Raw genomic sequence first — 144,179 nt, 5'->3', positions numbered from 1 at the left:
TCTTGTTCGTTGCTGCTGCTAAAGGACTCCACCCTTGAACGAGGTCGGCGACTCATTGTGCTTGGCTAACCGACTAAGCTAAATGCTATGAAGTTGTAGGTGTGTGAGAAGATCTCTGCAACCTAATGCTAGCAGAGCATATAAGCTGGCAAGAGGAGTCAAGAATGTGTATAAGCTAGCAAGAGGAGAGTGAAGAATGTGTGCAAGCAAGAGAGGATGGACTTGATGGGGAAAAAAGGACTATTTTCCAAGCTTTCCATAGCCAAGAAGATCTCTGCAACCTAATGCTAGCAGAGCATATAAGCTGGCAAGAGGAGTCAAGAATGTGTATAAGCTAGCAAGAGGAGAGTGAAGAATGTGTGCAAGCAAGAGAGGATGGACTTGATGGGGGAAAAAGTGGACTGTTTTCCAAGCTTTCCATAGCCAAGAAGGCACAGAAAGATAGATCTAACTTTAGGAGGGAAGGGGAAGGCAGAATGGGGAGGGAGGAGGCCAAAAAAGATTCTTTTAGTTAGAGAGAGACTCAAAACCGAATTGCTAGTTTTAGAGAGAGGAAGAGGGAGGGGGAGAGGAAAAAGTAGCTTTAAATGAGGGATAATGATGGGGGGCATTTCTGGCCCTAGCCCACTTTTTGAGGTGGGGTCATTTATGCCAGTTTGAGCTGTCTTTATTAAAAAAAGGTGGGAAATTTGATTTTATTGAAAGATTTTGCATTTTCAGCCCAATTTCTTAAAAAAAACGTATGATTCAAGTTTGACCCCTACATATTAGGGGCAGGGAAACCCAACATTTTTCTCCACATGGCCTTCTCCCATTGCACCATTCCTTAATGACTGTCATTAGGCTTGGGGCAAATTAAAGGGCCCAAGAAGACCCCAAACAAGTCCTAATGCTCAAAGTCTCTGGTTGAATCCTTATTTTCCGTCATTCATTCATCGGTGTACTTATGGCATCATTGGCAACCAAAACGCTCACCACCTGTTCACTCAGGGGCCTTTTCCATAGTTCCTAGCTCATAGTAACCAGCAATATATTCATATAATAGAATGGAATCTCCATGGAAGATCAGCAAGATCAACCCACAGATCCATATAAAAGAGCCATGGACTCATCCGTTGAGGACCAGCAAGGTCAATCAATGAGATCCATGCCCGGTTTCAGAAAACAACTCTTACTCCTTGTTCCAATATCTTCCACAACGCACGTGTGGGTGTCTTCGGTGACCCAGAGCCCGAGCACCATATGGTCAGCTCCCTCTAGGATCCTTCGCAGGTGACCTAGCGCTTCACTCATAGGCCGCTTCCTTGGTCCCTCATCCACCGTACCGGAAGCTCACCATTTAAATCGAACCGAGGCTGGTCAAGACCTCGATCGACCTTGCTAGGCGAGACGTCCTCCATTGACTCTCCGTCAGCAGTTGCAACTTTATCAGTTCGTCGGTCTTCATGACCTTAATCTTCAAGACGGTCAAAATGCTTCCCCAGCATTCTTGACATAAAACAGTCATTTACAAACAGTCACAAAATACAGTTTCTATAACGAACTCTCATTTTTTCACATTATCCACTCTCGGACCACATTACTTATTCCCTATTCCATTCACATTCTCATCCATTCACTCATATAGACTACACATTATTTCACATACACATTCACATTCATTATTCTACATAGATATCCATGTTCGTACGTCCACATCATACATCCAATTTCACATTCATACATACACATCTACATGATTATATCTATTTTCACATCCTCATTCATACATCCACATTATACATACATCCAATTTCACATTCATACATACGCATCTACATGCATACATCTATTTTCACATCCTCATTCATACATCCACATTCACATACATACATCTACATCCGAATCTACATCCATACATCCACATCCACATCTTCATTCACATTCACATCCATACATCCACATCTACATACATACATCCATTTTCACATCCTCATTCATACATCCACATCCACATACATACATACATCCGTATCTACATCCATACATCCATTCTCGCCCTAACACATCCCATATACATCTTATCCCATCAGATACACTCTCTACCTCGTCCCATACACATCTTAACACATCCTAACTCATCCTAACACATTCTATCACATCTCATACACCTCTTATCATATCCTATCACATCTCATACACATCTTATCACATCTTTTCACATCTCATATACCTCTTATCACATCCTATCACTTTCCATACGCATCTTATCACATCTCATACACCTCTTATCACATCCTATCACTTCCCATACGCATCTTATCACATATTATCACATCTCATTTAAAAATCAATCTTTTATGCATCTTCCTATGCATAAATTCATTTTAAATGAAAATGACACTTTTGAATTAAAATTCCATCTCTTATGCATCTTCCTATGCATAAACTCAATTTAGATGAGAATTGACACTTTTGAATTAAAAATCCATCTTTTATGCATCTTCCTATGCATAAATTCAATTTGGATGAGAATAACACTTTTGAATTGAAATTCCATTCTTTTATGCATCTTCCTATGCATAAATTCAATTTAGATGAGAACGACACTTTGAATTTAAAAATCAATCTTTTATGCATCTTCTTATGCATAAATTCAATTTGGTAGGAATTACACTTTTAGAATAAAAGAATTTCTCTTATGCATCTAAGTTATGCATAAAATCCATTTATGATGAAAATCACACTTTTAGTATAAAAAGAATATCTTTTATGCATACCTCTATACATGAAATCCAATATGATAAAAGTAACACTTTTATAATAAAATAATCAACTTTTATGCATACCTCTATGCATGAAATCCAAATATGATAAAAGTCACACTTTTACAATAAAATAATCAACTTTTATGCATACCTCTATGCATGAAATCCAAATATGATAAAAGTCACACTTTTACAATAAAATAATCAACTTTTATGCATACCTCTATGCATGAAATCCAAATATGATAAAAGTCACACTTTTATAATAAAATAATCAACTTTTATGCATACCTCTATGCATGAAATCCAAATAAGATAAAAGTAACACTTTTATAATAAAATAAACATCAATTATGTATAACATAAAAATCAATTTCTCCATGATTACAATAAAATTCTTTTAATTAATCTAGGATGATAATTCCTAGAATATGGTAGGAAAATCTCTTTTCATGCTTTGAATAAAATTATTTTATGTGTAATTTTTATAAAAATTTTGCCATAGCTCCGCTACTATGACTGATAAATCTCAATTTATTTTGAAGGATAAAGCTTACCATTAAGAAAATGATTAGAATGATCCCTAATTGGATCATTAACCCAATAATGGGTTGAATCATCAATATTCATGAAATACATAAACTAAAAGCATAGAAAAAAGCCATTAATTTGACCTCAAGCATAGATTAATCTTGGATTAAGGAAAAGCTTTATGAAAAGCTTCATTTGGATTGATAATGGGTCATGAGTATGACCATTTCTTGAGTGAGAGAGAGAAATTACATAAAAACCATTAGAATTAAGCATAAATGGAAATTTATGTAATTCTTAACTATCATTAATCAATTAACTTCAATAGCATTCATCAAATTATGTAACTCTTCACTACCATTCATCAATTAACTTCAATAGCATTCAAAAACCATTCCAATTAAGCTTCTCAAGCTTGAGAGGGGTTGAGAAGAGAGAAACATTGAGAAATTATAGAAAATGATCAAAATTCACTAATTACCTTACAAATTGCTTGATTCTTTGTTTACGATAGAGGCCCCCAACCAATCAATTGGTTAAGTATGTTGATGGAGCCACCAATAGGGATTGAAGAAAGAGGGAAGCTCCAATTTCTTCAATTTGGAGAGAATTTTAGAGAATAGTAGAAATTAGCATTATTTCAGCATAACTCTAGTATAGTAAAATTCTTCTATTTTTTTCAAAGGACTCATGTTCTATTTATAGGAGAGGGAAGCTCTAACCAAAGCTAACTGAATTCTAGAATTTTCCAAATTCAGTTTGGTTGAATTTGGACTAGATTTGGATCTAGTTTGGTTCCTTTTTTATTTGGTTTGGTTCCATTTTGATTTGGTTTGATTCAAGAGAGAGGAGAGATAAAAATATCACATTAATTTTGAGTTTAAAACTCATTCAAGCATGTAAAATATGCACCTCCTTTAATGGACTCCCCTTCCTTACATATGTGTCAAAATGGAATTATTATACCCAAAATATCTCATATTTTTAATATTGCTCATAGTTTTTTACTAATAAACCTTGTACATTTTCAACTCTTCATCTTATGTGAGCATTTACTCATTTTTGGATACCCAAAATATCTCATATTTTTGATATTACTCATAGTTTCTTACTAATAAACCTTGTACATAGTCAACTCTTCATCTTATGTGAGCATTTACTCATTTTTGGGTATCTTCTTTTACAAATTGGATTTATCTCCTCCCTACACATGGATTGATGCTATTGGCCCAAAGGAACCTTAATTGGACCATAATCTAAAATTTTTGAAAATCTAGACCCTTGGGCTAAGGTCCTTTATACCTATTTCCAATTAATTCCAATTGCACATTGGAAAATTCTTTCTGAATTTTTGTTTCAGGGGAATTCATTTTAATAAGATGAGATATTTTTCTATCCAAAAATATTCAAAATCTGAATATTCTCTCTCTAAAATATTTTCTCTCTCTATGCCAAAACAGGCAGAGACAAGATCTCTTATATTTCTGAAGAGGGAATTGATTACAGGGGAATATGTTGGACATTTTGAGAGGCTGGGGAGGAATCTTACATTCTCTCCCACTTGAAAAACGCGAGATGTCCTCATCTTGCAAACTTGGGATAATTTCGCAAGATGCACGAATATGAGACTTAGAGAAAAATTTAATTAAGATTAACCACCAAAAAAAAGTCTCAAAGAGAGCAAGATTCAAGACAAGAACAAGATTTCAACTTTATTCATTCTTGGAACATATACAGTAAAGATAGAAGAACTCTTTACACTTCCATAAGCCCGTCCATCATATGGTCACAAAAGCAGCACTCACAAGCTGCGCACGTATAAGGTAACTCATCTATGGGAATAATTCTACTGGTTATTGCCACACCTATCTCAGTGGTATGAGGTGATCTAACAAAAGGACCTCTAAGAGGCAAGCCAAAAACGGGGTAAAGGCATATCTTCTGATGAGGAAGAAAACACGCCAGTAAGAAGACCCGCTCAGAAAACCCAATATGCCTTGATCTCATGACACAGTAGTATCGGGGACCCAAACCCAAAGCTTCAATAACCATGGCCAAGCGGACATTGTTACGAAAGTGCTGCTGACCCCACGGTGTTACCCTAGTTATGTCTTGATAGGTCCGCCATTTGGTTTGAGCTACAGAAGTTCCTAGGTGAGGAAAAAGTGAGCGCTCATACAGTTCTATAAAATCCTCCTTCACAGACTCGCTTGCGTCTTGAAGGTGAGAAATCATCATGGATAAAACTAATTCCTGTTGCCAAGCCATGAAGGAGATTAAGAAAGAAAGGAGATCGATGGAAGTAAGATTACTGTGAGTTACAAGTAAAAGTTACGACTTATATAAAGGAAGGAGCTAGCGTAACCTAGAAGCCAACGGTATCTTGCCACTGAAGTTTTACCATCTTTCCATGATTTGGGTTTGGCACATATTTCTATAGAAGGCATTAAGAACTTTGAGATGAGGAGAAAAAAGAAGTTCGTAGGCTAAGTCACTTACTTTCTTTGGTCCACAATATCTGGGGGATAACTACTTATACTCCCCAAGAGATAAAGAACTTCTTTTGGTCCGTACTCAATGAAGACCATATCTTCTTCTTTGAATTCTCTGACTGTCCTCTTCTTATCTGTATATTGTTTCTGTCGATCATGGGCAGCGTTTATATCTTTATGAATTACCTGCATTTGTTGCTTTATGTCGCCAAGCATTTGACTGGTCATCTCGACCCTAATTAATGGTTCGGACCTGGTTAATGGAGTTAAGCAATCTTGTTCGAGACGGACCCTGATTAGATTGGTATGAAGGAATTGGTCTCTGAATTTGGGTTCTAGACTTTCCTGTGCCCTTATCATGGTAGGAGTCGGACAGTCTTTTAACTGATGACCAAAACCTTGGGATCCAAAATACCGGTTCTCACTTCTGAACTCATCGTTCTGAATCCTTAAAACAGGTGGGCTCCTGAGAAGGTATTCTAGGAAAGTGTCTTCCCTTTTTAAACAGAATCTTTCTTTTATTTAGAGAAGAAATAATTATTACATCAGAAAAGGAGATTCTTACTCCTGTATACCTCTAAGGCTGGGGGAGGAATCTTACATTCTACTCCACTTAAAAAGTGCAAGATGTCCTCATCTCGCAAGTAGAGGACAACTCTTTTGCTTAAGATCCAATTTATTCTGGGGTTCCTTATATTCCGGTCAACCCAACAGAATATGGGGATAAATATCCCTTATATAGAACTCATCATTAAATAACAATTCATTCAGATCATATCATTCATATCTTTAACACGATAATGGTCCATTAGACCGAAAAATTTCCTTCTGAACATTCCTCCATGGGAATTTTCGTTAAGCAAGTTCTCAAGTTGTCATCCCTTAACTTGATCTACCGTCTCAAGTATTAACAGTAGCAATTTGACAGCACAATCCACTAATCTCATAGTGATTTGCTGAAATCATTTTCATCATTTATTATTACAGAGACTCGTCCCAATCATCCACATTGTGGTTTCGCTCAGCTTATTACATTTCAAGCCATTTTCAGGGATCATCATTTTTCAATCAGAATCCAATTCAATTCATCAGTTCCCAAACAGAATTAAAAATCATATCAACCACATTCGAATTCATCAACTAGATAGCATTAATGATTATAATTTCAAGTCTTAGATTTACTCGTATATACTGCCGGTAAAGAGCTGCAGTTATACCCTCGGTATATACGGTTAGTCATGATACTTGGAATTATAAGGTAAATACTATCATGTCTAAGCCTAAAGCAAGTCAGGGTTCCATATAATTGCGGTACTTCCATTTGAAGACCCAATTACTAATTTACGAAATTAGTTTGAATATCAATTTGTATGAATTATATCACACAATTATAACCTTTTTGTGCTACTTGATAAATTTTTGACATATTTGGCTTTTCAGTTGATCTTTATTAGCCAATTGGCTCTGATACCAACTGTGAGATCCCTGATTCCACCGCGCAACGGATTCGGGGTGCTAGCAGAGCGGAAGTAGCCTTTCTTGCAAGGGCCAAGGTCCCACACTCGGGGCCTCGTCCACGGATATCCGGACAAAAGATTAATCCGTCAATTTTTTCAAAATTGAACGTGGAAAAACTTCCTTTATCCGGAAAGCACAGGCGATTCCACCAGGATAACTTTTTACTCTAACGTAGTCAAGACCATTACTAATCAAACTGATCCGACTGCACCTTTAAAGGTACTTGGTCAATCAAGGACGAAACTTGCACTTGGATCATTGGGATCAACGCTTTTTTTCCCATCAAGAGGCACAGCCGTTGATTCCTATCCATAGAACAATTACTATCCGGGATTTACTTCATCTATCGTAAAAACAGAAATTGAGTCTTGATTTACGGATCCATCAGTCCAGCCTAATCCCATCCAGTCCCATGGGTTAGCCAACCTCCCAACCACTGTAGTGATGGGATCCAATTAGGAATTTGGTTAGGTTTTGTCTCGGGTACCAGGGAAAAGAGTTCCTAGGCCCCCTAGCTGGAAGTTCATACAAACATAAAACTAGTCACACCACTTACACACCCAATATGAAATTGCCTTTTTCTCAGCATCAATTAACTTTCAAACAATCCTTTAATGAAACCATTATGTCACTGATGACAATCCTCAAAGTCTCTGGTTGAATCCTTATTTTCCGTCATTCATTCATCAGTGTACTTATGGCATCATTGGCAACCAGAACGCTCACCACCTGTTCACTCAGGGGCCTTTTCCATAGTTCCTAGCTCATAGTAACCGGCAATATATTCATATAATAGAATGGAATCTCCGTGGAAGATCAGCAAGATCAACCCACAGATCCATATAAAAGAGCCATGGACTCATCCGTTGTTGAGGACCAGCAAGGTCAATCAACGAGATCCATGCCCGGTTTCAGAAAACAACTCTTACTCCTTGTTCCAATATCTTCCACGACGCACGTGTGGGTATCTTCGGCGACCCAGAGCCCGAGCACCGTATGGTCAGCTCCCTCTAGGATCCTTCGCAGGTGACCTAGCACTTCACTCATAGGCCGCTTCCTTGGTCCCTCATCCACCGTACCGGAAGCTCACCATTTAAATCGAACCGAGGAGGCTGGTCAAGACCTCGATCGACCTTGCTACGCGAGACGTCCTCCATTGACTCTCCGTCAGCAGTTGCAACTTTATCAGTTCGGTCTTCATGACCTTAATCTTCAAGACGGTCAAAATGCTTCCCCAGCATTCTTGACATAAAACAGTAATTTACAAACAGTCACAAAATACAGTTTCTATAATGAACTCTCGTCTTTCCACATTATCCACTCTCGGACCACATTACTTATTCCCTATTCCATTCAATGTGTACTCATTCTCATCCATTCACTCATATAGACTACACATTATTTCACATACACATTCACATTCATTATTCTACATACATATCCATGTTCGTACGTCCACATCATACATCCAATTTCACATTCATACATACGCATCTACATGCATACATCTATTTTCACATCCTCATTCATACATCCACATTATACATACATCCAATTTCACATTCATACATACGCATCTACATGCATACATCTATTTTCACATCCTCATTCATACATCCACATTCACATACATACATCTACATCCGAAACTCACATCTCATTTAAAAATCAATCTTTTATGTATCTTCCTATGCATAAATTCATTTTAAATGAAAATGACACTTTTGAATTAAAATTCCATCTCTTATGCATCTTCCTATGCATAAACTCAATTTAGATGAGAATTGATACTTTTGAATTAAAAATCCATCTTGACACTTTTGAATAAAAAATCTATCTTTTATGCATCTTCCTATGTATAAATTCAATTTGGATGAGAATAACACTTTTGAATTGAAATTCCATTCTTTTATGCATCTTCCTATGCATAAATTCAATTTAGATGAGAATGACACTTTGAATTTAAAAATCAATCTTTTATGCATCTTCTTATGCATAAATTCAATTTGGTAGGAATTACACTTTTAGAATAAAAGAATTTCTCTTATGCATCTAAGTTATGCATAAAATCCATTTATGATGAAAATCACACTTTTAGTATAAAAAGAATATCTTTTATGCATACCTCTATACATGAAATCCAATATGATAAAAGTAACACTTTTACAATAAAATAATCAACTTTTATGCATACCTCTATGCATAAAATTCAAATATGATAAAAGTCACACTTTTATAATAAAATAATCAACTTTTATGCATACCTCTATGCATGACATCCAAATATGATAAAAGTGACACTTTTATAATAAAATAATCAAATTTTATGCATACCTCTATGCATGAAATCCAAATATGATAAAAGTAACACTTTTATAATAAAATAATCAACTTTTATGCATACCTCTATGCATGGAATCCAAATATGATAAAAGTCACACTTTTATAATAAAATAATCAACTTTTATGCATACCTCTATGCATGGAATCCAAATATGATAAAAGTCACACTTTTATAATAAAATAATCAACTTTTATGCATACCTCTATGCATGAAATCCAAATATGATAAAAGTCACACTTTTATAATAAAATAATCAACTTTTATGCATACCTCTATGCATGAAATCCAAATATGATAAAAGTCACACTTTTATAATAAAATAATCAATTTTTATGCATACCTCTATGCATGAAATCCAAATATGATAAAAGTAATACTTTTATAATAAAATAAACATCAATTATGCATAACATAAAAATCAATTTCTCCATGATTACAATAAAATTCTTTCAATTAATCTAGGATGATAATTCCTAGAATATGGTAGGAAAATCTCTTTTCATGCTTTGAATAAAATTATTTTATGTGTAATTTTTATAAAAATTTTGTCATAGCTCCGCTACTATGACTGATAAATCTCAATTTATTTTGAAGGATAAAGCTTATCATTAAGAAAATGATTAGAATGATCCCTAATTGGATCATTAACCCAATAATGGGTTGAATCATCAATATTCATGAAATACATAAACTAAAAGCATAGAAAAAAGCCATTAATTTGACCTCAAGCATAGGTTAATCTTGGATTAAGGAAAAGCTTTATGAAAAGCTTCATTTGGATTGAGAATGGGTCATGAGTATGACCATTTCTTGAGTGAGAGAGAGAAATTACATAAAAATCATTAGAATTAAGCATAAATGGAAATTTATGTAATTCTTAACTATCATTAATCAATTAACTTCAATAGCATTCATCAAATTATGTAACTCTTCACTACCATTCATCAATTAACTTCAATAGCATTCAAAAACCATTCCAATTAAGCTTCTCAAGCTTGAGAGGGGTTGAGAAGAGAGAAACATTAAGAAATTATAGAAAATGATCAAAATTCACTAATTACCTTACAAATTGCTTGATTCTTTGTTTACGATAGAGGCCCCCAACCAATCAATTGGTTAAGTATGTTGATGGAGCCACCAATAGGGATTGAAGAAAGAGGGAAGCTCCAATTTCTTCAATTTGGAGAGAATTTTAGAGAATAGTAGAAATTAGCATTATTTCAGCATAACTCTAGTATAGTAAAATTCTTCTATTTTTTTCAAAGGACTCATGTTCTATTTATAGGAGAGGGAAGCTCTAACCAAAGCTAACTGAATTCTAGAATTTTCCAAATTCAGTTTGGTTGAATTTGGACTAGATTTGGATCTAGTTTGGTTCCTTTTTGATTTGGTTTGGTTCCATTTTGATTTGGTTTGATTCAAGAGAGAGGAGAGATAAAAATATCACATTAATTTTGAGTTTAAAACTCGTTCAAGAATGTGAAATATGCACCTCCTTTAATGGACTCCCCTTCCTTACATATGTGTCAAAATGAAATTATTATACCCAAAATATCTCATATTTTTAATATTGCTCATAGTTTTTTACTAATAAACCTTGTACATTTTCAACTCTTCATCTTATGTGAGCATTTACTCATTTTTGGATACCCAAAATATCTCATATTTTTGATATTACTCATAGTTTCTTACTAATAAACCTTGTACATAGTCAACTCTTCATCTTATGTGAGCATTTACTCATTTTTGGGTATCTTCTTTTACAAATTGGATTTATCTCCTCCCTACACATGGATTGATGCTATTGGCCCAAAGGAACCTTAATTGGACCATAATCTAAATTTTTTGAAAATCTAGACCCTTAGGCTAAGGTCCTTTATACCCATTTCCAATTAATTCCAATTGCACATTGGAAAATTCTTTCTGAATTTTTGTTTCAGGGGAATTCATTTTAATAAGATGAGATATTTTTCTATCCAAAAATATTCAAAATCTGAATATTCTCTCTCTAGAATATTTTCTCTCTCTATGCCAAAAAAACAGGCAGAGACAAGATCTCTTATATTTCTGAAGAGGGAATTGATTACAGGGGAATATGCTGGACATTTTGAGAGGCTGGGGAGGAATCTTACACATGCCATGGATCAAGGAGGGTGTTGGAAATGCTCCATGATATGTTCACACATTAGCATGGAATATGTTCTAAGGTTATGAGGACATGTAAAACAAGCATGGTAGAATGGCAAGTTACTAGGAATCTCCACCAAATGCAAGTGGGGCACATGGAGCCAAGCCTAATGGAGAGAATCATGGAAAAGGTACCTAGATCCACAAATCAAGGGGAGAGAATATAGGGGTACCTCTTGTTAGTGCCTAATCCCATCCCTAATAATGTTTAACCTTGAGCTAATCCATTGTACCTTCAGCCTATTTAAGAGCCATCATATCAATGAAGATGAATGTGTGATTATCATCATTTTGCTCTCCACATTATGTCCAAGTGATTAGTGTTAAATCTATTTTCATTAATCTCTTTATTATGATTTAATCATGGCTCTAATTTCTTATGATCCACCATGATTTCAATAGTGTTCACATGGCTTGTACTTTTTGGATGTTATTCACATGTCGACATTGATACTGAGCTTTTTCTTTTGTGGATTTGTTCATACCCATTGATTTTTATCATCCGGGATTTTTTTGTGTGTGATGGGAGATTTAATTGAGTCTAAGGATTTTACACGTCGTGGAGGTGTCTCAGTATGTGGGTGATGTTACCACATGTATTCACCATGGGCATGACTGATATTCACCACATGTATTCACCATGGACTTATCAAGAGTTTCGAGATGGTTAGATGATGCATGGTCATGATTTGGTGTTGTTGATGTGCATGGCTACATGGCAAATGACGATCATGATTTTCACTTGTGGTGGGGGGGAGAATTTTGTGAGTTATGGCATAATAGGTTTGGATCCTTAGAGGACATGTGTGGTACATGCTTACACATATGTTGCTATCGCAGTTGTGTTCGCATGGGCCTTGATAATCTTTATGACTCATCCAGGTTCTATTTAGAGGACCATGAGCATTTACTTGATGATGCATTAGATGCACACGAGTATACAATTAGTGATGCATCCATTGGTGATACTTCACATACGGATTTATGGGATACCTATGAGCATGTGTTAAACCATGATGAGCATAGGCCTAAGTTTCTTGTGTTAGATGTGTATGGCTACTCTTTTGGGTTTTCGCATATGGAGGCATTTATGAAATTTCATCCACTACTCCTAGTTCTCATAACTTTCTTGGAAACATTCATGTGGATAAAGTTTATGTGTTTGAGGAGTCAGACATTGTACATGATGGTAGTGATGATTTTATTAAGGCGAGGCCTTGCAAGAGAGAGGCAAGATTATGTGAGATCCCTCTGCCCCCTCCGAGCATCGGACTCCCGGTAGCTGACAGTGGAAGCAGCCCCCTCATGCGCGGGGCAGGGTTTCTCACTCGGGACCTCGCCCACGAATGTCCGATCTCGAGACTAGGCTGGTGGTCACTCCGAAAACCGAAACTGGGAAAATTTCCCATGCCCGGAAAGCGGAGACGATTCCACTTTTTCTATACTTAGGATGAAAAATAACACTTTAAGAATACCTATACGATGGGAATTACTCTTTTTGAATAAAAAAGTAAAACTTATTTTTCACAATTTTAGAAAAATTTTGCTATAACCTCCTTTGTATGGCTGACCATTTTTCAATTTTTAACTCTCTAAAATTAATTAGAAGTTCACCAAGAGTAGTTAAATCATTCTAATATAAACATTTTCTACTTTATCAAAGAGAAACATTATGAAAAACTTGATTTTATCCATTAATCATTCATCTAGGATAAAGAATGGTTGGATTTACTAAAGAAGAGAGGGGAATGCCTTTTTTCAATGAGGCATAACATCATATTCAATTTAGAGAAGACAAAAATCATAAAAAAACATAAAATGAATAGAAAAGAGAAGAATCTCCAACTTACGAAGGAATTTGAGAGCTTTCCTTTGGCTTGATGGTTTGAGGGTTGTACTCTTGTTTGAAACAAGAGTGGCCACCAATCTTTAGAAGAGGGAAGGTCAAAAACTAATGAATTATGAGTAAATTCACAGTTTTTGGCTCTTGGGAGAAGTAGGGTAACAGTGCAAAAACACTATTAAGCTTCAACAAAGGGGAAGGCTTCTATTTATAGGAAAAAGTGAGCTTCTAACCAAGCCAACTGATTCTAGAATTTCCCAGATCAGTTTGGTCAATTTTGACCATTTTTTGGTCAGTTTAGTCCACTTTTTGGATTTAGTTGAAACAGGAGAGAGGAGAGATAAAAATATCTCATTATTTGGGATTTTAAAACTCTCCTACACATGTGAAATAGGCACCTCCTTCATGAGGGGAATTCCCCCATACTGAGGTGTCAAAAATGCATCATTTCATCTAAATATCTCTCTTTTTTAACTATTAACCTTGTCCTTAGTCAACTCTTCATCTTATGTGAGTATTTACTCATTTTTGGGGGATTTTTCTTTTATTATTCTATTTATCTGCTCCCTACATTTGGATGAATCTTATTGGTCCATAGCAACCTTAATTTAAAATTTCAAAAAAATCTTGACCCCTAGGATAATGCCTCTTGAACAGATTATACTTAATTTCTAATGCACCTTTTGAAAATCTTTTTGAACTTCTGTTTCGGGGGAACTTATTTTAATAAGAAGAGATATTTTTCCATCCAAAAATTTTTAAAAACTGAATTACCACTCTCTAGAAGATTTTCTCTCTCTAGGCCAAAATTGGTAGAAACAAGATCTTTTATATTTCTGAAGTGGGATTTGATTATAGGGAAAGATGCTGGACATCTTGAGAGGCTGGGGAGGAATCTTACAATTAGGTGCATGGATCAGATCTTTAGTGGATCATATGATATAGATCTTGAGAGTTTTATATTTGATCCAATCGTCTTATTAGATCCAGTGAATGATGGAGGTTGACTTATTATGGGATATGGGTCATATAGGGGCACCATTAATGGAGATAGACCATACCTATGAGGACAACCTTAGAGACTTCGAGGATGTCATGGTTAGTGACTTGTTGGTGATGATACCACTTAATTCTTATATGTGGATACATTGTTAGTATTCAGTGGTTGATGAGTGATTATGCTTATGATGATCATGTTGAACATGCTTTTGCTTTGGATAATAATACACATGTAGATGGCCTTGCAAATGAGGATATGTTTCATGGTATGGATCATGTCATACATATGAGGATGCAATGGACCATGTCTTGGATGTTTTGAGTGATGCTATATGGGATGATGGCATTGGTTCACATTTGTTCTTGCATTATGCTAGTTATAGGTTATGTTCATTTGGCTCCCATGGATGTCAACATGATCCTATGTTCTTTGGACCTGAGGAGACATTTATCTTTGGATGCATTATATGCCACTTGGGATTTATGATATATGATTATGTGGTATACCATTCAAATGCACATGCATTGCATCTTAGTTTTGGCCTACATGGTGGTTCATTTGTGCCATGACCATTTGACATTTTGGTCATGAGTTATGGATTCATTTGATGGATACCATGGAAGTTGGATTCACACTATCTAAGATTTTCATTTTGACTTAGGAGTTATTACTAGGGTGGATGATGGGGTATTTCATTATCATTCCTATCCAAGTAGGCACTTGGGCTATAGATTTGATGGCATTTATGGTTGTCATTTCATCTTCAATGAGAAGATTGACACTATCCTTTTGATTCAAGCAGTCACACATTTGTTCCATGGATAGGTGATATACACTACGACTATCCATTAGACCTAGGGGGATACATAGTTAACCTTATCATTGACATTGGTTCCCTATATCTTCCATTGGACCCTAATGGTTGGAGAGTCATTGCCTTAGAGTTTTCATAGCTTGGATTTCCCTTTAATCCAAGCAATTGCATGGTTAGCCTCATCTTTGGTAGTACACTCCTATCCTTAATTCTAAGACTATCTGACTTATACAGATTAATATGGTTTTTGATTACATACTCTTTGGTAGTACACTCCTATCCTTAATCCTGAGACTATCAACTATAGCATATTTTAGCCACTACTATAATTTTTAGCCACTACTATAGTTTTTCTCAAACATCATTGAGTCCCCTTGGAATAATGAGAACCACTCTTTGACTTTTTATATTATAAATTTGTTTTAAGCTCCTATTGCTTGTATAATAAAATTTAAAAAGCTTGTGATGCTTATTATTTTTAAATTCTATATGTTATTTATAAAATCACTTACTTTTTAACAATCTTGGACCTTTTTTTTCTCTAAACCTCTAACATTTTATCAAAGATGAACAAAAATGTCTTCGTGTGTAGATTCATGCATGCGAGACAAAATGTCTTCGTGTGTAGATTCATGCATGCGAGACAAAATGTCATAATTAACATAAGTATGGATAGACAATGGGTATGCTTTAATTATCATTCTAAAAATGCTCCACCCTTGTGATGTTTCTACTACGGGTGATGGATGTGCTCTATTTTGTGTAAGGCCCCCTTTATGAGAGGAGTAGCAACACCCGAGAACTTGGCAGTTCCTAGAGTTTAAACACTAGATGGTGGCAAGGCATGACCATATGGTTAGGAGATGGCTTATGTAGAGGATGCATTCTTATGCAAACTAAGTGACCGCATTATGTGGGTGATGTTGGATAGCAAACTGAGGACACACTATTCTCAGGTTGTGGGGGAGTTCATAGTTCATAGAACATATGAACTTATAGAACATGTATCTCGTTTGGCAAATACATGTGGTCGTTAGAACATATATCTCATTGGCAAATACATGTGGTCATGTGTAAAGTCCGATGAGACTGACCTACCATATGAGGTAATATATATGGGAGGAGTTGAGAAACTCCATAATTATCGAGTTCATTGTGTTCAACCACTCTTATAAACAAGACATCCTCCATCTAGAGTGACCACATCAAAGCTCCTTACCCAAAGCAGACGGGTGGGTGGATGCTATCAATTTGAAATCAAGTTTTGCAAGCAGTAATATTGTTTACTCTCCACCTCTTTCTCCAATTTAGTGCTTTGTATTGTGTTGATCTAGTTTCTTCTATTATGTATTCTTACATGGTATCAGAGCATAGACTCTAGGCAAAGCTTATTTTTGGCAGTTTGCTATTTGAAGGCAGATTTAGAGAGATGGCCCAACCTATTAACAATGTAACCACTCATGCCCACCCTCCACATTATGGTGATGGAAAGTTGGATGGGACAAATACACTCTTTGGAAGTTCAAGAGTAGCTCTATTCTTGATTCATATGAGTTGTGTAAAATCGACAGGGGTTGATGCAAAGTCAGGTCCTACTCTAGATCCAATAGATTCAATATAGACCATGCCACCAGATCCTGCTCTCGCTTTGGTGTGGAGGCGAAGGAATGTAAACACGCTAGTGCCATTGTCACTAGTGTCATATTCAGTGATAACCCTGATTCAACATACTACCATAGCTTTTAAAGCATAGTAAGTTTTAAAGAACCATTATGAGACAAGGAATCAGGCAAGGATTCAAAATTTTGTGAATAGCATGTAGAAAAAAGACATTCTGATGGAGAAGCAACAGAATAGTTCATATCATAGTAGATAAGAATCCGCACGAGATCAGATGATGGTAAGGATCGCTAAGATTAGTGAGAGCTACATGCAGGTGCATCAGAGTGTTGCTCTAAAATATGATAGTTTGGTGACCTCACTGAATATGTAGGTGCACAACCCACCTCTTACATTATTTGAGGAGTTTGACACAATGCTAGTGGAGGAGATGTGTTTCAAAGCCAAAGATGGAAGAGCGATGTGGCATTCTTCACCAAATGCAAAGAAAGGCAAGGGAAGGGCTTTGATAATCCCAATTCTTCTAAAAAGAAGAAGAAATCTAAGGCAAAGTGTTTCTAATGTGATAAGCCTGGTCACGTGGTCAAAGCATGTAGATTGAAGGAAGACGATGAGAATCATGGCACTTTAAAGCCTTGGAAGGAGTCCGAGAACAATGCTGAAGCGGAATTGGAGCTGTTTGTGGTGGCAATAGAAGAAATTTGTGAAAAAGAAAAACACTCCTAATGGTTCATGGATCATCAACAATAGTGGATCGACAATGGAGCATCCCGACATATGACCAATCAAAAGGGCTAGTATATCTCTCTCAAGCCTTTGGGAGAGTCCATCTTGGTAGTGAACAGGAATAATGCCAAACGCCCAGCCATGGGTTCAAGTACCATTTCTTTTGTTTCTAGTAATGGTGATACTACTAAGAAGTTATCCAATGGCCTTTATGTTCCATACATCTATGTTGGAATTAGGGTTGCAGGAAAGCACACAAAGCTTGGAGAAGAAGAAGCAAGAATGCACACAACACACAATGTATTAGATTGTGTCAATGTACAAAAGATAAGTTAGCCCTAGAGTGATGGGCGTATATACAAGCCGGGGGAAAAAACCTCCTAAAGAGGGAAAAAGTGCCCCGACGGTCCTAAGTGTGTTCACACACATCACTGCCTATATATATGGCAACAAATCCCCCCTGGGAGTGATGGTGTGAACGAGAGCTGGCACTCATGTATAGGGGAGTGCCATGCCCGAAGTAGATCAATCCACAAAGGGGAGCAAGCCCAAAGCTTTGCGGAAAGCTTTGAACTTCTCACGAGGAAGCGCCTTTGTGAAAAGATCGGCGAGGTTGTCCTGTGTTGGCACATAGGCTAAGCTGATCTCTCCTGCTGAGAGTCTCTCCCTGACATAGTGATAATGCACCTCAATGTGCTTTGTGCGAGCATGAAAAACTGGGTTTCTCGCAACTGCCAATGCGCTCTGACTGTCAGTGAAGATAGAGGTGGCAGACTCCTGTCCAACACCCAAGTCAACCATAAGCTGTCTGAGCCACACACACTCAACCGTAGCTGCTGCTGCCCTCCTGTACTCAGCTTCACAACTAGAAGTGGCCACAGTAGGTTGCTTCTTGCTCAACCAAGATATGCATGAGCTACCGAGCATGAAACAAGCCTTGTGATTTGTATGTATTGAGAATTTATAGTAGTACACATTTGGATTTGAGGCAAGCATCATGTCCCTCTTTCAATCGATCAATAAACGTCATATTTAGAGGAAAAAAATTTGATGAGGGAAAAACTAGCAATGTTTGTATGGAGGTCATTTTTGTGTTTACATGTCTAGACAAGTATTTCCTGTTATGAGGTACTTGCATCATAGAAGAGAAAATAATGGGTAATGGAAAAAAAATATTGAGATTTGAAAGTTTAAGAAAACATGTATGACACAAATAAGTGGAAGATCAACATAGGTTATGTGTACCAATATCACACTTCTAGATGCATTGCTCATGTAAAAGTGCATAACCATAGAGAGTTGGCAAGTATACTCCAAACAATGATTGACTGTAAATATAATGAGCAAAGATAAACATTTAATGGTTCATTATTTTATGAACAAAACTTACATTTGGATTTGATTCCACAATTCTAATAGTCATCAAACCTTTAAAACACTATATAGAGGCAAAACCAATACATAGGCATGGACCTAACTAGGTGGGGATGTCAAGGAGGGAGAGTCTTGAGCCCTCTCTAGTAGATTTCAACTACTAGATGCAATTATCCATAGTAGCTTGAGTATTGTTGATAATTGTATTTCATATGTGTAGTAGTAGTTGATCCAAAAAATAGGGTTAACAACTAAGTTTGATGATTACATGATTTACATTAACTATTTTCCAGCTATTCATAGTAGAGCCCTGAATAGTTGTTGGTAGGGAAGTTGATCATGTGAGGCCTTCAACCAAGGGGTGAGCCCTAGAAGGCTTTCCTTCTCCCACAAATATCGGCTTGCACTCCAGGTTTTGGTGGCCTCTGGACCCCAAGTGTGCTATATATATTCATGGAGGCCCAAGCTCATAAACTAGTTTGATTAGAGCTTGGGGTGACGAGATCATCTTGAAAGGATGGATGCGTCATGAGATTTGATTAAATCAATGCAATAAGGTTTTGGTGGCTATTTTAGAGAGAACTTAACTAAACCTCGATTCTATGCATAGGAAAGATGGATTCCACTGTGGTGGCTAGTCTAGCATGTCTCTCTGCGCGGCAGCACATGTACCACTTATGTGGAACTGTTTTATTAGGTACTCTATGGATATGTTATACCCTATGCTCTATGGAGTGGATAAAGGGTCCCACTATGGTGGTACTATGGAGATGGGGTCCATTGTAGTGGTAGTACCTATGCTCTCTATGAAGTTCAATTTGATAACAAAATTTTATTGATCCATATTCTCAGTTTAAGAAGGCACACTACAATTGTAGGGATGGATTGACTATCTAAAAGAAGATAGATGTGGTAGGTCTGGAAGAGTAACCCTTCATAAAAAAGAAAGTAGGGAAGACTAGACTTTAGTTAAACAAACCAAATACCTGTATCTTGACCATAAAACTAAATTAGAGAAAAAAGAAATGCTTGTAGGTTATTCTAGAAGAAGGGGCTAGAGACTATAAGGAAGAGGATGGTAATCATCTTACATAAAAGGACTTAACAAAGGTATTCCAAAAGACTTTTCAAGGAAGTTTCCTCCTAGACCTTTAAATTTTGTAGATGTTCTTTATAGACTCAATGTTTAGAATTATAACAAGATCGGAGCTTCATTTTGATGGCTTGTTTCATCAAGATCAAGTGCTTCCCTTTTAAGACATATCCACCATGTGAGTTTAAAAGGAGAGGAAAACAAATCTTTGTACAACTAGAAAGAGTTCAATTGTGACACCATTAGAAAGAAGTTCCTTTCATTGATAATTTGTATGAGGAACATATACACTTAATGATAGCATCTTCAAAGTTGTTTTCCACCTTTATTATAACACTATGAATGTGACAAGTGCTTCTATACTTAGATGATTTCATGACATTTTCATGTAATCTTAGACCAAGGAAGGACTTGAATCCTCCTTAGAAAGATGTTTTGGAAAGGTCTAAATGGCCCCTTGAGAGAGAGATTGGTTAATTTAACTAAAGTAAGGGTATTACTTAGGGGAGAATTACATAAGTTGAAAAAGGCTAGAATAATCATATAAATGCCAACTTCTAAGTGTGTGAGAAATGTAAAAGACTTTCTTGGTTTAGCTATAATTGGACACTCTAGCCTGAAAACAACAACATACTTTCATAGACATAGAGAAGACTATTTGCTCTTCCCTAGAGATGGCTTGTGTGTGTGTGTGTGTGTGTATACACACACACACATAAATATACATCCATATATACATACATATATACATATATACATGCTTGCTTTATGTCAAATTTGTAGAGTGGAGACATTCTGAAGAAAATGATGTTGCAAAGACCATGATACCACAATTATAATGCGCTAATAAATGAAGTATTTGTTTGAATAGTTGGATAGTCATGCTTAGGTCATAACTCAAGCTATGGACTTTGGTACACATGACTATCAAGAGTCACTGATTTCAAGGAAAAAGAAAGTGAGCTACCTTTGTAAAGCATATGAACTACAAGAAATTATGGCATAGACCCGCATATGTGTAACAACCTTTTATATATATATATATATATATATATATATATATATATATATATATATATATATATATGGAAGGCTTATCCTAAGTTGGATAAGATTAATTAATAACCTTACAAGTTTAAGGAAGGCTTGTGTCTCTAAGTTGGAGGACTAGGCTTATCTCTAAGTTTCAAGTAGTACAACACAAGGACTTGTACAAGATGAAGGCTTAAGACAACTACTTTTAAAAGTTGGAGGGGGTGTCACCAAATATAAGATGGGGTTATCTACATAGAGAACAAAGACCATATACTTTTCTTGCTTTTACCAAAAACATAAAAATTTTCATACAAAAAACATATACTTTTCTTGCTTACAAAAAAAATATAAATTTTCATATGAAGGGTTGCTTACTTAAAAGAAAAATTTTCATCTGAAGGTTGCTTGTTTTCTTGCTTACAAAAACATACAAATTTTCAGTTGAAGGGTTGCTTGTTTAAGACATCACAATGACCATATACTTTTCTTCCTTAGAAAAAACATAAAAATATACATTTGAAGGGTTGCATAAGAGACCCAATAATCACAAAGATAATTAATCCTTTGGTACCATGCTCGTGGGACTTATTTTAGTCCATAGAGCGTCTTCTGTAACCTATAAATTTGCTTTTAGAATCGAGAACCATGAACTAGTTACTCCACATATATCTACTCCTTAAGGTTCTTATTGAGTGAGGAAATGAGATTTTACATCCATTTGGAGAACAACCCCCTCCCATGGCACGGCCAATGTAAGGATGGTGTAGATTATGGTCATCATCGTGGGTGGTTGAAGGAGAAAAAGTCTCATGAAATTTAAAAACTTCAACTTGTGCAAAAACCAACCATTCCTTGTACTTTTTCAAAGTACCATTAAATATATTTTGCCTTGTAGACCTACTTAGTGCCCATTACCTTGTGTCTAGGAGGGTGATCTACATGGTTCCAAGTGTGGTTTTTTTGGATGTAGTCATATTTTGCTTGTAGACCTACTTAGTGCCAATTACCTTGTGTCTGATGATCTACAAGGTTCCAAGTGTGGTTTTTGAGGATGTAATTGTATTTTACTTGTATGGTTGCCATCTAATTTGGATTCCCGTATGCTTTAGTAAAGGTGGTAGGCTTCTAAATCTTGAGTACATCCGACATAAGAGCATAGGTTCCATGTGTGGTTTTTGAGGATGTAGTTATATTTTTCTTGCATGGTTGCCATCTAATTTGGATCCCCTTATGCTTTAGCAAAGGTGATAGGCTTTTAAATATTGAGTACATCTGACATAGGAGCATAGCTCACAAGATTTTTCGTAGCCCTATTTTTCATCTATCCTTCTAGATTTGCAAACATCTTGAGGTGTATCCTCGATGGTCAGAGGTTATGTTCCACATTCAAATGTTGCATATACCAACTTAGGGAACGTCTTACCCTTTTGTAGCACAAACTACTCTGGTTCTTTGTTTTTAAAATCCATCTTTAAAAAAAATGCTACAAGATGCCCTCCATCAAAATGCAAGGAAGCCTGTGCTGGTTCTTTGAACACGTACAATAAATTCTCACCCAAAACCTCTCAAGTGTGCAAGGAGGCCTTTTACCCGAGTAGGCCTATAATGGAATCATCCCTTTGACGACCTTTATATTGAACTTCTATTAAGAATGTAGATAGCCGTGTTAACTACCTCAGACTAAAAGATTTAGGGACTCTTTTTGCTATGAAGCATACTTCTTTCCTTTTCCATAATAGCGTAGTTCTTGCACTCTTTGCAACATTTTACGATGGAGCTAAGATGCCACTATATGCCTCTTTCCTGGGAAAATCTAAGAATTCATTAGATCAAATTCTCAACTTTTCTCACCTTTTTAGATCTCTCAAAGAGTCTATATATTGATATGCCCATATCTCTCATGCTATAGTTTGCTCCTAGCCAAATTCACATGGGCTATAAGATCGTATAGGAGGTTATTCCTTTGTGTGGCATTTTTAATGACCTTATCATCTCCTTCAAGAACAAGAATCCCCATTCTTATCAAAGTGAACCCACAAGTCACAATCCATGATGATGGTGGTCGAGGCAAAAAGGAGGTTCCTCTTCATATTTGGAACCCAAAGAGCATTTGAAAGACTTTTTGCACAACCTTATTTAGACATCAGTGAAATAGTACTTGAACCTTGATTGGGTACTTTGCATCATTGCCCACACCACTTTGCATCACTACCCACACCACCACCAAGATGAGATTTCCCACATCCTTTGGGGAGGAATACCAATCCTCTCAACTTGTCATATGCATAGAAGTCGACGATCCATGAATCATCATGTGCTGCAATATTAGTTTTGCACATCACACTTCCTCTACAAATAGCTCTATTTTTAAAACATGAATGAATTCTTCCTTAGTCTTGAGGGTGTCATTCTTGGAATTTGCTTACTTTTTCCTACATTCTTTAGCTATGTGCCCTTTCTTGTTATATTAAAATCATTTAACCTTTTTTAAAATCCTTACCCTTCTTCTTTATATTAGATGAGAAAGCTTGATTGCCACCATTATATGCACGAGTCTATATCCACATCTCCTTATCCCAAAGTAATGAGTTGAACTTCTCAAATGTTAGAGAATTTGGCATGACACAACATTCAAAGATGGAACAAAATTATCATATATAGGCAACAATACCCTTAGATAGCAATGAATAAGTTTTGGAGAGAGCACACTCATGCCCAATTTTGCAGCCATTTGGTCATGGAGATCTTTGATTCTGGTGAGGAATAACTATATTCCTCACCTTTATTTAGATTTTCTTGGTTAAAATGATTCTCAAGATTTTGAATCCTTGAGAGATTTAAGGTCTTGTAAAAGCTTTGTAACATAGCCCATGCTTCTACAATTTTGGAGATAAGTGAATCTCACAGTAGCGGTGAAGTAATACAATAGATGGCGAAGACCACACCCATGTGTATGTATTGATGGCCGTTTTGAAAGTGCTAAGGTGGAGAATGTATGCTAGCAAAAGCTAGGAAGTAAACTTGCAGTGATGATGAATGAACTATGTGGATACATGCCTAAATATGTGGGGTGGCCATGATATAATCATGTATGCCTGCGATCATAGTTCATGCCACCGTCCCCATCTCCCATAGCTATCTAGGCGCATCTTGGGTCTCTTTCATGTTTGTTTATGAACATGCATGACTATGGAGAGACTGTTTGCGCATGGTTGTTGGCATTAACATATAGTAGACATACTTGTGTAGGGAGATTAGACCACTAACTCCATGGAAATTCAAGCACTCTCTTGGTGGCCCATCATGGCTTCATTAAGTTAGATGTGAGCAGTGGTAGGTGTAGAAAACAAGTTAAATGTCAACTAGATGCCACCCACACACATCACATCTACTCATGTGTGTGGGATGTCATGTCACCCCAAAAATGTTCTTTTTTTAAAGATATATTACAATTAAAACATTAAAGGAAGTAAGCATGGGTGCACTTATGCAATACATAATTCATACGACTCCTATTTAATTCTAAATTTAATACAAATTAATTGCTATGTTATCATGAAACATGAATACAGATTTAATATGTCATGCATCATGTTGTATCATACACATGAATAGGATCATACACAAGGAAAAACACCACTAATACACCATATCACCATGCCCTATCACACATGAATAGACTTTTCTCCTTATTAAGGTAATTCCCTAATGGGTTAAGGGTTATACACCTTCCATTCTTTTTGCCTATGCATATATAAGAGTTATGCCTCCCATGCTTTTTATGCATATACGTATATAGAGTTATATGGAGTTTCCCCATTATGAAAAGGTCATTAGGACAGGGTCATGTAGATGCAAATATGGTGGAGTTATATATGCTTTATGCATTTAGGTATACACAGTTTTTTGGAGTTTCCCCATCATGAAAAGGTCATGTTGATGCAAATATGGTGGAGACACATAGAATATGCTCTATAAATAGTTATGCCTTTCATGCTTTTTATACATACACATATAGAGAGTCATATGGAGTTTCCATTATGAAATGATTGTGTTGATGCAAATATGGTGGAACACAGATAATATTCTATCAGCATATTTTAGCCACTACTATAGTTTTTCTCAAACATCATTGATTAAATTGGAATAATAAGAACTATGACCCTTTTATGTTATGAATTTGTTTTAAGCTCCTATAGCTTGTATAATAATAATTTAAAAATCTTGTGATGCTCAATATTTATAAATTTATGTTATTTATAAAATCACTTACTTTTTAACAATCTTGACCCCTTTTTTTTCTAAACCTATAACATTTTATCAAAGACAAACAAAAATGTCTTCGTGTGTAGATTCATGCATGCGATACACAAACTGCCATAATTAACATAAGCATGGATAGACAATGGGCATGCTTCATTATTATTCAATATGGTCACATGCTTCTTGGGATAATATCTCCATACAAGAGTAAGAAGGAACAAATACATTTTGTTCTTATGTGTGTCATTTTAGTGTAGAGTTTGTCCATGCTTACTATGCAACCACCAAAATCCCAATTTATCTCCATTGCATCTTTTACTCTAGCTAATCACATAGGTTTTGTTTCTCTCTCTCTGTATTATACTTTGGTGGGCTTGTTGGGCTAACAAGCTCTAGGAAAATTTACATTTTTTGTTCTTGAATTTTGGTCAACAGTCTCCCTATACACAATTCCCTCAAGTAATATAAGAACAAAGCCCATTAATAATAATCTAAAAAGTTTACAATAATTCCCAAAGGGCCCTTCTAAACCACTACCAAGATGGGGCATCCCCGTGATTCTATGACTTTGGTGATTTCATGACATTTTCATCATGTAATCTTAGAATGAGGAAGGACTTAAAGATGTTCCACAGAAAGGTCTAAATTGCCCCATGAGAGAGAAAAATTAATTTAACTAAAGTAAGGGTCTTACTTAGGAAAGAATTACATAAGGATGTTGAAAAGGTTAGAATTACATAAGGATGTTGAAAAGGGCCAACTTCCAAGTCTGCGAGAAAGGTAAATGACTTTCTTGGTTTAGCTATAATTGGACACTCTTACCTGAAAACAACAACATACTTTCATAGACTTAGAGAAGACTATTTGCTCTGCCCTATAGATGACTTATATATATTTGGCTTAAATGTCAACCTAATGAGAGGCATGAATTATGAGCATAAGAAAATATAAATAGATGGCAAGGTGATAAGTGTATATATGATGATATCTTAATATCTTAGTAAATTTAGTGCTAAATCTCCAGGCCTATATATTGGCATAATGACCTTCATCCATGATGTTACCAGATAGAGTTTTAACACTAATAGATTAACATTTTCCCACACACATATGATTTAAATATATGGGTTTGGTTTGGGAAAATTATCTTGTTCAAATGGTGCTATTTTAACATGTGGGAAATTTTCCAAGATTGTGTGTTGTTCCTAAACATGGATGTTGCACATATTTGGAAGTAATGAGGCTTAAAATCTATGGATCTTTAAATGTTACTAGTACTCAACCCACGCCTTGCTGCGGTATGTAAAAGACATTAAGCTAAACGTAAGAATGGAAGCCGAAATACAAAGGATAAAAAACGGCAACAACACATGCTGATAGATAATAGCAATCGAAGGAATTTTTTTCTCTTATTTTTTAGAAATCCAAGATTTTTCTTTTTTCTCTTCTCCTTATTCCTTGTTTGTCCATGGTTAATATGTAATAGATTCGAAGTTTTTTACTTTTTCGGATTTTGCTGTGTAAATGTTTAACATCTAAAAACCAATTCATTGGAACTTGACAAGAGCGAAGCCTATTGTAAGGATATTAGACCCAAGATTCCATTCTCGCGAGTGAAAATGAATATCTATTTAAGATCTTGATAGTCACTTGGTTGAACACATGATTGCTTTAGCAATATGTCAAATTCTTAGGGTGGAGACATTCTGAAGAAAATGATACTGCAGAGACCATGATGCACAATTAGAATTCTCTAATAAATGAAGTATTTCTTTGAACAATTGGATAGTTGTGCTTAGGTAATAACTCAAGCTATGGACTTTGGCGCACATGACTATCAAGAGTCTCTAGTTTCAAGGGAAAAAAGAAAGAAAGTGAGCTACCTTATGGCATAGACCCGCATATATGTAACAACCTTGAACACTTTTTTATATATAGTAAGGATATATTACTAGTGAAAAACCTCAATGTGAGGTGAGAACCCACAAAGAAATATGCACTGTACAATGATGAGTTCTAAAATGACCCATACTAGAGTTCCTCAGAAACACTCAAAGAAAAGAGAGTTTGTAAATCAACATCCTGGCTCGCATAACAACAATACAGTGTCTATCGACAAAGGAGAGCCTGAAGAAGGAGAAGGTGTCTGACATATAATGTCCAAACATGAATCGGTTCTAGCTCATCCAAATTGTCCACAGAGCCCAGAATCGTAACCAAGAGAAAAACGCAACATAAGGCCCGAGCGCAACTGTCAGCACTCCAAATATCCAAAATTGTTTTCCAAAAAAGTGTGCAGGAAATCTAAGGCACAAGCAAGCTAAAACCCTGTCCAGGAGCAGTCTGGAATGTGGACACGACCAAAGAAGGTGCAACACCGTCTCAGTGCACCACGACGACGGCATGACGAGGCACAGATACACCATGAGTGCAAAAGCACACACTAGGAGAACTCCAAGCATGCATCTCCAAAGGAACATGCGTTTTTTCAATGGCAAACCGCTCCTCCAGATCCCTCTTAAACATTTCCTCCACCATAGTAATGGTTTTTGTAAGTTCCACATATCATTACATACATGCATATTCCATAGCGGTGACTGCAGCCTCAGATATAAATTCTTAGCTGATATAATATCCAAAGGCACCCCCAAAACTTTCCAGTCAGCCAAGCAATCATGCATAGAAAGCGGTGGTATTGGTGCAAAGGGGGGACAATAACTCATATATCTCACGCCATAAAGGTCTATAATGCACACCCAATCCAAAACTACGTCCAGCCAAATCTTGCGCGCACGCGCGCGCACACACAGATATATATGTATGTATGGAATGTTGAGTTGGATAAGCTTACTTAATAACCTTACAAGTGTAAGGAAGGATTGTCTCTCTAAGTTGGAGGACTAAGGCTTATCTCTAAGTTTCGAGTACCAGACATTTAAAATGTCACCAAACTTAAGGCAGCATGTAAAGAAACGCATCAATAGCCAAAGGAAAGAGCATTATCTCAACTCTACCTAGCTTGATTTGAATGAGCGTGCAACTGAAAGACAACATGTAATGGTTTCGAAAAGAAAAACCAAAAGTGAGCAATAAAAGGGAAACAGTGAAAAGTAGTGAAAAAGTGAAAAGTAGCGACCAGCACAACAAGAAGGCCCTCTGCAAGGAGGCACATATTGAGTTGAGGGCAAATCCAAGAGGGGTTGAAGCTGTTACAAATGACTGCTGGTACTATGTACAGGATGCATAAAGGCAAGATAGCTTTGGCAACAATATGGTGGAAGTTTTGCAAGGTCAGCAAGGTCCAAGTGGGCTATGGTTGCACGGACATAACATTTGCAGTGCTACACTAAAGACATATGTGTAAAGACCAATGCTTTGGCAAAGTAAGAGATTTGAGGTCGAGTTTTGGTCCTCATCAGCACCACAAGCATTGCCTACTTTGCCGATAAAGTTCCAACTTTTGGTGTGCTTTCATTCACTAAGATATAAAGCCCTGTCTGAGAAGTTTCAACAAGCTTCCCCAAAGCAATGTGTATCAACGTTCGACAATAAAAGAATCATCCCAACGAGGACAAGTCCATCTCGGATCCCCAATGCTAGGTATTAAACTTTCACCACTAATGCCAATAGCTGCATGAGCGATCATCGATGATGCACATCAGAGATGTCATCAAAATTAGTAGACATGTGGTGGTCGGTGATTTAATCATTGGAGCTCACATCTTTGATGGTTGCAAGATTTATGATGCTTTCATATCTGGCCGTACTTTTGTCTTACCAATAAAACCTTAAATGTATGGCTTATTGCTCTTTGGAGCATCTCTTCACAGATGTTAGCACTGAATATTTTCTTGCATTATTAATTTATTCATTCTTGGTCACAATGGCTGTGGAGCATTTGCAAAACGAGTGCAAGATACAAAACCAATATGCAAAAAAACAGCCTTACATGGCAACCTTATCATCATAAAATATGAGGAATATTGTAACAGTAGTCACAAAGCTTCACCTGGCAAAATAGTCACTTGGTAATCTTATCATCATGGAGTACATGTAATATTATATCAGATTTGGCCCTCAGAGTAGAATGCATGCAAAACTTGTGACACATGTATGTGTGCTTGTGTACAATGCAAATAGAATGCGTACATCATTTGTTACACATGTATGTGTGTATTGGCGCATGTTTTTGTGTATTGGTGCATGCTTTGTACACCTAGTTTACGTTATACCACAAGAGAGTAAAGTAACCCTCTAGCAAGCTACATCTTCCCACTGCCATGATTGAGTCACCAGACCTGCATCATCTATGGGCTCCCAATGTGCTTACAGCATGTCTGGTTTCTTCTGTAGTCAATAAACATGGATGCTAGCCGTTTTCCAGCTGAAAAATATGGTATGAGATATAAGATCACGCTCAAAGCATGTGTGTTCCAAGCTATAGACGACCTGCTGCAGAGGGTGTCTTTGCATCTCCTATAGCATCTTCCTCCTTTTCTTTGCCCTTACCTTTACCTTGTTCACTTTCTTCTTCGATACGATCATTACCTTTCACCATGACTGGCTTAAACTGTCATCCAACACATCAAACACTCATCATAACAGACCAAGAGCATACACACAAAACGCTAGAACTTCAAGAGCAAAAACCAACCTGATAAACAGAGTAGATAACATTGCGACGAATCTGAGCCATCAACTCAATGAAAAGATTGTAGCCCTCTAGCTTATATTCAACCAACGGGTCTCGTTGTGCATAGCCACGCAAGCCAACTGCTTGCTGTAGAAATTTCAAGGCCTGCAGATGCTCCTTCCAAAGCCTGTCTGTTTGACTGAGAACAAAATACCGCTCTGCCTCTGTCATCAGCCCAGCTGCCTCTTTCTCAATTTGTTGCTGTGAAAAAAAGGCCAGCACTTACAAACATTCCATACATTCTCAAGTTTCTAGTGTTTAGTACACAACACACAAAAAGTGTTTGTCAATATATACAGTCTAATATTACCCATGCTAATGCCAACCTACCCGTTTTTGCAAGTATGCTTCCCGACCACGTAACCGAAGATACAATCTTAGGCTTTCATAATCTAAAGACTTTCCAACCAGCTGCTCAACTGTCAAATCATTTAGTAAATAGCAATACCTGATACCATACACCACTCAACTCTGATTAGCTCAGGTCACAAACAGCTTAACTCAAAAAACATCCTGGTAAGCAAACCCAATTAACTCACTGCTGAACTTTCGCAACCAGGCCTTGCAAATTCCAGTTTTCTTTAGGAGAAGCAGGGTCAATATTTGCCTGTGAAAAAAAACCAAAAACGTGGAGCTCTCTCTCTCTCTCTCTCTCTCTCTCTCTCTCTCTCTCTCAGCTGCAGATCTGTTCTCCAACGACATGGAGAGCCCCCACCTCACGCAAGAGATACCACTACAGCCCTCTGATTTGTGTGAATGGAGGATGGCATCATTAGTGGAGATTCATCCCCTATGGTGACACATATTGACAGCCATCTGGCCTCCCATAGCATTGTTAGCTAGTTTCCATGACTCAGTATTCTCATGGGTTCATTGTGCTACTTTTGGTCTCATAGACACTTGGGATCTTTTGTAGACATAATATTGCTTTCTTTCTCTCTTTCTTTCACTTTGCAGTGCATAGTTATCAAGACACATGTATCTAGACGCATGTTTTCTGTTTCACAAAATTATGGAGTCATGTTCTTAATTACTGTATGTCTCCTAAGAAAAGATAATCTCAATATCATTCCAAGTGCTCTTGGAGAGACTTCTTTTTCAAACCGCTGCTCCATATAGCAAGGCTTGTGTGACTAGTGCATTAAATAGATAAGATTTAAGGTGCCACCTGAGGATACGTGCATGATTTGTTCTTCAAGGCATAGTAGCTGGTCCAATCTGCCTCGGTCCTTTTTGAACACTTATGCCACTTATGGTTTGATGGACACTCAATGCTGAAGTATTTGTACTGCCCAAATACGTCAATTTCCTGCCCAAGGTATGCAATCAGAACCTTTGCTTTTCCAACATTGACAGTGCCCACTACTCTTTCAGAATCGATCCATGATGTCATCAGCTTGTGAAGATCCTTCTGTTCAAGTGCTAAAAGCACCACATTGCCTGCGTACATGAGTAATAGTCTTTAGGACTGCATAACGTCCAAGTTGAGGTCCATTATCTCCCTCTTCATGTTCAAAGGTAAGGATTATATTTTTCTGCTCGTCTATGCAAAAGCCCAAACAGATGGGAAAAGAATGGGCTCCATTGTTACTGAAACAGGGCTGTGACATCCCCCCTCTTTAGTCTTTAGTTGACACATTACATGTCCAATGCTTTGCTCTTTTACCTCAGTGTCCCTTCATGAGTCCATTTCTATCCGTCTCGGTCTCTGTATCTCATGCAGAAAGAGCTATGGACAAGATGGAGATCTCAACCCCAAAGCCCGATACATATAGGGTTCATGGGTGGTCTAGGTCTGGGCTTGAAGGATGGCATGCTTCTTGGACTTAACTCAGGCATATCACATATTGTGCATGTTAGCAGCTCTCGGTTCTCACATGTGGATGGCACCTTTCCCTCTGTTTTGATGAGTCGTCTATGTGAGGACAGCTGGAGCTGGCCCATAGAGATCCTTGGTGGATGTTACATGAACTTAACATGGCATCTGAATAAACCCATGTGTTGTAACTGTTAGAAACTGATCTTGGTATAGGCTTGTCCTGGATATGAGATGTTACAGATTGCCAAGGCTTGCATGGGAAGGGGGGTCCAAACCACAAAAGCAAGATTCTTACATCAGGCTGGGTCCTTGACGTACGTGCATGGTTTAAGAGGTGGGATGCATAATTTCTATTGGGCCTTCAGGTATCCTCTACTTTGCAAGTATTGGCTTGAGAATTTTTTTGGCCTACAATGAGAAAGGACGTAGCTACCTATGTTGCCGAGTGCAGGACATGTCAGGAAATCAAGAATAACCAAGGTAAGCAACACACCCAAAGAAATGAACTTTCCAATCACAGGCTTCCATTTGAGGGATTATTTATTACACAAAAAATGAAAGAAGGCTCTGAAGCAGTCAAAGTTGGTGTATTATTGCACACGTATCAATCCCAAGTATCATAAGACTTGTGGACCATATTTACATACACCAATCATTTCTAGGGCTAGGCATGCAATCACCATGATTTGCTCTAGCTCCGACCATCTTCAGATTGAGGCTTTTCATGCTGATAGAGTAGAGGCTTACCGAGATGCCAGGGTTCTTTAAGATTTGCCTATCACATGCATTGAGGATTTCTACGGGGCAGCTCTGTTGGGGTAAAGGCATAATGCCCACCCTTATAGTGTGTACAAGCCCATAAGTTATAGTACATAGTACACTTAGTACTTTTAATGTACTAAGTGCACTATGTGTACTAGTGCAATATACATGTGTGATAGGGGAGTCACACACTCATATCATGAGTTGACTTATCCCCACAACTCTCTCTCTCTCTTGTTCTTCTCTGTGTATGTCTCCCACATGAATTACACTTGAACTCTAACCCTAATTCTCATTCTCCCATTCAACTGGTATCAGAGCATTGAGGTTTCCGCTGATAGAGTAGCAGGGATCTACGATGTCCTTGAGGGAGAGGTCATAAGAGCTCTCGGAGATGTCCTCACACAGCTTCTGAAGCTCTTGCTTGCTGCGCAAGGGATCGGGGGCGTCTCTAATTCCGGGTAGGAGCTACGCCACAAACGATCATCGCTGGCGGTAGCCGAGCTCAAGTCTGATGCGCAGGAAGAAAGGTGTGCAGGCCTCCGGCCAGAGTCACAGGAAGAAAGGCGCGGTTTTCTCTTCGATACACAAGCTCTAATTGATGATTGTACCTCTCCTTCAGCTTCTCGTTTCCTGGCCGGCAAGAGCAGGAGCAGCTCGCGTCCTACCCTCTACGATCGAACAACCTCGCTCTCGAAAGACGAGCAGCCTTCGGCGTTCCCCTTAGCGCAGACCCCTCTCCAAGCCTTATCTGCCCTACTTATACGTACATCACAAGAGGAGCAGTCCTGAAGCCCGTGCCTTTTCCCACGTCGAGGGTCCACCCTTCCAATCAGTGCTCAACTTGCTCTTCCTACACCATCTTCTCCAAGTGCCGCTGCCTGAGATCTCGTGGACTTGGAGAGTGGTTTTACTGACTTCATTCTTGAACGCCATAACGTGGCTGGAGAAGTGTTCGTCTTTCATCTTTACAGACAAGCACCTGGATCAAAATCGCCCACTTGCACAGCAGCAAATACGAAGCCCTCCCCCCTTTCCTGCAACAAATCTCAGAGAAATTCAAAAATTACGAGGTATTTGTCTTCAATTTTGAGAATTTCTTATCAATTCAATCAATTGAGCAGGTGCAGGTGCCACATTGCTCAATTTTTGAGCAAAATTGACAAAATTGGGTGACATTGGTCACAATCAGGATCAATTTGCAGGAAATTGGATGTCGAAATTTGGGGCTTTTGATGTAATTGTGCAATTAAGCACTCATACATGCTATATGATGTGAAAAATCGCACATTTGGGCAAAATTGCAGCAAATTGCAGTGCAAATCAAGGGGCTTTTGTGCCGATTTGGTTGATTTGCCTACAGGCAATCGCATTTGATGCTGTGGATAATGTGTTGATGCCTTACAAGCACTCAATGTGCCTGTAAATCAAGGGGCTTTCATGTATTGGATGTATATGTGGCCAGGGGGAAGCATCGCGAAGACTTTGGATGCCTTCATGTGCGTCAATGTACCATGTATGATCAGAAATTGATCTTAAATCAAGGGGCTTTTCAAGTTTGTATGCTTGTTGAGCTTGGCAAAGCAGCAAGCAAGACATTTATGCCTTGAATCCTCAAAAATCAGCTTGCAGTCAAGGGGCTTTTGCCCAATTTCTGTTCGGAACTGTTGTATGCAGTGTTCGGGACTGTAAAAGTCTGATTTTCACTCATTTGGACAGCCAGGAGAGCATTTATTGCTACTGTACCTGCTGGTACAGATTTGGCACAGCTTTGTGCAAGTTTTGGCATGGCTGTACACTGATTTGAGTGAGGAAAAGGTTCAATTTCAGCTGCTGTACTTGCCGGTACAAGTTTGGTACATCATTGGTGAGCACTTGGTACTGCTGTACAGTACTTTGGAAGGGCAACAGAGCACATTTAAGGTGCTGTCCAAAATCTGCAGCAACCAGATTTTGGTGATTTCATCACAAACAGTGGGAGAAAAGTTGCATTCTTGCTTCCGCAGTGGGAGATAAAGCTTGGGAGAACAACTGTGAGCACTTTGTGTGCTTTTGGTGCAGTGTTTGCACATTTTGCAGGTTGCATATTGCTATGGCAACCACAGGTGAGAGCTCTTCATTGCTTCACATCAAGAAGCTTGAAGGCTCGCATAATTATGATATTTGGCAAACCCAGTGCTACAATGTGTTGCTCCAGAAAAAGCAGCACAAGCCTATCAAAGAAAGGGGTGTAATGCCCGCTTCTCTTACTGCTGAAGAGTGGGAAGATATGGATGAGCTGGCAAGATCTACGATCATGTTGTCTGTGTCAGACTCATTACTTTTCAGCATTCGTGAAGAGAAGACAGCTTGGGGAATGTGGCAGAGATTGCAGGACTTGTATGCCCAGCAAAGTGCCTCAAGCAAAGTGTATTGGTTGAAGAAACTCATAGGTCTTCAGATGAAGGAAGGGGCGTCTATGACAGCCCATCTAAATGAGTTTAATGGTATTGTCAGCCAGGTCATTAATCAAAAGTTGGCAATGGACGATGAGTTCAAAGCCACTTTTCTGTTATGCACTTTGCCAGAGAGTTGGGACACATTCAGGACAGCCACTAGCAATTCGCATGCTATGCTGTCATATGCAGATGTTGAGGGTGCTCTTCTTCAAGAAGAGATGAACAGGAAAAACAACTCTGTTGGAAAGTCCAATGCAATGAATGCACGTGGGAGATCCCAGCAAAGGGGAAAAAGCCAAGAAAGGGGAAGGAGCAAGTCTCGCTCCAAAAAGGATTTGGAATGCCATTATTGTGGCAAGAAGGGACACATTAAAAAGCAATGCTACAAATGGGAAAATGATCAAAAGGAAAAGGGAAAAGGCAAAGACAAAGAGAAAGATGAAGCCAAAGATGTAAAGCCAAAGGGCAAAAGTGGAGTCAAGATTGAAGAAATCAATGTGTCACATGCAGGTGGCAGTGAGGATGAGGTCCTATTTACGTCTTCACTTGATGCCCATTCACTTCTTACAGGTGGTCATGGTATGCACTCATGGATCATTGATTCAGGTGCCTCCTTTCATGTCACAGGTTGCAGAGAATTGTTTGTCGGGTATACTGCTGGCAATGAAGGAGTGGTTTATTTGGGTGATAACCATGCATGCAAGATTCTTGGCAGAGGTGATGTGAGGGTTGTGTTTTCAGATGGCTCACAGCTTATGCTCCATGATGTCAGGCATGTGCCTGAGATCAAGAAGAATCTGCTTTCTACTGGACAGCTTGATGATGCTGATTATGTTACCACATTTGGTCGTGGAAAGTGGAAGATTAGTAAGGGCTCACTGGTTGTTGCCAGAGGCTCTAAGGTGGACACTCTTTACTTTATGCATGCAGGTGTTTGTCACCATGCAAATGTAAATGCAACCGAGCTGCCGGAAATCTCTATGTGGCATAGCCGGTTGGGACACATGAGTGTCAAAGGAATGGAGCAATTGTCTCGTTTGGGTTACTTGCCTTCTCTAAAGTTTTCAAGTTTTCAGTTTTGTGAGCATTGTATGTATGGTAGGCAACTACAGTGCCCCCACAAGAAAGCTCTTGGACAGAAAGATGCTCAGTTAGAGCTTGTGCATACAGATGTATGTGAGATGCCTCAGCTTTCTTTGGGAGGGGCAAAATACTTTGTGTCTTTTATAGATGATGCCACACGCAAGGTGTGGGTTTATCCTCTTCGTTTGAAGAGTGATACATTCTCAGTGTTTGAGAAGTTTGTTGCTCTTGTTGAGAATCAAACTGGCAAAACACTAAAAGCTTTGCGTTCCGACAATGGTGGAGAGTACATGTCCAAACAGTTTCAGGACTTTTGTGATGCTAAAGGCATCAAGAGGGAGCTCTCTACTCCTTATGATCCTCCACAAAACGGGACAGCAGAGAGGATGAACAGGACCATTCAGGAGAAGGTCCGTTCTATGTTGTCACATGCTGCATTACCTCATGGTTTTTGGGCTGAAGCTGTTATGACAGCCGTTCACCTTATAAACAGGTCACCTAACACGAGGCTTGGTGGGAAAGTGCCAGAGGAAGTATGGACAGGGAAGCCTCCGTCATACAAGCACTTGAGAGTGTTTGGTTGCGTTGCGTACGTGCACATACGCAGGGAAATGCGCACCAAACTTGATCCTAAGTCTCACAAATGCATATTCCTAGGATATGGTGACAGAGGTGAAATGGGGTATAGATTTTGGGATCCCGTGAATAGAAAGATCATACGCAGCAATGATGTCATTTTTGATGAAACATGCATGTATAAGGAGCCTGCAAGGCAACAGGAGCTTAGCAGAGTCATCTTTGATGATGATGGACATCATGGACAACAACAAAGGGCTGTAAATCAGCCATTACAGCAGGAAAACCAGCCCTTAAATGGTGCTGAAAATGGTCCAAATGGACAGCCAGAGATGGCAGAAAATATCCCTATGGATATACCACAGTTAGAGGAGATACCGGGCATGATATTTCAGCCTTATGGCATGGAACAGGAGCCACCAATGGGTGATATGCAGGCTGGACAGCAACCTGCAAATGATGGTCATTGGGTACGGAGGTCCACTAGACCCTCCAGAGTCCCTAACAGGTTTGTTCCAGGGGTTGACTACTTGATGCTCACTGACTGTGGGGAGCCCTCATGTTATAAGGAGGCTTTACAGAGGGCAGACAAGGCTCTTTGGGAGCGTGCCATGAAGTCAGAGATGGATTCTCTGCATAAAAATGGAACTTGGAAGTTGGTGCATTTGCCTGCAGGCAAGAAGGTTTTGCCATGCAAGTGGGTTTACAGGCTCAAAGTTGCACCAGATGCAAAGCCAAGATACAAAGCCAGGTTAGTGGCTAAGGGCTTCAAGCAGGAATATGGTGTGGACTTTGAGGAGATCTTCTCTCCAGTGGTCAAAATGACCACACTTAGAGCTGTGTTAGCTTTGGTTGCGCATGATGATCAGGACTTGATTCAGATGGATGTGAAGACTGCTTTTCTTCACGGTGATCTCCATGAGGAGATATATATGCAACAGCCAAAGGGTTATGCAGTGAGTGGAAAGGAGAAGCTTGTATGCAAGCTGAAAAAGAGTCTTTATGGGCTCAAACAGGCACCAAGGGAATGGTATCATAAATTTGATACATTCATGAAATCCCAGAAATTCAGGAGAAGTGACATAGATCACTGCTTATACACCAACAAAGCTTTGGATGGCAGTCTATTGATCCTCATCTTGTATGTTGATGATATGTTGATTGCCGGGAAATCTCGTAAGGAGATGGATGCCTTGAAGCAGAGGCTGCATCAAACCTTTGATATGAAGGATTTGGGTGATGCAAATCACATTTTGGGTATGCGGATACTTCGGGACAGAAATCAGCATGTGTTGTATTTGTCTCAGAAGGAATACATTGGCAAAGTCTTGCAGAGGTTCAATATGGACGGGGGGAAGAAGACTAGTACTCCTTTGCCTCCATATGTGAAACTCAGTGCTATGGACAGCCCACAGTCAGATAGAGACAGGGCTGATATGGCCAAGATTCCGTATGCTTCAGCTTGTGGCAGTCTCATGTATGCCATGGTTGCTACTAGGCCGGACATTGCATTTGCAGTGGGAGTGGTTTCTAGATACATGGCCAACCCTGGCAAGAAGCATTGGGAAGCAGTGAAAGGTGTCATGAGATACCTGAAGGGCACACAGGATATGTGCATTTGCTTTGGCAAACAGGATGCATTAGTGCATGGTTACACGGATTCGGATTATGCCGGTCATCCAGATAACCGGAAGTCTACTACCGGTTATGTGTTTACATTCACAGGAGGTGCTGTGTCATGGATATCCAGGATGCAGAAGTGCACTGCCTTATCTACTACAGAGGCCGAGTATATTGCAGCCACAGAGGCTTGCAAGGAGGCATTATGGCTATCTCGGTTAGTGGTTGATTTGGGTTATACAGGGGATATTCCATTGTTACATTGTGACAGTCAGAGTGCCATCCAGTTGGCAAAGAATCCTGTCTTTCATGCAAAGACGAAGCATGTGGATGTGAAGTATCACTTCATCAGAGAGGTGATAGAGAACAAGCAAATTCAGCTTGTTAAGATTCACACGGATGACAACCCGGCTGATCTGTTGACAAAGAGTTTGCCTCCGGAGCGGTTTGCTCATTGCAGACACTTGATGGGCATTGGATGAGGCCAGTTTCAGCCTTGATATGGCCTTGTATATTATCATGTACATGCTGATTTTTCTTTTCCTTTACTTAAGGGCACTTTGCCTTTAAGTGGGAGGTTGTTGGGGTAAAGGCATAATGCCCACCCTTATAGTGTGTACAAGCCCATAAGTTATAGTACATAGTACACTTAGTACTTTTAATGTACTAAGTGCACTATGTGTACTAGTGCAATATACATGTGTGATAGGGGAGTCACACACTCATATCATGAGTTGACTTATCCCCACAACTCTCTCTCTCTCTTGTTCTTCTCTGTGTATGTCTCCCACATGAATTACACTTGAACTCTAACCCTAATTCTCATTCTCCCATTCAAGCTCTGTGTTTCATCACTGCCCTGTGTGATAGTTCGAGAGGTGCATCACACAAGGGAGGGCACAAAGCTCCAGACAAGTATGGTATGTAGTTACACAGGAGGTGGAGATGAGCACGCTAAAACTCTGTTGTTCAGCATGCTATGAGATTTGAAGGCACGTGCATGCACACCAACAATTAATGCATCCTTTGTCACATCTAGCAGTACAAAACCTAGTAATACTATGACATACCCTTGTTTTCATGTAATTGACAATCTCCAAGCAGCTAAGGAAAATTATATTAGGTAGCTTCATTCAGATTGGTGCCTTATAATTTTATTACCTCCAAAATGTCGTCCATTGTCAGTTCAGCATACTCGATCATCTGTGACTGAAGATCAGAGGCTTCAAGGGCCCTCCTGCGTTCTGCATAGACGCGCTCACGTTGACTATTGAGCACTTCATCATAATCATATAGCTGCTTGCGAATCTCAAAAAAGTAGTTCTCTACTTTCCTTTGAGCCTCATCCAGTGCTTTTGTGAGCATCTTAGACTCTATTGGCAGGTCCTCCACACGAAAGGCCCGCATCAAACCCTTCATGGTCAGACAAATGACAAGAACTTTGTCATATCCTCATTCCATCATGTACAAGGCTTTAAGAAAGGCACAGGGATTTCAATACCTGGATACGATCACCACCAAAGATGCGAAAAATGTTGTCTTCCAAACTCAAGAAAAACCTAGAGCTCCCTGGATCTCCCTGCCTACCACTTCGCCCACGTAGCTGGTTGAATTGATCAAAAGCATAATATTAAAATTGATTTTTTACTGTGGAAGCCATACAATAAACATGTGTGCATGTCTGATGAGAAATTCCAGGACAAACTGCCAATTGAGTGTTTCTGACATCAATCAGAACATATTTCTGATCACCTTTAACTTAAATGCAAGAAGGTACAGAATTCAAACCTGGTTATCTATGCGCCGAGACTCGTGCCTTTCAGTACCAATAACATGCAGTCCCCCTGCTGCTACAACCTGCATGCTCCATGTCACATGGCTTCCTCAGAAGAAAAACAAAAGACCATTTCTATTTTCAACAAACTAAACAACAGCTGGAGGTACATGTGTGTGTACAGGTGTACATGCCTTATATTTGTGCGTGAGTGATACCAATGGAAAGTTCAGGTTATTTCCCAAACTTAACAAGAAAGAAAGCGCAGTTTAAGCCAATGGGTGTCTAACCTAGAGGTGTGGGTTTGTAACCGAGAAGGGGGAGGTCCTGAGTTCAAATCCTGCAGACTCCCCAGTAATGCCTTTGGGCGCCAGAGACCAAGCTGTCCTCAGATGGGCACTCAAGTTGCCACTACAAAAGGATCTACTCAAGAAAAAAATAAGGTGCAATTTAACTTCATGAGTCATTTATTTTGGGGGAATTTATGGGTATGTGATTACACACACCCATGAGTAAGTCCTCCCTCCACCCCCTTGTGATGTCCCCCCAGCCTTAGCTAGTGACAATTGAGCCCAAGACCTCTGCTTTTGAGACTTCAATGCTCTAAACCACTATGCTGCACGGCAGGGGACATTCACGAGAGTCTCCTCACACAAAGTCTCAAACCATCATAGCGTAGATTGCGTACTATGACATCCCCACTCATGTCATCAGTGCCCAAGAGGTGGTGCAGGTCTACATATGAAAGATATGACCACCTACATGGGAATTTCTTTCATGCATAAACCATCATACTAAGTTTCCATCACTTCTCTGGATGTGAAGGAAAGACTCAGCCATGATGAAAGCTACCACTAAGGAGTGCAGCCAATCATATGAAGTCACATAATCAACATTTCAGCTTGCTCATAACACACACACACACACATATACAAGTAGCTGGTAGGGTAAAAGCACCAATCCTGATAGAAATAATTAGCTGGCCACGCCTGAACAAAGACTTCAAAAGAAGACTCCATCTATGTGCATGTGTGTGTATGTGTGTGTGTGGGTGCATGTATGTGGTGGCACATGCATGCACATGTTTGGATGGTTCGCACATGTTTGGGTTGTATCTGCACGTGTGTTGTGAATTGTTAAGAGGGAAGATGCAAAAGAAATAAATCAAAATCACCTTCTTTTTTTCCTCATCAGTGAAAATTTTGTATTCTGCAACTAATGACACAAATGCCCTCCTCAGCTTAAAAATCACATCGTCCTCTGTAGGACCCTGAAATCAAGTCAACAACCTCCCGTTATAATGCAACTCCATACACTAAAATCACCTTCACCTTCAACCCACATGTAAAAAGCTCAACCTACCAGCAATATGTCAAGCACAAAGTCACAACATTGATTGCTAAAATCACACAGCATGCACTAACTATCGTAGAAGAGTTGAATGTAAAAAACCTTCTCACATGCATAAGACAATCTATTCTCCGCCTCAAGCTCTACGAGAGACTGCTTGCCCCACACTTCAATGGAGGTCTGAACTGCCTCTTCCACCAAAAGAGAGCTTTCTGCTGATAGCTCACAAGGGAAAAGTATTGGATTGACCTGCCAAACAGTTTACCAGCAAGATTTCATCTACGTTTTTACACAACTGTTTAAATCCCAATGTCAGTGGGTTAGTGAAAATTACTTACCTTCCAAGTTCTCCTTCGGGAGGATGGCATCTCATCATCACTTAGCTGGACTACTCTGTTATTGCAAGAGAAAAAGTTTTGGCACATAAACCCACAAACAAAGGGACAAAAAACGACTTCACGTTGGAATATAATAAGGAAGCTATTCAATATTGGCATGACACACATGTGGAGGGCCACCTAGTTGATGGCAGGTTTTAAACATGCTAATCCTAGAAAGTCTATTGGTGACGTTTGAACTTTGGGTGGACTTGATCCACAATTGCAGGGAAGTTAGGAAGTCAGGCTGTTACCTCCAAAATGAGCGAAATACCTGTAAGTCATCAACAAGTGCATGAAAGTGTCCCCAAGGCATTAGCCTAATGGTCAGAGAAAAGTTTCCCAACAGTGAGGTTGTATAGTTTAAAATCTCTTGAAGAACACACCCGGGAAGGTGTCCCCAAGGCATTAGCCTAATGGTCAGAGATAAGTTTCCCAACAGTGAGGTTGTATAGTTTAAAATCTCTTGAAGAACACACCCCTCATAAGAGGGGTGGTTCACTTGGTTTGTTTGTGTCCCATGCAAGTGGGCATGGTGGTCACTGCTGCAACCACAGATCGGACATCATGAATGATTCGACTCATCTTCAGCAACCGTGTGACCACGACGGTGTGCAATCTGGCACCTCAAGCATTGTCGTCTGTAGGCCAGGGACATTGGCTGCCATAGACATCAATGATTGCTCATCTCCAACCCTGGTTATCCTAACAACTGTCTAGGGTGTTCACTCCAGCCTGCTGAGCAACTCATTTAAGGTGCTCATCCCACCACTTGTCTGCTGCCTTAACTATCAAATGTTAAAAAGTGCAATACCCCCTTGTGGTACCCTGGAGTGCGAGTGTAACTTTCCTCATTATAAATAGAAAAAGTCACTAGCAGCCCCTAAGAGAAGGAACTTGGTTGACAATGGAACAAGTAACAAATCCAAAACCTGGTTGAACTAGAACCAGCTGTACAAGTCTTACGAGGAAGGCAAACGTAAACCTGGGCATGAGAAATTCTCGCAATTTCAGTCTCGCCATAAAGTCTGGGTTACCACCCAGAATAATGTCAGTACCTCGGCCTGCCATATTTGTGGCTATTGTAACAGACCCTAATCGCCCACTTTGTGATACAATTTCTGCTTCCCTTTCTGCATTCTCGGGTTTTGCATTCAAAACCTAAAACATCCCACACAGTTTAATCAGAAAACGTAGAGCAACAGCTATCGTACAAATCTTTATTTTGGCTAAGAAAATACAAGTCACAATTTTCGACTAAAAAATATAATCCAAAGAACCTTAACCATTTAGGAATTCTCTTCAAAAAGGCTTGCTTTTTCTCTGTATACATACATACATACATACACACACACACACACACATACATACATACATACATACATACATATATATATATATATAGAGAGAGAGAGAGAGAGTTAGTTATATTAAACCTCTTTGACCAACCAAACAAATGTTACAATGGTGGTACCATGAGGTTTCATGGTCATGAAAAGGAAAAAAACCATAGACAACTATTCAGATGCACAATGATGATGATAGCACTGTTTCTAAAAACATGGAAAAAAATACATCACCATGGCACTACAATAGATAGTACATCCATCCTCATCCATCCAAAATGTCCAGCATAGGAAAGTCGATGACTAATGAGAGACTCACCATGTCTTCTGCTAGTGGGAAAGTGTCTCTGTGGTGTTGGAGGATCTCCCAGATCTGGAGCTGCCATGTAGAAGCGGCCATGGGCAGGGAGCCTGTGGATGCTGAGTGAGATGAAGCTCACAAACATGGTCCAGTGTGACTCCAGAGGGTCCAAGTGGCATAGTGTGGTGTTGGGGCCTGCTGGATGGGTCAGCGGGGCTAGGCGCCTCTTGCAATCCCTCACTGGTCTGAGGTATCCCTGCCCCTGGATGAACCCATCTGCTGTGATCCTCAGGACTGTAAAACTACATCTTCATGGGAAGCTCAGGAGGTGCAATCCAAGTGGTGCGAGTGTGCAGGCTAATGAGATCATACCTGATGATCTGGTTAGTGTTCTCATGGGTGAGGTAAAGGGAGGGTACATCTAAACGAGGTAGGCAATTCATCTGAAGCCCCAGTGCAAGGAATGAATGGGAGACTCTCGCATACCATAAAGGGTCACGAACTTGATCTGCTACCTGTCAAGAAGACTCCCAAGCAGTCCTCCATAACCTGTGACTATGCAAGGTGTGGAGGGCGATGGATGTATGTGACTGTCTGGAAGTGTGCATCTATCATCATAGGAGCTGCCCTGAACTCCGCCTGGATAATAGGGTTTGGTACTGATTGTATCATACGTGAGAGCATCATGATATGGACCTGCTCAATCCTCCTCGCCAAGGTCTGGCCCCAAAAAGGAGCCCATACATCATTGTCAGAGTGACTAGGGTATGCCATCCCTTAGTGCTGGGCTCCTAGAACTGTGTCTGGAAGCACTGTCTCTTGAGGAAGGCTAGGACTGCATAACCTCTCGCCCATCTAACCTAGGCTGCCGACCACACCGTGTAAATTGGGCCAGAGAAAGAAACTCCCAGGTATACATAACGAGGAAACAATATCTACTAAATCCATCACGTAGGTGAATTGATGTCTAGGTGCCACTGAATAAAAGGTATTAAAGATCATCACCTTGGTTTTCTGGAGGTTGACAGTGACGTCCCACTGCCCACAAAAACTATGTAAAGCATCCATATGCCTTTGTAGGCCCTCAGCTGAATCTGAGATGAGTACTATATCATCTACATACATCAAGAGAGGGATCCGGGTACCTGCTAGTTAGATAGGAACCTGCACTGTCCAACCTATCAATTGTTGAGATTACATGGTGCTTGAGAGAGAGAGAGAGAGAGCACAATGGAGAGAGGTGGCAGCAGTAAAGGACAAATGGACAGGTGAAAACGCAGCCATGTGTGGTGCTACATGACGGGCAGAAGAGGCATTGAAAACCATAGCAGCCAGGTACGGGACGGGACGTATAATACGGCAAAGTATAATACGCGTATTATACGTCTTTTTCGCGGGGCCAAAATAAAAAACGCCGTTTTTTTTTAAATAAAAAACACTAGTTTAATTACATTTGGTCGAGACGAGAGAGAGAGAGAGAGAGAGAGAGAGAGAGAGAGAGAGAGAATTAATTAAATAAAAAACGCCGTGTGTGTGTGTGTAGATAGTATGTAATATGTATTGAGACGAGAGAGAGAGAGAGAGAGAGAGAGAGAGAGAGAGAGTTATGTTGCTGCCTTGGGGGCCTGAGCAAGGGTGGGTGGGGAAAGGGGGCCGACCAGCAGAGCGAGGAAGCAGAGATGAGAGAGAGAGAGAGAGAGAGAGAGAGTACCGTACCGTGTGAGGTTGGGCGTGCAGGTTCGGGAAGCGACAGCGCACCAGAGCGCACGCGGATCCCAAAAAAGCCCAGGCATAACGTTAAACGTTAGCCAGGCAAATTTTTTAATTTAAAAAAAAACCTCACGTTTTTTTTCAAAAGGACGTTTTTTATTCAAAAAAACGTCCCGTCGAGTATTTTTTATAAAAAACGCGTTTTATAGCTGCTATGTTGAAAACACATAGTAGGGCTGCCGGTGCTGTAGAGTAGGGGCATCAAAAATGCGAAAAAAAACCCTAAAAATGTAGAAGCCCTTAAAATGCAAAAACCCTAGAGACATAGAAACCTTTAAAAATGCAAAAAACCCTAAAAATGTAGAAACCCTTAAAAAAACACAGAAAAGTAGATGAGCATGATGGCGTGGTCTCCCATTTCTCCACGCCATCATGCTCATCTACTTTTGGTATGGTGGTCTCCCCACCAATCAATGGAGATCGGTTTTCGGTGTAGCACCTTCCTGTCCTAGGTGTGCGGCAAATTCTCAGACCGTACAACATTGTTTATGGGGATGCAGCACTGCACAGCAATTTTGGGGTCCTGTAGCCCAACTTATGGGCAAATTGAGTGGCCGAGCCATGCATGTGACTTGGGGGGCCATTGCTTTGCTCTCCCAGTCCGGTCCGCAGCTTTTTTCTGAGGGCAGTGGTACAGATTCTGCTGTTTTCATCCATAGAGGTATTGCCCAGCATGGTTTATTGCAGGATGTTCCTCACTCTGATTATACACCCCCTAGACAGAGGATTGACACCAGTTGGGAGATTATTGCCAGTATTACAGCATGGCAGATCTAGAGAGCTAGATGCACGGAGGCTATTGAGGGTGTCCAGATTTTTGGGTCTCAGTGAATTAGTACTATATAGGGTGATATCATCCATACTCTTATGGCTACTTGGGCTCGCATTCAGGGGCCCTCTCGTTCTGCGCAGGCAAAGCGTGTGATGTTTATGCGGAAATGGAACCATGGCATCTTCTTTTCCTTTAGTACCTCAAGTCTTACATGGCATCATGATGCTCCTCAGTGGTTGAAATCACCTTACATATTGGGGTGATTCTATTCTTTTCCGGATTATAGTTGTGATTGTTGTATGTTTTTCTCACTCCTCCTCCTCTCACTGGAGCCAATCTCTAGAGAGAGAGGAGGAGTGAGGTGGTGAGTTGTCCAGTGTAGGTGGCAGGCAGGTGCTTTGTGGAGCAAGCTAGAGTGGACACATGGTTGGTTATACAAAGGGGATAAGGTCTGGGTGGTGGACATTGGGTTATGTCCACCTCGGGACATCAGTGTGTGTGAACACCGGACTAGTCATAATTTATAAGTGAGTTTTGGTCGCCCAAAACTTAATGAAGTGTACACACTCACTTATAAATTAGTGCTAACTCTTAAGGCCAGGTTATGACCAATACTTACCACCTGTCACATGCCACATAACCATGTCAGCAAATAGTTTCACACGCACGGTTCGCGAGCGAGCGTCCCCTTACCCGGAACTACACATTGGTCAAGCAAGCATGAAAACAGCATGCAATTGCAATTGCAAGCAAGCACATAAAGATGCTATGCAATGCAGCATTGGTATGGACAATCCCCGTTCATGAGACTATACCAAAATAGACATGCTCCAAAGTACATGAAGTACCAGACCCATTGAAACACCAATCCACCAGGCATTCCGGGCATGTACACAAAGGCACAAGTCCCAAGGGAAAGCCAAGTCCACAATATCACATGAGTGGCATCAATCCCCAGCATATACAACTGCCATGGACACCAGTCCAATGTACATACATGATGAGAAAGCACGGGTGGACCAATTGGGTGGCCAAATGGTGACGGGGGAAAGGGGGGAGCACAACGGAGAGAGATTGCACAACACAATGATGAATAAATTATGATAATACTCCCACCATGTACATTGCTTTTATAGGCATCAAGCCTCATCTTTTGACCATAAGGGTTGTTCACATGCTAAGGGGGTGTTCACACCAAATGACACACTAATAGACTCCGAAATACCCAACATCAATGAAGCCAGAGATCTCATCAACATAAAGCCCAAATAGAGTGAAGGAGAGTGGGCATCTTTGTTTCACAACAATCGTACTACTAAGATCTCCCGTGACATACCTCCTAGAGCTTTGACCATGCCTATGACTAACTCATATAGTGTTGTGATGCCCCATATCATCTCTGATGATACAAAGAGAGTGAGAGTGAGCTTGCACACACAATAGTGAGAGTGAGCTTGCACGATGCACACACAATGTCATGTGCAAGACATGTGCATGCTCATTCCAGGAGCTAATCCCTAAAGGGCAGCAGAATAAAGACAAAATTCAGGACCAAAGTTTGGAGCTACAACACCTAGCATAGGCATGGAAGGCTTTGTGGTGGGACCAGTTCCTATCGGCCAGCATATGAGACGTTTATCACAAGGCATTGGCAGCATGGGAAATATTCTTTGTCCAGGTGGCAGGGACCTGGCCAACAGCAGGTTGGCCAGTCCACAAATGCTTCAAAGGGCTAATCGCTTGGCTCATTGTTGGGTATTCAGTCCCTCCTTGGCATTGGGTCATAGACTAGGTTTAGTTAGGTGATTTCCACCTTTTCAAGGCAGCCTATGGCTTGCAAGATTTGTACATCCTTTTTGTACTATATGAATATACTGAAATCCGCTCTCTCTATTCCTCTCCATCTCTCTTGCTTGGGTTTTGCATCAAGTTGTTCCAGGATGGTGTTTAGGGCTGAAAGAAGACTCCCACAGCTTCTACATGTGACACACAATAATGAGATAAGGTACAAAGTACAAGATGTGATCTTTAAAAGGTCACTTACACACCATAAGGGTGTGTTCACATATGAGGGAAAAAAACTGCCCCAATGGATCCACACTCGCCTTCATATCTTCCTCTTTAGGCAACATCAGTAGAGAATCATGTCCATGAGCATCCCGCTTTAAGCATGCACGTGACATCTCCTCCTACTAAACTAAGAGCAATCCGGGAAATGAAACACCTTTGCTCTCTGCTCTTTTGCTTGAATTCAAGTCTTGTCCAATGATAGCCTCTCGCTGTCACCCCAAGTGTAGATGCATGCATGATATTACTATTGTTCTAAAGAGGCAAGATTTTCCATGGGTTGAAATATATAAAGAAGCATTATTAACTACTCCCCAAAACTCCGTACTCTTAGCCGCTGACTATTCTCGTTGGGGCCTGACCTGTTGTTGTACCAGACTATACTTGCTGTACAGTCGTGTCCTCTTTGGTAAGAAAGTTGCTGCATTTCTGTTTCTGCTGTACAGCTGCCTCTGTAACGGGAGGCGGACGCGTGAATTGGAATCGTATAAATGTGAACAAGATTCTGAGCACTTAACAATTGAGCATTACAACCACAAAGCTGAAAATGACAGTACACCACATAAAGGGGCCGATGATAGGCTGACCCCCCCCCCTTTAGGTTATATTACCAAAAGAGTCTGCAAAGTACAAGATTATGGGTGCCTGGGGATTCACCACCAGCCTGCACCTGATTCTACCAAATACATCATGTATGAATACATCTCAAACAAGAGAATCTGTAGGTACATCCGCCCTACACACAGGTACATCCGCCCTGCACAAGCCTCTTCACAGGTACATCCGCCCTGCACAAGAGTATCACAATCCTCACAGGTACTCCGCCCTGCACAGGATGTAAATGGATCTTTAGGCCCTGTTTCCACGCGAGAAACTGATCCAGAAAACCTGTGTTCTCCGCGAGCAAGTGTTCCCAATGCTTGCCCTAAACACCTGTTACACCAGGTGTCATGGCCCTGTGAAAATGGAGCAGGACAAGTGTGGGCATGGTGGTTGCAGGGTCAGAATATTTTATGATTCACATGGGGGGTGCCCGGACAGTGTTTAAAGATGTGTGGACAACCCTAGGTGTGAAGGGGGAACATTAAAACATTAACTTTTAATGTTTATAAAAGTTGCCCCTAGGCCTTAGTGGCCCTAGGGAACTTATTAAGTTGGGCCCTAGGGATTAACTTGGGAAGGAGGTTTTCTCTCTCTTCACCCTCTCTCCTCCCTTTTTGGGGAGTCGTGTAGCAAAAGTGGAGCCTCTCTCATGCGCATGTTGTACAATCGGGGAAAAGCACAGGAAGGGGAGGCGACTGCTGAAGAGAAGTTGTGCTGCTGTTTTTCTGAGGCAAACCAGCCGTACAGCACTGTACGGCCAGGACTACGCAAGTTTTCTCTCTCTCTCTCTCATCTGCTGCTGGCGGCGCACAGGACAGTTGCTGTTTTTGCTGCGCAGAAGCTCCAAACAGGCTGTACAACCTGTTTTCCAGCCCAAACCATACTGTACGACTGCCGTACAGTGTACGGACAGTCAGATACAGTGCATACAGGTGCAGACGGTGCTTTTCTGAGTGCTGGACAGACCTGTGCAGGCTGATTCAGGCTGGTACAGAAGTGGACAGCAGGCTGTTTTTGCAAGTACAACGCCTGGCACGCATCCCGAGGCGGTACAATCAAGTACAGTTCTGATTTTCAGATCTGTATTTTCAAGGACAGCATAGGAGTGAGCATCAGGAGGAAGATACAGGCAAGTGCAAGCACACGTGTGAAGCAGGATTTGTGGGCAGTCAGATTGGACTACAGGTGTAAACTCTTGGCTGGTTTTTGTTTTGTACTCAGCCATACATATTATTTTAATGGAATAAAGAAATACCGCAAGGGGCGCCAAGCTTTGGGGCCAACAGGTGTCGCTGTGTATTCAGATTTGGGCACTCTAGCCCCAATCTGTGTTTGGTTTTTCATCTAGACTACAAGTGGACGGGTGTTAGCTCTTACCGCACTCTGGTTTTCTATCAGAGGCCGGTTTCAAGGTTCCGTTGCCGGGACCAATCATCAACTTTCTGAAGGAGGTGAGCTCGTGGTTGCTTTGGAGAAAGCCATCGCTGAAAATTCAGCAATCATGTCTGATACAGAGGAAGAGTACTTCTATCAAGAAGAAGAAGAGCAAGAGTCTTCTCCTGAAAGAGATGTATCTGAGGATATTTTTGCAGGAGAACAGGCTGCAGATGTTGAGCCTTATGAGGATGTAACACAGCCAGAAGATGTGCATGGTAAAGAGGATGATGATGCTCGGTTCAAAGATCGCTTGGCTGGTGTTATGGATACTTTTATGCAGCTCACACAGAGTGAGAGATTTGCTGAATTTATGAGATCTCGCACAGAGCCCCGCACAGAGCCCCAGAAAAAGAAGAAGAAGGTTCGTTCGAAGAATCTTTCTCATGGTCATAGTGGTACCACTCCACAGGATCCATCTCCTGCACAGTTTCCGAACATGCAGCATGCTTTTGGTGCTAACCCACAGAGTTCCTTCTATGGACAGCCACCTATTCCTCAGCAGAACATGCATCCAGGGTATTTTGGTGGTGGCTCAGTGTTTCAATCCATGACTGGGGGTTATCCTCAGGGAGGCATGGGTATGTATGGGCCTTTTGGAGCCAATTTTCAGCCTGGCATGCAAGGGAATATGTATGGTGGTATGCAGTCCGGTATGCAAGGAAATGTGTTTGGAAGCATGCAACCTGGGATGCAAGGCAATATGTTTGGTGGCATGCAGCCAGGTATGCAGCATGGAATGTATGGAAACATGGCTGGGATGTATGGTATGCCTGGTGTTGGAATGGGAAATGTTGACCCAATGATGGGTATGAATGTTGGGGGCAGCAATCTTACGAAACCACTTCCATATGATAATCTAACGCCTATGGGAAAGGCGAAGGATTACAAGGAAGGGGGAGCTGCAGTGAAGTTTGACACTTTCAGTGGGGCCAAGGATAAATTGAAGGCACTTACCTTTTTACAGCAGTTTGATGCTGCTTTTTCTGGTGGGAATTACACAGAGTCCTCAAAGGTGAGGAAAGCTGCCACTTTTCTCAAAGGCAATGCTTTGCAGTGGTGGTCTACTCTTCTTTTGCAGGGCATAGCACCCACCACATGGGTCCAATTCAAACAGGTTTTCTCTTCTGTTTGGCTCACATCTACATTTGAGGTCGATGTTATGACAGCATGGCACAAGCTGGATGCTTCAAAGTGTGATAGTTTGGAGGATTATAACAAGAAGTTTTGGGAAGCTCTACTCCCAGTGACTTCTTATCGTGCCGTGCCATTATCTGAGCAGGTAGAGAAGTATTGTTGTGGGCTGCCCAAGGAGGTACGAGATTACTGTATAAAGACAAGAGTAACGAACATGTCACAGATGATTGAAAATGCTATGACAGCTAATGCGTTACTCACAGGTGGTTCATCTGGATTTAAAGGCAGTAAGAAATTGGGCAAGAAAGCTGAAAAATTTGGGCATGCTTCTCGTGATGCTAAAGGGTCTACAGAGACAAAGTATAAGAAGTTGCCAATGCCCAAAAGGACTTCTGAGGAAAGACAGGCTTTGAGAGATGCTCAAAAGTGTTTTTACTGTACTGAAGAGGGACATATGTCATTTAATTGTCCCAAGAGAACGTCCAAGAAGGACCCTGACAATAAAGGAGAGCCCAAGCCAAAGAAACAAAAGCCTTCTGCAGGCTTAGTTCCTGATCTTGTGGGTGAGCAGCTAAGTGGTGAAGCTACAGAGTTGTGCAGGGCATGGGGCAAAGTGAGAGATCAGAATGCTTTGATCTTCTTTGACACAGGTGCTAGAGCCAACTTCATTTCACCAGATTTGGCTGGCCGATTGGGGATTCGCGCAGAGGAGATGGGGCCGTTACATGAGGCAAATATGGCTTGTCCAGGGTATGCAGAACCCGTTACTCCTATCATTGGGAAGCTTCGGCTTCATTTGCAGGGTTATGTGGACAGCGAGGAGTTCTTCATCATGCCTTTGGATGGCTGTGATGTTTTGTTGGGGATGCCATGGTGTCACAGGGTACATGCGGTGGTGGATACTTACAATAGGAAAATTACTCTGACTCATAGAGGAAAAGAGCATGTATTGGATGTAAAACTCAAAGGGGAATCTGTTCCTATTGTATCCGCTTCGGCGATTTCATCAGTAATGAAAAAGCATCTTTCCGCGTACTTGATTTATGTAAAGGATGCACAGGATGATGAGTCTAAGTCTAATTTGTCAATGTTAGATAAGGACAGGGCTGATTTCTTAAGTGGGTTTCAAGACTGTTTTTCCGAGTCATTGCCAGGAGAATTACCTCCTGAGAGGCCAGAAGATCATGCCATAGATCTGATTCCTGGTAGTACTCCACCGAATAGACCGCCGTATCGTGTTAGTGCAGCCCAACAGGAAGAGATTATGAGTCAGGTGCAGGAGCTATTGAATAAGGGGTTGATTCAGCCTAGCTCATCACCCTTTTGCTCACCTGTGCTCTTAGTGCAGAAGAAGGATGGTTCTTGGCGCATGTGTATAGATTACAGGGCGCTGAATAAGAATACCATCAAGAATCGATTCCCCATACCGAGGATCGATGACATATTGGACCGCTTACAGGGCTCCACAGTTTTTAGTCGTATTGACTTGAAAAGCGGGTATCATCAGATACGCATTAGACCCGAGGATGTGCATAAGACAGCATTCCGAACCACATTTGGGTTGTATGAGTTCTTGGTTATGCCCTTTGGTTTGACGAATGCGCCTGCCACATTTAACAGAATGATGGACAGGATTTTCCGACCTCATAGAGAGTTTGTGGGCACATTCTTTGATGATATGATTGTGCATTCACGAACTGAGGAAGAGCATAGAAGGCATTTGGCCATTGTGTTTGCATAACTCAGAAACCATAGATTGGTGGTTAATGGCAAGAAGAGTGAGTTCTTTTTGCAGGAGATACATTTCTTGGGGCATATTGTGTCTGGTCATGGAGTCCGTATGGATCCAGCAAAGGTGGAAGCAATACTTAATTGGCCAGCTTTGAGGACCGTGCATGATGTACGCAGTTTTCTAGGATTGTGTTCCTATTACAGGCGTTACATACGGCACTTTGCTGAAATTGCTTCGCCTCTTCATGCTTTGACGAAGAAAGCAACTCCGTTTAGATGGGCTGATCGGGAAATTACAGCATTCAAAAAGCTCAAAGAAAAGCTTACTTCGGACCCAGTATTAGTGTTACCGGACCTCCGAAAGGCTTTTGTTGTCCAGTGTGATGCATGTGGAAGTAGCATTGGTGCAGTTCTCATGCAAGAGGGACATGTGATAGCCTATGAGAGTAGAGTTTTGCAAGATGCCGAGAAGCATTTACAGGTGTATGAGAAAGAGATGTTGGCTGTAATTCACGCTCTTTCTACATGGAAACACTACTTGCTTGGGGCTGATTTCACTGTGCAGACAGATCATCAGACCTTGCGTTATTTCCTCACGCAGACTAAGCTTTCAGAGAAGCATATGCGTTGGGCAAACTTTTTGTCAATGTTTCACTTTCAGATTGTGCATGTGGAAGGCAAAAAGAATGTAGTGGCAGATGCTTTGTCACGCAAGCCACAGGTCTCTGCAGTTTCACTTGCTTATCATCATGAGCTTGATGAAATGAAAGAGCAGTATGCCCATGATGAGGACTTTGAAAAGTTGTATGATCAGATGTCTGAGGGTCAGCGGCATGAGCACTACACTCTCAGAGATGGGTTTTTATTGATGCATGGCAGACTGTGTGTTACCAGGCCATTGCGACTCAAGGTTATGATTGAAAGTCATGCTCCACCGTATGCAGGTCATAGAGGTATTGACGCCACAGTCAAAGCAGTGGAGACTTTCTTTTATTGGCCAACCTTGAGAAGAGATGTTGATGCCTTTGTGAAGCAATGCATCGTATGTCAGAAGGTAAAGTTTGACCGTCAGAAGACACCAGGGTTATTACAGCCTTTACCTATTCCGGATAGACCTTGGGAGAGCATTGCCATGGATTTTGTATTTGATCTTCCACGGACACAAACGGGAAATGATGGCATCTGGACTATCATATGCAGGTTCAGTAAGCAGGCTCATTTCATTCCCGTGCGGAAGACAATTAAAGTGGATCATATGGTGAAGTTGTTCATGGCGAACATCTTCAAGTATCATGGCTTGCCTACGTCTATCATTAGTGACCGTGATCCACGGATGACGAGTTTGTTTTGGAGAGGGTTGTTTGACAACATGGGTACAACTCTCAAGTTTTCATCGTCATTTCATCCACAGACAGATGGTCAGTCAGAAGAGGCTAACTCTACAGTGTTGGATCTTCTCAAGTGTTATGTGTCAGAGCACAAGCAACAATGGGAAAAGTATCTTCCTCTAGTGGAGTTTGCATATAACAACACTGTACATAGCTCGACAGGCAAGGCGCCTTTTGAGATTGTAGAAGGAGGGAAGAAGGTACCACCCATTTTGCATACAAAGGATAAGATCTTTGAGGCTGATCAGTATGTGGAGAGCTTGGATGAAGCTTATCGGAGAGTTAAGTTGGCCCTCCAGAAAACTCAGCAGAAGCAAAAGAAAGCCGCAGACCGTCACAGACGTGATTTACAGTTTGCATTGGGTGATTGGGTTCTTTTGCGCTTTGAAAAGGCTAGACTCAAGAAGATGAAGGGTAAAGAGCGCTTATTCCCTAAGTTGAGTATGCGATATTATGGGCCTTTTCAGGTTTTGGAAAAGATTGGTGAGGTAACCTATCGTTTGAAGTTACCAGATCACTGGAGGATTCACAATGCTTTTCACGTGAGTCTTCTTAGACCTTTCCGTGGGGATGTGCCTGATGATGTATCAGATGAGGCTCAGCCGGAAGTTGACGAACTTGATGAGGTTCTGATTCCAGAGCAGATACTGGCACATAAAGAAAGGAAGGTACGAGGTAAAGTTTCCCGTCGCTATCTTGTGAAGTTCAAGAACTATTCACCGATGGATGCGAAGTGGATGGAGGAAGGTGACTTAACAGATTCACCTCAGGTTTTGCAGCTTTATCTCGATGCCTTTGAGTTAGAGCCGACTCTTATTGTGGCTCATTCAGGTTCAGCAGAGCATGGGTCTGGAGCATTACCTGATGCTCAAGAGGGGGGTAGCACCTCCACTCCCTTGATACAGACAGGCTCAGATGACATCTAGAGGTCGCTTGGTGCAGATTTTCTCTCACCCGAAGGTACTGAGGCTGACAGTACATCTGTTTATGGGACTTCTATGATATATGTGTACTAGTCACATGGAGATTTTTGTGGATATGTATGGTTCACAGTGGTATACAACTTGGACTATTACTATGCCATTGGTTTGCAGTGAATGTTGATACATGTGTATGGCTCAGAGAGATTGGGACGCTGATCTTGCCATATTGTATATTTCACTTTCGATATTTTGATGCATCACCAGAATGCAATCGAGGACGCTTGCCATCTTTCAAGAGGGGGGTATGTCATGGCCCTGTGAAAATGGAGCAGGACAAGTGTGGGCATGGTGGTTGCAGGGTCAGAATATTTTATGATTCACATGGGGGGTGCCCGGACAGTGTTTAAAGATGTGTGGACAACCCTAGGTGTGAAGGGGGAACATTAAAACATTAACTTTTAATGTTTATAAAAGTTGCCCCTAGGCCTTAGTGGCCCTAGGGAACTTATTAAGTTGGGCCCTAGGGATTAACTTGGGAAGGAGGTTTTCTCTCTCTTCACCCTCTCTCCTCCCTTTTTGGGGAGTCGTGTAGCAAAAGTGGAGCCTCTCTCATGCGCATGTTGTACAATCGGGGAAAAGCACAGGAAGGGGAGGCGACTGCTGAAGAGAAGTTGTGCTGCTGTTTTTCTGAGGCAAACCAGCCGTACAGCACTGTACGGCCAGGACTACGCAAGTTTTCTCTCTCTCTCTCTCATCTGCTGCTGGCGGCGCACAGGACAGTTGCTGTTTTTGCTGCGCAGAAGCTCCAAACAGGCTGTACAACCTGTTTTCCAGCCCAAACCATACTGTACGACTGCCGTACAGTGTACGGACAGTCAGATACAGTGCATACAGGTGCAGACGGTGCTTTTCTGAGTGCTGGACAGACCTGTGCAGGCTGATTCAGGCTGGTACAGAAGTGGACAGCAGGCTGTTTTTGCAAGTACAACGCCTGGCACGCATCCCGAGGCGGTACAATCAAGTACAGTGCTGATTTTCAGATCTGTATTTTCAAGGACAGCATAGGAGTGAGCATCAGGAGGAAGATACAGGCAAGTGCAAGCACACGTGTGAAGCAGGATTTGTGGGCAGTCAGATTGGACTACAGGTGTAAACTCTTGGCTGGTTTTTGTTTTGTACTCAGCCATACATATTATTTTAATGGAATAAAGAAATACCGCAAGGGGCGCCAAGCTTTGGGGCCAACAGGTGTCGCTGTGTATTCAGATTTGGGCACTCTAGCCCCAATCTGTGTTTGGTTTTTCATCTAGACTACAAGTGGACGGGTGTTAGCTCTTACCGCACTCTGGTTTTCTATCAGAGGCCGGTTTCACCAGGAATCCTTGAGACACATCCATGCTCACATATTCCATTGCTGTCCAGCCTGTTTTATGCAATAACCAGTCCAAAACAGCAACTTTCCATCGCGAGAAATCCACCTGTAAAGGGTCCTACAGCCCTGTGGAGGTCCCTAGAGCTGTCCTGTATTGTCCAAGTTGACTCTGGACACCTGTAACCAGCCCAAAACTCGCAATAACCAGAAAATACAGGTCTGAAATTTACCAACCAGCCCTTTAGAAGAGTGTGGGGATCATTATCCAAGCTTGTGTGAGTCCGGGAAGCAAGCAACCAGCCCTGTAGCAACTCCCAAAGCTTCAACCAGCTCTCCAATGTGTTGAGTTATGAATAAAACAGCCCAAATGGCCTCTTGAAGGAGGCGCCTTTCTCCAGTGCCACCTATGGGGCTTGGTGGGTGCACAAACTGGCTGACATGTGTCCCCCATAAGGTGTCCAGGTAGGTGTCCAGCCCATAGTGCTCCATTTGTCCTGTTTGTATAAGTTTAGGTCCAACCAAATGGGAAATGGCCATAAGTTGTCCGGACTTCATTAATTTTGGTCCAACCAAATGCGAACGCATTATAAGTTGTCCGGCCACTTATTAATGAGTGTGGACCTGCAAACTAATAAACTTTAGTAGTAAATGAAATAAACTGTAAATTGAATGTGGACGCACTTACCACCTGCAAAACCCATAAGCCCACAATTTTAGGCCCAAACAGGAGTGCACACACGTGTCCACAAGGTGCCCGGGCGTCCCCGGTCCCTCGGGCTTCACAAGCCAAAATAACAAGCATTGTCCAGGCAGCAAGACAATGTCACACAAAGTAAAATAAAGTTATGGCATGCATCATTTATGCATTGTGCACATGTAAACTTGGAGAACCACCTATCATCATTCTTGTACTTGAAAATATTCCGCCTGCCATCATAACACACCATGTGTGCATGGCCGGAATCCACACGGGCACCGCCCGAAAGTCCACAAATGTCCTGCCATGTCCTTGGACTCATATGCATCCACTCATATGATCCATACACATGCCCAGGTAACATACATGCATCCGCATGTTTCTAGGCCTGACACGCATCCGCATGTCCCTAGAATATAGGGATTTGTGACAGCCTCTCTCCTACTCTATGGGCTGTTTTTCACTGAACAGGCTTCTAATCAGTTGACCGCAACTGAAAAGCCTCAAGATAGGCCTTCAAAAGATCTGGGTAATCCTCGAAGTAGACCTCATCCATCCATTTCGCATCCAAAGCTGAATAATTCTTGAACTTCACAAGGTACCTACGAACAAGTTTGCCTCCCGCAAGCTTTCGTTCCTTGTGAAAAACAATCTGTTCAGGTTGAAGAATCTCTTCCAGCTCATCCACCTCGGGTGGGTCTTCCAAAACCGGCTCAAACGGTGTTGGTCCCACATAAGGCCTCAATAGGCTCACATGAAAAGCATTATGCATGTTCCAATGATCTGGGAGTACAAGCCGAAATGCAACATCATTGATCTTCTCTAAGATCTGAAAAGGTCCATAGTACCTGTTGGAAAGTTTAGGATACTTTCCCTCTTTTCCTGGCCTCTTCCGAAGGCGTGCCTTTTCAAATTTCAGCAAGACCCAATCACCTTGTTTGAATTGTACATCCCTTCTATGCTTATCAGCTGCTTTTTTATTCTTGGTTTGAGACCTCTCTATGGCTGTCCGTACCTGTGCAAATGCAGTATCCAAGTCTCTGACATACTCATCTGCTGCAAAAATCTCATCCTTTGTACGAAGGATGGGTGGTAGTACCACCTTGCCATAGATAATCTCAAAGGGCGCCTTGCCCGTAGAAGTATGTACCGTGTTGTTGTAGGCAAACTCCACAAGTGGTAAATACTTCTCCCAATCCGATTTGCGGTCGGATACATAAGATTTCAGCAAGTCGAGGACGGCTGAATTTGCTATTTCACTTTGCCCATCTGTCTGTGGATGGTAAGCTGATGAGAAGTTCAGCTTTGTACCCATATTGTCAAACAATGCGCGCCAAAATAAACTTGTGGTTCTAGGATCTCTATCCCCCACAATAGATTTAGGCATGCCATGGTGTTTGAATATCTGTGCCAAAAACATCCTAGCCATATGATCTGGCTTTATTGTCTTGCGCACGGGAATGAAATGTGCCTGCTTGCTAAACCTGTCAATAATGGTCCAAATAGCATCATTTCCCTGTGGCGTCCTTGGCAAATCCATAATGAAATCCATAGCAATGCTTTCCCATGGTTCATTTGGTATAGGCAAGGGCTGAAGTAATCCAGGTGCTTTATGTCGATCAAACTTGACCTTTTGACACACCATACATTCACGTACATATGCTTCAATATCCTTGCGAATATGTGGCCAAAAGAAATACCTCTCCAAAGCTTGTGCTGTGGCCAAAATGCCTCTATGACCTGCATATGGAGGAGCATGGCACTCATCCATAACCTTATGGCGAAGGTTCTTTACCACACACATACGATTTTGCATGATGAGATATCCATCTCTTATGACATAAGATGGGACAGCAATACCCTCTTGCAAATCAGCCCATACATGTGCAAAATCCTCATCCAGATGATAAGTATTACGCATATCCGATAAGTCCTCATGGTATGCAACTGTAATAGCATGAACCTGTGGTCGTCTAGATAAGGCATCCGCCACCACATTCTTTTTCCCTGGAGTGTGTAAAATCTGAAAATGAAACATTGAGAGGAAGTTTGCCCATCTCATATGCTTCTCTGAGAGCTTACTTTGAGTCAAAAAGTATCTCAAACTTTGATGATCAGTTTTGACCATAAAATCAGCCCCTAAAAGATAGTGTTTCCAAATAGTAAGGGCATGAATTACAGCCAACAACTCCTTCTCATAAACCTGTAAGTGAAGCTCTGCATGTTGCAAGCGTCTGCTCTCATAGGCAATGGCATGTCCTTCTTGGTTTAAAACAGCCCCTATGCAGTCCCCACTTGCATCACATTCCACAACAAAAGGTTTGTGCAAATCCGGAATAATGAGTACCGGTCCCGAGATGATTGCACTCTTCAACTTTTGAAAGGCATCTCTCTCTTCTTGTGTCCATTTAAAGATTGCTTTCTTCTTCGTTAAATCATGTAACGGAGCGGCAATGAAAGCAAAATGCTTGACGAACCTCCTGTAGTAAGCACATAAACCAAGGAAGCTCCTCACTTCATGGACTGATTTCAGCTCTGGCCATTCTTGCATGGTTTGTATCTTTGCGGGATCCATGCGCACACCATCCTTTGATACAATGTGACCAAGATAGTGAATCTCTGGGAGGAAGAATTCACTCTTTTTTGCATTTATGTAGAGCTGATTTTCTTTAAGCTCTTTAAACACAATAGCCAGGTGCTCACGATGTTGGGCTTCATTCTTTGAGAATACAATAATGTCATCAAAGAATATACCTGTGAACTTTCTATGCTTTCTGAACACCCTGTCCATCATCCTGTTGAAGGTAGCGGGTGCATTTGTAAGACCAAAAGGCACCACCAAAAACTCATAAAGACCAAAGGCTGTCCTGAATGCAGTCTTGTGTACATCTTGAGGTGCCACTCTCACTTGATGATACCCACTCTTGAGGTCTATTCGGCTGAAACATGCCGAACCTTCAAGCTTGTCCAAGATGTCATCAATGCGCGGAATGGGAAACCGATTCTTGATGGTTATCTTATTGAGGGCACGGTAATCAACACACATCCTGTAAGTACCATCCTTCTTTTGAACAAGAAGTACCGGCGAGCAATATGGCGAGGAACTAGGCCGAATCAAACCCTTTTCCAAAAGTTCATTCACCTGTGCCATAATCTCTTCTTGTTGACTAGCACTCACCCTGTATGGTGGCCTATTAGGTGGAGAGCTACCGAGAATTAGATCTATGCAATGATCTTCCGGCCTCTCTGGTGGCAACCTTGCTGGCAAAGCATTTGCAAAACAATCTTTGAACTCATTCAAAAAGTTAAGCTTGTCTTGATCTAATGTACTAACATCAACACTAGAATGTTCAATGGTATCACGTACAAAAACCAAGTAAGAACAAGCTGATTTCTTTATTGCCTTATTAATTTGTACATGGCTTACAAGAGGTATGGTACTTCCAGTAGTACCAGCATCTATAGAGTGCTCACGGCCTCTATGTACAAAGCTGATTTTCTTCTCTTTGTAAGCCTTAACAGGCTCTAAACGGTGATGCCAGGGCATCCCCAACAAAACATCACAACCTGTAAGAGGAGCCACTAGAAAGCTCTCATAGTCGAGGTAGTCCTGTATATGTACACGGAGCTTACCAATGACCGGAGTTACATCAACCTGTTTGCCCTCAAAGGCGGCATCTGCATTCATTTGCATTCCCATGTCTTCCACATTGAGACCTATGGCGGCAGCCATTTGTACGGATATAAAGTTATCTGTGGAAGCATCATCAAAAAGAAACAAAGCGGGCTGATCCTTCAATTTGCCCCAAGCCTTGCATATGACTCTACTCTTGGGCTCATGCCCTGTATTACCCTGCACATCGGGTACAACATTCACAAGAGGCTTTTGCACATTAGGCTCAGCATTCTTAGGATTCTGTGGGCATTTAGGATATATATGATCTTTACTGCCACACTTAAAGCATTTTCCAGCCTTCCTGTACTCTTCCAATTGTTGTTTTGAGAGCCCAAAATTGTGGTGTTACCCCCCGGCTTCTTTTCGGAGTCATCCTTTGCATCTCGGCCATCTTTGGGAGCATTCTTAGGTGGCTGTCCACCCTTTTTCTGGTCATAACCAGCCCTGAATTTGCTCTTGTTTTGACCTGCAAATGGCTTATTTGTGGGTGCTTTTATGTGCAAGTTCTCCGCAATCATGGCTGAGTGTATAAGCTCTTGTATGGTCTTATTTGGGTACACTCCCAAGCTTTGTTGGATGATGTGATGGAGCCCCGATTCAAACTTTCTCTTCTTCTCGTCCTCTCCAATCTTCATGAAGGGAGTAACCTTGAGAAGGACTTTCCAAAACTTTGCTATGTATGAAGCAACGGACTCTCCCTCATCTTGGGACAGCCAATCCCACTCCTTGCGTACATCCTTTGCAAAGTTTGGTGGTAAGAATTGATCATAAAACTGAATTTTGAAAGAAGACCAAGTTGGGACAGCACTTCCATCAAGTATTTTTGCAAGCCACCAATCACTTGCCGTATCCTTGAGATGCATTCCCACATGCCTGAGCATAGACTTTTCCGAAAAGTCTTCATTGCAAAAAGCTATCTCAAACTGTCTAATGAAAGCAAGTGCTTTGGTAGAGTCCATCCGTCCCTGAAAGTTTTCAAACTTTACATCCTTGTCACCGGACTTGAACTCTTGAGGCTTCTTCCTTCTATATGCATCCCTATGTACATCCTGTTCATCTGCATGATGATGATGCCGCGATGAAGATTCACGATCCCTCTTCATTCTCTCTTGAGTCACACTCTCCAAATGAGTGGAAAGCTCAACACGAGAACGGACATGTCTTCTTGGAGCATAGCGGGAATGAGTAGAGGATCCCTCATCCTTACTCTTCTCTTGACCTGCATCAAGCCTAGCACCAGGGACTCTTGTCCTTTCAGCATTTGGCACTTGCTGTGCTCTTTCTGCTTGTTGTGCATCATGTGCATCACCATGGGCAGCCATGAGGGGTGGCTTCTTGAAAGCCAAACTACCATCTGCTTCAGTGTATACATCACCCTTAACCATTAGGTATGCAAGTGCAAGCTCTCGGGGTTTCTCAACATCCATTTCCTTTGCAATTGCTTCAAAAGTGACTTCATGGACCGAAGCCTTTGCCTTCGCAGCCAACACCCTTTGTACATCCGGGTCATTTTTCAATGACCTAAGCTCTTCGGTTTCAGCCCTATAGCGTCGCACTTGACGCCTCAAAGATTCCAAATCAGAATGCATAGTGTCATGAGTACCTGCATCTCCATAGACATCATTGCCTGCAGCATCTCTTGCATCCCTTGTACCATGAAGTTCACGGTCCTGTGTGTTCTCCACACTGTCAGAAATGTGGCTGTCCATGACACTCAAATCAGGTCACCACTTATGATTCCAAGCCTCAGACCGTTTTCCAATGAGGGGAAAAACTGAGCTCTGATACCAATGTAACGGGAGGCGGACGCGTGAATTGGAATCGTATAAATGTGAACAAGATTCTGAGCACTTAACAATTGAGCATTACAACCACAAAGCTGAAAATGACAGTACACCACATAAAGGGGCCGATGATAGGCTGACCCCCCCCTTTAGGTTATATTACCAAAAGAGTCTGCAAAGTACAAGATTATGGGTGCCTGGGGATTCACCACCAGCCTGCACCTGATTCTACCAAATACATCATGTATGAATACATCTCAAACAAGAGAATCTGTAGGTACATCCGCCCTACACACAGGTACATCCGCCCTGCACAAGCCTCTTCACAGGTACATCCGCCCTGCACAAGAGTATCACAATCCTCACAGGTACTCCGCCCTGCACAGGATGTAAATGGATCTTTAGGCCCTGTTTCCACGCGAGAAACTGATCCAGAAAACCTGTGTTCTCCGCGAGCAAGTGTTCCCAATGCTTGCCCTAAACACCTGTTACACCAGGAATCCTTGAGACACATCCATGCTCACATATTCCATTGCTGTCCAGCCTGTTTTATGCAATAACCAGTCCAAAACAGCAACTTTCCATCGCGAGAAATCCACCTGTAAAGGGTCCTACAGCCCTGTGGAGGTCCCTAGAGCTGTCCTGTATTGTCCAAGTTGACTCTGGACACCTGTAACCAGCCCAAAACTCGCAATAACCAGAAAATACAGGTCTGAAATTTACCAACCAGCCCTTTAGAAGAGTGTGGGGATCATTATCCAAGCTTGTGTGAGTCCGGGAAGCAAGCAACCAGCCCTGTAGCAACTCCCAAAGCTTCAACCAGCTCTCCAATGTGTTGAGTTATGAATAAAACAGCCCAAATGGCCTCTTGAAGGAGGCGCCTTTCTCCAGTGCCACCTATGGGGCTTGGTGGGTGCACAAACTGGCTGACATGTGTCCCCCATAAGGTGTCCAGGTAGGTGTCCAGCCCATAGTGCTCCATTTGTCCTGTTTGTATAAGTTTAGGTCCAACCAAATGGGAAATGGCCATAAGTTGTCCGGACTTCATTAATTTTGGTCCAACCAAATGCGAACGCATTATAAGTTGTCCGGCCACTTATTAATGAGTGTGGACCTGCAAACTAATAAACTTTAGTAGTAAATGAAATAAACTGTAAATTGAATGTGGACGCACTTACCACCTGCAAAACCCATAAGCCCACAATTTTAGGCCCAAACAGGAGTGCACACACGTGTCCACAAGGTGCCCGGGCGTCCCCGGTCCCTCGGGCTTCACAAGCCAAAATAACAAGCATTGTCCAGGCAGCAAGACAATGTCACACAAAGTAAAATAAAGTTATGGCATGCATCATTTATGCATTGTGCACATGTAAACTTGGAGAACCACCTATCATCATTCTTGTACTTGAAAATATTCCGCCTGCCATCATAACACACCATGTGTGCATGGCCGGAATCCACACGGGCACCGCCCGAAAGTCCACAAATGTCCTGCCATGTCCTTGGACTCATATGCATCCACTCATATGATCCATACACATGCCCAGGTAACATACATGCATCCGCATGTTTCTAGGCCTGACACGCATCCGCATGTCCCTAGAATATAGGGATTTGTGACAGCCTCTCTCCTACTCTATGGGCTGTTTTTCACTGAACAGGCTGCACACGTGCTGTTGTACCCGCTGTACCTATGAGTGTATGGACTGTGCCTGCTGTACAATCAGCTATCCCTGCTGTACCACACATTCAATCTGCTCGCATCATCAGCTGTATAAGTTGATGTGCAAGGGTTCGACATTGGATCAGTGCCAAGCTGTACTAGGTTGCACCACTCTTACACAGGCAGCTGTTATCATTATGCCCAGAAGAAGCATCAAGGCATGTGTAAGTTTTAAGAAGATATATGTATTTTGAAAATATTGGAAGTTGTATATGGATAATCCTGCAAACTTTCATGTGTGGAAAAGGCCCTCATAGCTTGTAATGGAAAAAATACTCCTTGCCAGTGTGCCACCTATGCTGGGGTGAGATCATCCCCAATGTTCTGTCTGCTGGCGGCATCAAGGAATTTGATGATGATGAGCCGCTCTCGTGTCATATCCTTCCCTGACCTCCATGTATCTTAAGGGGGGTGAGGGAAATCCCCAACCTATAGCCCTCGCCCTCGCACATGGAGGGCCCTATTCCTCCTGCATTTCTTCTCATCGAGAGTTTCATGTATGATGCTCTCTGGGGGTTTGTGCTTCTTCACCACCTCCACCCTATCTTTCTTGGTGCTCTAAAGCTCTTCCCGCCACAACTTATCACTCAAAGCCTTTAGCTGCTCCAAGTCCGTCCTTATATTCAATTCCCCTTCCTCCACTGTACGGTCCTTGACAGTAGCCTTTAGGGCTTTCATTTCTGCCCTGAGTTCCCCTATCACTGGCGTAGCCTCTAGCATTGCTTGTTGTTGTATCTTAGTCTCTGTCAGAGATCTCCTCCTCTTGGTGGTTCACCTTTGCCTCCAGTTCTTCAATCTTGTTATTCTTTCCATGTATCTCCTTGAAAGGCCTTCCAACTGTTTTTCATGTTGGTTCAAGACTCTATCCAACACCTTCTTCCGCTCGACCAACGCCTTCTTGGTGTTGTCCTCCACAGGCTTGATGTATGCCTCTAGCTCCTGTAGGTCGATCCTGGCTATTTCCCCCCTAGTTGATGCCTTGGGGGCCTCTAGAGGGTGGGTGGGATAAGGAAGGCAGAGGGCACACGTAACAAGGGGCCTGCAGCATGGACAGCAGGGCGGCCCAAGGAAATATCCACTAGCGCGAACAGAAGGGAGGGGCCCAAAGGTGCTCACGCCAATGGGCCTATGAGAGAGAGAGAGAGAGAGAGAGAGAGAGAGAGAGAGAGAAGAAGAAGAAAGTTATATTAACGTCTACGGAAGACCCCAAGGGCCTATGAGACCAAAAGTAATACAATGGTACCATGGATATACTAAGCCATGAAAAACTAAAAGAAAAAGTAAAATGAAAACATCTAACAGTACATGTGATCAACAGATGATCTTGTGTAGAGTGAGATATGCTATGATCAGCTAATGATGATACCCACCTCGGCCAGAACCAATCTGATGGTGGAGTGAATGTCAGGCCTCTGTGATGGGAGCGTGTCATGTCGGCGGAGAGCCTTAGGAGTCTGCCTTTGTGTGGTGGAGGGACCTGACACTCTGGGTCGGGGGCATCTGAGAGAGAGAGAGAGAGAGAGAGAGAGAGAGAGAGAGAGAGAATAAGTTGTATTAATGTCTTCAAAAGGCCAAAATGACCTATGAGACCAAAAGGTTACATCATATCCATGAGGTACATCATCTTGGGTACAAAATAGTAATAAAGAAAGATAGCAAAAATATAGAGCTGTAAAATCTAATCTAGGACATGAGCAGAGAGAGAGAGAGAGAGAGAGAGAGAGAGAGAGAGAGAGGAAATAAAAGATATATTAATGTCTACAAAAGGCCAGATTGGCCTATGAGACAAATTTGTATACAACAAGTCCATGTCCTAAGTATCATGGAAAGAAACACTAAAATGAAAAGCTAATCCTAGTCATATGCAGCTCACTATCACTGTCTAGCATGCTATAGATGTACAATCATGATAGATGGTATACTACTAATTCCACCCAGTGGAGATGGTGGGGTGTAGTACATCATACATGAGGCATGGGGCGAGGAGGACTCTCACATTTGTTGTGCCCAGGTGTAGCCTCTGGACTCTCTCCTCCAAAGCTTTGCGATATCGTGCCTGGATCTGGGCAGACTGGGCCTGATGGAGTAGTGGTGGTCTGCATCCAGGTAGTCGCGGTCTCTTGGTACCTCTGATCTCCGAGGCTCTCTATAGTGTGAGCCCTCGTCGGGAGGTAGAGGATACAAGGGGAGGGGGATGTGGCTCGCTGATAGGCCTGAAGAAGCTGGTGATCTGTGGCTGGGATGTCTGGCTCTGCACTTGTAGAAGCCTCTCTCTATGTCGGTGTAGCTCAAGGAGGAAAAGGTCTAAGCATCTCTGATTAGGATACTCCTTCACCTGGCTAAGTGGGCCAAAACCCTCTCTGAACAAGCAGTGGTATCTCCCTCATAATATACAGGGCATCTGCATATGTAATGCTACTCTGTCTCTACCTCTCTATGGCATAATCTGCATACTCTGTCCTCTCTAGGGGTCTATGCTGCTCTCGCTGCCTCAATCTCCAGAGTGCAAGAGGAAACTCTAGTCTGACCAATAGTCACCCTCATAGCGTGAGACATGTGTACATCTATATAGCCTGGGCGCCTCGCAAATCCATCCTCTGTGAATCTAAGGAAACGATCTCTGTAGTACTGCATCTTGGTGGGAAGGGAACCCGACCAAGTCTCCCTGGTGTGCATCTGGATCAAATCCTGTCTCACAACTCTATTCCTCTCCTCTCGGGAGTGTAAAGTATGGGTAGTCATCATCATACTGGAAGGGCGGTAATCTATCCATGTCGAGCCCATGTGCTGAGAACCATTCATTTACTGCAACATACCATGATGGGTGATGGCCCTCTGTGGTGGCAATACTCGGTGAGGACTCCATGGCCAGGCAGGGTAGTCTCTCTGGACCCATGCCTTTGATGCGTCTGATGTAGATTATGGTCTGAAATAGAGCCTCTACCATCATGGGGGCCACTGCAAGCACTACTCTAATAATCTCATGTGGTACTGATGGTTTGCTGCGAATCATACTAGAGATCATGAGGATGTGCGGTCTCTCCATCCGACGCCAATCATGTGGAGAGGTTAGGGGCCCATACCGGTGTTGCATACATCATAGCTGGGGTGACTAAGGTGTCAAATAGCCATCCTTTGGTGCGAGGCTCCTGGAAGTGAGCCTGATGACACTATCACTCCATCAATGCAAGGGCAGCATAATCTCGGGTGAGCCTCTCCTGTGATGCCTATCTCGTGGAGAAACGGCTCCCATTACTAGTGAAGGTAATACCCAAGTATACATATGATTCTGTCACCTCCACCTAGCTGCCCCTATATGTGATCATTGTATCTTTCATAACCAGCCTGGAAGTGTGAAAGATCATAGCCTTGGTTTTCCCAAGGTTCATTGAAAGGCCTCTCTGTGTACAATTTACAAAAATCATCTAAGGTGTCCATGTGGCGCTGCAATCCCTCTTGCGAGTCAGATATCATAATGATGTCATCTGCATAGAGTAATAAAGTGACCGAAACCCCTGAGAGTGATACACCACTCCCTCTTGCCTGTCTATGAAGTCTATGACCTCATCTATGTACGGGCCAAAGAGTGTCGGGGAGAGTGGGCAGCCCTGCTTCACCCCCATAGTGCTATGTATCTTCTCTGACACACCACCTGGGCATTTGGCTCGTCCCATCACCCTCTCATATAAAGCAATGATCCCCCAGATCATATCTGGAGGCACCCCAAGAGTCTGCAATCGCTGTAGGAACCGGTCTCATGGCATTGTGATGAATGGTTTGCGGAAATCAAAAGCTAATGACAGAAGCGTTTCTCTGTTTGAGTCTTAGAAACAAAAACTTTGCGGAAATCAACAAAGCAACAATAGAGTCTCTGCTCTCGTGACTTGGCTTGCTCAATCAGGCTCCTCAAGGTGAAGATATGATCCAGTGTGTAGAAGTTATTGTGGAACCTAGCCTATCCTAGAGCACGAAGACCCTCCCTCTCGACTAGAGAGCTGAGCGCTGTCTCAAGTACTGATCCATATATCTTGGCCATAACATGGCCAACCATGAGAGTCCTGTAGTTCCCACGGTCCATCAGGTCACCTGATTTGTGAATGGGGGTAATGATATTCATGCTCCATGTGTGTGGGAAGCCCTCTACAAGTGCCCTGTTGAAGAGATGTGCAAGGAAAGGAGCTATGGTGGTAGAGGCATAAGATAAGCGCTCACCTCGTATCCCTGTATGATCTGTAGATCTCCCATGATGTAGCCTCTTAAGAGCTTTCTCTACCATACTCGAAGTGAAAAAAGTAGAGGTGGTGGGTCGAGGATTGGGTGGAGAGGGTAACGGGGGCTGATCTGGTACATGGTAGAGGGACTTTGTATAATCATGCTAGGTGGTCGGTTCAGTGATGGGTGTGGGTGGTCGGGGCTCATGAAACCACCTCCAAGCCTCTTTCGAGTTAATGCTCAAGAATAGGTGGTACAACTCCCAGTATTGTTCGATTTCGTGTTTCCTTCTCTTTTGACAAGTTAGAGCTCAGTTTAATCTTTGAGCTTCATGCTCAGAGATCTCCCCTAGTTCTTTCTGTCGTTTGAGGCGAAATTGAGTCTCACGACACTCGTCATCGTACCAACCATTCTGGGGCATCATCCCTACTTTAGCTTTAGAGGGGGTATGGGTGGTATGAGGGAAGCTGGCAATGGCAGAGGAGTGGAGTAGTTCAGTCAACTGTGATGTGAGTATATCCAGAGGTGCCATGGGATCCATGTCAAGTAGACCATGGTAAAGGGTATCTTGATATATGTGATCACAGTCATGAGTGAAGAGGACAGTGGTGTGATGGGTGGAGGTGGATGCTGAGGCGGGGGGAGGGGGGTGGCTATCATGGTGAAAGATAAGTATGTGTGATCAGCTCCAATGGGTATGGGGGGTACTGAGAAATCATGTATGAGCTGAGCTGTCTCCTAGGAGCCTAGGATGTAATCCACTGTGCTACTTCCACCTCCATGTGGAAAGCATGTAAGTCCTCCTGACTGTGGCCATCTCTTCGTCCCGTTATAGATGAGGAGACGGTGGCATGATCCTAGCTCCAGAAGCTCCCGTCCATAGTATTTGACTGGCTTAGTATCTGCAGACACCGTCCGTGATCCAAAGTCCTTGTACTCTAGACTAGGTAGCTGTATGGGATCTCCCTCGAAATCATATGCAGTGCACTGCCAGCTCCTCGTCCTGGCATTGACGTCTCCCACTAGTAAGACCTCTCCCAGTGTGAGGTATTGTGTAATCCCATCTGAGAGAGCACACTGTATGATGATGCAGCTCCTCCGGTCTCGTCCCTCTCCTCCACCTCCTCTATCTCCTCTCCATCCTCTATCTCCTCTGTATTTGTGGCATAATGTGAGGTGTCTGGTGGAAAGTAACACACAGCAATGTACATAGTCCTGGCCTCTGTCAGCTGAAATCTCACCCACATAAAACGGGCCTGTGGGTCTCTTCTGATAATGCTGATCCTTGACTGAAGCTCTGTTCTGAATAGAATGGCCACTCCTCCCGATCCTCTAGCTCTACCTACGCTCCGTGTGCTCCCTCTGAAAGCTGATTCCCGCTGGAACCCTGTTACACGTGGCAGACCTCTCTCAGGGCTCTGTTGTGTGTCTGTAAAGAAAATAATGTCCCTGTTCCTGATCACATCATCCATCCGACCATAGTGCTCCATTGCAGTTCCAGACTGCAAGCTGTATCTGTCTCATAGGCCGCGCACCTCTACGCGATCACCTTGCCATCAATGATGACATGGCCATCTCTGTGAACTGCTTTCTTTCCACCTGGGCCTGTGTGAGGTCCTCATCTAAATAGACAGGGCTGCCCTCCAAGCCTTGAAGGATGACCCTCTTCTTGAGGAAGTCAATCCTCTTCACTTCATTCTCAAACTGCAAGATGAGTGCTCGTGGGCGTGTAAGGTCCTTCGCTGCCCGCCATGCCTTGAAGAAGGGGATTGGGTCTGCTTCCTTGTATCCCAATTTTTTGCATAACTGTTTCCCGTCCTCTTCGGGTGTGGTACCCTCCTTTTCCGCCATGCCGGTCACTCTCGCATTGAGTCTTCTTGCCTGCCTCATCTTCTCTTCCATTCATAATCTCCACTCCATTAAGTCCCTTGGACTTACTTGTTACCACCTTCCACTCCCTTTCTGCCTCCTCTTTGATGCCTTTCTTGACCATGTCCTTCCACTCCACAGAGAATGCATGCTTGGTAGATTCAATCTTAGCTTCCATGTTTCGGGCTAGTTCCTCTATGCGGGGCAATTCCCATTCCTCCAACATGACCTTCTTCGGGTCCTCTGTGGTGGTGGCCATGTCCTTCTTAGAGCCTCCACTTGAGCTTGGAGTTGTTGTATCATCATGTCCTTAAGTGAATTTGTGGAGCATTTCTTCATTTTGTTGATGTTCAACCTCGGAACCTTTTGTGTGGTTTCCTTCTTGCAGGACCAAGATGTCTTGTATGCACCGAAGACCTTTGGCATGAGCTCCGAGTCCATTGGTTTCCTTCCCGGGTACCAAGAGTTGTTCCATATCTTTAATGGCATTATTGAGGGCTGCCAGGAGTGACCGAACAGTCATTGTTGAGTTAAAGTTTCCCCTGTTTTTGTTTGTTTTTCCCCTTCCTTTTTTTGTTTCTGTCTGTCACAGCATTGTTACTTCTGTTTGCTGTCTGTTTACCTGTTGTTTACTGTCTATCCAACTGCTGTTGGTTGCAGGAGAGACAGACTGTTGCAGCTCTCAGGGCAGGGTATATGTACAAAGCAGGGTATCTGCACAGGCTGCAGGTGGCGCAGGTGCTCACAGGCGCTCAAAGGCAGTGCTCACAAGCAGCCAGAGTGAGAGAACGATGGGGCAGGGCAGTTGGGCAGCTGGGCGGGCAGTGGCAGGGCTGTGGGGCGATGGCGGACTGTGATGGCTGGGTGATGGTGGCAGGTGGTGGCGCAGGTGCTCACAAGTGGGACGCAGCTCACAGGCGGGCGGTGGGTGATGACGAATAGCAGGTGGTGGGTGTGGACCTGCAGATGGCAGAGATGGCAGAGACAACACCAACGCGCAGCACGAACAGGCGGGGGCGAGAGAGCGGGGGGGGGGGGGGGCCCCCCGAGAGGAGTGGGCGAGGCCGAGAGGGGGTGGGCAAGAGCGAGGGGGGGCGCAGCGCGAACAAGTGGGGGGGGGGGGTGTGAGAGAGAGAGAGAGAGAGAGAGAGAGAGAGAGAGAGAGGGGGGGGGGGTAAGAGAGAGAACAAAGCTCTTGGAGAAATGAAATGAAATGTTATATTAACGTCTTCAAAAGGCCATAATGACCTATGAGACCAAAAGTTACATCATGGTGGAGAGAGAGAGAGAGAGAGAAATGAAATGAAATGTTATATTAACGTCTTCAAAAGGCCATAATGACCTATGAGACCAAAAGTTACATCATGGTGGATCTGATACAATGTCTGGATAAAAAAACCCCAGAAAATGAAAAATAAAGATGATACTACTGGCACCTAGAAAATGAAACTGGAACTGGAAGGTACACTATGGAGGTACCTCCATCTCATAATATGTGCCGCATCGGACACTGGCGGATCTCCTCAATATCCTCTGTGGTCAGCACCCTGACTGGGTGTCTCGCATGCCTCGCAAGAATAATCCGAATCTGCCGCTGCAACCTCCGTCTATGCTGGGATGCCCTCCTCCGTAGTCGTGGGCGTCTGGACCACCCAAGCTCAATCGCACGATCAATCAGTGTACCCCTGGTGTGGGCGGTATCCATGTCCTGCTGCTGCTGTGGTTCATCTGGCGCAGTGATGGCGGGACTAAAGAAGTCTGTAATGTGCCTCTGAGTCTGGCTCTCTGTGCGCCTAAGCAGGCTATCTCTATGTCTCCGCAGCTCAAGCAAGAACAATCCCAAACACCTCTGGTCCTGGTACCCCATGACTCTGGAAAGTGGTCCAAAACCCTCTCTGAATAAACAGTGGAAACGACCACGTATCTCATAGTATGCAGTACAATGGCATATATAATGCAGCTCTGTCTCTGGCTCCCCATGGCATACTCGGCATATCCTGGCCTCAGCTGGTATACCTCTATATCGGCCAATCTCAATCTCAAGCTGGTGTGAGGATGTGCGAATCTGACCAATAGCACATCGTACTGCATGAGACAAGTGTACATCCATGTAACTGGGTCTGATCACAAAACCATCTGCTGTGAGCTGAAGAAAATGCTCTCTGTAGAAAGCCATCTTCGTGCCCAGCTCCTCAGTCGGCTGTATCCATGTCCTCCTAATATCCAGCTGAACTAAATCCTGACGGATGAGTCTGGTAATCTCTGTCCGTGTAAGAGAGAGAGAGAGAGAGAGAGAGAGAGAGAGAGAGAGAGAAGAAAACTATATTAACGTCCTTTAGAGGCCACATCTGACCTATAGGACTAATCAGATACATCCATGTGATTACATTCCACTTCGGGGGCAACAAAATGAAAATAGAGATAAAACTAAAAATAGTTCAAATTCCCTACATGACCGTAGGAGAATCCTAGATAACATGAAGGATTTCTCTAGCAGCTACTCTTCATTACTACCATGTTTGGTTGTCCTGAAATCTGCAATAACAGCTCAATTGATCACTCATATGCATATAGCCAAGCATGAATAAGAGGACTATGGAGGAAATTTCTGAAAATTTTGGTTACAAACCCTAATTCCCCCATGGTATTCAAGAAGTGAAGGAGATTGAAGAAATCTCATGCTTACTCAAGCATTGAACTAATTGTGAGTGTAACCAAGTGTGAATTGAAGGATCATTGAAGAAATTTCTAAAAACTTTAATGAGAACACCCTAATTTCTTCATGAGCTCCAACACATGCAACAATCGGAAAGAAAAAGAGGAATTTGCTTGAAATTGAACTTGGCTTATATTTGTAGAAGTCTTGCTTCCAGGATTCAACACCTCTCCCTTGATTCTCCATACATCCAGGCTGCCAATCATTGGGAAAAAAAAATAGCAAAGAGAGCTTGCATTGGTAAGGTTGAGATGGCTTAAAACTTGTTCTTAAGCTTGCTTAAGCTTAATGAAGCTAAGGCTAACCTAAGCTAGGTTTCCATGCCCCACACATCAAGAGAAGAAGGAAAATAATTGGGAACAGCTCTTCCTTCCTCTCGACCAAAATTTGTAAATGTTTAGAGATAAAAAATGGCTTGAAATGTAGCTAAAGGCATAATGCAACCATAGATCTATGTGATTAGCACTGATTCTGCACATGAGGGATTCCATAACCATCAAGAGTTGAGCACAAAGAGGGAAGCAGGAAAAAACGTTTTGATTAAGAAAGGTTAACCATGATTAGTACTAATCTTTCTTCCAATTTTGGTCCCCTTTTTCAAATTTTGGAGTGGCCGCCTTAGAATTTGGTCCTCAACCAACCCCAAAACCTTGGAAATTAGCTTAAGAAAACAATTTCACCCCATCCAAATTACCATTGCCCACTTCTTGATCAAGAAAACCAAGAAAGTTCAAGAAAACCAAGAAATTGCAAGAAATTAAGAAAATTTCAAAAAATCAGATAAAAAACATGGCTAGGTGAATGGTACCTAAGAGTCTATTGGAAGCACAAGGATACTATGAGAAAACAAGTTACTTTGGTTACCCATAACCCATAAGTATACTCAAAGATTCATCTTCAGAAAAAATATGAAGCCCTCACCAAACACTATTGCTTTCCATGGGAATTACAGATGGGTACCAAAGCTAGTACTACAAGCTCAAGGATTTTATCAAGGTGAATCTAGTGTCCAATTACCTAAATAGAAACATGTTTTTTTAAAGGTTGTTGATAAAAATTTACAAGGATCCTCATCAACTTTAGTAGAAGGCTAAACTCATGTTAATAACCATATGAGATCCCCACAAGAACACATACCTAGAAATGGTAAGTTACCATAAGAGCCTCTTAGCCTTGGGGTAAATCAAGTAAAAAAAACACCTTCTCTAAAGAGGGCAAGGAGCCATTGTAGAAAAACAAATCTATAACCCAAAAAGTTATATTACCACAAAAAGCTACATGGGAACATCCTTCAACATCAAAGAAAATTGTGAGGTAAAATCTTATATCAGTACCTGGCAACATGGAGAAGGCAAAAACAAGTGAAAGAAAACCACAATTCACATGGTGAGGAAAGCTGTGACACATAAACATACTTCCTTTCAATAGGTAAAGATAAGGTCTCTACTACTAAAGTCTGGTCATGGTCATGGAAGTCAAAAACTTTGACTTCTACTATGGAAATAGAGTGGATCTCAATTAAAGAGAACATCCATGGTTTGTTATAGCTTCCATAGTAGAAGTCACAAATTTTGACTTCTACTATGGAAATGGAGTGGGTCACAACCAATTAAAGAGAATATCCATGGTTAGTTACAACTTCCACAACTGAGGAGCATGCAGATGCAGAAGAAGAAACCAAAGGGAGCTATAATAGTTTACATGTAGATGAATTGATTCCCGTGAGGAAGTGCATCTTCGTGGGGAGCTCCAGAGGTGTGATCCATGTGCAATGGGTGTAGAGGCTGCGAAGATCTAACCGGATAACCCGGTTGGTATCCTCGTGAGACAGCCAAAGAAAAGGGGAGTCCAAACTGTACTGAAGGGGGGGGGGGGGGGGGGGGGGTAGGTGGTCCATGCGGAGCCCATATACTGAGAACCAAGTGGAAACTAGTGCATACCATACTCCAAAGTGGCCCTGAAGTGCTAGCTGTCTTGAGGACTCTAGGGCAAGCCTCAAGTACCTGTGGGGATCCATGTGACTGATGCGATGGAGGTATGTGACTATATGGAAGAGTGCATCCACTATCATCGGGGCTGCAGCAAACTCTGCCTGGATAATCTGGTGTGGGACTGATGGTTTGTTGTGAATCATACAGGAGAACATCATGACCTAGGGCCTCTCAACTCGCTGCCAATCCTCATCGGATAAATATGGCCCCCAGAAGGCTGCTCCATACATCAAGGCTAGTGTGACGAGGGTGTCAAAAAGCCAGCCCTTCGTCCTGGGCTCCTGGAAATGTGTCTGGAAGCATTGCCGCTCAAGTAAGCTCAAGGCTGCATATCCTCATGTCACTCTGACATGTGCTGCAGGAACCATGGTAAAGTGTGGGCCACTGAAAGTGACAGCAAGGTAGACATAGGATGAGACAATCTCCATAGGATCCCCTCTATATGTGAAGCTCAATAGAGAGAGAGAGAGAGAGTTATATCAAACGTTTCCTAAAGACCCAATGGGTCTATGAGATCAAAGTGATACAATGCTATCCATGGTATGTCTCATCATGGAAAGAAAAACAAAACAAGTACAAATAACATAACCCTTTGAAAGTAGAGGTTGATATAATGATCATCATGGGGAAGTACATGGGGTATAAGCACTAGTACAAGAGAGTCTCATAATAGAGTACATGAGAATATGAAGCATGTGGGGGGCACATCATCCTCCAGTCGAGGGTACACCTCTCTCAAGTATGTCAAGCATGGGGTTACTCTGTATGGTCGAGAGGTCCCCTTCTGTCACAGTACGTGGGAGAGTGGTGTAATGGTCGTGGTGCATGTCCTAGATCTCGAGCTGATGGGAGGATCATGGTTGGTGTCTCATGGGCTTGGGACACCAGGTGGTAGGAACATTGAAATGCGCAAGCCCGTTCCAAAGTGACTCTCCGGGAACGGGGCAGAGCTCTCCCTGGTAGGGGTCCATGTAGAACATTGGCCATGAGGCAATCAAGGGCAGCTGCCAAGAGGCTGCGTAGGTCCACCGAGTCCGATGGCTGAGTAGTAGTATTCTGGTGCCACTATAGGATGTCCTCGATAGACTAGATGTCTCCTGTGGAGGTGGGGGGCTATAGTACTACTACTTGCTCCCACGTGCCTCCTCTCATTTGCCTCAACGGGATGACTCTGGTGGGTGCACCAGTGGTGCTCCTGTCCTCTCCGTCTCTGAAGAAGCTAGTGATCGTCGCCTAACGGGAAAGGGTTGGCGCCTGAGGCCTAGGGTCTAGAGAGAGGATCCTCTAGTGTCTTCCCATCTCAAGTAGAAACATACCAAGGCATCTCTGATCTAGGAAGTCCATAATCCTAGAGAGCGGACCAAATCCCTCTCCGAAGAGGCAAAAGAAGGTAATATATCTTTGTTGATGTCGCATGTGCTATTCAATAGTGTAGTTCATCTTTTAAGGTTCTTACAATTAATAAGGATTGGATGTTAACTTTCGATTCTTGTATTTCTTGTCTAAAAATTATCATGTTAGTAAGCCCAAGGTGGAGCATGGTACTCTCTCACATAGACTAATGTGATGTTTTTCGACCGTGGAATGAAATAATAGCCACATGATACCTTGAGTCAATCTTGCCAAATTTGTTGTCCATGGAGGTTGGTTAGCTTCCAATGATGGGTTAAAGTATGTGTCATTGTTTCGAATGCTTGCACCACCGATGATATGATGAGCTCTTTGTTGCAAAGTGCAAGATATGATGAGTTTGTAAAGGTGAGGAGATATCTAGTTCATCAACCACCCAAGAGAGGGTCCTCCAAGGCACGTGCATGTTCTCTTTCTCACAAAATTACATTGACCTTTCTAATGAGGTGGATGAAGACATGGATGCAACAAAGAAGTAAGAATGCCCAACTGTCTTCTTCTTGCTCAGTCTATTGAAAACATTCCAGAAGGATGATTATTATAACATGCAAATCCCTCCAAAGGAAAAAAAAAATGAAGAGGTTTGCCAACATCGTCTTCAAGTGCCACAAACTCAAGACTATAGATGCCATGAGAGATGCAAGAAACAAGTGTTTCTTCCAAAAATGAACAAGACAAGCAGGCCCTCTCACTTATCCTATCATTTAGAAAGCGTACACAGCTTGCTTCTTCCTCCCTAACCAGCCTCCTATCAACACTTCAGACATCCCTCGCCCCAATTCCACCACCATCTTTGTCACCCAATCAGTGCTCAAAGCCTTCAATTAAAACTATGGTCTTACCACACTTGCTCCCATCCCAATGGGCCTCTTCAATGAAACCGTGTGCCAAGGCCTCCCTTAATCCTCATCACAGAAAACATATCCCATTCATAAGGGCCCAAAACCAAAACAACTGCCAAAGTGCAAAAATCTTGTGACCCGTCACACCATAGACAAGACGCATGCAAGGCAAGAAATCACATGGGAACACGCCTCAAGGACAACAAGACATAATGGGATTGACAGGTAAAGTCAAAATGCAGGAATAGAGATAAAACAAGTTCTAGTCACCTGATAAGGGATCTCCACTTCATCTAGCTGCTTAGCAAGAGCTTCACTTTGCTCTACACTCGTTGTTCCAACCAGAACTGGTCGTCCAGTCTTGTACATCCGCGTAATCTCCACAACCACAGCACGCCACTTTCCAGAAGCCACTCTATAAACGACATCTGATTCATCCTGCCATCAGTTTCCACCAGCCGTTCTTTTCAGTGTCAAAGCATCTACCATAATGGGATATGATTTTAAAACAATCTTTGGTGCTTAGGTGCTTGAAAAGCACGCCTCCTAAACAAAGACTTTTTTTTCGCAAGCATGCACTTTCAAACTCATACATACATCATACCAGGATACTAATGAGAATTAGGGTTTAATAGAGGAATTAGCCCTTGTTGTTTACCATTGTAATGCAAGTGTGAGTGCAAGCAACACAACTGTAACAACTTATGCAAATCAAAGCAGGTAAGCCTACCGCTTTGAGGTCTAATGCCTTCTTTAGATGATGTCACAATCTACATAAACTCATAGTTGGACTACATATTAAGAGTATGGAGTACACAAGAAGCCCGCAATAGAGTAGAGTTTACATACATATGAGTAATTTACACAGGATTGCAGTAAATGGATAAATGAGGTTGAGAAGACAGTAGAAGAGAGACTAGCACTGAAAATGAGCTCAAAATAAGCACGCACACAAAAAACATTGCTGGGTGATCGTTTGCCATAGAAAACGGTAGAAGAGAGACTAGCACTAAAAAATGGCCTCATAAGCACACACTGAAACTGGTCTTCAATAAAATTGACGGGCGGCAGACAAAAACTTCACCACACACAAGCGCTTAAAAGACAGTTAAATCACTTTTTTTTCCACGAAAGAGACTTCTATAAAGTATGAAAAAAACATACAACAATCACGGCTATAAGCTGGAATAGAATAGAATCACCCCAATATGTAAGGTGATTTCAACCATTGAGGAGCATCATGATGCCATGAGAGACTTGTAAGACTAGAGGAAAAGAAAATGCCATGGTCCCACTCCCACATAAACACAACGTGCTTTGCCTACGCAGAACGAGAGGATCCCTGAATACGAGCCCAAGTAGCCATGAAAGTATGGATGATAGCACCCCATATAGTACTAATGCACTGAAACCCAAAAATTTGGACACCCTCAATAGCCTCTATGCATCTAGCTCTCCAAATATGCCATGCTGTAATACTCGCAACAATCTCCCAATCAGTGTCAATCCTCTGTCTGGGGGGTGTATAATCAAAGTGAGCGACATCCTACAAATGCTGGGCAATACCTCTACGAATGAAAATAGTAGAGTCTGTACCACTACCCTCATAGAAAAGCTACAAATCAGACTAGGAAAGCCAAGCAACTGCCCCCCAAATCACATGCATGGTGTGGCCACTCAATTTGCCTGATGTGCAGTGTTAGCATCCCCATAAACAATGTTGTGCAGTCTCAGAATCTGCCGCACATCTCGGGCAAGTAAGTGCTACACCAAAAACCGATCTGGCTCCTTCTGTATGAACGCCAAAGCCTATGCCAATATCTGCGCTATATCACTGGAGAGAGATCATAACTCTCCCAATGAGGCCTGAGAGTAGGGATCCTATGCATCTATCGAGTGAGGAGAAGCCTAGCATTCCAGACCATGAAACTGAAAAAGGAAAGGCTTTTCAATGGATTGAAGGCATCAATCAAATCCCACTCTCATGGATCCCACTAAAGATAATTGATAGGGCTGCCACCATATAGCCACAAACACCAAGAGCCATGAGTCACCTTTGGTACCAATAGTTGGTGACCAAAAGGTGTGTTAGCATCCAGTTTACGCTCTTGCAAGAGTAATACATCCATAGGTTCACCTGTAACTGCACAATGAAGGTGAGTTTTGACAATTTGTTTCCGCCGGTGCGGAAAAAAGCCCCCAAGACCCTGAATGTTCCATGAGACAATCCTCAAATGGACTCAGAGTAGGAATGACCAGATCTCGTGGTCGTCGAAGGACCCCCTTTAGAGACGGAGGTACATCTTGCATAGGTAAGGGAGGGAAAATCTAACAATGAAAACCTTACCTCTCGTTCCCACTCCGGGGAAAAGCCAGGGCTGGTTCTCAAATTAGGAGAGGTACCATGACAGTGCGACTACATAACATCATCCTCGAGGGTGCAATCATCCTGTAATTGTAATGCAACATTCTCCTGTGAGCGATCCAAATCCTGACAGGGCCTGCAGAGCCTCATCCTCCAAAGAAGGTACGTCTCACATAGGTAAGGGAGGGAAAATCTAACAATGAAAACCTTACCTCTCGTTCCCACTCCGGGGAAAAGCCAGGGCTGGTCCTCAAATTAGGAGAGGTACCATGACAGTGCGACTACGCAACATCATCCTCGAAGGTGCAATCATCCTGTAATTGTAATGCAACATCCTCCTGTGAGCGATCCAAATCCTGTGCCTGCAGAGCCTCATCCTCCAAAGAAGGATCAACATCCTGTGTTGCAAGAGCTCCATAAGTGTTGGGGTGCTCCATTAGGGTGCGGGTAAAGGGGCAAGTACGGGGGTACGAGGGTGCCTGCCATCTCTAACCACAACCCAACGTTGTGTGGTCTGCTGGGACATAGGGGCAACTAGAGTCTGGGCAACTCCATAAGACATCTAATGGGTAGAACCACGCCGCCTCCTAGCATGGCCTCTCGATCTGGGACAATCTCCAGCAATCCGACATTGGTCAGGTCTGCTTGCAATCTCCATACTATGGCAGAAATGAGAGCCGTCAGATCTTTGAAGCATGATATAAGTAATCAATGGATCAGGAACAAGCACAAAGACCCGAGGTACACCATCTCAGAAGTGGTGGTAACAACCGCGGAAGCTAAGGTGGGAGAGCTCAGAAGGGCCAGTACCTTTAAAACCTGGCCAAAGGATGCCCCTATGGAAGCTAAGAGCTTCCAATAAGACCAAGGAAGAGCAAGGAACCACAGTGGAGACCCCGGTAAGGCGCTGATTCTCTATTGGATCAAAGCCCACCTGGTACTGAAAGAAGAAAATCTTCCTAGGGCCAAGTGGGAAGGGGCTACCAGCCAAAACTTGAGAAGTGGCTTCTGGAGAATGAAAGTCCACCTAGAAGAAGTCTCGACCAAGCAAACGAGTATCCTGGAAGAGCACCATTAGCTTCGAAGGGAGAGCTGCTCTAGAAGCCATTCACGGGCCTACGAACGAGAGCGGTGGGAGCCATAAACCCTCGCAACAAGGGTTGTCTGGACCTCAATGTCAATATCATGCTAAAGAGAGGTGAGCTCATCTTGCGAAAAATTGATGATTCTCCCGCCCTGTGGGGGTGACGAAAGATTGGCTGTGGCAGAATCCATAGAGCCAATTGACAATGGGTGGCCAACTCAAATCCAAATGAAAGAATGCTACTGAAGGAAAGAGGCGGCCGGGGCGGAAGAGGCGGGTGAGAGCAAGGAAGAGGAAGCGGGGGGGGGAGGCAGGTGAGGAGGCAGGGATGGTGGCAAGGGGCAAGGCGGGTACAACAAAGGCGAATGCAGAGGCAGAGGGCAGAGGAGGCGGGGGAAAGCAAGGGTTGGAGCAAATGGGGAGGGGGGGGGAGGGGGGCAGCAAGGGCACAGAGGAGGCAAGGACGGAGGGAGGGGACAAGGAGGGAGGAGATGGTGGGGGGCAGAGGCGAGAGAAGATGGCAAAGGCCAGAGCAGATGGTGGGGGGGGGCAAGGCAGGAGCAGCTGGGGCAGAGGCAAGAGCAGAAGGGGCAAGAGGGAGCAGAAAGGGCGGAGGCAGGAGTTGAAGGGAGCACAAGTGAGAGCAACAGATGGGACAGAGGCAAGAGAAGATGGTGGGGGCAGAGGCGGAAGCAAATGGTGGGGGTAGAGGCGGGAGCAGATGGGACAGAGGCGGGGGCAAAGAAGACGACGGCAAGTTGGTTCAGCAGCGTGAGCTCATTGAAGAGAGGGAAAATAGAGAGAATGTAGACAGGGGGAGCTATATTGCACCTACACGAGAAGTGGTGTCCCTAAACCCCGCTGGTATTTCTTTACTCTTCACGAAGTTGGGTTACAACTTCACCAATCTCACTCCAAGTATCCTCGACTAGGAGCGCTCCCGCACACCCACTAGTGCCCAAGCCCACGAGTGAAGGCTTCTTTGGCCTCCTCCTCTCAAACCCATGCTGTGGTTATGACTAGAGCCCTCCCCCATGCTCACTAATATAGAGCGGGCTTAGGCTTGCTTTAAAGAAAGTTTTGCTTTTAAAAAGCACATTTAAAAAAGTAACTTGCTTTTAAAAAGCAACCAAAAAGCAGCTATATTGACTTTTTATGCAAAAAGTCGTCCTCCTAAAAGGCCATTGATACCTTACGTGTCCAAAATTCCCCCCCAATGATTTTGGGTTCACTAACAATTAGAATACTCCCTTAGATATAACTAATGACTTTGGGTGCCCATTGTAGCATGCGCCGAGCTAGGACCGTGTGAACGACGAAGCCTTTCTTTAAACCTGAATTTAGCGAGTCTTTAGCAATCCTTTAAAACACCATACATGAATCTAAAAGAGATGCAGTAGAGACGACACCAGATGGGGTCCCGAATTACCCACTGAAGGGCCCCCCCGCAAGCAGGAGTATTTGCTTTATTCCTTATTCTAGAGAGCTGTATACAAGCTGAACTATGTCCACAAGACTGAGCAGACAAAATGACTGACTAATCACCAAACGCAAGAACAAAGCAACCAAACGCAGGGCAGAACTGTGCATAAGTTGTAGGCGACTCTGAAGCTATCTTCAAGAGAATACACCGGCCCGAGACTGAGGGTTGGTGTGTTGAATATTCTTGAAGAGACTGAGCCATGCTTAACTAACTTTGCTTGATAATCTCTGATTTTATCTGCTGATTTTTGGGACTGATCATGGCATGCCTTTTTATATGATCCAGAGTGCTGGTCGACTGCCTCATTATGTTGTCGGCCTGTAGAAAAGCCCACGACTGGTGCTTAATGGCATCTAATGCCTTTGTCTACTGGTCGGGTTGCTGGGGCTGGTGGTTTGCTAGCCGACTGGCTGCATAGCCTGGCTGACTGCATGTCTGGCCTGGCTGATTGCTGCACAGGCCCAGAAGGGCTGCTGACAGGGCTTATAGGGAGTCTAGGGGTGTTGACTGCCCCTTGCAAGGCTTGCCCATCTTTGGGGCTGCCTTGGGGCTGGTCCCTTCTATATGAAATGCAACGAAATACTTACCATGCATCCTACTACTATGACTGGCATCTACATGCACCTATATAATGAACACTTGCTGAATTCTCCACAATGGGTTAAGAGGACTGACCTGACACTGACCTCTATGGCTGGGAGACTGACCTACGTAGCTCGTGCCTAACATGTCCTGGACTGGGGCTCACAAGGGGGTCACAGCATACGACAAAATATCCTAAAAAGGTACTACTTATGTACATGATTCTTGCACTGTTGATGAGCCAATTTGTTACCGTGTACCCCAGTGCGTGGGTGCACGTGACATTCCCTCCTGCTTAGCTTGGAAGCAAGTTCATAGCTTCTAGATAGTCCGCCAATAACGATGTATACTCAAGAAAGAATTCTTCATCCCACCAAACGGCTTCATGGGTCCCTCAATCTTTGAACTTTGTATAAAATCGGCGAAGATGTCGTCCAGAACCATGCTTCCAGCGATGTAGAAGATCAGGCTCTATCATCTCTAATTCATCAACCATTTCTGGCTACTGCACTTCTAGAACATTCTGCAATTAAGGTCCAATATAAGGCTTTAACCAAGAGACGTGGAAGACATTGTGCATCGTCCAACTATCTGGCAATCTGAGTTGCATGGCGACATCGCTTATCTTCTTGATGATGAAAAAAGGATCAATACTTCTAAATGACAACTTTGGACACTTCCTCGCTTGCTTGAGTCTTTGCTTCATGATCCTTAAATATACCCATTCACCTTCTTTGAAATTGACGTCTCCCCGTGGCTTGTTTGCCTGTCTGGTGTAAGCCTCCTGAGCTTTGGTAAGACGCTCTTTGACTGACTCAATGATGTCTGAAAAAGTTTGTCGTCTTGTTGGCTTCCAAGGAAGGAGAGATCATCCTCGTGAGAAGGGATGACTTCGACCAAAAGCTGCCTCGTACGGAGTTCTGCCAACACTGGATGAGTGTGTCATTGAGAATCGCCTATACCAACGGGAGATAAAGCTCCCACCTCGACTACTGATCATGGCAGTACACTTTAAGCACATTGAAAGCCAACTGATTGTAAATCTGATCATGGCAGTACACTTTAAGCACATCGAAAGCCAACTGATTGTAAATCTGATCATGGCAGTACACTTTAAGCACATCGAAAGCCAACTGATTGTAAATCTGATCATGGCAGTACACTTTAAGCACATCGAAAGCCAACTGATTGTAAATCTGATCATGGCAGTACACTTTAAGCACATCGAAAGCCAACTGATTGTAAATCTCGGTTTGGCAATCGGTCTGGGAATGGAATGCACTGGACAATTGCAATTTGGTACCAAAGTTGTCGAACAAAGCTCGCCAGAAGTGAGATGTAAAATTTGGATTCCGAGGTCCATTGCTAACCAAAAACTGGATACTAATGTCAGAGAAAAAGCCAGGCTATATCTTATGTTGTGGCCGTCTGTTTGCATGGTATAAGCATACAAAATTTACTAAACCTATCGACTATCGTCATACACTAAGTATTTTGAGATCCAATAGATGCCGGAAGGGGTCCAACAAAATCCATCGAAATGTCGTGAAACGAACCCTCAAGGACAGGCAATGGCTGAAGCAACCCTGCCTATTTTTGATATGAGGTACTTTCACTTTTTGACATATGGAACGTGCGGAAACATAGTTGTACACATCCCTGCGCATCTTCGACCAATAAAATGATCTTTCTAACTTCTCCAAGGTATTGTTGAGCCCGTGATGGCCACGAACAAGGGAATCATGGACATCATGGAGGAGTGCAGGTCTTTTCTCCCTGAGAACACAAAATCGACCCTTGTCAAAGAGCCAACCGTCCTGAATGGTATAATGACCCAGTTTTGAATAAAGGGCCATACTGTAAGGAGTTCCAAATTCTGGACAATCTATATAATGTATGTTCATACTGTCTAAATCTTTTCCTTGTATCTCCAACACAGTGGACTCCTATACTATCTGAATATTACCCTTACGACTCAGAGCATTTGCTACATGGTTGTGCTTACCCGGTACATACTCAATCATTCGGCCAAATTGTTGGAACAACTGACTCCACCGATGTTGTCTATCGCTCCACTAGGCACTTGGCATAGTTTGCAACCACTTCAAGGCCTGGTGGTTTGTCTTCACAGTAAATTCCCTTCCATAGAGAAAAGGTTTCCGCTGTTTCAAGGCTATGGCATCCCCTAGCAACTCTTTGTCATAGACAAAATATTTTTTTCTACATCATTTAACTTTCTGATGTAATACGCCATGGGTCCAAGGTGGAAAAGTACGGTACAGTACGGTACGATAAGATGCGAATTCAAGTACGGGATGAGATTTTGAGGTACGTTAAATACGTAAGGTCCATAAAAACATAAAAAATATACTATATAGTGTACATATATATACAAAAAAATGAATGAAAAAACAATTCATTTTTGAACATTCAACAACAACACAATTACCAAAATGAGAGCTCCATCTGTCAACATGTTTCCTTCGCTATCATACTCTCAGCTCTCGCTCTGCAATGGCGGTGACCGCAACGGCTGGCTATGTTCGCACTTTGCATAAGTCGGTTAAAATCGGTGACAGTGGCCAGCCTAGGGTTTTTTTTGGCCCAAAATGTTTTTAAAAACTGCCACGTACTGGTGTGATCTCTCGCTGAAGCTCCCGCCTCCCCTCTCCCTACTCGCGTTGCTGCACAGCGCCTGTCGCCCCCCCTGCTTGCTCGCCCCCCCGTCTTCCCCTCGCTCCTCCCCCCCCCCCCCCCCCCCCCGCCTGCTTCCGCTGCTGCGCCCCCCCCCCCTTTTTTTCCGCCTGCTGCCGCCGCCTTGCTCTGCTCGCCTTCCTCTCCTCGCGCCTCCCCCCTTTGTCTTCGCGCCCCCCTCCCCTCTGCAGCGCCTCATCCCCCCCCCCTCCGCCAGCTCGCTTCCTCCCATCCCTCTTGCGCGCAGCCCTCGTCTTCCCCCCCTTTTTGGGTTTTTTCCTTTTTTCTCCTTCGCCTACTCCCACCCCCCCCTCCTTCCTTTTTCTTGCTTCCGCCCCCCCTTGGGGTTTTGTTTTCCTTTTTCGCTCCGTATCCCGCCTCTCTGTGTGCAACTCGGTTCCAGCAGGATCCCGCCTTCGCCACAGCTTCAGGCTCTGATGGAGGCTCCTCCCGCCCCGCCTCAGAGGGACTCATCCGCAGCCCCCTCGCCCGCCCCTGAGGTCACTCCCATCAGGCTTTCTCTTTCGCCGGAAGAGGAAGCGAGCCTCACCGCAGAGGTGGAATGCCTCCAGGCTCATTCCACCATCTGCCGTATAGTCGGCACTCGCCCCAGCAGAGGGGAGATCAGGGATCTTCTTCAGGCCCGCCTTCTTGCAGATGTGGGCAAGATCCTGGATGTACAGCTCCTGGGCCGGGGACATTATCAGATCGAGTTCGAGGCCGCCCAGAGCGTTGCCAAGGTCCTTGCCATGAGTCCCCTTGACATCAGGGGTGCTCGGGCTTTCTTCAGACCTTGGCAGCATGGATTTGACCCAGCAGCGGCGGAGCAGGGAGAGCGCCTCTTCCATGTTACAGTTTGTTTCCCTGGTCTCCGCCGGGAGTATCTTCCGCTCCTCTCCAGGCTCGGAGCATTGGTGGGCTCGGTACTAGAGACGGGCCCCTCAGCAGCTTCAGTGGTGACCAGAGCAGCTGGGCTACCTTCGGTCAGAGTGTTGGTGTCTGGTCATTCAGCTACCTAGGATAGGGGGGGGTGGATAGATCAGAGAGTGGAGTTCTCGGGGCTCCCGAACCAGTGCTTCATTTGCAGGCAGGTCGGTCATCTGGCCAGGGCCTGTCCTCGCAGGAGACCCCGACCCTCACCACAGCAGCAGGCTACTGATGCCCCGCCCACAGATTCGGCTCGGCAGGCTGCCTCCGGGACACCTGCTCAGGCCACAGAGACCTCGGAGTGGCAGCCTGGACAGGGACGCCGCCGAGGGAGACAGCCACAGCAGCACGCCCAGAGACCGCTGCAGCAGCAGCCACAGTCTCAGCCTCACTGGGTCCCCGTGAGGAACAGCTTTTCTCCCCTCCAGGAGGAGACCCCCGCAGCGACGACTGAGGACCAGCAGATGCCAGCACCCCCACCTTCACCCCCCCCACCCCCGTCCCCTCCCACCGCCTCGCTTCCACCATCGCCTCCTCCCGTCTCCGCTCCGGTTTCGGCAGCGGCTCCCTCTCCACCTCCCTCGCCTCCCCCTCCTCCCCCTCCGCCCGCCTCACCTTCCCGGGAGGCCCTGGCAGTTCCCTGGCGTTCACCTGCAGTCCGGAGAGCGCTGAGCACTGACCTCGCTCGAGCATCACAGAGGAGACCTATGCCGATTAGGGCTTCACGGATTTCATCTATCCGCAGTCGGCTGAGTCGCCTTGGCATTAGACAGCGCTCGGAGGCCTTTGATTATACCTTCACACGGCTTTTTGGAGCAGAGGGCCCCCATGAGCCAGCACCCATCCGAGTTCATGTAGTGATACCTCCGGCCCGCGGGGAGGAGGCACTAGACTCAGCGGTGGCCTTCTCGTTCCCTCTATGTGGCCCTTGCGACCGGGAGTGGACTCTAGAGCTCGCTCTCAGCACTTTGAAGACTCAGGCAGTTGAGTTTTCTCATCACATGAGCGATCTGGAGGTGACAGATGTGATAGGCCGACTTTGGGAGTTGGCTCATTTTTTCTTGGATCCCGGGAATGTGGATACCTCAGGGATTCGGCATTTGGTCGTGCGCATAGTGGCAGACTTAGCACGCGACCCTGGATATGTGTGTATACACGAGGTTGCTCTGTCAGAGCGGGATGCAGTCGCCATGGGCCACAGCCACTGGCGCCTGATCCGGGATTCTTGCAGTACACCGGGTGGGCAGATTCGCAGCCGTTCGGATGGGGACTACTCTCCATCCAAGCCGCTTGCGAAGGCCCGCCGTACGGCTGAGACAGCATCCACCTCAGCAGGGCATCCATGAGGATCATCTCATGGAATGTACAGGGCCTTGGCGGAGCACACTTTATACGCTATCGTGGTCGCTTGAGGCAGGAGCTTCAGAGATGCCTGGTTGGTGGCAGCATTGATATTTTGATGATGCAGGAGCACCACTTGGGTGAGAGCAGGATCCGGAGATATGGTTCGGTGATGCCTGGTAGATGGGACACTTTTTGGTCTGCAGGGTTTGGTCCTTTGGGTGGACAGGGAGGAGTATGCATGGTCATTGCAGATGTATGGCGGCAGGCCATTGTGGATTGAGGGATCATTGTGCCTGGTAGAGCACAGTATGTCATTCTGAGGATGCATGATGAGCTATTGGGTGTGCTCAACATCTATGCGCCCAATCATGCTAGTGCCAGAGCAGAGTTCTGGACTCAGGTTACAGATGCATTGCCAGAGGCCGCACATTGGTGTGTCGGGGGAGACTTCAACATGCTTGAGGACCCGGCAGATAGGGTGGGAGGCAGTCATGTTACAGTGCACGGCACGGAGCTTGCAGCTTGGGACCGGTTTTGCATGTCACTGAGGATCACCGATGCATGGCAGCATGGGGCTTTCTCCCGGTCTCAGGACAGTCTTAGTTTCTCTCGGTCGGATCGCCGGCAGGGAGGGACTAATCTATCACGGATTGATCGCTTTTATGTGGGCGACTGGTTAGGGGAGCGAGGGGGCTCCGTCGGCATTCTCGCTGGCACCTCATTTTCAGATCATGCGCCAGTTATATTGACATTGGAGGAGGGGACACGGGAGCCCAGCTTGCAGTTGAGGATCCCAGAGAGGGTACTTACAGATCCCAGTCTCGCTGAGGACATTGAGAGGATCTGGCATGATAGTCAGTGCTCTGACCAGGATGCAGCGGGCCAGTGTGCCCAGGGACTCATCGATCTTAGCTCTTTTCTACACGCTGCAGCTTTGACACGACTGGGAGAGATTCGCGAGCGGGAGCAACGGCTGAGACGCAGCCTTGCTTCGCTACAGCGCCTTCAGGAGCAGCAGCCTGCATGTGAGTGGGTGGCGTCCCAGCTGAGCCAGGCACGCCAGGAGGTTAGAGAGGTAGAGGAGCAGAGACATGAGTTTTACTATCGTCGTCAGGCCTCTCAGTGGACGCAGCTTGGTGATAGAGTGACTAGAGAGTTTTTTGAGATCACTGGACCCCGTCATGCACGAGCAGGAGTCCGCCAGCTTGGTAGACCGGATGGATCGGTAGCTACTGAGCTCGGGGAGATCAGAGCCATTGCCACTGCATTTTATAGTGACCTGCTTTCAGCGGAGCCAGCCACCACTGAGGATCGAGATGTTTGCAGACAGACTGTGTGGGCCCATGTGCAGAGAAGGGTCACAGACCATATGCGTACAGTTCTAGGTGCGCCTCTGTCAGAGATTGAGCTTGCCGAGGCCTTGAGGGTCCTGCCGCGACATAGTTGCCCAGGGGAGGACGGACTGACGCCGGCCTTTTTTATGCGCTATTGGGACCTTTTGGGGCCAGGCCTCCGCAGGGGCTTTCAGCATGTTTTGGACACTGGGGTGATGCCGCAGAGCTTTTCAGAGGACTTGATCTATCTTATCCCCAAGGGGGAGGGAGTATCAGATGCTATTCGGCATTGGAGGCCTATTACGATCCTCAATATTGTCTACAAGGTCTTAGCAAAGGCCTTGAGTTTGAGGATCCAGCCCTTCCTGGGGGAGTTGATTCATGCTACTCAGACAGGATTTGTCAAGGAGCGCAGTATCCTTGACAACATCTTTACTTTCTGGGAGGCGACGGCCCGAGCTAGATTTCTTGGCGACGACTTGGTCGTGATGCTTCTCGATTTTGAGAAGGCATACGATAGAGTTGATTGGGGTTTCTTAGAGGGCACTATGCTTCGCCTAGGCTTTGAGCAAGGATGGATCAGAGGGGTGGCAGCTCTGTATTCCACAGCTCGCAACCAGGTGCTGATTGCAGGAGGACGGGGGCCGAGTTTTGAGCTGACCAGATCAGTCCGTCAGGGGTGTCCTCTCGCCCCTTTCCTTTTTCTCTTCTTTGCGGAGGCTATGAGTATGTATTTGACGGCAGAGGAGGTTGGTTTGAGAGGACTTCAGCTCCCAGTCCGGGGGGAGGACCTGCTTGATGCTGAGTTTGCAGATGACACGGGCTTATTTTTGCATGGCCAAGAGGCCAATCTTATTCGGGCTGCGCAGTCGCTCCAGGTTTTTAGTGCAGCTTCGGGAGCATTGATCAATTGGCGCAAGACAGTGGCCTTTTGGATCAGTAGTGCTCCCACTCCGGCATGGAGCCCGGACCCCGGTTTTAGATGGATTCCTCCAGGCACAGCAGTGCGGTATTTGGGATGCCAGATGGCCTAGATTTGTCACCTGAGCAGCAGATTGCCCCGCTTCTTCTGAGCATTCGGAAGAAGCTATTGTATTGGAGTACAGCTCGACTATCCTTGGCTGGGAGGGTGGTGTGGCAAATCAGGTGCGGGACCCCGGGGAGTACGAGTGGCATGATCCTTATGCATCCCTTGAGGCCACAGAGATCACCTTTTTCCAGTATACTGTTCGGCTGGGGCAGCATATTTTGATGGCGAGGAGGACGGTTTCTCCAGCGGCAGCGGGGCATTGGCGACTACAGGGACTCTCACAGGAGTTCCTGGAGGATTTTTGGGCTCGGCTCTAGGCTAGTCGACAGGCCCGCAGGATCTCGACTTTTCAGTGGCAAGTCACCCACAGGGGCTCAGCAGTTGGCACTTGGCTTGTTTACAGCGGTCTTCCGGCGGCCTGCGTCCGATGCGGCCACCCTATGGAGACACAAAGAAATTGCCTTTGGGATTGCCCTCAGGCACAGCAGATTTGGCTGCGGATGCTGCGTATTCTGGGCCCCCTCTCTCCAGAGGGTATGTTTACGTGGGGTGCCGCTGCTTGGTCGACTTCGTCAGGGCCTGCTATGGGCTATGAGTTGGAGCAGGGCAGTCAGGCCATCAGATTTATTAGGGGCCAGCCTCGCCTGGTTCCGGCACCGGATTTCTCATCCGCCAGCTGGACACAGGAGAGGGATTTACGATGGGAGCTCCTCAGCAGCCTCACCATCTGGTTCACCTGGAGGGCCCGGTGCTTTACGGCCTTTGAGGGGAGATTGGAGCCACCAGCAGAGACTGTACGGGGGATTTGGCAGGAGTTGATCCACACCCTGCGAGGACAGTACGACCGCATCCGGGGAGACACGGATGAGGCGATCTTACGGCGCCAGGCCTTTCACACCACTTGGCGCTGTGGCCCTTTCTACACCTTACACACGGGATCCCCCCGTTGGCACTACAGGCCACCTGTTTGGCTCTTCCCCCCCCCTATTGTATGATTTAGCCGCTCAGTTCTTTGTACTGATGCTTGTATTTTGCAGCACCTAGGGAGAGTCTCCCGGGTTGCCATGATGTATTCACTGCTCTGTCTCTCTTATGAGCAGGAGAGATCTTTTGTAGCCCTACGGGCGTTTTTTATATAACTAATGAAAGGATCTTTTCTCGGAAAAAAAAAAACTGCCACGTACTTGCCAATGAGGTGATAGCTCAAGTGGTGAAGGTGTTTGCCTAGGACCAAGAGGCCTTGGGCTTCAAACCCCCCTTGGTGCTTCCTCGACGGCATCACCTATAGGTGGATAAATAAGCGACTACAAGCAGGCGTCTATGGGCGGTGAAAAATCGATGACTACAAGAGAATCTTTGGCCAGAGGTCAGTCAGGGGGGGGAGGGGGGGGGGGACTTGCCGCATACAGATCCATACAATACGGTACAGTACCATACTGTGCACTAAAACGTAGCTTATAATAAGGTACGTCGTATTTATGCAACCCTGCACGGTTCTGCCTTCTTATTGCAAAACTGATCCGATGGCGAGATTAATGGCATCGACGATCACCTCGAAGAGAGCATCCCATGATGCGAGTTGAAGGACTGGTGCTTCAAAAGCTGCCTTTTGCAGAGCAAAGAACGCCTCCAAAGCCTTACCTGTGTGACTGAAACTTTCTGTCTTCTAGTCTTCACTCCCTTGAGCAAATCTATCAATGGTGTTGCAAGGTTAGAAAACCGATCCATATGTGAACTATACGCTTGGCACAAGTCCACGAAGAAACGTATCTCTTGGGCTGTCTTCCACATGTCCCAATCGAAAATTGCCTTTATCTTCTTAGGGTCAAGGCGAATTCCATCGGTACTAGACTTCTTGAACTCCAAATATGCTCTTCTTTGCATTAATGTAGAGTTCATTGTCTCGCAAAAGCTGCAAGACCTTCTGCACATCTTTCACGTGTTGTTCTGCAAAAAAAAATAAGAAAGTCATCCAAAAAAATGAATAGACATTTACCGATGAGTACGGCGAAGACTAGTGACATCATCTTGTTGAATGTCACCGGTGCATAGGTCAAACCAAAAGGCATTACCACAAACTCATAATAACCTCGTTCTGTTCAAAAGGTCGTCTTTGGGATATCGGCCTCGAAAATTCTGCCGATCATAGCCACTTTTGAGGTCGATCTTGGTGAAGTACTTAGCATTGTTGAGTCCTTCAAGGATGTACTCTATCCTTGGCATGGGGAACTTATTCTTGATTTTCAACTTGTTCAATGCTCGGTAATCCACACAGAGACGTGTGATCTTATCTTTCTTCTGCACAAAAAGAATCAGTGCAGCAAATGGAGAGGATGAAGACATGATGAAACCAAACCTAAGCAACTATGCTAGTTGCGTCTCCAACTCAGCTTCCGACGCCTTGGAAAGACGATATGGAAACTTACTGAGTGGCTCAGCTCCAAGTACCAACTCGATACGATGGTCTTCAAGACGAGAGGGTGGGCGTCTTGGTGGAAGATCATCCCTCAACATGATGTCTTGAAATTGTTCGAGGAGGCCTGTCATATGTGGCTCTAATGGAGTCGCGGTGGATGTCGCTATCTGTCATGGGTGAACATAGATCATCGCACACTCAGCTCCCTTTCTAAAATAGATCTACTAGCTTGAAGGTGGAAAATAAGCGGAATACCTTGAATGCTTCAATCCCCACGAATGATAGTAGGCTCAGGTAAACCTTCGATAATAGTGAAGGTCACCTACCTCCAATCAGGAATGGGCGCATTATGGCGGAACCACTAAATCCCAAGGATCATGTCACACCCAAGGAGGGGCGAAATGATGAAATCCCTCTGAAACTGAGCCTTCTAGACTGTGAAGGCAAACTGTTTGTTAGGAAACTTACTATGATGAGAACATGCTCAACATCGAGTGGTGGATAAGAAGATAAGAAGATGAAAGCTCACAACCACACAAAGCACTAGGAGACAAGCTCACGTATACAAGAAAAGATATCTTGCTTATTAGTTGCTCAAGAATACAACTATGCTCATCTCTTACCCAAAATGAAGCATAATATGCCCTTATGTAGGCATGGTTAGGGTTTGCATCCCTAGGGTGACATCACACACACACACACTCTACCTACACCCTTGTTCACATGACAAACTTATTTTCTAACACCCCCCCTCAATGCTATCCATGTCAATGCTCATGGCGTAGACTGGGTGGCATTGGCTTACATGGCAAGATCCCCCCCCCTTAATCTATGAGTGGAATGGCTTTATAACATAGGCTTACAAGGATGTTATGGGTGATATGTGTTTAGAGGAGACTCCCATATGGAGGCTCAGATGCATAATTGGCCTCTTGGCCTGTAGAGGGAGTTGCATTTGGACACTTAGAAGTGATGTGCCCACTTTGCTTACACTTACATTTCATTTTGTTGGGGAATTTGACCCAACAGTTAGATACACTGTGCCCTTTCTTTTCACGATGAGAGCACCTCAACACTTGACTCACTGCAAGTGCTTTGTTTGTTGGTGATGAAGTAGATGCAGTGGAGGATACATTTCCCCCCTTTGGCCTCTTGTCTTCATCTAGACAAGACTGAATGACTCATTCAAGGGTGGGATTCAGTATATTTTTCAAGGTGGTGAGCAATGTGGGACACACTTGCTTGACGGCTTTGAGTAGCACAGCCACAGCATCATCTTCATCCACTCTTGCAAGTTGCATTCATCCATGCAAGTTCGGCCATGAGACCCTTAATGTGGGAGATAAAGACTCCAATGTCCTCTCCCACTTTGAACTCAAGGCTGAAAAACTCGATCTTTAGGGATATCTTTGAGTTCTTGCCTCGGGCTCCATATAGCTTCTCAAGCTCATCCCACTTCTGTTTGGCAGTCAAAAGCTGGTCCACATGATGGATAAGAGTTTTATCAAGATGGAGTGATGATGATGGCTTGAGCTCTCTCATCATCCTCGATGTCTTCGGGCTTATTCCAGTCAATGACTTTGGTGCCTGTGATGTATGGCCAAAACCCTTTAGACATCATCTTATATTTTACGAGCACCTGCCAAATATGGAAGCCCTCTCCCGAGAACTACTTAATCTGAGCATGGGTGTCCTCTTTTGCCATGGAGAAGGTCTTACCGATTGCACGAAGCAACGGCAGTGTCTAGTCTCCTTACACGGTGGCTTATGAGGGTACACCTAAGGATGATGCAAGGAATGATAGGTATGATGAGGTTAAGTGGGTATGAGTGAGTTACACGCTGATTATTGATGGAAAACCAGCAAACCTTAATCCCCTTGACTTATGGATTAGACGGCTCGTATGCCCGGCCACCAAGGTGAAGTAGAACTCCTCCTTAGTGTCAAAAGACACTTATGCTGACATTGATGAGAGGGCTGTTGTTCAAATAGGCGGCGCCTAGCCACCGTCTTGAAGGACTTACCACAAGGTTGACTGCTGATGGTGGCATTATTTTGCTAGTCGCCGGGCTGTCTCTTACAGATCTTTGAGTAGAACATCCACCACCTCAAACAAGGCCCGTCACCATTCGACCAGCATGGCATCCACATCTACCACAGGCTCATCACCGCCACTTAGCTTCCCCCGTCCCAAATGAAGGCTCAGAAGATGCAAGCGAGAAAACATGCCACCACCAGCTGCGCAGAGGCTTCAGTTCAGTGCTCAGATCCGATTTTATCGGAACAAGCAGTTGACTCACCTAATGGCTTAATTAATACCTAAACTCAGTGGATAATGTGTTTAGTGCTGGGGTTGGGACTACACCCACGCTCAGTTCAGATCTGCTTATTTACGAACCTCTCAGCTGATGTGACAGTAGCGCAGCAACTACGCACTTAACGTTGAGCAGAAAAGCAGAAGGCAGCAACCAAGAGACAATCAACCGGCTGTGATAACAAGTTAGGAAACTCACTATGATGAGAACATGCTCAAGGTCGAGTGGTGGATAAGAAGATAGGGAGATGAAAGCTCACAACCACACAAAGCACTAGGAGACAAGCTCACGTATACAAGAAAAGATATCTTGCTTATTAGTTGCTCAAGAATACAACTATGCTCATCTCTTACCCAAAATGAAGCATGATACGCCCTTGTCACCTAGTGTTAGGGTTTGCATCCCTAGGGTGACTTCGCACACACACACTCTACCTACACCCTTGTTCACATGCCAAGCTTATTTTCTAACATTGTTGAGCTTTCTAGGAAATATGGGTACATAGGCTGGGAGTGAACCCGTCCATGTCCAAATGATATGGCACCAAGGCACATTTCATCTTGGTCGCCAACTGCCAAGAGATGGTGTCTTCTGAACTGCCCATGTCGAAGAGAACAAGAAATTGTTGCCCCTTCGTTGTGCCATAAGCTCTAATGAGACCTTTCTGACGCTCCTCAACTCCGCCCTCCTACTTATCATCGAATACCACTGCGGGTATCACATTCAAAGCGGGCAATAGCTGAACAGCATTGATGGTTGAGGGCGAGGGTGGAGGGGGTGGTACAACTGTGGCGGTAGCCACTATAGAGGCTGGTTGTTTGCCTTTTTCCGCTTGCCATTTGGAACAATCCTTCTTGGCATGTCCCGTGTGGTGGGCTGAAAAACAACGGTTCTCTTTGAAGTACCACTCCTTCTCATCTGACTGTGAGAATCCTCCAATAAGGCCCTTTTCTTCAAGGATCTTCTTAGGTCCATCTTGTCGCTCCTTCCCAGTAAAATAGCTATTCTGGCCCTTCTTCTTTTGATCCTTGTTGTTGGGAGCCCCCTTACCTGCCTGCTCGTTAGACACCTGGTTCTATTGGGTGGTCTACGTCTGCTGCTGCTGAGGTTTGGGGGTGACTAGAGTGGTCTTGGGCTTGCCTTCATTGGGCTTCGTCTCATGATTCTGCGCAAGAGTCAAAGCCTTGTCTGGGGTTCAAAATTTCGAACGGGGAACCAAATGTTTGGATCCAATCCCCAAATGAATTGCTTGAGCTTCTCCTCCTGGGATTTCCCCAACTCTTGAGCTGATGTGATCACTTTGTTGGAGTAGGTGAGCACAAGGGACTGTTTTGGGTGAGTTTGTAGAACTCATCTTCAAGATTTGTCATGTACTGCGGAGGTAGAAACCTAGTCTTCAAATCGGACACAAAGGTGTCCCAATCATAGTCTGGTAAGCCAGTGTAAGAATCTGTGTGCCAACAAGACCAATGTTGCCACCAAGTGACTGCATCACATGTGAGGTGTGATGCCGCCAAATGGACGTTGTCTTGGGTCTCTGTGATCTTGGAGAGTGGAAAGTGGGCAACAAACTGGTGAATAAACTAAGTCACAAGAGAATGGTCGCACTTGCCATCGTACTTGGTGAAGTTCGGTGATGCACGGATAACTGTTGTAAAGGCTATGGCTAGGGTTATGGAGAACTGAGAAGGGTGGAAAGAAGTTACCAGAGTCCGAAGTGTCTGCTGGAACTAGTCCCTCAAGTCTTCTCGAGCCTGTCACTCATGGTTCGCCTTCGCTTCGAGCTCCGCCCGCAATCGCTCCTCTTTAACCTTGCATTTGGCTTTCTATGCTAGCTGTTTGGCCAGTCTTGCGTCACAGTCTCGCCTGTAATTCTGCCAATTTTTTTCCATTTGGACTCTTTCGAGTTGAATCAGGAGTTGCCTTATCTGCTCCTTTAACTTCTAGTTGTCTTCGTCTTCTTTTGCGAAAGTGTTTCTTCGAATAGTTCTTCTTCTTAACTTCGGAGCTTGATGCCATGGTGGATGGGCAAGTGATTTTTCCCGATCTCAGCTTTACCATCCACAAGATGCCCTCACCCTAAGTTGCCTACTTGAATCACGTCCCAAGCTCTAATACCAATGTAGTATGCGCCGAGCTAGGACCGTGTGAAACAACGAAGCCTTTCCGTAAAACTTAGTGTAGTGAGTCTTTAGCAATCCTTTAAAACACCATACATGAATCTGAAAGAGATGACACCAGATGAGGTCCCAAATTACCCATTAAAGCACGCCCCCCCCCTTCCCCTTCTTCAAGTAGGAGTATTTGCTTTATTTCTTCTTCTAGAGAATAATATAAACGTTGAACTATGTCCACAAGACTGAGCAGACAAACTGACTGACTAACTAACCGCCAAACGCAAGGACAAAGCAACCAAATGCTGGGCAGAACTGTTCATAAGCTATAGGCAATTGTGAAGCTATCTTCGAGAGAATACACCAGCCTGAGACTAAGGGTTGGTGTGCTGAATACTCCTGAAGACACTGAGCTTCTTTGCCTTGGGCTGAAAGCACAAGAGTGACTGTAGCTATGCAAAGGCTAGAGCCTATGTATACATGCTTGACTGACTTTGCTTGATAATCTCTGATTTTATCTTCTGATTTTTGGGACTGAACATGGCATGCCTTTTTATATGATCCAGAGTGTTGGTCGACTGCCTCATTATGTTGTCGGCCTACAGAAAAGCCCACGACTCGTGCTTAATGGCATTTAATGGCTTTGACTGCTGGTCGGGTTGCTGGGGCTGGTCAGTTTGCTGGCCGACTGGCTACTTAGCCTAGCCGACCACAATCAGACCCGACTGCTGCCCAGGCCCACAAGGGTTGCCGACAGGGCTTATAGGGAGTCTAGGGGTGTTGACTGCCCCTTGCAAGGCTTTGGGGGATGTGCACTTCCTAGGGTTTGCACGGCCAGTGAGACCTCCTTCGTAACGGTCCGCACAAGCGTCGAGTGCGCCTTAGAATCACGATCCTTCCAATCTTCTAGTTTCGCAAGAAGTTCATCCTCCTGAGCCTGTTGGAAATTATTTCATCCCCAGATGGACTTTCCCATGCATATTCATGCTTGTATCTAGCTCCATATGAAGCCTTGCATTGGCATATCTTAGCTGAGATTATTCAGCATTTTTTCTACCAATTTTTGGTATTTTTTAGGCATTTTTTTGCTACAGCCATACTGTCGGCCTGCTACAGCTGGCCGACCAGCATACGGAGGTAGTATAAAAGGGCTGGCTCCCTTTTCCCTCAGATCATCTCTTTTTTTCAGCTTTTGCAGTGATAGGCAGCATCTATGAGACCTCCCTCATGCTGCTCCACATGATGTACTACCTTTTCTGGTGATATTCAGCAGTGATCTTCTTTTCTCTTTTATGCTTGCTGTCCATATACAGTGTTGTACAGTCCTTGCAGCATTTCTTTGTGGGTATCACAGCATAGTACCCATTCTTTCATGGTATCAGAGTGGGAAACATCTACAGAGACCTGCGTTTTCTATTCCCATGCTGCTGTTGATTGTTTACAGCATATAGGAGCTATTCACTAGCTGCGTTTTCTTGATCAGTAACCTGCGTTTTCATGTGGAGCTCCGTTTTCTCTCGGGACTGCCTCAAGTGCCGCAATTTCTTTCTATAGAGCTGCTTTACAGCCTTTACCACTGGAGAGTCATTCTATTCTCTTCTCTTTCTGGTTCCCTCTCACCCATCCTCTCTTCTAGTCTTTCTAAAGGAGGCTTGGGCTCTTGGAGGTGATGGCTTCTGGAGATCACCGTTCTCCCCTCTTGGGGATTCTCTTCTCTTCCCCTCTCATCCCTTTGGATGAGTATCTTCCTTCTCTTGTGCTGTTCCATGTTGATGCTATTATTGCAGATTTTCTCTCCTCTCTTTCAGAGGAGGATAGTGGTTCTTCTACAGAGTAGGTGGATGATTTTGTTGAGATATCCTCACATATTTTAGAGCTTCCTACTTTCGCGGTTTCTCTCCTGGCAGTTGCTTCTCCTTCTTATGTTTCAAAGGAGGCATCTTCCACTATCTTGGAGCCTGTTCCTACTTCGTAAACTGGCAAATTCAACTATCATTGATGATCAGTTTGTTCCAGTGGTTGTTTCAGTTTCTTCTTCTTCAAAGGAGGATTCTACTTCGGTCCCGATACTTGTTGCAGATGCAGAGGAGGTACCACATTTTTCGCAGCCATCTATGGTTCCATCTCCTAAGGGCTTCTCTCTCCAGATTGATCCTGTTGTTTCGTCTTCGAGATCTTCTCGTGACTTCTTCCGGAGACCTTCTCGATATTCAGATGTACCATATCTTCGTGAGCTTTGTGCCTTTTATGAGAAGGTTGTTCCTTTAGACTCTTTGAAGGATTTTTTGCAACGTACCGGACCTGGTCCACCCATCTCGGAAGAGGGGGTGTTGGAAATTATTTCATCCCCAAATGGACTTTCCCATGCATATTCATGCTTGTATCTAGCTCCAAATGAAGCCTTGCATTGGCATATCTTAGCAGAGATTATTCATCAATTTTTCTACCAATTTTTCTACCAATTTTTGGTATTTTTTAGGCATTTTATAGCATTTTTTTGCTACACCATGCTGTCGGCCTGCTACAACTGGCCGACCAGCATACCAAGCTAGTATAAAAGGGCTGGCTCCCTTTTCCCTCAGATCATCTCTTTTTTTCAGCTTCTGCAGTGATAGGCAGCATCTACGGGACCTCCCTCATGCTGCTCCACATGATGTACTACCTTTTCTGGTGATATTCAGCAATGATCTTCTTTTCTCCTTTATGCTTGTTGTCCATATACAGTGTTGTATAGTCCTTGCAGCATTTCTTTGTGGGTATCACAGCATAGTACCCATTCTTTCAGAGCCTGGGTCCAACGCCTCAAGTTTTAGGGACGCTCGGGCTTCTTCTCACTGCCCTGAACAATATTCCACAAACCCTTATGAATGAACCAGACCCACATATTCAGCTTCCAATGAGCATAGTTAGTTCCGTCCAGCTTGTCCTCCTTGTTCATAGAGGGGGGGGGGGGGGGGACCATATCCACAGCAAAAGAACTCTACTACAAGAACACCAAAGTACCACCTCAAATCTCAGCACTCCAAGACTTCTCTCCAGCACTTTCCAACGGAAGCGACCACCAGAACCGATCAGCCCCCTCTAAAATCTGAGATAGATAGGGACTGGACAGTAGCAAATAGGCCCAATAAAACTCGCAAGGGGCCTTTATATAGAGTAGCCATAAAGCACCACGACCTACATGAAGCCTCACAACTAGCATTAATAAAGGACAATTTAATAAAGTGGCCAACCCTTATATCAAACCCAGTTCCCGCACAACACATGAGATCCACATATTTCAACAACGTGGACATCAAAGATAACGATTGGGTATTGCTGAAATTTGAGATTGCAAGACTTTGTAAGAGGCCAAGAAAGGAGGGAGCATGCCCTAAGCTCCCTGCTAGGTATTACGCACCTTTTAAGGTGCTCACGCAGATGAATGAGGCTACTTTCCGGCTTGCATTGCTTGATCATTGGAGAATTCGCAATGCCTTTCATGTGAGTCTATTGCGGAAGTATGTGGGGCCAAAGCCAAAAGAACCGCCAAAGGTTGATGAGCTAGAGGAAGCTCTTCGACCTTAGCAGATTGTGTTTCACAAGCGGAGAAAACTACCTATTGTAAGCTTTCCATGTGATACCTTGTGAAGTTCAAAAACTACTTGCCTATCAACGCAAAATGGTTTGATGAAGAATACTTCAAAGATTACCCACACCTTCTTCAAGCGTATTTGGAGGTTTTTCAGTTTAGGACAACTGTTTAGAAGCCGAGGGGGATGTCACCATTTGGCTACCCAAGTGGCTCTCCCTATCTCATGCAAAGGTGCGAGAGGCTAGGGAGCGTATCACGCGTACTACCTACAGGAGGCTTGGCCTCCTGACACCCGTAGTGTGGCCAGGATGTGGAACCCACTATCAGGGATCCCAGTTTAGGTTTCCCACTGAGCTAGTTTCGCACTAGGGAAGACCTGCTATTTGCTGATTCCAAGAACAGGAGATATATCCATTGCATAATGCATGTGTATACATCTTTGCTTACTTGAAACTGGTTTTGGGTGACTTGTTTTCGTGTGACTGCCTGCTGTGACGTGTCCAGTTCGCGTGTGCAGGGGATGCCCACCCGTGAACCATGCGAGTGCCTTGTATTTTGACATGGTTTGTGGCATGTGAGCAGGTGTTAAGTATTCATTTTAACCCTTGTTGATTATTTTAAAGGTTTTATAACGTTTGTTGTTCCAATTCATTAAAGTCGAGCATCAGCCATTGGTGCCCAGGGCCCAAGGGATGGAGGTTAGGGCAGCCCAACATGTAGGCACCCTTTCGACCATGTAAACACACTTAAGTGTGTGTGTACACTAAAAGGAGGTGCCCACCTTGGCTTGAGGTGGGCTGCGCCATGTCGCACATAGGGGTTGGACCCCTCCACCTCCTACCCACCATCCATGCACACGACTGCCTCTCTCTCTTTTCACTGATTGGAAGCTAACGCATCTCTCCCTGCTTCTCATCTACAAGTCAACTATCATTCAGGCCTCTTTTGTACAACTAGCTGCTGTACAATTCTATCTGAAATCCCTACTGTACCTGCTGTACTATACTTGTTGTACCCGAGTGCTGTACTGTACAAACTGTGCCCGACTGCTGTATTGTACTTGATGGAAAAACCTACTGTACCTGCTGTACTTACAGTAGAGTAATTGCTGCACCAACTGCTACACTTGCTGAAAACTCTACTGTACCTGTTGTATTTATAGTCGTACTTGTTGCACTGGTGGTTGTACTGGCCGTACCATATGTATCTCTTGTACTGGCTGTACATTTTCTTGTACCTGCTGAATATCACTTACATCTACTGTGCCGGATGTATTTGCATTGAACACCAGTGTCACTAACGTCCAGCTCCTGCAGTCTGATGGGGTCGTCCAGATCAATTAGGAGAACCTGGCAGCTCCCAATCCTGGCGTTGAAGTCACCCAATAAGAGGACTTCACACAGGCAAGAGAACTCCATGATATCACTGTAGAGTGGTAGGAAAGCTGACTGGCCATGCTGCTCGGCGTTAAGGGGAGTGGCTCGGTGGGAAATAGCACACTGCAATATAGATAGCTCTATCTCCAGTCAGCTGTAGCCGCACCCATAGGTACCATGCCTCCTCGTCCTTCCGGACGATTGTCACCATTTGGCCACCCGAATGGTTCACTCTTGCTTTCACACTATGTACATATTGGATTGGTGTCCATGGCTTATGGAATATGCCTATGCAGGTGATTGACACGTGTCATGCTGTATAGTTGGATATGATATTCCGCTGGGACTTGATGTTATCATGCCCGGAATATCTGGAGGACTTGGCTTTCCGCTGGGACTTGTGCCTTTGTGTACATGCCCGGAAACGCCTGGAGGACTTGGCTTTCCGCTGGGACTTGTGCCTTTGTGTACATGCCCGGAAACGCCTAGAGGACTTGGCTTTCCACTGGGTCTGGTATTGCGTATACTTGCCTGGAAACGCCTGGTCTTATATGGTTTCATGAACGGAAATTGCTCATGCCAATGTTGCATTGCATAGCATCTTTATGTGCTTGCCTGCAAATGAAATTGCATGCTGTTTTCATGCCTGCATGACCTATGTGTAGTTCCGAGTAAGGGGACGCCCGCCCGTGAACCGTGCGTGTGAAACTGTCTGCTGACATGGTTGTGTGGCATGTGAACAGGTGGTAAGTATTTCCCGATCTAGGCTCAAATAGCCCTTAGGACTTAGCCAATATTTATAAGTGAGTGCGTTCCCATTTCATTAAAGTTTGGGCGCCCAAAAGTCACTTATAAATTATGACGTCTTCCAAGTTCACACTCACTGAAGTCCCGAGGCGGACAAGACTCAATGTCCAGGACCTGATCCTCCCCTTTTACTCATAAATGGGCATCTCCCCATGTCCCTTCACCTGATTGGACCCCAATTCACTTACTTATTAAGAGAAATTCGTGTTTTCTCTTCATGAGGATTTTTGGAGGCTGAAAACTCTGTTTTTCCACCATTTCTCTCCATTTCCAAGCTCTCCTTAGCCATACCCAACTTGCTAGGGTGTTTTCCAAGCTTCCAAGAGTGTTTCCAAGTGCTAATCACTCTCCTACTCACTCCCAATGACTGAAATTCAGCAAAACAGCTCTCATTTTTGCTGTAATTTCTGGTCTTTTTGCTGAAAACCCTAATTTCAGCCTTCCTTTCTCAAGTTGAACCATAGGGGAAGCTTTCCCAAGGTTCCCTTCATCCTCTTGAAGACTTTTGTCGCGAAGGATTGCGGCAAATCGAAGATATCAACACTTCTAAAGCTTCCAACGCGAAGGCTTCCGCTTGCAACAACTTCTATGAAGACTGGTAAGGTAATTGGACAATGTATTGTCATTACTTACTCAGTAGAAGGGCAGGACTCCTTGTTTAGCCGCCCTGTGTAGTATTTCTCTTGTCCTATGTGCTCTTGAAGATGTTGCTACCTTGCCTGATAGAACATAGAGCCAATGGTAGAGAATATGGGCACTGAAGTCGGGCCGGGTATCAAGGCAGCTCCTTGGTGATCTACATCGACATACCATTGTTTTCTAAATGCTGAATTTCATATGCATTGGCATGGAGGATTTGGCAATGGATGCCCGCGAAACTATGTATTGAATTTCTCCAATAGTAATACAATTTACTCAAGGGAGGGGTCGGCCGTTCCGGCTCATTGTGTGCCTCTTGTCAATTCAGCAATTTACTTCTTGTATTTGAGCAAGTGTCCTTCAAATCTTAGTGTATTTAAGTGTATTGATTAGCATTGTGTTCAACCAAGTTACATTGGTATCAGAGCATACGGTTCTCTTTCACTTCTATCGTGAGAGACGATCACCGTGAACACTAGCTATCTCTACACTTAGAACATTATGGACAGCCATACAATGAATGTTGGAGATGCTAATACAAGAGGCAGGGACAATGAAATGCATGCCTCCAATGCTGTACAGGATGAGCAAACTCATGTGGTACACAATAGGGAACATGAATATGTGGGACAGCCGTCCCGCGGCAAAGAGAAGATGCAAGAAGAAGAGTCCATAGTTTTGAGGGCTAAACTTACTCGTATGCAGGCTCTTCTCCATGCACAACAAGAAGAATTGAATCTCTATCGCCGCGAGGATCCATTGGTACATGATCGTTTGAAGGCCAAGAAAGCTGAATCTTACCTTTTGGTCCAAAAATGATGCCAGTTTTACAGGGGCTGTCCCAATGGACAAACATGGGGGAAAACATGTTGAGATACACACACATGCATCAAAGTCTCGTGACTTCAAAGCCGGAGACAAATCTGTGAAGTTTGACACATATCATGGAGAATACGATGCATCAAAGGCACTTGCTTTTATTGCCTAGTTTGATATTGCTTTCAGTGATGAGGATTTCACTCAGAAATCCATGATCCGGCATGTAAGCATGTTCATGAAAGGCACTGCTGCCCATTGGTGGCTCACAGAGAAGCTCTCACCGAATCCCGTTAGATCATGGGAAGAGTTCAAGGAGAGGTTTTATGCTCAATTCTTGCCTCCCAATGCATTGAATGAGATAACAATGAAGTGGGATTGGGTAAAGCAAAATGAGGGGAAATCGGTAAATGCATATGTACAAAAGTTTTGGAAAGTGCTTTTGGAGGTGTCTCCATTTATGCATGTCACCGAGGCGGAAAGGAAGAGAAGGTTTCAATCGGGATTGCAACCCGTGTACAAAGCGGGATTACAAATGTATCCTGGTCATACCTTACACCAATTAATCGCAGCCGCCACCGCCACCGAGCAATTGGAACTCAAATTGAGTCGATCCAATAAGGCTAAACCCTCATTTCAAGGCAAAGAGAAATGATGGACAGCCACCTAAAAGGGACCAAAACCAAGCCAAATCAGGTCCAAAAGCTGAAAATAAGTTTGCTAACAAGCGCCCTTATAAGCCGGCAAACTTTGGTCTTAGTGCTGAGAAGAAGGAGCAATATATGCGTGAAGCCAAATGCTTTACTTGTGGCAGCACTGAGCACATGGCAAGAGCATGCCCAAATAAGAAGAACAAAGCTGAAAATGCTAATGTACCGAAGCCTAATGTGCATATGGTTCCGGATGTGCAGGGCAACACTTCACATGATAGCAAAGATAGGGTTGTATGTAAAGCTTGGGGACAGCTCAAAGATCAACCCGCTTTGTTCATGTTTGATGATTGTGCATCGGAGAATTTCATATCCACTCAGATGGCAGCTGCTTTGGGTATTGAAGTGGAGGACATGGGTCCTCAAATTGAAGCAAGGGCTGCCTTTGTTGGTAGAGAAGTGCAGGTCATGCCTATTTTTGGCAAGTTGCGCATACACATTCAAGGCTATGTGGATCATGAGGATTTTCTTGTGGCACCTTTGAATGGCTGTGATGTACTGCTTGAAAAGCCTTGGCATACACGTATTGATCCGTGCAAGGCTTACAAGACTAACAGGATCACCTTCATGCATAAAGACCGAGAACATATAATTGATGCTGGTGAAGAGGGTGATACCATTCCCCTTGTATCTCATGTACAAATTAAGAAAGTAATGAAAAAGAGTATTTTTGCGTACTTGATTTTTGTACGAGATCCTATTGAGAAAACTAATGTACATGTAAACACTCTTTGTAATGATAGGCTGAAATTTTTGCAAGAGCACAATCATTGTTTTGCTGATGAGTTACCAAATGAGTTACCACCTGTACGACCGGAAGATCATCGCATTGATCTTGTGCCGGGTAGCTCACCACCTAATAGGCCAGCCTATCGTGTAAGTGCATCCCAAAAAGAGGAGATCATGAAGCAAGTGAATGAGCTTCTTGAGAAGGGTTTGGTTCAGCCAAGCTCTTCTCCATATTGTTCACCCGTCCTCTTGGTTCAAAAGAAGGATGGATCCTTTCGTATGTGTGTGGATTATAGAGCTTTGAATAAGCTTACCATCAAGAATCGGTTTCCGATTCCACGCATAGACGACATCCTTGACAAGTTGGATGGATCGGCATGCTTTAGCCGAATTGATCTCAAAAGTGGATATCACCAAGTGCGTGTAATGCATCAGGATGTACACAAAACTGCTTTCAGGACAGCATTTGGGCTTTATGAGTATCTTGTTATGCCTTTTGGTCTTACAAATGCCCCGGCTACATTCAATAGAATGATGGATCGCATATTCCGTGGATACAAGAAATTTACAGGTGTCTTCTTTGATGACATCCTAGTCTTCTCGAAGACCGAAGAAGAGCATAAAGCTCATTTGGCTATTGTTTTTGAAGAGCTCCATAAGCATAAACTCTTCATACATGTAAAGAAGAGTGAGTTCTTCTTGTCAGAGATACATTATCTTGGGCATATTGTTGCCAAAGATGGAGTGCGGATGGATCTTGCAAAGATTGATGCAATTCGGAATTGGCCCGAATTGAGTTCAGTGCATGAGATCCGTAGTTTTCTTGGATTATGCTCTTACTACCGCAGGTTCATTCGGCACTTTGCATGGATTGCTTCTCCTTTGCATGATTTGACAAAGAAGAAGGCCGTGTTCAAAAGGACTAATGTAGAGAGAGATGCATTCCTCAAATTGAAAGATGCAACTACTCATGGTCCAGTGTTGATTGTTCCGGATTTGCAAAAGCCTTTTTGTGTGGAATGTGATGCATCTGGAAATTGCATAGGGGCTGTCCTTAATCAAGAGGGACATGCCGTGGCTTATGAGAGTCGTAGATTGCATGATGCAGAGCTATCTCTTGGCATTTATGAGAAAGAGCTCTTGGCTGTAATTCATGCACTTACTATATGGAAACATTACCTTCTTGGGGCTGATTTCACTGTGAAGACAGATCACCAGAGTTTGAGGTATTTTCTTACTCAAACTAAGTTGTCAGAGAAGCATATGAGGATGGCCAATTTCCTCTCTATGTTTCATTTTCAGATCTTGCACACCCCAAGAAAGAAGAATGTAGTGGCCGATGCATTGTCACGAAAGCCGTATGTAGCAGCTATCTTGGTTGCCTCTCATGGGGACTTGTCTACCATGCGTGATTTGTATCATACGGATGCTGATTTTGCCACTATTTGGGCTGATTTGATGGCTGGTCATGCACATGCCTCATATGTGATCAAAGAGGGTTATCTCATGAAAGATAATTGCCTATGTGTGGTGTCTGACATGAGGCAAAAGGTTTTGGATGAGTGCCATGCTCCTCCATATGCTGGTCATAGAGGCATAATGCCTACTACGCACATGATTGAGCGGTATTTCTTTTGGCCAGGTATGCGGAAGGACATAGAAGCACATGTACGTGCATGTATCACCTGTCAAAAGGTCAAATTTGATAGGCAAAAGGCACCAGGTTTGCTTCAGCCATTGCCTATTCCCACGCAGCCATGGAAAAGTATTACAATGGATTTCATTATGGACTTGCCACGTACCCAACAGGGTAATGATGCAATTTGGACAATTGGGGACAGGTTTAGCAAGCAAGCTCATTTCTTGCCGGTCAAAAAGACCATCAAAGCTGAGCATATGGTTAAAATATATCTTGCACAAGTGTTCAAACATCATGGAATGCCGAAGTCCATTGTGGGGAATAGAGATCCCAGGACTACAAGTCTCTTTTGGCGGGCCTTATTTGATAATATGGGCACCAAATTGGACTTCTCATCAGCTTATCACCCTCAAACGGATGGGCAAAGTGAGGCTGCAAATTCAGCCGTGTTGGATCTCTTGAAATGTTATGTGGCGGATCAGAAGTCTTCTTGGGAGAAGTACTTACCGCTTGTGGAATTTGCATACAACAACACGGTGCATGCATCTACGAGAAAGGCCCCATTTGAGATTGTTTATGGTAAGGTGGTTTTGCCACCCATCCTTCGCACAAAGGATGAGATATTTGCAGCTGATGAGTATGTAAGAGACTTGGATATTGCTTTTGCTCAGGTGCGGACAGCCATTGCAAGGTCACAAGACAAGCATAAAAAGGCTGCCGACAAGCATAGAAGGCAATTGGATGTTAAAGAGAATGATTCGGTATTGCTGAAATTTAAGAAAGTGTCACGTGCATCCCGCACTTGGATGCCACGTAGACATTTCTGTACAGAAGGTGCAGGACCTGGGATGGTGAACTGGTCCCATGTGAGCCCAGTCCGGGACGAGTCAGCCAGGGATCCATCTCAGTCGTCCGAGGTCAGGTGTGCATTGTCCTGCACATGAGTCCAAGGTCAGGTGTGCACTGTCCTGCACATGAAGCAGTGCCAGTCCACGCTGTGAGTCTCCCTCTGGAATGATGTCAGATGTTCTGTGTATCTGGTGTGCAACTGGATGCCAGGCCTCTGTAGGCATGTAGGTTTGCATGTAGAGATGGGGCCAGCCATAGGGCTACCCCAGTGTGAGGATTTGCACTTGCACTTGTAGAATGGGCATGGGGGAGGTGTAGAACCACCCCCAAGGGGCCAGGAGGGCCCACATTGTGCCCACCAGCCATGGCTTGGGCTGGAAGGGCTGTCGGCCAGCCCTAGGGCTGCTGGACAGGCAGCCGACAGGGTTAGAAACCCTACCTAGCCAGTCGGCCAGGTGTGGGGGGCAGTCCCACACCCATGCGCATGGTGCCCAGCAGTCAGGAGGCTGTCCCAGAACATATGCGCAGGCTGGACAGTATTGGCATAGTGTGAAAGCGTTAATTATAAGTGTGCAAGCACTTTATTAACAAGACACAGTCGTGGAGCTCCCTGAAGCCAGCCGACTGCATATAGTAGAGGGTATAAATACCCAAGACATAAATCATTTCACTCATCTCATAATTCACCAAGTGCTCCAAGCAAACAAGGGCCAGGACAGCCAAGAACATTGCTAAAGCAAAGGGGTGAAGGACTGAAGGTCAAGGGCAGGTTTTCCAGCCAAGAAAAGGTCAAGTACTTTGTATTTGTTTTCAGATTTACATCATTCTAATAAAGCAAATACACCATCCGTGGTGGGGGCCCTACAGAGGGTAATTGGGACCCAATACTGTGTCCTCTCCATCTCCCCCTTCTCTCTCTATTTTCTGCACATCTCCTTTCAGTTTGTGCGTTAATTCCGTCGCGAAAAGAGTGCTGATTTCTGAGTTTTGAAGGACCGATCCTTCTCCGAAGCTTCCGCATATTATAGTGGTATCAGAGCCTACTTCAAGGACGAAGATTCAGCAAAGAAAACCAGAAAATTTTTTCGCTCGTGTGGTTGGTTTTTAGACGCCGGTGGACTACCCCTTTCGGAGTGACTCCTGTCCCTCGAAGGACGGTTGGTTTTTAGCCTCCGGAAGCCTCCCACACAGATAGTGGATGGTCAGATTGCGTTCCAGAAAGGAATTGCATTTTCCCACTATGGCGAGCTTTGGCGACGAGAGAGAACCAGAACCATGGGAACAGAGTGCACCAGGCAGCCCAGCTAGGGCACCCGGCTTGAGTGTACAAGACATGTTCCAGCAGATGATGCGAGCAATTGCAGACCAGACAACCAAGTTGGATGAGCAGAAGGCGCGGATTTTGGCTCTGGAGGAGCGTTCTCGCTCTCCAGCGTCGCGTTTTCCATCTCCTCCTCCCTCTCCTTCCGTACCCCAGATACCAGATCCTCGTCACAGGGACCCTCTCGAGGGGTCACAGCCGCAGCCAAGCTCCTTGCTTGAGATGCAGATGCGAGCATTGGAGATTCGACAACGAGAAGACGACGCCATGCGACGAGTGGAACACGAGCGTTACCTCAGAGCTTTGGACGCCAGATTGACACCGACGGCGCCCTCGAATCATTTTCCCGAGAAAATGAATTTCAGTAAGTATAATGGTAAACTCGATCCCACTACTCTGTATTCATGGTTACATCAATTTGAAGCTTACTTTGCCGCAGTTAGGAAAACAGATACTGACAAAGTGATCTTAGCTAGTTGGTACTTGGAAGGTGAGGCCATTCCTTGGTGGACTTAGTGGGCTCATGCCCACACTAGAGCAGGTATGGCAGCTTATGGGTGGGACGAGTTCGTCCGCGACCTTAAGCAGCGGTTTCTACTGCCCCACTACCTTGAGCGACTCGAAGACGAGTTCAGGGGTGCGCGTCAGAACGCGCAACCAGTCCTTCAGTTTGCCAATAGAATTTCGACCTTGTGTCTACAGTTAGGCTTATCTGATTCGGACAAGAAAGGGCAGTTTTTGTATGGCCTGGACACGCAAATCCAATGGGAGGTGCGTATGTTCAGGCCAGCCACCTTTGAGGACGCACTCTCGCTTGCGCAGAGTGCAGAAATGAAACACAATGGTGGCAAGCCCAAGACTTCCCAGCCGGCTTCTCCCAAGGCTAACGCCTCAGGGGGCAAAAGCTAGAACCAGACGGGGTCTTCCCCAGGACAGAGCCCGGGAACCTCTGGCTCCAAGAACTCGAACAATGCGTCTAAGCTTACTCCAGACCAGAAAGCGGAGGCAGGCAAGACAGGTGGCAAGTTGAGTGCTGAGGAGCTTGCTCAGTACAGGAAGGAGGGTAGATGTTACTTTTGTCACACAAAAGGACATACTTCTCGGGATTGCCCGAAGAAGCCTCCAAAGGCCGCCGCCGCCTCCACAGCTTCCGTTGGTGAGCACAGCTCCCACACAGACACCAGTGGCTACCCCTGGTTCTTCAACCCCCGGTGCTTCAGTTGGAGCAATTATTAGCCGGGAGCTCGAAGATAAGCAGAAGGGCGCCCATGACCAGGAGTATGAGCGCAACGAATTGCTCAAGTCCTTTGGCTACATAGGTGGCCAGAGAGTCGTTGTCTTGTTTGACAGCGGCAGCACGGAGGATGTGATCACGGAAGAGGCCGCTAGGCGTGCCCGTTTCGAGCTAACTCCGGTGGACAAACAAGTTGAGGGTTTTAGCACAGGTATGACAACGAGCGTCAAATATGAAGCTCTAGGTGCTAAGTTAGTCATTCAGGGCATAGAGTTTGTGCGTGACTTTATGGTTGCCCCTCTTGTAGGAGCAGACATAATTTTGGGTATCCATTGGTTTTACAAGTTTCTTCCTGATGTCAAGTGGGACAAGCACACGTTCCAGATTGATCGGAATGTGTCAAACACCCCGGTGACCATTAAGTGTGAGCCAGGTATTCCAAACTTTCCGCTCATAAGCCACTTGCAGGCTAAGCGAGCAGTTAGGAAAGGCGCACAGTGTGCGATGATTTACATCCAGACAGCCCAAACGGTGGCCAGTGCTTCCGAGAAGTACTCGGTTCTCCATGAAAAGTTTCAGAAGATTTTTCTTCGGGACAGTCTCCCTCCCCAGCTTCCCCCGTCCAGACCGGAGGATCACAAGATTGACCTCCTCCCAGGCTCGGAACCCCCGAGCAAGTTTCCGTATCGCCTTTCTAAGGCAATGGAATCGGAGTTGGACCGCCAACTCCAAGAATTGTTGCAAGCTGGCTTCATCCGCCCCCAGCGTGTCGCCATTTGCAGCACCGATCTTATTTGTCAAGAAGAAAGATGGGTCTTCTCAGTTGTGTGTCGATTATCGTGCACTCAACAAGCTGACTATCAAGAGCAGATTCCCGATGCCTCGAATTGACTATATTCTCGAGAGGCTGAATGGAGCTAAGGTGTTCTCTAAATTGGATTTAAAGAGTGGGTACCACCAGGTTCGGATTGTTGAGGGGGACATCCCCAAGACAGCTTTCCGTACAGAACGGGCCCACTATGAATTTGTGGTTATGCCATTTGGATTGACGAACGCCCCAGCTACATTTAACCGCATGATGATGCGTATTTTCCAGGAGTTGATTGGAGTGTGTGTGTTCATATTTCTGGACGACATACTCATATTTTCAGCTACAGTTGAGCAGCATGACATTGATGTGGAGAAAGTCCTTAAGTTGCTGGAAAGCAACGAGCTCTATATCAACGAAAAGAAGTCAAAATTTTATCTGTTCCAGGTACATTACTTGGGATATATAATCAGTGCCGAAGGCATTCGACTTGATCCGGCTAAAGTGGCCGAGATTGTTAACTGGGAAGTACCTCAGACCGCTTATGACATTAGATCATTTGTGGGTATATGCCAGGCATATTCCACCCACATTGACAAGTTTTCTGATCTCTCGGCAGACCTCACCGATCTGCTAAAGGGAGTGAAAACAAGGAGGCAAAAGATTCGAATGACTCCACGAGCGTTGGAGGCATTCCAGAACCTCAAGGTGGCTTTGTCAGAAGCGCCTTGTTTAGCCCTTGCCTCGTGGGACGAACCATTTCAGGTGATCACCGATGCGAGTAACATCGCAATTGGAGGTGTATTACAACAGAATGGTCATCCGGTAGCTTACATGTCTCGTAAGTTACTGCCCGCCAAAAAGAACTACTCAGTCTACGATCGTGAACTCCTAGCAGTTATACAGGCCTTGAAACATTGGAAACATTTCCTGTATGGCCGTGACTTCGAGGTTCGCACTGACCATCAGGCATTGCGCTGGATTCAGACGATGCCAAGTGCACAGTGGAGTGATCGACAACACCGCTGGAGTCAGATATTCCAGCAGTTCGGTGGTATGATTGAGTACCTTCCAGGAAAGGCCAATCCAGTGGCCGATGCTTTGAGCAGGAAGGGACAAGTATCTGCGATTCAGACCACTAGACTTGACCTTGTTGGTACAGGACTAGAAGACATGAAGCACACGTACGCGGATTCGCTCTTCTCCATGATGCCCATGACGCCATTACAGGTGGTCATAGGGGCATGAATTCGACTCTGGAGAAATTAGAACGGCAATACTATTGGCCAAAGATGAGGCGTGATGTGTTTACTTACGTACAACGTTGTGACATTTGTCAAAAGGTGAAAGCTCCTCGTGGAAAGAAGATAGGGTTGTTACAGCCTTTGCCAATTCCTGAGGGTCCTTTCCAAGACATTTCTATGGACTTTGTCACAAATCTGCCTCCCAGTCCGAGTAAGCGTAATACACAGTGTTTGACTATTGTTGACAGGTTCAGCAAATTTGTGATGCTTATTCCTTGCAGGGCCAATGTGACCGCCGAGGATGTTCTATTTATTCGGCATTGGTACCCGATTGGTGGGATTCCTAGGACCATAGTGTCAGACCGAGATGCCAAGTTTACCAGTCATTTTTGGAGGGCATTGTTTGATAATTTTGGTACTGAGTTGAATTTTTCCAGTGCATTCCACCCACAGACAGATGGCCAGACAGAGATATACAACCAGTTGGCCTTTGATGTGCTGAAGTGTTATGTCCACGATCAGCAAGGTAAGTGGGAATCGTTTTTGCCTTTAGTTCAAGCTGTTCTGAATGACTCTTTTTCTTCAGCTATTGGCAGGACTCCATATGAGGCAGCGTTTGGAAGGCCTTTCCAGTCGTCGTTAACCAGGACTTCGTCTTCAGTACCGGAGGCGAACAGAGTGACGGAGTCTTACCAGGAGATCCTAGAGTCCGTTAAAGACAGATTGGCTAAAGCGCAAGAGGCCTACACTCGACAGGCCAAGGGCTACCCCAGTGTGAGGATTTGCACTTGCACTTGTAGAATGGGCATGGGGGAGGTGTAGAACCACCCCCAAGGGGCCAAGAGGGCCCACATTGTGCCCACCAGCCATGGCTTGGGCTGGAAGGGCTGTCGGCCAGCCCTAGGGCTGCTGGACAGGCAGCCGACAGGGTTAGAAACCCTACCCAGCCAGTCGGCCAGGTGTGGGGGGCAGTCCCACACCCATGCGCATGGTGCCCAGCAGTCAGGAGGCTGTCCCAGAACATATGCGCAGGCTGGACAGTATTGGCATAGTGTGAAAGCGTTAATTATAAGTGTGCAAGCACTTTATTAACAAGACACAGTCGTGGAGCTCCCTGAAGCCAACCGACTGCATATAGTAGAGGGTATAAATACCCAAGACATAAATCATTTCACTCATCTCATAATTCACCAAGTGCTCCAAGCAAACAAGGGCCAGGACAGCCAAGAACATTGCTAAAGCAAAGGGGTGAAGGACTGAAGGTCAAGGGCAGGTTTTCCAGCCAAGAAAAGGTCAAGTACTTTGTATTTGTTTTCAGATTTACATCATTCTAATAAAGCAAATACACCATCCGTGGTGGGGGCCCTACGGAGGGTAATTGGGACCCAATACTGTGTCCTCTCCATCTCCCCCTTCTCTCTCTATTTTCTGCACATCTCCTTTCAGTTTGTGCGTTAATTCCGTCGCGAAAAGAGTGCTGATTTCTGAGTTTTGAAGGACCGATCCTTCTCCGAAGCTTCCGCATATTACAGAAAGCAAGACTTGCAAAGAGGCCTGGCAAAGAGGGTGCATATCCTAAGCTTGCAACCAGGTACTATGGACCTTTTCGAGTGATCGAGAAGATCAATGAAGTGGCTTTCAGATTGGCATTACCTAGTCATTGGCACATACACAATGCTTTTCATGTGAGTCTTCTTCGCAAGTATGTAGGGCCGGAGCCCAGTGAAATGGTCATTGAGGATCCACCAGAAGTGGATGAGCTTGAGGAGATCTTGCAGCCAGAGCAGATTGTGTATCACAAGGAACGCAAGCTTGCTGCAGGCAAAGTTGTGAGGCGTTACCTTGTGAAGTTTAAGCACTATCTTCCCATTGATGCTAAATGGGTAGATGAAGAGTTCTTCAAAGATTGCCCGCATGTTCTTCATGTTAAGATTTAGGGCATCTCATGGTTTTCTATTTGAGAGAGGGCTTATTTGTGGCTGTGCCCGGCCAGTGAGAGGTCCACAGTTGGTTCCATTTCTATGAGATTTAGGGCCATTCTGGAGGCTGTTTCCAGACGGGTTTTGGGCCAGGGCTAGGACCAGTCGGCCACCCTTCAGTAAGGGGCCGACCAGATCTGGTCGGCCATCTGCTCAGGGCCGACCTCCTTGACTGGGGCCTATTTATAGGCCACCCCCTCTTCAGTTGTTATCACCTTTGGGATTGATCCTGGACGCCCATCCTTGTAGCCTTCCCCTGTTGAGTACAGTTGCTGTTGCCTCACCCGTGCCTTATCTGTGTGCATCTCTCTCTCTCTTGATTCTTGCAGCATTCACTTTCCTAACATGGTATCAGAGCCAAGTTGGCTCGGGATTCAGTGAGGGCACCTGAAAGAGGCGATTTACTGCAGGCATAGCGGAGGCTGATTTCGAGACCCTGGTGCTGCGTGGTGCTGACGTATCTTGTCGGCACCTGGATAGAGGGGTCTGTAGTCTGCTCGTGGCACTGTTGATTGCTTCTGGCAGCGTTGGTTGGCTGTTTTGTTGGGCAGATCCACATTTTCACCAGGTCAGGTTTCATGGCTCCACCGTGCTCCACCCGAGAGGATAGATTGAACGGGGCAAATTATGCTCACTGGAAGCTCCAACTCAAGATCTGGTTCATTCATAAAGGTCTTTGGGAACTTGTTCAGGGCTTCGAAAAGAAACCAGAGCGTCCCGAGAACCCGAAGAAATGGACCACGGCTCAGGAGGACGAGTTCCTAGAGCAGCTTCAGGATTGGGAGGACAGAGATTCAAAGGCCCACTCGGTCTTGGTTCGGACTATCAGCCTAGAGGTATCCCCGGCCGTTCAGACCTTGACTAGTGCGGCCCTTGCTGGTCTGGAGAAAACGAAGAAGAGCAGAAGCAGGTGTTACAAGTGTGGGAAACGAGGACACTTGGCGAGAGATTGCAAAACCAAGAAGGATGCTGGCTCGTCATCTGATTCCGAGGCCGACCTTTCCGCAAAGGGTGACCGTTCCTTGAGGGCTGAATTGGCACCTGTTGCCCCATTCTAGGGCAGGTTCCCCCTTCCACGATGTCACAGCCAGAGAGGGCAAGTGGGAGGCAGGGTGATGGGTTGCTTCTGACCCTTATCAGTTGACATTCTGGCAGGCAGCAGCGACAGTTTTTTTTGTTATGGACCAGTGGTGTTTGCGTTCATTGCTTGATTGTGCATCGACTATGGACCTAGTGAGTCTAGCGTTCGAAGTCAGAGGTTCTGCTATGGGATGAGTTCTCTGGGAGGATTTTGGCTTTGGTGTGTTCCAGCCAACATACTCCCGGCAGGGACCTATAGCATCAGCTTGGGAAAGAGTTGTATGTACCCTTCTTCTTTGGCGTTCATGGCGGCATCTTCATCGGATGTGTCTTCAGATGTGTTGCTCACCATGAGCTGCAGAGAGGGTGTTAAGATTTAGGGCATCTCATGGTTTTCTATTTGAGAGAGGGCTTATTTGTGGCTGTGCCCGGCCAGTGAGAGGTCCACAGTTGGTTCCATTTCTATGAGATTTAGGGCCATTCTGGAGGCTGTTTCCAGACGGGTTTTGGGCCAGGGCTAGGACCAGTCGGCCACCCTTCAGTAAGGGGCCGACCAGATCTGGTCGGCCATCTGCTCAGGGCCGACCTCCTTGACTGGGGCCTATTTATAGGCCACCCCCTCTTCAGTTGTTATCACCTTTGGGATTGATCCTGGACGCCCATCCTTGTAGCCTTCCCCTGTTGAGTACAGTTGCTGTTGCCTCACCCGTGCCTTATCTGTGTGCATCTCTCTCTCTCTTGATTCTTGCAGCATTCACTTTCCTAACACTTCAGACATATTTGGATGCATTTCTGTTGCGGACAACTGTTTAGAAGCGGGGGGGGAATGTCACCATTTGGCCACCCGAATGGTTCACTCTTGCTTTCACACTATGTACATATTGGATTGGTGTCCATGGCTTATGGAATATACCTATGCAGGTGATTGACACGTGTCATGCTGTATAGTTGGATATGATATTCCGCTGGAACTTGATGTTATCATGCCCGGAATATCTGGAGGACTTGGCTTTCCGCTGGGACTTGTGCCTTTGTGTACATGCCCGGAAACGCCTGGAGGACTTGGCTTTCCGTTGGGACTTGTGCCTTTGTGTACATGCTCGGAAACGCCTGGAGGATTGGCTTTCCACTGGGTCTGGTATTGCGTATACTTGCCTGGAAACGCCTGGTCTTATATGGTTTCATGAACGGAAATTGCTCATGTCAATGTTGCATTGCATAGCATCTTTATGTGCTTGCCTGCAAATGAAATTGCATGCTGTTTTCATGCCTGCATGACCTATGTGTAGTTCCGGGTAAGGGGACGCCCGCCCGTGAACTGTGCGTGTGAAACTGTCTGCTGACATGGTTGTGTGGCATGTGAACAGGTGGTAAGTATTTCCCGATCTAGGCTCAAATAGCCCTTAGGACTTAGCCAATATTTATAAGTGAGTGCGTTCCCATTTCATTAAAGTTTGGACGCCCAAAAGTCACTTATAAATTATGACGTCTTCCAAGTTCACACTCACTGAAGTCCCGAGGCGGACAAGACTCAATGTCCAGGACCTGATCCTCCCCTTTTACTCATAAATGGGCATCTCCCCATGTCCCTTCACCTGATTGGACCCCAATTCACTTACTTATTAAGAGAAATTCGTGTTTTCTCTTCATGAGGATTTTTGGAGGCTGAAAACTCTGTTTTTCCACCATCTCTCTCCATTTCCAAGCTCTCCATAGCCATACCCAACTTGCTAGGGTGTTTTCCAAGCTTCCAAGAGTGTTTCCAAGTGCTAATCACTCTCCTACTCACTCCCAATGACTGAAATTCAGCAAAACAGCTCTCATTTTTGCTGTAATTTCTGGTCTTTTTGCTGAAAACCCTAATTTCAGCCTTCCTTTCTCAAGTTGAACCATAGGGGAAGCTTTCCCAAGGTTCCCTTCATCCTCTTGAAGACTTTTGTCGCGAAGGATTGCGGCAAATCAAAGATATCAACACCTCTAAAGCTTCCAACGCGAAGGCTTCCGCTTGCAACAACTTCTATGAAGACTGGTAAGGTAATTGGACAATGTATTGTCATTCCTTACTCAGTAGAAGGGCAGGACTCCTTGTTTAGCCGCCCTGTGTAGTATTTCTCTTGTCCTATGTGCTCTTGAAGATGTTGCTACCTTGCTCGGTAGAACATAGAGCCAATGGTAGAGAATATGGGCACTGAAGTCGGGCCGGGCATCAAGGCAGCTCCTTGGTGATCTACATGGACATACCATTGTTTTCTAAATGCTGAATTTCATATGCATTGGCATGGAGGATTTGGCAATGGATGCCCGTGAAACTATGTATTGAATTTCTCCAATAGTAATACAATTTACTCAAGGGCGGGGTCGGCCGTTCCGGCTCATTGTGTGCCTCTTGTCAATTCAGCAATTTACTTCTTGTATTTGAGCAAATGTCCTTCAAATCTTAGTGTATTTAAGTGTATTGATTAGCATTGTGTTCAACCAAGTTACAACGATGCTAAGAAAAGGCCTGAGGTGTGATCCGTAGAGGACCACATCAACGCTCGGTGATAATGATGTGGCCATCTCTGTAGACAGCCCACTTCCCCACCTTGCGGGCTTCCTGTACAGTCACCATGGTCTCTCGACAGTGTGCTACCTGTGTGGGAGCCCCATGAATAAAAGGTAGGGGAGGTAAAGCTAGGATATGGTTCTAGAAAGTGCAAGGAGGAGTGGGCCTTGGAGTGTATTGATGGACAAGGAACCAAAAAAAGAGACAAGCAAGGCTTGGAATCCTAATAATGAGTGGGAATCCAAACAGTGCAAGAAACAATGCTAGAGGATAAGCACATGGACAGAAAAGTGCACTTTTTGAAGTGGTAACTTCATCTCTCCCTTTAGAATCCCCCCAAGAAATTCCTTATCTAGTCCTTTTTAAATCCATTTACCCTTTGGATCCTATCCATTTACCCTTTGGATCCTATCCATTGCCCTTTGGATCCTATCCATTGCCTCCATTCAACTGCTAGGCCCATCACTGCCACCCAGCTAGCACCATCATAGCCATCCATTCGCGGAGTCTCCCCTTTATTTTAGTGATTTTTATCAAGAACCATGAAAAAATCAAGCTTTAATTACCTTTCTAACCATAGGTTGATTAGTCGGGACGACAGTCACTGTCAACTTGTATATCTTTTCAAATTCGGCACTCTCTGTTGCAGCTGTACCAGTCATTCCACAGAGCTTCGGATACTAAAACAAGCTTGCCATTTTAAGCCAAGAGTCAGATTTTGGAAACGAAACGAAACAAGGTGAGAAATGGGCACATAAAATGCTGACTTCACCTGCAGGAAAAAGTTTTGATAACTGATTGAGGCCAGAGTCACGGTCTCATTCTCAATGGGCAAGCCTTCCTTTGCTTCAACAGCCTGGTGTAGACCATCACTCCATCGTCTACCCTGCAGAGCCAAGGCCCAAAATTGAGACCATATCGATGAGGATGGCAGCAGGGTTGAAGCAATACGTGTCCATAAACCCCTCATCCTAATTCCTCATAAATGAGGTTGGGTGCAAGCATGCATTTATATACATTCCAATGAATGCTATGCATGCAAGCTTGTGTAAACCAAAACCTATCCTCTATTTAGGTCATGGAGTATGGAAAGTAAATACCTGCATGACCCTGCCCGTGAATTCATCAACAATCACAACTTCTTTACCCCGTACGATATAACTGACATCCTTCAGAAACAGTTCTTTGGCCTTGATTGCATTAAGAAGGTAGGATGCCCACTGCTCTCGAGGATCGTAGAGGTCCTTCACATCCAGAATCTCTTCGGCATCTTCGTAGCCTTGCTCTGTCAGTAGTATCGACTTCTGCTTCTCATCAACCTGTCAATTGCAATGAGAACAAGAGAAGGGTGCCTTGCTTTAACGAAAACTTGAGAAAGATACTAAATAATAACAATTATTTATTTTTATACTAGCAGCATTATTGATGGTTTATAATAAAATTCAAACGTAAAATAATTTGATGATATATATATTAAAGCAAAAACAAAATGTCAAGGTTTTGTGCTTGGGACAATGATTATCTTGGACTCAGCTTAACCACACATAGTTCAACCAAGGATAAGTAGACATTACAGTATAGTGAATATCCCGTGCAAAAGCTGAAGCTATTTTTGCAGCTTTATAGTACTGTTCACTTGGCTTTTCAGCAGGCCCTGATATGATCAGTGGAGTTCGAGCTTCATCTATGAGTATAGAATCAACCTCATCAATGATACAATACTGGAAACCCCTCAGAACAAGATCCCTGACACTCTGCACCATAAAGCACAAAAACAATGATTAGCTGCACAAACCTCCTTATCTAGAAGCTGAAAGACTAGCTGTAAAGAACCAAGATACCCATTATACGACATGAATACTTGCCACAGCCAAGTTATCTCGCAGATAGTCGAAGCCAAGTTCACTGTTGGTGACATAAGTCACATCACATAGGTAGTTCTCCCTTCTCTGCTCACTGGTCATACCCTCTGCAACACAATGCATTTGTGAACACTCAATGGACTAAAGCATAGTGTTTCCATCTTCATCATCTATCTGAAGAAAACCAATACAACGGACACTATTATGATGGCTTAAACATAACTCCATACTCAGGTACCACTAAGATGCGTCCATGGAACCGGCACCCCAAAAACTGGCAGTTTTAGAATATATTTCCCCTGGTTAGTATGTATCCTCTGTCCATCTTTTCACAAAGTGCGGCAAAAAGATAAAAGCTAGAACGTAATTATGCAGGCCCAGTCCTCACAAATCGGGAATGGACCTCTTGGTTAGTGCAGCAAGTGGAGTCAATGGAGAGGTCCCACATTTGATTCCACGTCAGCTCCTCACATTTCATGACATCCGCACAACGCATCCAATCATGTTCCCGACGGTAACCCAAGTCTCACTTATATAGTGGCCACTACTATAAATAACTCTCTGGTCATAAATAGCCAGTATGCTTGGTATTATTAACCATGAGCCTTAGCCACCTGTATCAACCTCCTTCCTCTAATCCCACGGCTCCCCTAACCCTGCTAGATTAGACCACTAATCCTAAAGATTCGTACTAGGTGCATAACATCAACGAAGCACGTGGATAAGATCCATCCAAATGGTGCTGACGGACAATCCAAGAGGTGTGGCACCCCTTTCTATAGTCTTTCTGCAATGTGCCCACTGCCCACCACTTGACCAAGCCTTGAGGCTTCTGAATGTCTTCCATACAGAGTTCCAAGGCGTGCTGTGCCATCCTGTTGGTAGTGCAGAGTGGGCCAGACTCTGTAGACTGAGTCTTTGCTCCCCTCACATGATGAGACAGGATTGTTGTGGCAGTCCAATGTGAACACGCACAACATTATCCTGTGACAAAGCTGTTGAACTGTAAGGCAATATAGAGACTCTCACTTTGCTCTGCACCTCTTTCATGTAGCAGGCCTATTGATCATGGCTATCCATGTCACCAGCATCATCCACACTCATTGGATGCATGTCTCATGCTAGGCTACTAGATAGGGTTAGGGTTTGCCACAAGAATCGGCCAATGTTGTGAGTCCTATAAAGGGGAAAAAAAGGCTATTAATGTCAGGCAGGGAACCCAGTATAGGTGAAACTAGACCGCCCACTGCAAAAAAGCAAATTAACACAAGTTGACCAACTTTTCGCAGGCCTATAAATAGAATCCCTCTCCTCATACCTTCAACAAATCTTCTAGAGCAGCCAGTCAAGGAAGAGAAGACCAAACTTGGAGAGTAGCAGATTCAGTCCTCAAAAGCAGCCAAGGTAGCAACAATCAATGCAGGTCAGTCCAAGGTTTCCTACACATCAGATTTCAGTGAATGGGAGAGCACTACATAAGGTTTTGTTGGTCTATTCACCACCATGCTATTTCAGCTTGGTAAGCAGTTCAGATCTTGCCATATCTAGCAATATTTTTGTTAACATTTGCTTTCTTTAGTTTGCGAGAGAGACAAGATTAGGTTATAAGAATCACGTCTTCTACTATCACTTTAACTTTTATCTCTTCCTCTAGTTTGTGTGGTCTCAGTTTCGTGCTTCTGCTTCAAAGTGATTTAAAAGCTACCGTTAGTGCACCCTGGAAATTCAAGAGCCCACCACAAGGCCACAATGCCCTTTAAACCAAAGAAAGAAAGTAACTTTGCTAGGGCAACCACAGCTCCAAAGGCATTGCCGAAACTGAATGAGAGTATGCGGTGTCATGCCTAGCATCGTCCATTGTTGTACCAAATATGAGGTATTATCGCCCTCTTGGCCGACAAAGCATTAAAAGACAGCATGTACTCTCTTGCATCCCATCTTCTTTGTTCCTAGGAGGGTGCTGCAGGTTGAGCTTGAGCCTGCCAAGCACCTCACCCTTTACCTCGTTGAGGTGTGGCACACGCAATGTGTGGATGAGTTGCCATCCCCACAAACAAAACCCCATAAGCCCTTGGCCACCAGAAGATTCTTAATCATAAAGAGCTTGTCCTCCTGTTGTTTGTGTGAAATGTGACCTTACTGGTGAGTCTGCATCTGTTACCAAAGTCGCGCCATGTAGGCAATGGAGTAACCAGCAAGGTAGGCTGGCTGCGCTGCTGGATCCTGCAAATCCACTCTCCTTGGTCCCACTGCAATATAATGAGTGGCATGCTCTCCCATAAACAAAGTCACTGAGGCAAATCTGTGTCACCAAAAAGGGGAGAGGGTTTTGTAAACCAGATTTGCTCATAAAGGCCAAATTCCAATTACTCGTCCTAGGAAAGTGTTTATTCCAGCAAGGAGAGAAGAAGGCAGACCTCCTGCCCTATCAAGAAGAACATGCATCTTGCATATTTTATAACTAAAACACAATAAATCAAGGACACATCATAAGTTTTAGGTTTCCAGTAACAGAAATAAAGCACCAACAAAAAATAAAGTTGCTTACGTTGGATAAGGCCCACTCGTAAACCAAGGAAACGGTGTACTTGGCCAACCCATTCGCAATCCCGTCGTGCCAAGTAATCATTCACAGTGACTACATGCACACCACGACCAGCCAATGCATTCAAATAAGCTGGAAGAACCGCAACCAAAGTTTTACCTTCACCTGTTTTCATCTCTGCTATCTCTCCCTTGTGGAGGACCATGCCACCTGCCATGAGCCAGACAGTTAATAAAACAAAGGCTCTAAAATATGGTGTGTGGCACCAAATACATATGACAGCCTACATAGAAACAATGAAGATGACCAGGCTAGCAAGTAGGAAGGCTGTGGTACCAATTAACTGAACATCAAAAGGCCGCAATCCAAGAACCCTTTTGGAAGCCTCTCGAACAACTGCAAATGCTTCCTGTAATAGTAGAATTCAAAGCAGCAGAGAAAAAATGTTCAGCATAAGCTATAGGTGTTGACCTTACTTCTGAGCCCATAATAAGTCGCACACTCAAGTGAATCACATTCTACCCGATCTGACGATCAAACAAAATCCCATAGCCTTCTGATAGGATAATCCTCTTGTTTCTTTGTTACAAATTATTTAGAACTCTTATTTTTGTTATCACATATTAGTTTTCTTTCTTTGTGTGTGTGTGTTTTGAGAGGAGAGGGAGAGGTTGGCAGCAGCCACCTCTCTCAAATCGTGTGTAGCAAATATTCACAAACAACAGTTGCCTGGTCTTGGATGGAGATGCCAAGTTTAGAACCTCCCTCCAAAAAAATGCAATGGGTAAACCACGACACAAGCTCTTGATATAAGTGAGCCTGTTTTATAATTGTCTCAGAATAATATGATGTGCTTAATGGTACACAAATTGATGTGCTTGATAATACCATTCACACCACCATAAGATAGAACATGGTACAAGGGGTATGGTTAGCACACCGTAGCGTTAGAGAGGGATGTTTGGCATGACAAAGGATATAAATCATGTTAAAATAATCCTTCAGAAATTGTGTTGTCAGGCTGTAACCGGGATAATGTATAACCACTACATTTAGGGTTATAGTAGGAGATGTACAAGTCATTTTCAAATTCTGAGTTACATCATCACTTTTTTTATGGTTTTATAATTCAGACTCTCATTTTTATCGCCTAAAAGTCTCTCTATAGCAGTGCCCCTCCACAAGCAGTGGAGCCTCTATACAACCACAAATGCCAAGGACTCCCTTTGCCCTATCACATTGTATCATTGTACCACTAGCTTTTGCATGGCTGTTTTTTGTTTCAGCCCTAGTTGGGGTTTTTTATTATTTCCATGATTCAATCACTTCATGGACATATTGTAACACTTTTGGTCTCATAGACCCTTTGGTCTTTTGTAGAACTCTCTCTCTCTCTCTCTCTCTCTCTCTCTCTCACGCTTGATAGAGATTGCCTCCCACGACTAGCACTAGAGTCCTCTATGCAATTATACGGCGAGAGGGAGAGGGAGCGACTGAGACAAGCTGGACTGCCCTCCTCCTCAGCGACACGGCTAGACGAGTGGCATACAAATGGACCATCCCCCCCCCCCCCCCCCCCCCCCCCCCCCCCCCCCCCGTTTCAATATAGCTTGGATTCCCCATACCTTGATCTCTCACGTCAAGAGATCAACCGGATCATCTGGTTAGATCTACTCGGGCTACACATACACCAGACATGGGTGTGTCTGTCAAAGATTGGTAAGAAGTGTCAGTTCTATAGAGATCACTTCTTGAGACTCTCCGAGGATGGATTCTTTGAGATCCCGGGATACATACAGATACACGTCACATGCCATGCGTATCACGATCGGGCAGCTCAAGGTATCCTCCCACCGCCTCAAAGTAGAGACTGGCAGAGCTGAGGATATCCCACATGAGGAGAGGACATGCACAGTATGCATCACAGGAGCAGTAGAGGATGAGGCCCATTATATGCTCGGTTGCCCAGCTTACTATGAGATATGGGGGAGATTCAACTGCCTCTTCCGAGAGGGATTCAAACCACTCACATGGGTGATACAGTTTGAGGATCAGAGGTGCTTGGGCATGTACTTGATCGAGCTCAAACCACACAGGGATGTAGTGTTGAGGCAGCATGTTGAGAGACAGCCCCGGCTCTGACAGGACACCTCATAAGACACCTCATAGAGAGCCATCACAGATTTCTTTGTGGTACATACATCCACATAGAAATCAACTGCCCACAACAGTTTCTCTACTACGACATCAAAGCCCACCACCCGTACCCACGCTCTAGCTCCACGCCCGAGAGGAGTTCTTAGGGAGAGAGCTCGATCCATTCTGCAAGCCAAACATCCCCGACCCAGAGCATCAATACCCTCCACCACACAGAGACAGAATCATTCCAACATTTATAATGCTCCTTTATTCCACCTTGGCCTCTGAGTCTGAGTTGGGAACAAGCTACATGAACCTCTGAGCCAAGCATGATAAGCCTCTGAGCCATGCTAGTGTTGAGTCTCTAAGCCTGTGGAGGCCAAGCTCACCAACCTCTAAGCCAAGCTTACCAGCCTTTGAGCCTCTGAGCCTGCAACTAGAACATGCCAAGTTTGGGCCAAACATGGAGCATGTGTATTCCTGCCTAGTGAAAGTTCCTCATCACACTTCAACCTTCGTTGTTGCGAATGGGGGTTTGTTGGGTATTCGGAGCCTCGGTACGTGTGCATGTATTACTATTTGTGTACCCGTGTGTGCATGTGTGTGAACAGTGGTGAGAAGACTCACTTATGTGTAAGTGTGCTTATGTGTGTGAACCCACCTTTAGGTGGATAGGACAGTATGTGTGTGTGAAGTAAGCAACGATGTCAATGGCCATGCCATGTGTCATTCATCTAGTATGTTTGATTGAGTCAAAAGATAAGGTCCTGCACCTATAAAAAGGCATTGTACTAGTAGGCGGAATTGAATACATCAATCAATCCTATTTTAGTGGTGCAAATTATTGTCTCTCTCTCTAGCTTATCGTTTTTGTTCTCTCTCTACACGCACACAGTACAGCCATGGATATCCTGCAGTAGGACCTCCGATCCATAATCTATGTGCTAGGGTTTGCAGCGATAAGAGAGAGAAGAGTGCAGCAATATTCAAAATTCTAGATGGTGGTGAGCATAAAGATGCACATGTGGCAGGGTCAGAAGTAGCAAGTGCTGGTGCTCTCCACCAGCAACTGCAACTCCAACAACAAAGAAGAGCCTTTGGAAGCATATCAAAACTTCAGGCACATCAACCACCGAAAAGAGAGTTTGAGCTGACCAACTTGCAATGTTCAAAGGCATCAATACAACACAGAAGATGGACTAAATGGCAACAAGAGCTCCACAACGATGCCAATACTCGAGAATTCCAATAGGAAGAGGCCAAGGAGGCAGCATGAAGAAGCAAAAGCAAAGCTTTGCCAATACGAACAGAGGCCGGCACAGAAAGATCAAGCCAGGTAAAACAAATTGGCAACACCACTCCAAGCATCAGTCACCCAAAAAAAAAACATCTACTATCAAGCTTTAATGTCTGCAAATGAACGTGCATAGATATGTATATATGCAAGCACATGCATGAATGTACTGCTTTCATTCTCAATATATATATAATGCATCCATGTGCACATAAGTGGTACGTGAGCTAGGTTAGCCGTGAGACAGATTGGTTCCTTTCTATATCCGAGAACTGTGTGTGTGTATAGCGTGTGGGTGTGTGTGTGTGTGTGTCTCCATTGCGACGCTCCTAACTCGGCAGCCTTTGAGAAGAGGGCTTACAGGCAAAATTGAATCAAGAGACTCTCCTTGGGAGACGCGCTCTTTGAAGTGCACAGATTTCCCACGGAGTTCATCGTCCGAGAGAGCAGATATGGCCGGCTCCAGAGAGTTCACAGAGGTGACGGTGGTCGCATACTGCTGTCTGGTAGCTTCTCCAGCATCTGGACCTTTGAAGAGGCCCCCGAGAAAGCCACCAAGGGCAGCAGCGATAGGGGGTGCCACAGGACGGTTGGAACTCGTCGAGCATAGATTGAATAGAAGTTTGTTGTGCCCTAGAAAGGAGTGGCTGTGAGCATCGTTACGAGCTCGGGCGAGGCCAGAATAATGCAAAACGGAAGGGGCCGATCCAAAAGCCTGGTATGTCTCGCCGCATACAGCTCCTGCTCTGACCATCTGCAGAGCCATGGCTATGTTTGTGGCTTCTGTAGTTATCCTTCAGCTTCCTTCGTGAACGCTCATGGGTTATGAGTCTCAGAACCTTCTTTGAGACTGTGGGTAGTGTGACAATGATCACTTTCTCCAAAACCAGATAAGGCAAGTGCCTTGTTGGCAAGCCATCTTGGCCATTTCTTTAGTCATGTTTTGGAACAGGGCTAAAAAAATGGCATTCTAGTGTATTTGTAGTGGCCAGAATTAAGAAAAACTTGCTGAGATTTTAAGTAGCTATTATTTTAAGGAATGATTTTTTATAAATTTTAGTTATAAAACCGACATATTGTAGAGATTTTGAAACAAAAAGCGGATATATTTAAAATTTGCTTTTATTTTGATTGGTTGAAAATATATTTTTTTGAGCCGTGGTTTAGGAAGACTTCACACATTTCTATGAACAAGGTGAAGCCTCCCGCCCCCACCACGTTTGGCTGGTTAGAGGGGTTGGAGAGCTCACGTGAGGCCAAAATAATGCAAAACGTAAGCACTGGTCCAAAAGCCTACTGAGTGTCCCGCATACGCCTGCTCTCATCATCTTCACAACCATGGCTATGTTTGTGGCTTCTATAGTTATCCTTCAACTTCCTTCATGAACATTCAAGGGTTATGAGTCTCAGAACTACTTCTTTGAGACTGCAGGTAGTGTGATAATGATCGCTTTCTCCAAAACCACATAAGGGAAGTGCTTTGTTGTCATGCTATCTTGGCTTTGTTCTTCATTTTTTAGTAATGACATGGCATATCTCTCAGGATTGTTTTAAAGGTTTAGGATTTAGGAAGACCACACACAATTCCACGAACAAGGTGAAGCATCCACCATGTCCGACTGGTTAGAGGGGTTTGCCGGGCCACCGTCCGTCCTCATCTTCACAAAAGGGCAGACGGTTCAAGGTTATAATTTTTGCATTTTTCCCTCATAGATATGAAAGAATTGTGGATCCATTGGTAAAACCTTCATACTAGTTGGACAAAATCCTTGGTTTGACTCTTCCTAGGCTTGATATTTTGACAAATTGTAAAAAAAGGGTGCTAGCACATATCCCCTCGTTGCCTACCGCCCTCGACAACCTTGGGGCTACGTTAAGTGGCCGGATACTTTTTTGGAAAAGTTGTATGTGAATCATCCTCCACGTAGGCCAATACCTTTGGCGGACTACTAGGATGTGTGAAGATGCATGCGAACACTTTTGGCAATCCTCACAGGGGGAGGCAATTTACGATTATTTAAATTGTTTAATCCACTCAATAAGGAATAATATTCCCTGTACAACCTAACTGTCAAGCCGACCTTACCCCTCAGTCCAAAAAGTGATAACTTTCTGTAATCAGGATCCTTCTGCACTTTGTTTGCTAAATGCAAATTCCCTCACACGGCTTGTTTTTGCTTGGAGGTGGTGGAGACTACCCTGCTTGCTCTACACAGTATGCCACTTATGGTGATGCTAGACAGAGAAAAGAAGACGAAGTTGGGCTCTTATGCCTCGCCCCCCCCACCCCCCCTCTCTCACACTCTCTCTCAGCCCTCTCCTTGCCTCGTCTTCTCTCTTTCTCTCAGCCCTCTATTGTCTCCCTATCTCTATCTTTATCTCATTTCTCTCTTGCTTCTCTCTCATCCTAGCAAGATTAAAATGTATCCATATTCAGTCAACTTTTAAACAAAACTCTATATAGTATGAATTGTCTATGAAATTTTCTAGTTATGTATATGCTTGTTTTTCTAAAATTCTCCTCCCAAAATCAGAGCTATGATTTTTAGAAACAAAAGGAGCCATTATGAATATGTATATAAAAGGTCAAGCCAAGCGGCCTCCATGTATGAAGCCAGCCAGCATTGCCTTGTAAATGAGGGGGGAGTGTTTTCACTCACAAAAGCAAGGGGCGTGTCTATCCAATTTAAATAGAGCTCTCTCTCACTCTCATGTGGGTGGATTATGTTTGCAAAATTTTTAAGATTTGTCATCTAAAGAACCTTACGAACTTACAAACGTGATTAAACATCTTAATTCTTGTTTCAAATAACTTTCTATGGAGTCCATCAAACAACTAGGCAAAGGCACTAGCTTTGTCCTCATGTGATTGTTACTTTCTAAGTTTATGGACCTTTCTATATAGCCTTATTGCTCCTAATGATGAGGAGCAAGGGATAGAGCCCAAGAATCACGTCAAAACATGCAAAAATCAATGAGATTTAGCAAAAAGGCCTCGACTAATAATGTGCTTTGCTGCAACTTAATCGATGGATCATTTGACATGAGGCTTGGGTTGTGGATAGCTCTCATAGCATTGCTAAACATCCCCTAAGAGGAAGACCAGTTGTGAGTAGAGAGGGAGAATGGACAAGAAGAAGAAAATCGCCATTTTCTCTTGCTGCACTCGATTGGGATCGATGGTAGAGAGAATAGACAGCGAGCGATTAGCTTTGCAAATTTGGGCCACAAGAGGTGAAAGGAGGATAAGATGGGATTAGTGGAGCTAATGGAATATTAGTGCCAATATAAGATGAGATTAATGCAATGGAGGGTTAGAGAAGCTCATGGGGTTATGTGAATCTTTGATACCATGTTAAAATCCATGGTACCTTCACTAATGCAAGTGGATTAAGCTAATCACATACTAATGATTAGTGATTACACTAAGCTAATGTGGATGGTATCTAATTACACACATGATGATGTGTATGTGCAATAGACTCAAATCAATTAGGTTCCAAGACAGATTAGCTTGGACTCATAGAGAGACTTGAGATATGTGCAAATGCTTATACTTCCATTGCTTGAAAATGACCCCTTTTAAATGGGTAGAGTACATCTTTGCTTGTTCCGTGCATGTGGGATAATCCAGTTTTGCCATATGGCTTCATGCTCACCTACTGACTCCCTGCCTTTACATGTGCTCTATGGCACCACACTTCTCAATGTGATGTTGTTATAAATATAAATATGTTTGGTGCACATTGATGTATGTGTGGGGCCTCTAGTGTTTGTAATAGTTGGGTTGTATGGCAAGATCAACTGGAGTACTAATGCTTGATGTTTGTGTGGTGATTGTTTGTTTGCCTATGGATAAGTGTTCAATATACAAATTGTTTTTTGGATAGTTTATAGGTGAGAATAACTTGAAAGATTAAGTTGGATGCACATAAATAATTATTTTGCAAGGCATTCACAATTTTGAGCAAGCTTTATCTGTATGTGCAAGCTTTATATGTATGTGCAAGCTTTATATGTATGTGCAAGCTTGTGCACATTATTTTATTTATTTTCATAAGCTTAGACGACTTGAAGCTGAGACTATGGCAATATTTATTTTTTGATATTTTGTAAAGCTTATAAAAGCTTTCTCCTAACCTTAATTAATTTAATAAAATAGAGCTCTCTATTTTGAGAAAAGAGAGAGCGCCATGCAAAGTGAAAGCACCGCTTTTGTATTTTTGTAGGCAGTGGCCTATTTTTAGCATTATATATAAATTCCCATGTGTGGGGATAGGCACACACATGATGGGGGAAAGATTGTTCCCATTGGTGGTATAGTGTGAGAGCTAAGTATTTTTATGTGTTTTCATGTCTTTGTTTATAGGCTTGATTTTTGTTGGATATGATGCAATTGCTTTATGTTGGACGGTTGATTAAATAATTTGAATTTAGCTATAAGTGCGGATTCGATCATGCTTAGAAGGATTATTCTCACTAAGTGACAATCGCTCCCATGGGGCAAGAGCATATGCTACCACTAGGACAAGCCTTAACTTATTAAGCATACAAGGAGGACTTATTCATATAATCCCCCTTTTAATGCCATCACAAAGCTCCAAACCAAGACAAAGGGCAGCAACCAAAGGAACATCCAAGGCTACCAATAAGAAGAAATCCCAAGCGGCCACTTTGAAGCAAGCAACAAAATAGCTAGAGGCACAAGCCCTAAAGGCTCCACTAGCCACTAAAAGGCTATTGAACCAAAACCGGAGATCCTGTAATACCAAAATTTTCCTTCTGTTGAGGCTTATTTATTACAATGAATAATATACATGTGTGGTGATTATCCATGTGTGGGACCTGGCATTCAATATGCTAACAATGCTCACCGAGAATGGGGTTGTACAAGAAGCTAAGATTATGTGAATACTTTCTCACGAGGTCTTGATGGCAACTTGGGAATCTTGTATGAGAAGATGGCAGCTTAGTGTGGTAGCATTGTGAATCATCTTCAACAGCCTTACGATGATCCAGCTCTAAATATTTGGTTTCACATGAAGGATTCCAAGGGTTTCTATGTGATATTATGTACTGGGGTATGAGAACAAATGGAGTGTTTATTGTAAATACCATGTACATGCTTATACATTGGTATGGGTAATATATAGTGCTAAATGTATATAGAATGGGTGATGAGTCATAAAATAGGACTGGGCCCTATGTCTACATGGAATGATAATTCTAGAAAAACAAGATGCATAACATATGCCAAGCTTATGGAAGAGTGTAGAGAGCATGTGGAGGAGTGTGGAAGTATGTATAATAGAGAAGAATCGTGTGGACTAAGGAGAATTTTGACATGTGGGATCAAGGTGGAGTTGACCCTATCTTCAAAATCAACAAATCTTTGATTAAATAATTCAATGAGATGCATGTCAAATGTAGCCAAGAAAGACGTGTGATAGTAGTGACATTCGCGCTTAGGCAATACAAAATTGAATGTTTCTTCTATCTCTTAATGTAGTTCTTGAGAAGAGGGTGAGAAATCTCCTATTATATGGAGACCTCTTCCTTACTTGTAATTCATATTGAGATACATTAGATATGTTGTGATATATAGTATCATATTATCATATTGAGCTATATAGTTTCCCTAGATGTTAGAGCTACCCTCACTCTTGTAGCTTATTGCTTTTTTACTTGAGGTGTGTTAGTAATGCAATTCTAGTTTCCTTGGTCTTGATTATGATATTCTAATTTAGTAAGCTTGTCTACATATATATGGTGAAGTGACTCATGCTTATGTTTGTTTTCTCTCTTATTGTGTCTCCTTATACCACTTCTAGCATGTGTCTAATTGAGTCTTGTTCCTCACTTCTCATTGTACTTCAACAATTGTGCACTCAACAAGGTCACAAATGAGGATCCATAGCATTTAGATTGGTGAGAGTGTATAGTCCAAAAAGAATAAGACATTGAAGAGCACTTAGAAATGCAATGCGCGATTAGTTATTAAGGAAAATGAGATCGTGACTATTAAAAGTGGTTCAGACGAGAGCTCTGAGACTGCCTCTCTTGCAGAGACATCCAACAATCTCTTATACAAATCTGCTCATCCCAAATAAAAGAAACCCATGGATTACAAAAACCTTCTAAAGAAACTTAAGGGTTACCTAAGCCCATGCTGGATAGAGAGAGAATGAAGCAAGCCAAAGAGCTTGTAACGAAGGTGCATATTGAACTAGAGCCATTATAGAGCAAGTGGTCGAGTACAGAGACCACTGACCCTACCTGGGCATATCCTAGACCCTATTTCAGAGCCAATCATAGACCCAATAAGAAACCTCAAAGCTAGCCACTTGTCTCAGATAGACCCGTAACCATCCTTAAGTGGCCATAAACAAAATCAATAAGGGAGACTCAAAGTTGGCCATATGCCTCAAGTAGACCCAAACCATCCTTACGAGGCCATAAAAAGAACTAGTTCTAGAGCCTCTTCCTCTGGAACCAATCCAGATAAGCCCCACATTGCTAAATACAGTGAGGTGGGACTTACTGTGAGAGGTAAAAGTTGGCTTTCCATGGGTCATCATAGCCAGCGTAACTTTTTTAAAAGGTGATTGAGGATGGCTTTATCTCAAGCTGCTTCCTAGTAGTAGGGAAGGATCAATGCACATCCCTTACACATTGACAATAGGTCCTAGCCCATGTTAAAGTGAGTATGAACCTAGCAAGTGCGAATATTTCCCACAAGATATAGTAGGCCTCATAGCCTTCTTGTCTTTACAAGTCTTAGTTTTGATAAGTTCTTTTTTGCAAAGAAATTGCCAATTTTGGAGAGACTTATTTAACTATGGATGAATGGGAACTTAAAAGCCCACACAGTGGAACCTAAACCTAAGGAGGAGGAGGTGGAGCCATGTCCTATAGAGAGCACTCTCCCTCCATAACCAAAACTAAAGCACAGCAAAAAGTTCCCAAGTGCTATTTTAAAACCAATGAAATGAACGTCATGTTACCTACCTTGTACAAGGGTCTTACAATCTCCATGATCTTGGATAGTGGTGCTAGTGTCAGCATAAGTCACCAAGGATTACTAGGAGGCTTGGGGTAGCCCACACAACTCATAGGCACATGCCTCGTGGTCAAACTTGTCGATGGGAATACAACCAAACTTGTAGGCATGCAAAATTCAAGATTTTGGATCAAGCTTGCCGACGAGAATACAACTAAACCTATAGGCATCCTCCGCCTACAAGATTTTTGGATTAAGCTACAACCACACATTCATGGTGATGGATTTTTAGAGAAGAGGGCCATACATAATGATCCTTGGAAGTCCTTACATAAGAGAAGAAAGGATGTGGTTTGATGATTGGGAAACCAATCACATTTATATATGCAAAGGTAACTAGATTAACTTGAAGACAAGGAAGATTGCATGGGTCAAGGCATTCTCACCAATGAGTTTGACACAATTTTCCAAACTACTTTGATGACCATGTGCAAATGCTATAATAAGTTGTTGGATATTGAAGTTGAGAATGAGGACTTTGAGCCTCTCCCCCTAGAGCAAATGCTATAATAAGTTGTTGGATATTGAAGATGAGAATGAGGGCTTTGAGCCTCTCCCCCTAGAGCCTCGACACTCTTCCACAAAGGCTTTGAAAGAAGGTTATCAAAAGTGGATAGGATGAAAATAACCTAAAAAATCTGAGGATTAGATCCATGTCTTACTAGCAACAACCATGGACACTCTTTCACAAAAGCTTTGGAATAAGGTTTGCACAACTAGACGCAACAAAAATAATCTCTATGTCTATGCTTAGTGTAGTATCCATTTTGAGAGAGCTAATAGCAACTTTGAGCTAGGAGTAGCTAGTGATGCATCTAGTGATGAAGAGCTCCTTTGTAGAAGGATCAACTTTGGGCTAAGAGTAGTTAGTGCTATATCTAGTGATTATGAAGGACTCCTTTGTAGAAGGATCAACTTCGGCATCGTCCATAGGCACCCAATCAAGAAGGAGAAAATTGCATAGAAAGCTTGAGAAGTACCTTCTCCCCACCATGAAGATGGAGCTTCATTGGCTTCACTATGTTGAGGTCATAGATTCACATGAAACCTACACCCGATAGTGGAAAGCTAAGCTAACCATGGTCTATGAAAGTAACAAAAGGCCACGAGCTCCGAGCAAGATCCTAGAGATATTTGACGGCCTATGTGTACACTTACAAAGTGGAAGGAGTAACTTTCTCTTTGACTTTGAGAGATGTAGACACTCACATCTTGTTAAACCCACTCAAATGTCAATTCTAGGTTTAATGATGGTGTCATCCTTGGACACATTTTCTTCAAGAAAGACATCCCTACATATGAGAATAAGATTTATGTGATCTTACAGTAGCCACCACCCCATCAAGTACAAAGGGGTGCAGAGATTCATGAGGCATGTATAGAAGATTCATCTTCTTGTATGCTATATATGTCAGACCCTTGTATAAGTTGTTGATTATCTTTGAGAATGGACATACAAATGATGCCAATAGGTATTAAAAAAAACTAAATAAGGCATTACAAGTGCACCCATACTAAGATCCCCAAAGTGGGATCTAATTTTTCACGTGCATATATATGCTTCAGCATTTACTGATGGATGCATGCTAGCACAATGGGGGCACAACATGGTCGTGACCTTTGCTAGCCTTCTAGTCAATAACACTGAACATAACTACACAACCCATTGAAAGAGACAAGTTAGCCATGATGGTGTATGCTATGAAGAAGTACATGCATTACATCTTGGCTATCAAATTTATTTGCTTTATTGACTCCATTAAGAATTGTTGTATTTGGTGAATAAGCCTTGCACCGCATCTCACGAGATGGGTGCTCATTCTTTTGGAGTTTGGTTTTACCATCAGTGTAAAAGGGGTTTATGCATGTCCATGCCCGACCACCTTTTCAGAATTCCAATTCAGAATTCAAAATGGAGAAATCCCTTCAGAAGTGGAAGATGATCTTCCCAACACTCCACTTATCCACATTGATCACGTATCGGAATGGAGTGAAGACATCATTTGCTTCTTAGCCAATGGATTGACTGTCCCATCGGGAAGAATAAAGTTAGATGCCTCATTATTAGGAAGATAACCCCCTATCATTTGATAGTAAGAATGCTTTACAAGAAGGGTTGAGATGGCCTCATGTGAGTGCATTCATGAAGATAACTTTGTCACTGTTCTTAAGCAAGCCCATTCTGGCATGCATTAAAAAGCACTTTTTCATGGACACGACTAGCCACAAGGTTCTCTAGCTTGGATTGTGATGGTGGACTGTGGTGGCCTACACTCTTTGGAGATGTAAATGATTTTGTCAAAATGATGAATGTAAAATTTTTACCATAGTCCAAGGAAAGGACCGAATACCCCTAGCCCCTGTAATTTTGGAACAACCATTTGAAAAATGGGGTTTAGACTTTGTGGGTTCCATTAGCCCACAGTTGCTAAGGGAACCCACACATGTTTGTTATGGCTCACCCCCCTTGAAACACATCCAACAAGAGATTACCTGGTGAACCGTAACTGTCGTGAGGATCTTTCCAATGGCTCGTAATCCTCAAGGTCTCCAAGCTCTATATTATCTCTTTGAGAAGCAACTCCATCGCTTCTCCTGCGAGCATTGTCACACCGCCGCATTGCACTACGTGTACTCGTCCCTCCTCTCACCTCACATAACTCACACACACTCACTAGCATGCATTAGAGAAAGAGATTAGCGTAACTGTCGTGAGGATCTTTCCAATGGCTCGTAATCCTCGAGGTCTCTAAGCTCTACAACTCTTTGAGAAGAAACTCCATCGCTTCTCCTGCGCGATGAGCATTGTCACACCGCCGCATTGCACTACCTGTACTCGTCCCTCCTCTCACCTCACATAACTCACACACACTCACTAGCATGCATTAGAGAAAGAGATTAGCACGAGGATTAGCAAGAGCAATACTCAATTGCACAATGGGAAAGTCCATTGTATTATGAGAGAAATTCACTTATATACATGGCCATAAGTGTTCACACTCACTTAAACTGTGGTGGCCGACCGGGCACTTTAGGCTCATAAGAGGCCTAATGCTATTACAATGACTACTCTCATAATATATCCATGAAGTACATAACTTGAGACTTCATCCTAACTTACTACCACATACTCTTGAAGTAGGAATCCCCATAATTACTCCGTCACACCATTACGGGCACCTGTCCAAGGGCAAATACGACGGAACAACAGATCCTGTTGAATTCATACAAATTCTTGACCATAGATGTGAAGCCTTTGGAAATCCCAACTGCCCCACCAAGGTACATGCATTGAACTTATGATTAGAGAGAAAGGCTAGTCAATGGTTCATCACATTGATGCCGACAATTAAGACTAACTTCAGAACCTTGAAAACAGCCTTTATCCATAACTTTTCCAGGCAAGGTGATCGATGGAGTGCAGCAAAAGAACTCTATTCAATTGAGCATAAACCAAATGAATCCATTAGAGACTTTATCCTGCTAACAGATAAAACTCTTGGACTCACGATGTGAGTCATGGGAGAAATTAAACAATTCTCAATTGAAGAGATGTTTCATGATGGGCTTAAAGAATAACAGCTTACACAACTTGATCATTGTATCCAATCCGGAAACATTCGATCAATGTTGTAACGAAACAATACATTTAGATAACAACATGCTGGAAGATGATCATGCTACGAGGTGTTTCTCATCTAAACCAAGTGAAGCAATGGCTAAAGAAAGATCGATATCGAAATTGTCATTCCCTGAATTCTATGCAACCTTGCTTAAAAGCTTTCAATCGACATCTCTAAGAGAGGATGAGAACCTTCAAAACCAAACATCCTTAATGCCTCTACAAGTAAGGAACAAAATGCCTTGTGTTGAGTGCAATCACTAGGACCATCCCAATCCTCATTGTGCATACAAGACACAATGAGGACCATCCCAATCCTCATTGTGCATACAAGGCACTTGTTTTTCTATATTGCATATATTGTAAAACCTTTGATCATGATACTAAAAAGTGTCCCACTTCATCCACAATTGACTCAAAACCTCCATCTCCCGTGCACCAAACAGAAACAGTCCAAAGGGAAGAAATTGCTCAAGAAGCAGTTAATCGCGAATACTTTAGTGTTTCTATTGTCGTGGACCTCACAAGGTGGCAGACTGCACAGTTTGGAATACTTCAATACCCTTAAGCCGTAAGACGCTTAGGCCGTGAGATTCTTAAGTCGCGAACCGCCGTGTGCGAGACACGTTTCTCAACGATGATTTTTTTGGACGCGGAATCCTAGGACGTGATACCTCAAGCCATGAAAGTGCAAAAATGGTTCACGGCGTGAGCCACGTGGCTCATGCGTTTTTTTTGGTGCAAAACCCTAGGACGTGAGACCTTGAGTTGTGAAAGTGCAGAAATGGTTCACGGTGTGAGCCACGTGGCTCACACAATTTTAATTTTAATTTTTTCAGCATGGAATCCTAGGACGTGAGACCGTAAGCCGTGAAAGTGCAGAAATGGTTCACAGCGTCAGCCACGTGGCTCACGCGATTTATTTATTTATTTTGGGTGTGCGAAACCCTAGGACATGAACCCTTAAGGTGTGAGAGTGCAGAAATGGTTCACGCGTGAACTGATTTTCAAAAAACAATTTGGGGGCATAGAAGCCTAGGACGTGAACCCTTAAGGTGTGAGAGTGCAGAACTGGTTCATGGGTGAATCGATTTTTGTTTTTTTTAAAGTCTAGAGGGAAATTCGAATTTCTTTGTTGGGGGGGGTATTTTTTGAATTTTAAATTAGAGAGATATTGGCATATTCCCCAAAAGGCAAGTGGGAATAAAAAAAGTCAACTCTTTTATGACACTTCTTTATACCTTTCATAAATGACCCCCAAAATGGATAATTTGACAACTCATGGGGCACCTACTCATTCAATGCTCATTAGCCTTAATGAGTTATGTAAAAAGGTAATTAAAAATTAATCAAAGATTAATCCTCCCACTAATCTTTCTCTCTTTTACACTAATCAAAGACTCTAATTAACCACTAATCCCTAATTAATCCATACAATGGAGCACATCATGGAATAGAGCAAGGAATTACTAAGCTATGTGCATTAACTAATGTATAAATTAATGTATAATTAAAGATTAATTAGGCTCTTACTATTGGTCTCTTCTTTTAAGGTAAAATTAAGCAAAAGAGAGTCAAATTCCTCAATTTGATGAAGAAATTTATGTAATTAGGTGTTTTGATGCATCTAGATGCTCTCAAAACACTCAAAAACACTAATTTAATCTACTTACATGTCCAAATTAGACCCCAAAAAACACATTTTCTCAAATTTTTTTCTCTTGAAGTGAATTAATCACCCTTAATGATAAAAACCGGTCCATTAAGAGAAATTAGTCATTTTTAAAAGTTTTTTGATATTTTTGAGAAAATTTTTCAATGATTAAACTACTCCTAATGGTTACTAACACTATTGCATATAATTCCAACAAAAAAAACACAATTTAAGCTAAAATTAATGATTCTAGTTCTATGTTTAACTCTAAAGAGAGCTAACAACCACTAAAAATTGCATTATATTGCATTGTTTGATGCAATGGATGAAAACTAAACCTAATACACTCTATGTGCAAGTCCGAGGAACATTAAAAACCACATTATCAAACAACAAAAACAACCAATTAAGCAAAAAGCATTCTTTATAAAACCAAAAAAGAGAGCTATTCTACACCAAATCATCACACACAAACTACCATTAATCAAGACAATAGGCAATGGGTAATGCGTAGATTAGAGAAAAACGCCAAGGGATGGCTCCCTGGAAATGGTGCCAAAAATGTTATGGCCCCCCAACAAGAGATTACCTAGTGAACCGTAACTATCGTAAGGATCTTTCCAATGGCCGAGCTCATAACCCTCAAGGTCTCCAAGCTCTAAAACTCCTTAAGAAGCAATTCCACCATGCCTCTACGAGGACGAGCGTTGTCACATCGTCGCGTTGCACTATGTGTACTCATCCCTCCTCTCACCTCACATCACTCACACACACTCACTAACATGCATTAGAGTGAGAGATTAACAAGAGGATTAGCAATAGTAAGACTCAATTGCACAATGGGAGAGGATATTGTATTATGAGAGAAATTCACTTATATACATGGCCATAAGTGTTCACACTCACTTAAATTGTGGCCAGTCGGGCACTTTAGGCTCATAAGAGGCCTGATGCTATTACAATGACTACTCTCATAATATATTCATGAAGTACATAACTTGGGACTTTATCCTAACTTACTACCACATGCTCTTGAAGCAGGAATCGCCATAATTACTCCGTCAAACCATTACGAGCGCTCGTCGAAGTTGTAGATTTACACACCATTGCTTCTTAGCTTGAATGTATGAGCTTTAGTGCATCTACTTGACTCCTTGATATAAGATAATGGTAGTAGCTCTTATTAACTCCAAGAATGGGTTAACAATGTTTCATCAACATCGCTACTGATTATTTCACAAAGAGGCCAAAGCTACACAAAAAGTTAATGGAAGCTAAATTCCTCCATGAGAATGTGATTACTTATTTTGGTTTCCTACTAGAAATAGTGAGTGTTCGCAGTAGTATATGTACTTGTAGTAGTGAATTTCTTGTTGAAAGAGTTCCTTGTGGTAGTACACATGTGGTAGTACACATGAACACCACAAGGAATGGCCAAGCTAAGAGCATAAACAAGACGTTGTGCACTGTTCTCCCCAAGATGATAGAGACATTAAGGAGTGATTAGAAACATAAGCCATATTACTCTACTCTATGGGCCTATTATAGAGTATAGAAGGTAGTTGTTCAACAGCACATCTTGTCAAGATATATTTAGGCTTGAGGAAATCATGCTAATGGAACACCTAGTTCTAAGCCTTTGAATTACGATAAAACATAGCCTTAAGAGAAACCCTCTCACATAGAGGTTAGTTGCCTTAGAGTAACTTAGTAAAAAATTATTGCGATCTGCTTACAGATTGATGTAGTTAAAAAAATATAGTGCAAGTGGTTTGATGGCAACCTCAATGACAAGTGAAGGGAGTAGGTGACATGGTGTTTATGTATAGTGTCAAGAACACTAAATAGTAACTAAGGACAGAGGCCAAGTTCTTATCGAGTCACAAAAATTGTTCCTCACACTAAAGATAATGACCTTAGATGGGATTTAGATGGAAGGAGGATACTTCGATGATAGCAAGTTGAAGCACTACTTGGGACCTCTCACCTAGGACACGCTCTTCCAAATCCATAAGAAAAAAGAGGAGAAATTAGAGGCTCTCGAGAAACAGAGGGCACACCTCAAAGCGACACTTGTCAAAAGAAGACACAAAGAGACTGTAGACAAGTATACAAATCATTGTACATGCAACCAAACTCCACGATGTGGCTGAAAAAAACACTTGTATAACCTATTTACCTTGAGTTGGAGTTCCCCCAAGAAGACAATCTAACGACGTGCCTAAAAGGCTAGCGATGTAGCTAGCCTTGGTGGACATTGGGGCTAGCCACAATGTTTTGTATGACCATTACCATGATAAACAATTCCCAATTCATGATTGTCGGTTGTTATAACGCAAAGTTTTTTATTGGATCTAAACTTGGGCCATGCAAGTTTTATGTGACCCCCATATTTACAATGACAGAAAGTATCATTCTCGAAAGGGGATGGATCATGACATGCAATTATAGCATTAAGGTTAAGAAGAGCTGCAATGTTGGAAGCTCACCTATGTAATGGTTATTGTACCTTTGGTAAACGAGTTTATCCTAAATGTACCAATATCCCAAGCCGTGTCATCTGATTGTACATCATCATTTCAAGTAACCCTAACACACCATACTCCCCTTACCTTGATGCTCAACCACCCTCTCCAACACTATGGGAGAATAAAAACCTCATCGAAGAGACAATGATCACCCCCCAAATATGTTAACTTTAATAGACTCTACAAGAGGTCACTAAGAAGGAGTGGGTATCCAAGAGTATCCTTGCTAGACAAGATAGCAAAGACCTGGGCACCCACCCACCATTTGGCTCAAAGCCCAACCTGGAGCGAAGAGTATCCAAGCAGGCTCAAGCACTAACATGGTACTCTCAATCCCCAGTCAGGCTGCTAGAATGGTAATACCCTCAATGTGCATTCCAAACTCACCAACGAAGCAGTCGAAGATACCATGTGGATGCTACCAAGTCCTTAATGTAGTGGTTACACCCTCGACAATTCTAATTTCATATGAGCCACTTAGGGTGCCAAGTTTTCCACTTTGCCTTCTCACAGATGATTCCCAAACCCATAGGGATCCCCACGATCCCATGACAATCCCATGTCTCATGCCACAACATTAACTCACTAGTTTGGAAGGCCAAAAGTTTAGACAAGTGCAACAACAAAGTCAATGGTGGCAATGGTGCTTTTGTCATGGATGGACAAGCGATTATGTACCCTCATACATTGAGCCCACATAATAAGCCACAAACCCTAGGCCCTTGTTGTACATGTGTAACAGAGCACCCTTGCTCTAGTGTACAATTACTACCATCACCAAGAATGTTTAAAAAGATAAAAACCCAAAAATAAAACTTGAGACATAAAAAAACACTAAAAAACACGTACGTGCACCCCATGTGCATGCACACTCATTTGTAGAGTGTGTACCCAGGCACGTGCACCACACATACATGCAAACACTCACTTGCACATTGTGCACCACACATGCATATGAACAAAATTCTACCTAAGGTTTTTACAAGAACGGTATTTACATGACAAAGAGTTACACCGTTCTTAACCCATGATTGGCATTTTAAAGGATTCAAAGATATTCGATACAAATGATACCTTAGAAACACCTTTCCTAGTAGGTGATACAAGGGATATTTCCATCTCGTATGGGAGTAGAGATCATCAATGAAAATCTTTGAAACATCTACAGGTAAAAAGAACACACCAACCTTTGAAACATGGATGGTGCATTAGTTAAGACAAAAGACATAACCACATATGCGTATATTCCCAAGTTATAGTGAATGTACTCTAAGGTTGATCTTTAGGGATAGTGGATACTTGGTTGTATCCTAAGAAGACACCTAAGAAACTCTTATGGACAATGGATACTTGGTTGTATATTCCCTAAATTGTATAGTGAATATACTTTGTTGTATGTTCCCTAAATTGTAGTGAATATATTTTGTTGTATGTTCCCTAAATTGTAGTGAATATACTCTTATGTTGATCTTCAGGGACAATGGATACTTGGTTGTATCATGAAAAGCCCCCTAAGAAACTGTAGGCCTCTTTTTGTGCTACTCTGTCTGGCACATGTTCTGTGGAAGTGGATAGTTATCTCTCCACACGACAACTTTGACTTTATTCAAGCCTATATAAACTCTTAGATTTCAATTCTTTTTTGGCATAATCAGAATAGGTCAAGTGCTCAATAGGATAGATGAAACCCACATCAACAAGTTTATCTATCTTCTCCTTCATAATGGCAAAATACTTTGGATTCTACGTCTCTCTGATTTTGATCCTTTTATGCTAGTAAGAATAGCACGTGAACAACTTCAAGCAGTACTCCATTCATATTAATATATTTCTAGGCAAAATAATCCTTAATCTCTTTGAGAAGATCTAGCAAATCCTTCTCTTTTTTTGGTGTGAGTTACTTAGCAATGGAAATTGGTTTAGGACCTTTAGCAGGCTCTACAATATTAACCTCCTTTTTTACCTCTATTTGTTCATCATATAATACACCTTCCTACTAATCATTAGCAATGAAAATTGGTTTAGGGTCTTCAGTAGGATCTACAATATCAACCTCATTTTTTACCTCTATTCATCCATCATACAATACACCTTCCAATCGATCCTCCTTACAACGCTATGCTCTAAGTACAATAATTCTCTCATCAATATACACAACCCTAATGTTACACATAAATAAAGAAGAACCTAATGATCTCTAAATAACTAATCACACTTTAATTTACTTGCTATTGAAAGCTAATCACTTTGCTATAGCTAGCCCTAGGTGGCTCTAATAATATTTGCTAAACACACAGCCTCCTAATAAGAGCCAAGTTTTCTCTCATACCATGTTAAAAATTACTAAGCTAAGGAGGTTCAGATATACTTAAATCCATAATGGTAGAACTAATGACTTAATTAAAACTTGATTAAGCAATTAAGTATTAATTATGAAGAGCAAGAGATACACACACAAAAACCACTTACATTAGAGTTGATTTAAATACATCATTATATAGCTCTCATGGAGCTCCATCCTATAAGATATGGAGCTCTCATGGAGCTCCATCCTATAAGATATGTGCACCCTTGTGCCATCCATGTGTCTATAA

General features: G+C 43.5%; 1 protein-coding gene across 1 annotated transcript; it reads right to left on the bottom strand.

Moving 5' to 3' along the window:
- Nucleotides 1–29,517: 29,517 nt before the first annotated feature.
- Nucleotides 29,518–127,671, bottom strand: LOC147633852 (protein translocase subunit SECA1, chloroplastic-like). Its single transcript, XM_086804904.1, has 20 exons — nucleotides 127,083–127,671; nucleotides 123,625–123,697; nucleotides 123,292–123,498; nucleotides 120,747–120,850; nucleotides 120,456–120,635; nucleotides 119,982–120,200; nucleotides 119,654–119,767; nucleotides 119,448–119,561; nucleotides 78,114–78,281; nucleotides 43,065–43,240; nucleotides 42,041–42,095; nucleotides 41,805–41,951; nucleotides 41,527–41,622; nucleotides 40,367–40,435; nucleotides 40,080–40,181; nucleotides 39,740–39,991; nucleotides 30,820–30,887; nucleotides 30,611–30,728; nucleotides 30,242–30,481; nucleotides 29,518–30,157 (listed from the first exon to the last, which is right to left on the bottom strand). The coding sequence occupies exons 1-20, from the start codon at nucleotides 127,485–127,487 to the stop codon at nucleotides 30,026–30,028; spliced, it is 3,039 nt and encodes a 1,012-aa protein (XP_086661030.1). The 5' UTR covers nucleotides 127,488–127,671; the 3' UTR covers nucleotides 29,518–30,025.
- Between the last annotated feature and the right edge of the window lie 16,508 nt (nucleotides 127,672–144,179).

Source organism: Cibotium barometz, chromosome 11 (genome assembly GCF_041138505.1).
Source record: "Cibotium barometz isolate CiBa-2024 chromosome 11, ASM4113850v1, whole genome shotgun sequence".
Lineage (NCBI taxonomy): Eukaryota > Viridiplantae > Streptophyta > Polypodiopsida > Cyatheales > Cibotiaceae > Cibotium > Cibotium barometz.
This window is presented reverse-complemented; position numbering and strand designations above follow the sequence as displayed.

Bases quoted from the DNA above. Each gene is read 5' to 3' on its own strand.
- LOC147633852 (XM_086804904.1), bottom strand. From the start codon at position 127,487: ATGGCTCTGCAGATGGTCAGAGCAGGAGCTGTATGCGGCGAGACATAC. The intron at 43,241-78,113 runs GTGACTAGAACT...GGGATGTTTTAG, and splicing joins AAGTGGAGATCCCTTATCAG to GTTTTGAATGCAAAACCCGA. The intron at 40,182-40,366 runs GTTTGAATTCTG...CAATTCAACCAG, and splicing joins CTCGGCGCATAGATAACCAG to CTACGTGGGCGAAGTGGTAG.